The sequence below is a fragment of the Ixodes scapularis genome, unplaced genomic scaffold, assembly GCF_016920785.2.
Source record: "Ixodes scapularis isolate PalLabHiFi unplaced genomic scaffold, ASM1692078v2 PGA_scaffold3__209_contigs__length_174095766, whole genome shotgun sequence".
Lineage (NCBI taxonomy): Eukaryota > Metazoa > Arthropoda > Arachnida > Ixodida > Ixodidae > Ixodes > Ixodes scapularis.
This window is the reverse complement of record NW_024609868.1, coordinates 88,956,150-89,100,328: the sequence shown is the minus strand read 5'-3', so window position 1 is coordinate 89,100,328 and position 144,179 is coordinate 88,956,150. Positions and strand designations below refer to the sequence as shown.

General features: G+C 44.6%; 2 protein-coding genes across 2 annotated transcripts in view; one reads left to right on the top strand and one right to left on the bottom strand.

Annotated features, from left to right (window-relative positions):
• LOC120850510 overlaps positions 1–14,265 on the top strand; it is a 14,576-nt gene extending 311 nt beyond the window's left edge. Inside the window, exons 2-5 of the mRNA XM_040223021.3 lie at positions 1,516–1,609; positions 5,159–5,245; positions 12,431–12,596; positions 14,176–14,265. Of these exons, the coding sequence (XP_040078955.1) occupies positions 1,516–1,609; positions 5,159–5,245; positions 12,431–12,596; positions 14,176–14,265 (437 nt within the window). The remainder of the gene's footprint in view (positions 1–1,515; positions 1,610–5,158; positions 5,246–12,430; positions 12,597–14,175) is intronic.
• A 33,887-nt stretch (positions 14,266–48,152) lies between these two features.
• Positions 48,153–124,745, bottom strand: LOC8050858 (carnitine O-acetyltransferase-like). The gene is made up of 14 exons (XM_040223022.2): positions 124,705–124,745; positions 121,170–121,371; positions 102,099–102,185; positions 101,851–101,966; positions 101,705–101,758; positions 89,688–89,853; positions 80,051–80,222; positions 67,248–67,420; positions 64,781–64,881; positions 63,529–63,651; positions 61,592–61,714; positions 54,456–54,654; positions 53,189–53,326; positions 48,153–48,365 (listed from the first exon to the last, which is right to left on the bottom strand). Exons 1-14 carry the CDS (start codon positions 124,743–124,745, stop codon positions 48,153–48,155), a joined length of 1,908 nt encoding a protein of 635 aa, XP_040078956.2.
• Positions 124,746–144,179: the final 19,434 nt, after the last annotated feature.

Below are 144,179 nucleotides of genomic sequence, written 5' to 3'. Positions count from 1 at the left end.
GTAACTTCTAGGGAAAAAGGTTAACCCCTAAATTAAATGAAGAAAAGTACGATCTTCTTTTGCGTCGAGTTTCGGAATTCGGCCACAAAAAGGAAAAAGACTGGTGAATATCTGGAAGTCCGTTCTATTTTTTGTAATATATTTTAAACTTGTATCGTCTTTAATTTTAATTGCCTTGAATAATGTCCCTGCAACATTGCCCATAAAACTGTTGAAAACGTTAGTGAAGAAGCTTTCTTTACCAAGTCTACTGACTGCATTGTTTAGCCTGTCCGCCAAGCCCGATACACAAGCAAGGAAGCTGGCCTCCTTATACCGATCATCCCTTAAAAAATGACTGTAAATTAAAAAAAAACAGTGCTATTTAATAAGAAAATATAAATTTTGGCGCTACAATTTATAAATTATTTGTCGACAACCACAATATCTGTAGCGGTCATTTTAGTTACTGAAGACACTGATATCCAAACCTTTGCCAAAGCACGAATGCCATCAGTGAATGTTGCGATCATTAGAGCGACGCTGTCATCTTTATATCAAAACTTTATTGTTTTTTTTATTTAAGAGTGAGCAATAACTTTTCTTTTCAAATTTGAGCACGGAATTCACGGGCAACTCTGAAATCGTACGAATATTACTAACTTCTTCATATATTTCACCGATTATCATGACGACAAACGGCTCCCCAAAAGCCTACATGACCAGTTGCTCTGCTACGAAATAGATATCCACGAACGGCCATACATGCCTTTCTACCTCCTTCTTTGTTCCTAGTATGTCGCCCCAAACACTTCGATATTCCTCGGTATTTCTGCACACCTACTTTTCTTTCTTGACGGAGGCTATACACTGGGAACCTTCGTCCGTCGTGAATAATTTGCGTGACGTGAGTAGCTACTGTATCAATCATATGGTGCTCCCAGCCGCCGCACATGGTACTCTTTGCTGCACCCGTCACCGCCGCCGCTGTTGAGGGTACTGACGCACGCGGACAACCATCCGAGGCCGGGAACTCTTCTGCTCCTGCGACGCTCGCTGTTGCGGTTGAGGCGATAAAGAAAAGCCTGTGGGCGCATTTGGCGGGTAAACAAGCGTACCAGGTACGCAAAGGGCTTCCGCCGCGCCACATTCTGCTAGGCGTCGCATATATTCTCCGCAGTAATTACACGGCCACATAAATATCTGTCGATATGACACACGTTGTGTAATTGATTTCGAATTCTTTTTTCTCACACCTATCAATGCGAACGCGTTGCAAAGCATGAGGTTGCAGTGATAAATGTTTTGCTACGAGTTAACAAGTTTTTTTGTTGTTGTTATCTTCGCTTTTATATTCTTCACGCTCCTATTTGTATACGTCCACTTTCTGATGACAACAATGCTGTCGTTACAACTTCTTTTAAATAAATTTGGAATACTTTCCCCCTTTAATCATGGATCATTCATACGAGGGTGGTTTGTTTTTCTGCGCAAAACAATGTCGTCAACATTATTCTTAATTCTGTTTTTTTCCAGCACGAGCAACGAAGATGTTAGTTATGGGTGATGAAATTGCTTCGTGTATCATAACAGCCGGATTTCTGGCCGTTGATACCTTCTTTTTTATGAGGTGAGGAGCTGTATTGACTCTTTCCTTTATACTTGCATATGACTACTAGTAAAACGTCCCAAGCTAATCTAGCTTATTTATTTACTTTTTGCTTGAATATTTTTTACATTTTTATATATGTTTTTATTAACAATTTTTAGATAGATAAAAACGAAATCTTGAAATCTACCTTTCCTTGGTCTAGACATCAAAAACACGCCAATACATTCTACTTCAGGCATTGTTCGCACAACATCGTACGCTGAATCAAGCAAACGTTTGCTTTCAGCGTGGTGACACATACGACCACAATCCTACTGAAAACTGCCCACTTGGACGCGTGCGTTCTTAAACACTGCGTCTCAACAATTTAATATTTGCATTTAATCTTAGCTTCGCCTGGACTGCTTTCCATCACATGGCATCACATGGATCACCGCCGGCTTTAACATATTCCTTCAGCCTGCGTATTTCGGTTTGCGAGATTTCCAGAATCGTCTCAGGGATATTCCACTACTTCTGGAGCGGTACACTCCACATATCTTCTCTCTCCAGCACGAGTTAAACCTCACTTCACATATACGACAGCATTTCCAAAACTCTAAAAGGTAACGGATTTAGCGGGAGCGCTGGGTATTATTGGTGAGGATAGGAGAGGAGAGCAAATGAATACTGTTACAAAAAAGAGGATAGAATATTGATGGGGAAGGTCTTCGAGTGGCGTGGTAATAAGCAAAAATGGTTGGGGTAGATAACTTAACGGGAGACAGAATTTATGGCCAAATTGAAGAGAGAGAGGGGTGTCAATTTTTCTAGGCTAGGTGGCGCAAGCTACAGCCTATACAAAGGATATGGCCAATATCATTCATTCATTCATCCGTCCTATAATAGAAGACACGCTTGCTGTATGTTTGTGGTCGTTTTCAGGAAGATTCGCAAGAAAAAATAGTGTACTGAAGGAGACATCGCCGAAGAGAAGCGGCGGCCCACGTAGGCTTAGCGTGTTCGTCCTTCTCATCAGATGTCGGAAAAGAGAGAACAGTGTTTGGCTAGGGACATAAAAGCAAGGTGGGCTCGTTCTGCAACGAACAAGGCCAGAGTGATGGAACGAGGTCTGTCTCAAATTAATAATCGGAATATGGCCCTCATAGAAAAAACGTCGAAATACGGTCGCATTTAGACGTAGTCTGCAGCGAAGCACGGTGGAAACAGCCCGTTCCTTTGTAATTATAATCCATTTATAATTGCGATGTATTTTGTTTTTCTAGCCTAAAATTCGATATCAGTGGTTTCTTCGGGCATGAGGATAAGCTGGTGGGTAGTCTTGTGCGTTAAATTGTTATTCTGACGCAGATAGGGCTCGTATCAGCATGCTAGCATCGCTGTACCACTAATTGCTTCGCATCGTCTAACTGTTTGAAAAAACAACAACCTTGCTTAACTTCTTAAACCTAAGTTATCTTTTACACATTTTGGCAATCAAATTCGAACGCTGCTGAACTTCGTTTTTTTTAGTTATTGTGACATCTAATATATATGCACGCAGAGTGTCCTATCTGATAGACAAGTTAAATAAAATTCCTTCACAATAATGTTTTAGACTCATTTGGAGACGTCAATACACACGCATGACTGGATAATTACCAAACTATATGTAACAAACCGAGACATTCACACACTAGCCTGAGTAAGCTCAATTCAATCATACATTTTAAATCAGTTAAACTATTTGATAGGAATAAAAAACCCGCTTTACATAAATTCAGCATAAAAGAAATCCACCAAAAGTTCGGCCCCGAAAGAAGCTGCACATCGTGACGGGGCTGTTGCTGCGAGCTCGTGACCAAGAGAGATGGTACCTCTACACGAACTAACTCGCTACCTGCTATCGCTCTGGACAGCGACGTGGCTTAGAGGCTGGGTTTTTGTTTCACTTGTGTGGCTTCGTCAAGGCATATTTTGCCGGCTACAACTAAAAGTTGCCACTATGAAAAAAAGCGGGATTTATTTCCATGGAATCAAGCAACTGCTATATGTATTGTATGGAGAAACAGCAAGTATTTTAATTAAAGATCAGCACATAAAAAGTTTATTAAAACCCGTGGCCTCCACTTGCCTCGTCCGTCCCTCTGAGTGCTCTTTCGTGTCTACGATTTCCAGAGGAAGCACAATACTCAGGTAGGACGGATATTGCGTCTCGGTTATTCTCCAGTGACAGGTTGGCTGCTAGCCTACCACCGCCCTTGGGTGTAGTGCTGGCGTTGTGGTAGGCGGAACCTAACAGGGGTGCCCATAAATTTGAGTAGGGTGTTAAATGCCTAGGCTAGGGGTGAACAGACCCCCTAAAAATAACAGAAGAAGGTGAAAGACAACACCTCAAAGTCAGCAATAAAATTTATTGATACGTTAGCATTAGTACCTACATTACAGCGAAGAGCTGACACCGTCCATCTGCGGACAACACAGCGGTAAGGGAAGCGCGCCATGTAGAGAGGAGGAGATTAGTGAAGGGCAAAGGGGAAAGGAAGGCGACGTCAAGGGGCGGAAGCCAATGAGCGCGCGGGAAACCGGTGAACCGCGAAAGCAGCGTCAGGCAGCGGATGCCGCTGCTGAGCGCGCAAGGCGGGTGAACGAGACTAGGGAGCGGAGGCAGCACCTAGCTCGGCTGGTCGATATGCGACGCAAGAAGCTGCAAGCCGACGCGGGCCTGCGTCCATCAGATACAGGGTCGAAGCGGGCTCGGCGAGCCCGGTTCGCGGGGAAAGTATTTAAAGCAAGGTTCATGGTGGATACTTAGAGAATGCGTTGGCATGGCCCTTGGGGAACGCTACACACGACCGCTTTTGGGAACGCTAACACTGACCCCGTAACGACTCCAAAAAGAGGCAGCAAAAAATAGAGGAAGCAAAAGAGAAAGACAAAACAGAAAAGTGAAGAGGTCAGCGTTAGCGTTTCCTAAAGCGGGATGTGTGTCGCATTCCCCGAGGGCCATGATAACGCATTGCCTAAAGATCGACCAATTGATCTTATTTTAATTTAATCCAGTCCTAATATTAAACATAAATACCAAAATCGTTCACCAAATGTCATTTTACGCGCCAAATGTCAATTTACTCGTGGGTTGTCACAGCCGCTGACGTTATGAACGTTATTATGAAGGTATAATTTTCTCTTACGCGTTTATGAAAAAATTTAAACATTAACAAAATTATATTCTTCAATCTTCACTTTCTTTGAATTAGAAAGACATTAGATAACGGGTAGAAACACTATTAGATAAGCGCCATAAAATATTAAGGTAATGGCCGTAGGGACAATTTTGTGAAAATGAATGTACTGTCTTACAAATATTAGCTTGGTCATATTTCAGTTAATATTACGATAACTATTAATTTAAAATATAAATGGCGAGTTTTGTTTTCACGCTCCTTTCCCAGGTAGCATAAAACTGGGGCTGGATTGCTATAGCCTGAAGCAGGATATCTGAATTCCTTCGTCTCTTCATATTCCCCCCCCCCCCCCCTTCCCAAACATATGGCGCTAACGTTTTCTTATTTATTTTCTTTTCAGCGGGTTCCTTCTCGCCTACAACATCCAGCGGCAAAAGGCTAACAGATTTTTTATTACCATCATTGCCATCGTGCGACGCTACATTAGGTATTCCCATGTATAATGTCAAGCGGCCGGTTGTTTCCAACTGTCACACAGAGTTTATTAACCGAAACTTTTTAGGCATTAGTTGCTATTTTGTCTTGAAATTGAGCATTAGCTTAGTGATTGATTTAAATATTTCCAAAGCTATTTTTCATATCTGTCGGTAACTCTGCAAAAATGTTATTAACATTTACATATTGGTTTAGTTGAAATCTTGTTATATACAAATTCAGCGATTATGGATTCATTCATTCATTCATTCATTCATTCATTCATTCATACATTCATTCATTCATTCTATAATTCATTTATTTATCAGCTTATTTTCTAAGCTCATGAACAGCATACGAGTTGGTAGTCATGCACAAGCGGTGATATTATATAATAATCAAAAACAACTTACAATAAACAAAAAAAAAGTTGTAAAAACGTTAATATTCGCTGCACCGGTACACTTCCAGGCCATTTTGTTTTTGAAGAGTTTCGAAGTATACCGCCCTTTCGGCTAAGACTCCAAAAGAATCCTTTTCTTATCAAGAAAAACACACACGTGCTTTCTTTTGATAAAGAAATGCGTAGTTTTTAATGAAATGGCAAATATTAGGCTAACAAAAGAGATCTGAATAACGTATCGTCCGTGACTTTGATGCTGTCCGCGGAGCCCGCCCCCCTTCCCAGACAGATGCCCAGCCCCTCCCTTCCCTTGCCAAGTCTGTCCCATAAATCCGCCACTGTCCTGAATCAAGGCAGACACACCGTCATTGTGTTACGTTGCACGAGCATACCTCGGCTCATAAATGACATGGGTTGACTTGACACGAAAATCATTGCTCTACTTTGGTGAAATGTAATTATATTCACTAACACTCTAGTATCAACCCTACATCGCACGCAGCTCTTTAGCTTATCATGATTGAGCGGACTATAAAATCGCAGTATCACACTGCAAACGCTGCAAAATAGGCACGATCAAATTCTGGCACAAGGAATCCAGTTATTATTAGGCGTGCGCTCCAGTTGTTTTATGACTTTTAATTCGTTTGCCATAGTACCGTGCCAATCCCACTTGCCTATAACGCGGGACTGCGCGGTTTTCTGAGGCGAGCGCTAGACTGTGGCTTTCGCGGTAACGAATCTAGGCACGTGGGATGGTCCACCCAAGGGGTCTCCTGCCCACTCGACGTGGGCTTCTGTTGAACGTGTGGAAGGCTGCTCCCGTGTTTTTCGCAAACGCCGCCGTACCAGGAGAAAACGAAAATAAGGCATATGAGCTTATCAAGACATGCATGAAAAAACGAGCTGTTGGTATGCGTACGAGAACGCAGCCGATATGCGAACCATAGCTGGCGCGAAGCTGCAAGCCAACGAAATAGAGGGGCAAAAGAGCAATAACCTGGCAGCTCTTCGTGACATACTCGGCCGCCGCCATGTTGCAGATTTTTGACCACTAGACATGTGACCTTATAGTTTTACGTCTAGATTTTAACAAAGTGCCGCGCTCAGATAATTTCTTATTGATCTTTAGTAACAGTACCCACAAGATAAGTTATGTTTCGTTTGTTTTAAGTACAAGATATGTGCAATTACGACAAAAACTCGGGCAGCTTCGCAATGACTCCGCTAGATGCCGTTTGCCGCGGTGCAGTATTTTGGGTTTTTATCGGATCTAGACACTTATGTCTGGGCCTAAGAGTATTGAAAAATAGTTTATAATGTTTTTACAGCGATCGCAATACAAATCTCGGCTCAGTTTTGCGTAAAAGCCTCACGATTTGGTACGGTCACGTGAGTGAGGATCAGAATTGTACAACATGGAGGCAGCCTCCGGGTAGTCACCTTTGCCTGGTAACGAAATACCGGTTTATTGCTCTAAGCCCCTGGTTGGTGGAAGCAGCCTCCCGCGTTCGTCCGATGAAGTAAAGCTCAGGATGTCCTGACTTACCCAAGTACCACCATCGTTTGGTCTTGCCGCAGGCACTCCTATTGGATGCCGGCGACGTATCGCCATTTTTGCTTGAGGGCGTATCCCAGAGCCGTATATGGAGATAGTTTGGTCATTCATTGGGAAGTATAGGAGACAAATGAGGAGGTGCCAATAGCCGAAAGCGTGCTGGCCGCATTCCAGGGCGTCTTTTCAAATTCGAAGGAACCGGAAATATTACCCTGGCGGTGGTCGCGTGAAACGAAAATAATATGTTCGTCGGAGTAATTCTCGGTGACTGAAAATATGGTGCAGGTGGTGTTTCAATCAGGGTCATCCAAGATCATGATGGAAGAGCGCGTCTAGCGGAACGATCGACATAATCCGCACACCAGGCGCCGAAGGCCGGGAATTTGCCGTCCGAGCAGTCACGCTCTGTCCGAGCAAAACAGAGTTCGAGCGGCACATTCGTTTCTTACATCTTTCTGTATGATCATAACCGAAACATCACGTGGATCCTATTTTCAACCATGAAGGGTTCCTGCATTTAACACTTACGTACTTATTAAAACCATATAGCTACGATTATAACTGTCTCTCGCTACCACAGGATTCGATTTGGCTTCTGGTTTGTCAAGAGATCCTTTCAAGCCCTCTTCCTGAGTCCGGTGCACGCCTTGTCTCTTCCCGCGCCTCCCATTGGCCAAACTCTCTCTATACAGGGCTCTGGCGTATCCCACATACAGATGCGCACGGTCCTATTGGTCTGCTGCTGCAACCGGTGACGCGCCGTCATTTGCGGGCACGACCCTATTGGTGTGCTGTCGATGCCGGCCCCACGCCGCTGCGACCAACTAGAGTGGCGTCGACGTTCCAGTAATTTTGGCTCAAGTGCGTTCCACCATGCCCCAGTTTGGCGGTACTTTGAAATTTTATAAAATCCATCCAGCGCTTTACGATGGAGAGGTTAGGATTCCTCTCAAGCGGACCGTCTCATGTTGTCCACGTGACCAGAATAGTTGCCGCGATTGCCACCAGTCTAGCGCTCGCCGCAAAAAAAAAAAAAAAAAAAAAAAAAAAAACGCGCTTCGGCGTTAAAGAAAGGTGTGCTTGGAACTGTACATAAAACGAACTAGAATTTGTGTCGTGGTCGGTTGTTTTGTAACCAGAACAACTAAAATAAAGCTTGTGTATACCGATACTAAGTCATGTTCAGTCATGTCGCGCGAGTGTATCGTGTACGTCTAGTTTGTGAGCATGGGCATCTGCCTTGCTGCCTATCGTGCTCGCATTGGACGTTTTTTTCGATCTCGTTCCACTAAAGGACGTCATCGATGGTTGTTACCTACTCTGAACTTGTCTTTGCCAAAGTTCCGCCTGGTGTTCGTCTCAGTGTGCGTTTGCGCTCTACTGATTCTTGCGGGTGATGTCGAGACTAATCCTGGACCTAAAACCGATCCCACGCAGCTCGAAAGGCTCCAGACCACTCTAGACAGGCTTCTGCAGAATACCGAAAGCTATCAGAAAGAAAATACGGACAAATTAAATGCTATTCAGGCCGGCATTTCAAGCCTAAGAGGAAGGGTGATGGAACTTGAAAAAAAAAAAGCGGACGCTCAATCGAGCTGCCAGGAGGACGTGATTTCAATGAAACAGGATATAAGCTCACTGGAAAGCAATTTACGGAAATTATCTCTAACCTGTGATAATGTTGACGCGGTAGCGCGGCACGTAGATGCTCTGGATAATCGCTCTCGACGAAATAATCTTATCTTCAAAGGAAATCCGGAGGAACACGGTGAGACTTGGAATCGTACTGAACAGATAGTGATAGGCTTTGTTAAAACTTACCTAAACGTTGACCTGGGTGAAATTGAAAGGGCACATCGTATATGTAGGAAACGTGAGAGGTTTCACCGTATGATTGTTGTTAAGTTCCAAAGTTTTAAGAAAAAACAAGAAGTGCTTAGTAAGGCCCCGGCCTTAAGGAATGTTCCATCCTTAAGAGTATGGATTGACGAAGATTTCTCGCCACATATTCAGGAGGCTCGTAGGAAACTCAGAATTTGGAAAACCGCATCGTGATGCGCAGAAAAAAGTTCGATTTGGTTTCGACAAACTGTTCATCGACGACAAAGTGTTTGTTTACGACTCCACTTTGAACCAGGTGGTTGAATTGCATAACGCTCCCTCCAACCCTGAGCTTCCAATCTCTCAAGAACGAGAATGACGGTCCACCACAGAAAGTGAGGTCAATCAGTTAACTTTCCTTGTTGCTAATTTTAGAAGCTTGTTGTCAAAACAAGATGAGTTGAGTAGCACTATTGAAGTATGCCGCCCCCACGTCATTTTGGGAAGCGAAACATGGCTCTCTAGTAGTATACCTAATGAAGAACTTTTAATTCACAGTGATTTTACCATCCGTAGAAAAGATCGTTCATTGTCTAGGGGAGGTGGTGTTCTTGTTGCAATCCAAAAGTGTTTCTCCTCGGTAGTTGTGGAGCTAGATGCCGATATTGAGGTATGCTTTGTCAAAGTTAAGTGTGCATTTATCATATCTTAGTTGGAGTTTGTTATAGGTCTCCAGACTCGCAAGCTGTGTTTCTCCAGGAATTGTATAAACTTTTGAATTTTGTTACACTACGTTACCCGCAGTGTCCTGTATTTCTTGGTGGGGATTGCAATTATCCCGGGATTGACTGGATTGATTGTGTGCCTGAGAGCAGTTGCACAAGTTCTTCGCAGTGTAGGGACTTCATTGATATTTGTAAATCTTGTTCTCTTGACCAGGTTGTGTTGGTGCCTACGCGAAGCAATGCGACTCTTGATTTATTTTTTACGTCTATTCCGGAGTTAATTCTATCTGTAAATGCTGTTGACGCTATCAGTGATCACCGAATGGTGGTAATCGACGCTAACATTGCTGTTCACAAAAAGGGTTGCGAACATAGTCATTTTTGATTATGCCAGGGCAAACCTATCGGAGATTACTTCGGCACTCGAGTCATTCCTTATCGAATTTCAGGGTTCTTTTAGTCTCAGATCAGTTGAAGATAACTGGACTCTAATCAAGGACAGGCTTTTAGACCTTATGCACCTATTTGTGCCTAAAATCAAAATACCATCCAATACAGAAAAGCCATGGTTCTTTAGGTATCTAAAAGGCCTCCTTAACACCAAAAAATGACTTTTTTTAAGTGCAAAAAAGCATAATAGTACGACCTCTTGGGACAAATATTTAAACCATTCTAAACTCTGTAAGCAGGCAATTGAAGATGCCAAACAACGATTATTTGGTGGCACTCTTAAACAACTACTAAGTTCAAATCCTAAAAAAATTTTGAAAATCATTAGCCCTCCGAAAAGTCAAAATGCCCCGAGCGGTCTTTCTGACATCCATGGGGATACGTTGTCCGATTTAGAAAGTGCGATTACTTTTAATCAATTCTTTGGTGGAGTTTTCACTGATGAGTCATTTCCTTTACCTGCCTGTGATAACATTTATAATAATTCTTTCCTTGATCGCATCATTGTTGATTCTGATGGGATAAGGGAGCTTATCCTCAACCTTTCCAATTCAACTAGCCCGGGTAGTGACGGAATTACGTCTAAACTGCTCAAACTCGCGCTGCCGGTCTCGAGTATTCTTCTGCAACTTTTATTTCAACAACGTCTGGACCAAGGATACTTACCTAAGGACTCGAAACATGCAAAAGTTGCCCCTATTTTTAAATCCGGTGATGCTACGTCCGCCAATAACTACCGTCCCATTTCCCTAACTAGCATACCCTGTAAACTTCTGGAACATGTGATCTACTGCCATATTGTGAATTACCTTACAGAAATTAATTTCTTTTTTTCTAACCAACACGGCTTCTGTAAAGAGAAGTCGTGTGAAACTCAGTTTTTTGAATTTATCACTGATATCCATGACAACATTCATTCACAATCGCAAACTGACGCTATCTTTATCGATTTTTCGAAAGCGTTTAATCGGGTCCCGCACCAGCGTTTGATAAGTTAACTTAAGTCACTTAATATGCATCAGTCTCTTGTAGACTGGATCAAAGAATTCCTTTCTGAAAGAATTCAATCAGTCTCGATCCATAACGACTCATCTCGAAGTATCTCAGTAAAATCCGGTGTCCCGCAAGGCTCCGTCCTCGGTCCTCTTCTCTTTTTAATTTACATTAATGATCTACCTAACTTAATTTGTTCAAAAATTCGTCTATACGCTGACGACTGCGTAATATATAGGCGCATTATCTCGAACGAAGATAGCTTCGCACTCCAGCGTGACCTTGATTCGCTATGGTTATGGTGCGTTAAATGGCAAATGGATATCAATATTACAAAGACCAAGCTTCTTACTTTTGCTAGAATTAAGTCTAAGTCTGCCTTTGATTATAAAGTTAATGGTGCAATTCTTGAAAATATAACTCATTACAAATACCTCGGAGTATTTCTAACGGATAATCTCGACTGGAAAGTGCATATTGATCATATTGTGAGCAAAGCGAATCGATCTCTAGGGTATCTTAGGAGGAACTTGTTCTTAGCACCAAGTGGCGTTCGATTGTTAGCTTACACATCTTTTATTCTTTCAAAACTAGAATATGCGAGCATTATTCGGAGCCCATGGCAAGATTATTTAATTAAAAAAATAGAGTCTGTTCAGAACAGAGCCGTACGTTTTATTCTTGCTGACCTTGTTCCTTTATGCAATAGACGCAAAGTATCACGACTGGCTTTTCTTCATCGCGTGTATTATTACAACGCTGACCTTAAAAGTCAACTTTTACTTCCGCCCCATATGATTTTTCCTCGGCATGATCACCGTCATAAAATTAGGCTACCCTTATGTCGCACTAAGCATTTTTCGGAGTCGCCCTTGATCTTGGCTATTCATGAATGGAATGACCTCCCTGAAAGTGTGGTTGATATCTCAGACTGTGCACAGTTTAGGAGTGTATGTGAAGAATTATTTAAGTCAGTTTAATTTTATACGCTCTCTGGTGTGTAGCTGTTGTGTATATAGTATGCTGTGTATGTGTGCGCGATCTGTCGCGTGCTGTTTTCAATGTTAGTGTTTTCTTGTTTTTGCAGCGAACTTTTTCATTTGTCTCTCCCCCCCCCCCCCCCCCCCCCTCATGTAATGCCCCCGGGCGCTTTGAGGGAACAATAAATGAAATGGAATGAAATGAAATGTTATCGAACTTTTGTCAAAACGAGTTTTCCGTTTTTTGCTTGCTTTCTTCTTTTTTCAGAACCATTGTACCCATAGTAGGCGTTATTGCTTGTTTGTATTTGGTTCCTGTGGTTGCTTCCGGTCCGGGCGTGGTCGGAATGATGAACAGGTTGAATGAAGAGATGGACAACCACTGGCTTGAACTGCTTCTGCAAGTGCGGAACTTCGGTAAAAAACTGCAAAACGTAAGAGCCCCACGAATATTCAATGTGCGAATGTGTGTATTTGTAATATCGGGAGATATTATCGGAATCATGAACGGTGGTCGGCGGTCGGAGAAGTTAGTACACTCTGATGGATGCTCCGCTCAGACGACGAGATGCATGCGCTTGTAACTACTCCAGTGTGTCATATGCAAACGTTTGTTTCCACTTAACTTGAAAAGAACAAACGATACTGTCCCCCTGAGGCAACAAGGGCGACGGAGCAAAGCACGAGGCACCTATGCGCAAGTAACTAGTTGTGAGTTTTAATCACGGAGTCCCGAAGTAATCAAAACGCTACAGACGCCGCGAGCACACTTGATCGTCTCTTGGTTGCACACCATGTGTAAGAACGTCTCATGCAGCGTCAATCGGAATGTATAAAACAATTTTACACTTAAATTCTTCTATGTTAGAACCACTGATATTGGTTTGTAAAAGCTTTGCACAAAATAAGGTTTAAAAAGCACCGTTTTTGGTTATTTTATTTTAGAAAACCTAATACTTTTTACCAAGGGGTTGTGTATATTTTTAGACATAAAATAATATTTGTTTCAAGAAAGAAACTTCTTAGCAGGATCCGAGGTATCATCATACAGTTTTTTTTTAAAGCTTTACAGACTTGTTTAAAAAAGCCGTGAAATTTGCACTTATGTGGCTTGTGGAGGTGAGTTGTACGGCCCGGGGGACAATATGTGGGTTGATAATTTTTACGATAAGTTGGCGAATTATTACAATTATTTAATTGACTTTCGAATTAGCGAAAATAGATGTATGCTCCAATTAGAAACTTACTGAGCGCCATCGAAAACCACTAAATCAACTCTTTAGAACGACTTGAAGCTCGTGGGAACTCGGGGGCCCATCAAAGTTACCAGTCGTGCAGCAGGCGCAACGCTAGCAGCGCCGGAACGCGATTATTATCTAATCATCCGCGTTGCGCCACTGCTAACTTTGCACCTGCTGCACCAGTGGTAACTTTGGTGCACCTCCGAGTTTCTCACGAGCTTCAAGTCATTTTGAAAAGATTTGATTTTGTGGTTTTCGAGGACGCTCAGTAAGTTTCTAATTGGAACCATATGTCTATTTTCAATAATCAAAAAGCTAATTAACGAATTTCAGCTAATTAGCCGACTAATCGTTACGATTAGCTCCCTGCGCTATGTCCCCCTGGCCGAATAACTCACCTGCAGAAACCGTATAAGTGTAACTTTCATGGATTTTTAAAACAAATATGTTAAGCCTAAAAAAAAGAAAAAATCACCTTGTGTACTATATCTCAGAACATGGTACTTGTTTTCAAGTTCAAATGTCGAAAGTTTCAAGAAAATGATAATATGTTTTGAAATTGTGAAAGGCATAAAATATGATTTTCTTGATTTGGAGCAGTTTCTCTAGTATCGCGCCACATCTTTAATTGCGAATACAACTGTAACGTGTAAGTGTACGTTAGGCATATATCAATTCTGTAGTACTGTACCATTTATAAGCAATGTGAAACACATGTATACGCGTCCAGAGAACAGTTCTATTTATCAAGCGTTACTCATTCATTTTACAGACGTCCAGCACTGCCCATTTGTGGTATGTCTCGGCGGACTTCCAGCTGTTTGTGATAGCACTTCTGGTCTGCGTGTGCTTCAAAGGGTAAACAACAAATAATTCAGTGGCCAAACCCCTGAGAATAACCTAGAAATGAATTAAATTTTGAATAGTTGCAGGAAGAGCTAACCGAATGCCCTTTGAGAAAGGGGCATCTGAAGCCGTGGACTCGCAAGCGACGTAAGACGAAGTAATTTAGCACCTTAATGGTAAAACCTCAATAGTCTTAAAAAGATATGCCTAGCACTGTTGAGAAGGCCTTCGAGAGAGGCGGCGCAACTGTCGTGTAAACTGCAAAAGTATGGTAAGATGGGCCAGTTAGTATGATGACAAAGCTGGCAAAAGAGCGCACAAAAAAAAAAAAAGAGGACCGTGAAAGGGAACATGCACGACACAAAAGCGCTGTCTGGCAACTGAATTTATACACAAAAGGAAGAAGAAAATAACGTACTAAAAGTCACGCAGTCCCAGTGCGTGTCACCAACGACACAGCACCATCTAAGATGTATTTGCCCAATAGGCCGATCTAAAAACAAGGTTTCTGTTTGAAGCAGTGACACCCATGGATGGTTCATGCAGCGGTCTCCCAATCTATTGATGCAATGCGCTTCCAAAATTTCACGAGTCGCCTTGTCTCGATAATGTCAAATTACTGTTTTGCCTTTAAAGATCGGAAAACACGAGCAAGTATTGCAATGTACAAGAAGATGATCGCCCACCGTAGATTTAATTGAACGATCATGCTCTAAAAGGCGGTCATTCAGACACCGGCCGGTTTGGCCCACATAGTTTCTACCATACGTTAGTGTGATTTTATACACGACGTGAATTAAACACGACACATGAGGGTGGCTGTGGGCGTTTCTGGAACTTGGCTTTCTAAGGTTTTTCGTTATCGAAAAAACGTAGGAACAGATTTGCGCCACTCGTTTGGGAGCTGAAAACACCACTGGGACCTCGTACCTTTTGGCTGCTCTTTCTAAATTATGCAATATATTTTTCTATATATGGAACTACCATTCGTTTTTGGTGATAGTTAAAGTTGTTTGTTGTTGATGTTCCTCCCGGTGGTGTGGGAGGCAGGTTCCGCTCCGATGGCCTGGAGCGTGGTGGCACGAACGTCGCTGAGTGACGGGTCGACCCACTGCTTGTAGAGAACTATGTGCATTTATTTACACTCTAGTTACAAGTCCCAACTTGGGAGACCATCCCACCACGTCTAAAGTCTCGACCCCCGTCCCCAATTTCTCTCCATCAAATCCAAAGTCCGAATCCCTCAAAATCCTCTCCGCGCTCTTTTTGTAGGCCCGTAGGGGCCTCTTTTCCCCTCAGGAACCGACCAATTTTTTTCAAATTCCGCCACTCACACGTGGTATACGGTTCTCCGATGGTCGGCGAGCTGTCATCCTGGCACCCCAACCGTCAAACCTAAATTCCTTGTAGAGTTGTTCTCTGCAATTTTCCCAGCCTGACTGGCGCCAACCGCTAAGTTATTGAATCGGGCAAAAAGCGACAATTTTATACAAAACGGCAAAACCCTCCATATACAGGCACATTCGGCTAAAAGCCGCAAGCAGCTGCAAGAACGGGCTGTCCCAGGGATCTGTCCGAGCAGACTCCCGAAATCCGAGACGTTTCTTAACGACCGGCGGGGGAACCGCTCTCGCATCTCGGCCGCTCTGCCCACGCAAACGCTCCCTCCAAAACGCCGACACCCACAAAGAAAGCTAAAAAAAAAAAAAACAATGCCGACGCAACTCTGGATAGTACTAACACAAGAAAACACCCTAATAAATAAGCATGATTTCTATATACTTAACTGAGATCTCTTGGTTTCCTTTGCCAAATCCCATTAAACTTAAGTAACAAGGCCCCCACCACCTAGTCTAAAACGCGTGACGGAAAGCCCGACGAATGGAGTCTTTCAGCTTGAATATTAAAACTGTCACAGAGAGTGTAAAAGCAGGACTTCGTAAGCGCATGGAAATCGCAATCCCCCTTTTAAGAACTTTCGAATATGCTGACATATAATGAACTTTTGACTTCTTGAGCTTCTGGCGCCAATTAGAAAAATACTATGCAAGGTAAATAAAAATGTTCGACCGAGCTGTATTTATGAATGTGCTGACGCTCTTTGTGGCGCCAATACTCAACCTACACACACATTTGATTCTCGCCCTCTGATTTTCGTTTTGTCTAGTGAGAATCTTTGAGTTCCGGAGGATGATACGGAAAGGCCCTTTGTATTCATGCCGGAAGAACACTATAACGAAAAAGCGTGCGCCGCCGTGAGTAAGCACTTCAAGCAGGCGCAATTGTCCTCAAAACTGTTTAAGATGTAGGCATTAGAGCTCTGTGAACATTGTTCCTTAACAAAATTGGCTGGAAACATCAAGAAAGAAGCAAGTCTTCACCTTCAGGTGTTCTTCGGTATTATAAACCCATAAAGAAGCCTGCCCATTCCGTGAAAAAATAACTGAAAGAGGCATGTAGCAGTGCCAGATGGCTAGCATTCTTTAAAAATACTTATCCGGTTTACGAATTAAGGACCCTTTTAGCCAGCAATTCTGAAGAAGTGGGTGAAGCTTTGAAGAAAGATAGCTTCAACAACCGCTCCGTGTTCACCGTTGACGTACAATACCTTTTTTATTCCTCTCCACACGAAGCATTTCTGGCCTCAGTAAAGTCTTGTATTGAAGAACAAGGAAAGCTCCCCTCCAGAAACACTAGTTGTGCGTCTTTAGAATACTTTCTGTAACTTCTGTCATTCGATCTGCATTATATGATCGTTGGGTGGAAACATAAATGTTTACAGCGGTCAGGTGTGTGTATATATTTCTGTGGCCCCCGTGCTTAGTGAGAGGAAACTGATATTTTTTTGGCCAGTGTTGATAGAGCAATTGAGGGTGACCTTAGCAGATCGCAAGTGTCAAAGGTGTTTCGATATGTTGACGTACTTTTGCTTTTATATTCCAGCCTGCTTAAGGTGAGAAGGTTGATAAGGTTATGAACCTATTTTAAAGGTATGGTTTTGATCTTAAGTTCACAGTTGAAAAATCTTTGGACGGAAAGTTACAATTCCTAAACCTTTCGTTATGTTTTCACACAAACCATATCTGCTGGAGTATCTCGCCTAGGTCAAAAAAGGGCTTCCTTCATTATAGGTCAGCACATTCGAAAGTTTATAAAAAGGGGATTTCGATTTTCATACTTGAGTCTGAGCTTACGAAAACATACCTTCGCACTCTCCGGAATAGTTTTAATACTTAAGTTGAGAGACTCCTTTGGTCGGGCTTCCCGTCAAGGATTTTAAACGAGGCAGTGGGGGCCTTGGAACGTAAGATCAAGGGGATTCAGCGAAAAAAACCTAGATATCACCAGAAACGAATGATAGTTGTTGCATATATCCACAAACATTGAATAATTTAAAAAGAGCAGCCAATGGCCACGATGCGCCTGTGGTGTTTTCAGCTCCCAAAATAATGGCGCAAATCTGTTCCAAGTTTAGCTAGATAGCGGGAAAACTTTAACAAGCCAAGTGCCAGATGTGCCATAGCCACACTTATGTGTCGTGTTCCCACTACAATCTCACTAACGCGTGGTAGAAGCTATGTGGGCCAAACCGGCTGGTGCCTAAATGACCACATTTTCGAGTATTAACATTCAATGAAATCTACGGTGGGCGGTCATCTTCCCGCAGAATGCGATACCTGGTCGTGCCTTCCAATATGTAAATGCACAACAATGATTGGACATTATCGAGATAAGACGACTTGCGAAATTTTGGAAGCGCGTTGCATTAATAGCTTCGGGGACCGCGGCATTAACAATCCATCGGCGACACTGCTTCGAATAGAAACCTTGTTTCTACCTCGAACTATGGGGCGAAGACATCTTAGTCAGATGGTGCTCCGTCGTGTGCGACACGCTCTAGCACCGGGTGACTTCCAGCACATTCTCTTCATCCTTTTGTCTATAAATTCAGTTGCGAGTCAAAGCTTCTGTGTCGTGCATGTCGCTTTTCCTGTCTTTGTCTTATTGTGCGCTGTTCTGTTCACTGTGTCATGCAAACGCAAGTGCGCTAGCTGATTACCAGTCATGTCTTACTACCTGTGATCAGACAAATGATTTAGAGTGCATCAGTTGCTTCACTTTTCTTGTTAGCTAGGGTAAAATTTTCCTAGCCTAAGTAATAGATAGGCGTCCAGTTAGGCCTTCCCGTTTTCCTCTTTTTGTGTTACAATGGGCCTTCAATAAGGTTATTTATTTATTTATTTCAAATAATAGCAACCTTATGCTATTGCAGAAGGGATCCGAACCAGGTATTCAAAATTAATAAAACAAAACAGAACAATACGTAATGAAAACGCCTTGATCTCAATCCAAAAAGACAATCCAGTACATAAGAAACTGGAAAAAATACCAAAATATCTCTAAACTATGAATATAAATGTTCCCAAAAAAGAAGCAGTTTCGAATATTTTGAAGTTCCTTGTTAAAATTTTATATTATTTTAGGAAGGTCAGGTCTTGGTATATATGTTATGTGGATATGGCTCCAAGGCGACCTGGTGGAAGAGTTAAATTAATTATAAATTTCAGTAATAACATTTTTGAAATAAAAGTATGGCTAACAGGCACGTAGCCAGGATATTGTTTCGGAGGCAGGGGGGGCGCCCATAACAAAATGCTGTGTGAGGGGGGAGGGGGGAAAGGAGGTCCCAGCAAAATGGAAGATTTAGGAGGGGGGGGGCGGAGGGCCCGGGCCCCATGGGCTCCCTCCCCCCCCCCCCCCTTGCTACCTGGCTACGTGCCTGATGTCTAATATAATATGAAACCCAAATGGAACGCTGCGTATCCTAGCCTGAATTATTGGACACATCTGCCAACTGCGTCTTAAGTTGTTTTTATCAGTATGGTCACATTTTTTCACGCTCCCTTTATTCGTGGTAGTCTACATTCGTTATTTCTTTCTCGAAGGGAAATAAACACTAAGCACTGTTTTCTCATCTATGCGGCTTTTTGCATTTTTCTTTTCAAACTTTTAAATAAAATACCGGTATTTGTTATTTGATTCAGCAATCGTTCTTTTCAACTATTGAGCACCATTCAATTGAAATTCATTTCGCGGTAAAATTTTCCTTTTTTAATATTTCTATATTTAACTATTTTCCGCCTTCTCAAATATTTATACTGTTATCGAAAAGCGTGTCGTGGCAAAACATATTGGCATTCGCCTCACCAGCATGTTGATCATTTCTGAATTTGCAAACGTTTTTTTTTAAATTTTAACATGAAGTTTTGCAGGCATGTTGTTGGTGAGATGGTGCTCAAAATATTTATTTTTGAAATATTTCTCACAAACGGGACGATCACTATTTCTTTGCTTATCGGTGATTTTGGACGCCATAAATGAAACAAACCTTAAAGAACCCTGGGTGCTGGAATTAGAAAGCCGAAATTTGATCAACAAGCTCAAATTTCTTGGTTCTTCGTTTTCTTAAATTCCAAGTTAGGAAAAAAAAATAAACACAAAAACCATAATGACGTTAACGACAGACCTAGCATATCAAATATTTTCAGATCATAATGTCATTGGGACTGGACGGAAAGCAGGAACATATGATGCTTGTCGTTTTTTTTTCTAATTTTCAATTGTTCCCTTTAGAAGAAACCCCTGGATTACCATCATCGTCTTCATGATGTTATCTCTTCTATGCTGCGGAGCGTTGTGTTGGCAGATGCACAGCACGGTATACTACCCCTTCGTCGTGGTACTCGGCGACTCATTTGAGTAAGTATTGAGTGAACCGTTATTCAGTATACATGCCCTGCATCTCAGCTGCGTTTCATCCAGGTAGCAGCAAGGTAGAAACACTACTCAACCGCAGCCAAAGAGGAATAGGTAATTTAGTTATTACTGAAGTCACTGTTGTTGCATAAATCCTTAATATTGATAATAATAATAATAATAATACTAATAATAATAATAATAATAATAATAATAATAATAATTTTATTTGTACACGCATGTAACAAGGCAGATACACAAGTTTGTCAAAGCCAGAAGAGGCTTGTGGGACAACACCCTGCAGTTCATGCTTGAGTCTCCACAAATATTCAATCAATCAATCAATCAATCAATCAAACAGTGTTTATTAGAGTGTCCAGAAGGAACCTCGCGGTTTTGGCGCTGGCACACTTCAAACTACAAGTTAATAAAAATACAATGGCAACAATTTTACACAAGACCTAACAAATGCAGAAGGGTAACAAAGATAGGAATTCCGCTGGTGAGAATCATCTGTTCGAAGGGAAGTTAAAGGGTGCAAAGTAAATGCGAAGTAGCGAGACATCTGCAACGCACACATATTGTAAAAACAATACATTTCCCACAGTCAGACATTCAGCACTTTTCAGTCTTGCTCAAGCATGAACAGGTTTACAATAAATTGATTGAAAGCCCAATAGCACGAGTGAAATATATCAAGAACTTCCGCGTAATGATTATAACATTCAGCCAACCTGAGGATTGGGAGTAGTTGATTAAAAGCTCGAGAGATTTAAAAAGACGACTGAAGGCGTGTACGTACGCGTAGGACTCTAAGACTCCCTTGAGACAAGAGGTATGGTGAATAAATTAGGCCGTGCCTTACCTTAAACTGAAACAACAAATCTGCTTTCTCTCGACGCCACGTCGGTGCCGGCTAAGAAATTTAAAAAAAGTTTTAGCGCATCTTCATAATTATTACGAGGTACATCCTCCTTAAGATAGGGATGCTTCATGTTAGGAATAAACTTTTTAACTCGCTCAGTCCCCACAGAATCGGTTTGGGAAATTCCATTCTAAAGAACCGAGGCGTACTCTAGCTATGACCTTGCATGAGAACAGTACAATGTGAGAACTGCAGGCGGGTTTTTAACTTTTTTGTTACACGACATGCGGAACCCAAAGTTCGGACAGACGAGTTGAATAATAATAATAATAATTATATAATATCAATAAATTTATTGCAGGTTTTTCTCAAAATTTTAGAGCGCTCTTACAAAATACTTTTGCGCTTGCGTCTAAGTAAGTCCATGAAAAATTCGTCTAACCATCTTAGAGAGAATTTGCATAAGCGAAATATACCAAGAGACTTAATACATGGTCATCATGCAATCTAAATGTTTTACGGCTGCGGGTTATGTAAACGTCCAAATATAACCTTAATTTTATATCCGTCCAGCGAATCCCAAAAAATCAACAAAAACTTGGCAGAAAATAAAACCTAAAAAAAGATCCCTATAAGCACCAGACCAGAATTACATTTTGTGCAGCAATACTCCCAGATTCCCCCAACAGAGGAAAAAAAAGTTCACAACTCAATTTATTACATCAAAAATTATTACTGTGCATAGCACTAAAAAGAACTAAAACATTTAACAATAATAGATTCCTGAAATATAAAGCAATGCTAAAATACAAAATCTGGAATTCCTAGAGGCGTGAAACCAGACGGGAAGCCAAAATATGCAATCTAGATTTCGTAGACGCGTAAAAACAAGCACAATGCTAAAAGACAAAATTTAACATTATTAAAAATTTAAAACCAAAAGCAATGCTAAAAAATGTAATTTAAAACTTGCATATACGTGAAACAAAAGACAAAAAACGCACATTTTCAAATTCCTTAAGACGTAAACCCCCAACAAGGCTAAAAGACACAATGGCACATGTATAGTGATGTACATTGACACCATAACCTTATGTCGTTCTTTACTAGGTTTTAATAGTTTAGGTTTTGTAAATTTTTTGAAAGTTATTAAACGATTTTGTACGTAATATTTGTATACTTTCAATCTATATTTGGCACATATTCTAGGTATATAAATATTTTCAGCTTTTCTAAAATGTATATAGTTGCTCTTGACTTGAAAGCACTCGCGAAGTAATATAATTCATTACTCGCTGAGGACCCTTATGGGAATTTCCCATGAAGAAGGGGGTGCTGCAAAGTGTTTTGATATTAGAGCATAGAAAAACACATTATGCACATTTGAACAAATTGAAAATTATAACAGCTGTCACACGGAAAGCTTTTCAAGTAAAATATTTATACTTATTAAGTCTTTGCTTATAGTGTAACTTTAATTGGCTGGTTAGTTGTGACATGAATGCGGTATGATAGATCAGGCTCAGAGATCTGTTAGGTAGGTTATTCTAGTCCGCTCAGTTAAGACATGACAAAATTGAAGCAAAAAGTGGACGGACTTTACCCACGCCATCAGTGCGAGGAAATATAGGAGTCGGGGGAATAACAATGAAGTTATGCTACATTTTGATGAGAGTATATCTTGTGAAAAATGAATATGTGTGATTATCAGGTCTCTATTATCTCGTTAGTATCACAGACTTCCGCAGATTACTTATTGGCAACAGATTGAGGCCAGCGAGCTGTTCTTCGAATCGAGATGTGTTTCGTAAGCAATATTCTGAATCTATACCATCCGTATTATTATTATATTTTTTTTTTAAAAATTAAACTGCGGTATGATTTTTATGGGTCACAATATGGTTCGGTGGGTCGTCCTAATCCTCTATTCTTTATGGCGAGGTGGAGATAAGATATGAGAAAATTGAAGCATAAAGAGGGCAGACTTAACACATTATCAATGCAAGGAAATGTGCGAGTGTGATGAATAACAATGACATTCTGATGTCATGGTTATACTGGTTCTAAAAAATGGACAGGTAGGATATATACTAAATGAAGATCATTATAACGCCTGTCTTTTATTTAGTTCGCATCCTATCACAACTTTCTGAAGATTACCTGACGGCAACAGATTAAGCTCAGTGAGCCGTTATTCAAATTCGAGGTGTGGTACACGTCTCTGATTTGATGATATTCCCCATCCGTATTAAATAGTGTCTTTTTGCTTCTTAAAATTAAAGCAAGACGCGTATATTTTTACTCCGTATCTTAGTTTTGATTTCCTTAACATTTGATTTACTGTCGTAAAAAGTTGATGTCCGCATACATTCGCAGTCTATATAAGTATGATGAAATTACCCTTAAATGCTTGAGCAATATTCAATGTGAGTTACAAATAATATGTTCGTCGCAGTGCAAACCCCACTATTTACTTTCTGTGGCGTAATTTAAAGGCGAGCGGTAATGACCTTTGTATAACATTAAATGCAAAAAAAAAGTTTTGTAGGATTGTTACGCTTCTGATGGATTCTGATTCTGAAGTTCATTAGGTTCGACTTCCTATTGTTTACACACATAAAATATCTTGATAAACACCTTATTATTTGTTTCATATCTCAGTTTCAAAAGGACATCGCATATTGTAATTTTTATGCGCGAAGATTCAAACTCTATTGTTAGCGAGCTGATACATATTGAATTTTAAGGGTAACATAGCTTGATCATTATGGTATGCATTCTAAAGCATAGGCTCTAGTAGCTCTTCTGGCTGGGCACCCCAAGTGAGGAGAACAGCATCACTCACACTTCCCCCAATTCTCACTCCCTGCGATCAATTTGTAAAGTAATTTTAAGATATTCTATAAAACGGTCCTCAAAATCATGGTTTCCTATTTTTCTAGTGATATAAAATCATCAATTCTATGAAAGGCTTTTGTACAATTTAATATAGTGCAAGCACCATTCGTATATTGTCTTCTCTCATTCATCAGTTCCGTTACGTCTTCAACAAGAGCGGCTGCCCCCTCTGAGGCCTGTTCACGCACATACAACGCAGCGCCGGATCGGCGCTGAAGCAGCTCTGACTTCTACGCGACTTGTCGCCCATGGGGCGTTGAATGCACTTGCTGTTCCACAGTGGTGAGCGCCGATACAGCGCCGATGCTTTCGCTGCTAAGCCGACAACTTGGCACAGCATCAGCGCCGCTCCGGCGGAAATGTGAATGTTTACGACTAAAGATATTTTCTGAAAGAATAGAAGGAATTGAGCCCAGAGGAGCAAATACGTTTCCACACAACTCCTAAAATAATTTTTAATCGTACAAGTACAATGAAATCAAAACCGAAACTAACTTCCAAGTGACATCCGAAGTTGTTTAGACCTGAGAACATGTCACGTTGAGCATGATTCACCCAGCATCAGAGACAAGGAGAAGGCCGTTTCGATCGCCTGTCGGGCATAGTGAACTACGATTTACCAAGTTTGCCGGAGTCAAGCAATAAACAGTAAATGTTTCAAGACTGTCAGCACGAGATTTCAGACAGTTCACAGTTTGAATTTTATCCACCGGCATCGCCTCCCGAGGGGCCGTCCCTTGCGGCTGAACTCGCTATCCGCCCACCTCTGGACCCAGAGGCTGCTTCAGAGGAAGAATAATTTGAATTTTTTTTCAGCTAGTCCGGTGCGAACTGTTTTCTCGCACGCTGCGAGCCAGGGTTCGCGTCGCACTGCTGGAACCCCCTTAAGTCGCAGGAACTTTTTGATTTGAAACCGAGAGATATCACTCTGCTCCATTTCTTCGTGGTGTTATTGCACCTCGCAGCACAGCACCGATTCCTCCAAAACCTCCATCGTATGCCGCAAATAGCCCAAACCAGACACAGTCCGGGAAACCACAGACGCTCACTATCACTACAACGGAAAACGACGTTGAGGCGAGATTGTCTGCTCTCGGATACAACATTTGGCGTCTCGAGCGATACAAGCTCCGCCCATGCTCGTTGTTCCCAGCAGAACAGCAGCCGGAGTTGTACCTGTGAATTTCAAAATTGATCTTTTTAGAAAGAAGATGAAAGTGATGAGATATTTTGTAGACATACTCAGGGGTGAGTATTTAGTGCATTTTAAAATTTGTATAAAAATGATGTCCATGAATTTTTTGTGTTCAAATATACTTTTTTCACGTTAAACAAAAGAAAAACATTAAAAGCTGTTTTGCCTCACATTGTTTTCTCGGAAATTTTGGTTATAAGCTAATAAAAAATAGGAAGGTCATGTAATAAGAATATGAGTGCTATTATCAGAACACTCGCGGTTTGAGGACGAAAGCAGATGACTGTATGTCAACTATTGTTTCCACTAATTTTGACATGTTCTGTTTAACTGAAACTTGGCTATTGAAAGAAATTTCCAGCACCAGTTACTTTCCAACATCATACAGTGTTTATCGAAGGGACAGGGATTACGGTGCAACCGGGAAGAAATTTGGCGGGGGGGTGTTGACAGCCGTGCGGGATAACATTAAATCATGCAGAAGGGTAGATTTGGAAACCTATGCAGAGTGCGTATGGGTTGAATTATTAACACGCGATGGGTTTAATTACCTCGTCGGAAAATATTATTTTCCTCCGCTCTCGGATTCGAGTGTGTTCGTAAACCATTTACAAAAGCTTGAACAGCAAATTGATTTTTCGAAATTTAAAGTACATATGTACGGGGATTTTAATCTACCAGGAGTGAACTGGTCGACCGACATAAGCAGTAGTGGAAATAATCAAACGGTGGTAAAAGTGTCACGTCTAGTAGATTTCATTAATTTTAATGGTCTAACTCAGCATAATCAGTTCACGAACACGGCCGGGAATGTTCTTGATCTTTTTCTTTCAAACTGCCCTATAGACAGTGTCATGCCAGTTAGCGATACTCTTGTGAAACCTGACGTTTTTCACCCGCCCTTCATCGTATGTTTTTCTTTGCCGGTGAGGTCTCGTGACAGACAAAATTTAACCAGATATGACTATCATAAGGGTGATTATTTAGGTTTATATACGTTTCTTCGTGATAATAACTGGTCAACGGTTCTTCATGATAACTGTGTAGATTCTGCGACTGAATCCTTGACGAAGATAGTGAAAAATGCAATCGATGCGTTCATTCCAAAGCGATTGTCTAAGCCCTCTAAATACCAGTTCTGGTTCTCAAGGGAGCTGAAACACTACATGCGTAAAAAAGAACACTATCATAAATTGTTTAAAAGAACCGGCATTGAGTTAAGGTACATAAAGTTCAGTGTTTACAGAGCACTTGTAAAGAAACTGTTTAAACACGACAAATTCATTTATAAAAAATCGGTAGAAAATAGTCTCTACCGTGAGCCTGATAAATTGTGGCGATTTGTCAGGAAGCACACGAAAGAGTCTGCAAGAAATATTTATTTACGTACTGATACGGACTACGTTACAAACCCTGAAAAAGTAGCTAATTTATTCCAAACTTACTTTCGTGAATGCTATTCCAAGGGAGAATTCAAAAGCAGGTCTTCAATCTGCGCTACTGGTTGGAACGACAATTTCACATTTAGTGAGGTCGACATAAATGATATTTTAGAGGCAATTCAAAAATTAAAACCGAAGAAGTCAGCGGGAGATGATACAATACCTAACTTTATTATTAAAGGATGCGCTGATTTGTTTGCCCCTTTACTTATGCAAATATTTAACCTATCGCTGAGAAATGGTGTTTTCCCATGTCTTTGGAAAAGGTCAATGATAGTGCCAATACACAAAGCCGGTGACGCGTCTAGGGTAGATAACTACCGCCCCGTGTCTTTGTTGTGTTCTTTTTCAAATGTTTTTGAGATAGTTTTACATGCCCGTCTTTCTTTTTACTTTTGTCGAAAACTAAGCACCGTTCAGCATGGATTTATAAAAGGGCGTTCAGTAGAAACGAACCTTTGTTCTCTCCTTGATTATACTGTCCCGTTTGTTCTTACACGTGGGCAAGTTGATATTGTGTATTTTGACTTATCAAAAGCCTTCGATAAGGTTAATCATGACTTACTCTTGTATACGCTCTCTTTATACGGCGTTTCGTCGTCTCTTTTAAACTTATTCCGTAGTTATCTGTCGGATAGAAAGAGTAGAATAAGAATCTTGAATAGTTTCTCAGTTGTATTTACTCCAACTTCGGGAGTCCCTCAGGGATCGAATTTGGGGCCGCTACTTTTTCTTATATTCATGAGTGATATAAAATTGGGCATACAAAATGCGAAACTGCTCTTATTTGCGGACGATATTAAGCTTTATCTTAGTATCCCTTCGGAAGATGATTGTGCTCTTTTGCAAGAAGATGTATCACGTATCTCAAACTGGTGCTCATGTAACTTTTTGCTGGTCAATCCAGATAAAACAAAAGTGCTATCTATGTGCAGAAAACGCGAAAAACTTTTACATCAATATTTTATCGGCAATTCCACTATTGAACGTGTGGAACAAGTTCGTGACCTTGGTGTTTATTTCGATAGTAATCTTACCTTTTCATATCATGTTACACAAATTGTTGCTTCTACCTTTAGAACAATGGCGATGATATCACGTTTGACGCATGATTTTTCAAATATAATGTGCGTAGTTCGATTGTTTTGTTCCCTTGTACGAGTTAAACTTGAGTTTTGTAGTTCAGTGTGGAATTCGCTAACAATGACCGACGCTGCACGGATAGAGAGAGTTCAGAAGCGATTTATACGCCTTGTTTACGATAGATATTTTGATAGAAAATGTTATTTTGATTATGAATTCCTTCTTAGAGAACTTTCACTCCAGAACCTTTCAAAAAGAAGGATTGCTCGTGACATTATATTTTTATACAAAGTGGTTCACGGCCAAATTGATAGCAATCTTGTGTCGTCTTTAAACTTTCATGTACTGGCCCGAGTCGTTAGAAACTCAAGCTTGTTTTATAGATCTATCCAAACGAGACCGTCCCCTTTGGCTAGAATGCAAATTTGTTTAAATGAATTTCCGACTCATGTAGACATATTCTTAAATTTTGCTGCGTTCAAACGACTACTTGATATGCATATTTTTGGTTTATGATTGTGAAATGTTTTAATTTCGAGAGCATATGTCGGGGGGGGGGGGGGGGGGGCTTGAGATTGTGTACTGTTTTAGGTGTTATTTTTTTCTCTTTTTAAACTTTTTATGTGCCACCACACTGTAACCAATAGGTTGTTCTGGGGCATTATACAAATAAAGGATTATTATTATTATTATTATTATGAGCGACTAAATAGAGTGAAGGTTTTAACATTCTTCTTTGTACTTAAATGTTGCCATAGCATTAAATTTTAAACCGCGAGTCGAATTTAATATTAAAATACGTGAAAAAAGGTTTATTTTTATATTTTGGTTTAAAGAGTATTACTTACAAAATAAAATTAGTTGCAATTTTTCATAGAATTTTTTTTAAAACCGCCCATTCAAAAATATATGTTGCCCTTGTCCTACTCTATTTTGTGGACGCGATGTGAAGATATCTTCCTTATAATTTGAATTCCCTAGAAAAAATAAAATGAAGCACTTCGTGTTATTTAATTGTAATTATATAATTATTTATTGCACATATGACTATCTCAATTTACTCTAACCGTTTCGCCAACGGAGGCAATATATTAGCGAAGCCACCTTTGAATATGCGTTTTCTTTAGGTAATTCAAACCCGTTTTTTAGCTATTCAAGTCGGCTGCCACAAAACCAGAGTGTTAGTCAGAGAAATAACGAAAATTCTGTAATGTTAAAAAACAGGATTTTTTTTTTGAATCATTAACTGGACAATTAACTACTGGACACACATATATTCATCTACTGTCGCTCTCACTTCAAAACACTATTACAGCGAAGGCACTTAAGACAAAATTAAGTTTTGGTCTAACATCGCATCATGTACTTGGTTTAGTAAGTCACAAAACAATCAAACCTATGCATAGATGTTCTGTATATGCTTGGAGTAAGGCAAGTTGATACAGGTGGTGATGATTAAGAAATGTATTTAGGAAGGATGGCGTTCTTGCCTAATAGGGAAGGAGAGGGGAAGGGGGCTCGGTTCTTGTTACGATGTTTGCGTCCACTGGACAGCCCCAGAGATAGAGTTAGGTCTCACTATGTTGAGGTGTGGGACAAGTGCACCTGTATGAAAGTAACAACCCCACACAGACTGAAAAGCTGAGGGCATTGTGGAAGAATGGAATTTTGCCTGGGTGGTTGTGCATATTTAAGCATATTGCTATTGTAACTAGAAATTGATGGTGAACGTGCCGAAAATTGTGTTTGACCGGGCTCGTCTATTCCGACGTTTTAGCTTTAATTTTCAAAAAAAGTTAGAGTGAAGATTGACGATCATGCCCAATGACGAAAACCGGAATCGAGCCGACAAAAGCTGGTGGAAGAGAGGAGCAGCATTCCTTACGCATAGTGTTTTTATTGTCTCACACGGGAAATCGCTGTCTGAACCATTAAAGTATAGACATTTGATTTACAACGTATTTAAACGTTATCCTTTATTCTTAAAAATTTAGAACACACTTGTATAAAGTTTTTTCTTCGAATCTTTTTATTTCTGTTTTAGAAATTGGGCAACATTGATCAGCAAACCTAACTCCCTTGAATTCAACAGATATAATGTTTGCCGGACCAGTCGAACCGCAGGATTCACAAAATTTAGACATAATTAGTTGCAATTTTTACCCACCATAGGGACGACTATTGTTTCTTGTAACCGACTTTTTGTTTTGTTTCCCAGGGCTGTCCACGGCACACTCAACGACGTGTATGTCACACCTTGGTACCACGCTGCCAGCTACTTTGCGGGCTGCATAACGCTTCTTTTGCAGCAAAAGTATGGTGGGGCCAAGATATCTAAGGTGCGTTTGATGGAGATCAGAAATTACATACAAAACAACCGACAAGATTTCCGGTAACAAGGCACTTGTGTTAGGAATGTTTGTGGTATTGATTTAATGCGAAAAGTGACGCTTTCGAATTTGGCGAAAAAACGTCGCACACGGGCTAAAGCAGCCTAAATTGTACACATTCTACTGAACCATGCATGATGATCCGATGAAAAATCATTCCTACACTCTAAGAAATGCCTGCGCGTCTACTTACCTGCCAAACACCCGAAGAGCAAATCTGCGATCTACGAAATCAGTTCAGTGAATGATGAGGCGGAACATCTGCTCAGACCTGAAAATGAAGTCTGCCCTGTGGCATTGCGCTATGCAAACATGACGCCTTGCATTACGTAATGCCACAGCACAGACTTCATTTTTAGATCTAAACGGATGTTCCGCCTTATCATTCGCTAAGCTGGTTTCGTAGATCGCGGATTGGCTATTTGGGTGTTTGGCGGGTAAGTAGACGCTCAGGAAGTTTTTAGAGTGTAGTCATAGTTGATCATTGGTACTCACAATAAGGTGCAGCTAATTGTCCCCTGCAATCTTTACTAAAAGGCACAATGCGAACTGAACACCGGACCATGCGATCCGCAGTTCGTCACCTTTGCTCAGTGCCATTAGTGGAAGTAAGAGAGGCCGCAACCAGCAGGACAAAGGATGACTCATGGCAGCCTGCGTGAACGGGTGACCATTTGCGCGGAGCTGGGTCCCGAGCGATGAAGCGTAGCTCCCCGCGTGAATCGAAAACGTGGGGGGGGAGACATCATAGCACACCAACAGATAGCACAGCGTGCGCATGGCGGTACGACTTAACACAGCATCGAATATCAATCAATCAATCAACCAATCTATATATCTATCTTTCTGTAGATAGATAGATTACATAGATAGATAGATATATAAGATAGATAGATAGATAAGAGATAGATAAGATAGATAAGATAGATATATAGATAAGATAGATAGATAGATAGATAAGATAGATAGATAGATAGATAGACAGATAAGATAGATAGATAGATAGATAGATAGATAGATAGATAGATAGATAGATAGATAGATAGATAGATAGATAATTGACGTTAATTGACGTTATTCCGCTTCAAGAACCTGCGAAATTCGTTGCTTGTGAATTACGGCCGATTGTTTGACACGACGGTAGTTGCCAACCCGAACGCCCAAAAATAATACTCAAGGCTTCGATAGTCGTCAGAGAGCTGGCGGTCTTTATTGGAATGAACTCGAGCCAATTGTTCTTTGAATCAACGATCATCAACAACATGTGATTATTGACCGGTCCCGCAAAGCGACATGCGAATTTGGCCACCCTTCCTCAGTGTCAGGCCGGCTAACGGGAGGCTTAACTTGTAACATAGAGATAGGCTTGCACGCAAACCTGACAAAGTTTAGCCAAACGTTCGATGTCACTGTCAACCCGGGGGTATACAAAAGTGTGAGCGCGCAAGCGTCTTTATAGCTGCAATACCTTTTTACGTGGCATGTAACATTTCCAGCATTGTTTTGTTTTTTTCTCCTTTGTTGGAATTAGCGCATGGTTCCCCCAGTATATCAGTCCATGACTCAGCGTCAGCTCACCTCTGCTGTCAAAATACGGCCGCAATGACCGCTGCGACTCCGGCAACCGCTGTTGCCAGCCGTTCTGAATCCAGCCATAAATTTGCTGTAATTGCATATTATGTTTCATTGAGTGCATCTATTTCCTTCGCCGATATCACCCCCTCATTGGACTGTTCGGACAGCGGGCCGCATTCTTGAGCATCTTTATCCGCGAAACGTGTGCCGTCATCCTCAGTTCCAGGCATTTGTAGGCGACTCAAAGAATCTGCCGTGATATTGCTTTTTGCCGGCTTGTATTCGATGTTTTACGAGCACGCACTAAGCAGTAGCGCCCAGCGATATATCTTGCGGCAGCCATCCAGGGATTGGTCTCTCTGGGTGGAAAAGCGCTACCAGGGGCTTAAGGGCGGTAACACCGTGAAAGTCTGTCCCAGAAAGTATTGACGAAATTTTAGGACACCAAATACAAAAGCAAATGCCTCACGCTGCAGCTTTGAGTAGTTTACATCTGCCGCCAAAAGCATCCGGGAGCGAAATCTGATCGGGCGTTCCATGCCAGTTTCTCGGTGTGAAAGTACTGCCCCTATCCACAAGGATGATGCATCGCCTTCTAACAATAACGGCGTGTTGGGGTCGTGGTACGCAAAAACGTTGGCTTCCGAAAGCAGAGTCTTCGTGCGCTTGAAAGCGTCCTCCTAAACCTCGGCCCATTTCCATAGAGTTCCCTTTTTAAAAAGATTGTACAACGGCTCCAAGATCGAGGCCACTTCCGGCAAGAACTTAAGGTAGTGCTTCACCATCCCCAAAAATGCCCTCAATTCTGTCACGCAGGTTGGCGACGGTAAAGAAATCACCGCAGCAACGTTTTCCGCCTCGGGGTGCAGACCTTTCGGATCAATTCGGTGGCCCCAAAAAATTGACTTCTTGCTGACGAAACTTGCATTTCTCTGGATGTAGCCTCAGCCTAGATTCTCGCAGTTTCCGCAACACCACCTAGACACGGCTGCTGTCGTTTTGTTTCTCCGCCACACAGATGTGAAGATAAATTTGTACGCCAGGCAAGCCTTGCAGCACTGCTGCAATGCTTCTTTTAAAAATGGCAGGGGCTGACACGACACCGAAGCGTAGGCGGCTAAAGGCAAACAAACCTTTTTGCGCGGTAACTGCCGTGAGCACAGTAGCAGCCTTATCCAATGGCAACTGGTTGTAGGCATTTTTCAGGTGGATAGTGTCAAAAACTTCTCCGCATTTAGTTCCGCAAAGATGTCTTCAACTCGTGGAAGCGGATATTGCTTGACGTGACATGCCACGTTAAATGTTTTTTTAAAATCGCTACATAGGCGACTGCTGCCGTTTCCCTATACAACGGGAACCAGAGGTGTCTCCATGTCTGACAATGCCACTGGGGACAACATGCCTAGCTGTTCCAAGCCGGTCCAACTCATCAGAAACCTCGCGCAGTGCGCACGGAACAGGTCGAGCTTTGTGAAACTGGGGAATCACATCCTCGCGGAATTTTAGCTGTCCCTAGTGAACCCTTGATTAATCCTAAGCCTGTAGCTCAAACAAATCGGAGAACCTTGTGAGTACCAACCTGACGCCGGTAGCGAACGTTTGCTCACATTGACATTGCTTGACGAAAACGGGCGTGCGCAGCAAGTCGAAGTCTTACAGCAGGTCACGGCCGCATAGGGTCGGACCATCGCACTCCAGGACTCTCAATGTTCTCTGCACAATCTTGTTCTCTAGTGACACCTGCATATCCAGCTGTCCGCTCACCGACAGCTTTCACAGAAAGCACGTTAGCTCGATCAACTTCTTACGAAGTGTCGGCCAGACGTCCTCGTGCCATTGGTACGTAGCCCATGTGATGATGAACAGCGATGCCCCTGTGTCTAGCTGCATGTCCACCGGTGCACCACCCCAACGAAATGTCTGCACGAACGGTTTAACTGCTTTGAGGTTCTCGGTAAACTCTCATTGGGGATGCATTGCAAAAGCCCATCTGGGCCTTCGTCCGAGTCTGGGTGAATACCTAAAGCCATGGTGCATGTTGACTTGTTGCTTGTAACAAAGCATCGTTTAGCTAGGTGGCCAATCTTGTTACAGAGGAAACATCGGGCGTTGCGAAACTTGCACTTTCTTGATTCATGATTGCTTCCTCCGCACGTTGGGTAGGGCTCTCTTTCGCTCTTCAAAGCGCTTGGTCGATAAATTCTTCCTGGGCGTTGTTTTGTTCGACAATGTACCGTCCTTTTCCTCCCCCGAATTTTGATGACGGCTCATCAGCTGCACGCTTATCTTCGCCATCTCTGCGGCCAGAGCGATTTCGTCAACTTGCGGTAGTTTTAGCGATGTCCTGATGTGCATGCTTTTACAGCGAAACTGTTATCTGCTAGAATGGGGAAAAAATGTGCCAATAAATGGTAAGAAAAAGCTCCTTTTTAAACGGTGCTCCTTCGTTCTGAAGGGTCGTGGCAAGTAAAAATATAAAGACCGGGCGACCCGCGTGAGTCACCCTTTCTTGTCATTATCAGATAGTAAGGTCCTGATCCCTTGTTATCATCTACGGTCACCGACTTATCTCAGCTGAGAGTGTGCTGTGATGAGGCTGAGGACAGAACGCGCCGATCTAACCTTCTTTACTTTGGCTTCCGCCAAAGCTGAAAAAAAAAACTTGGGCTCAATTCAAAAAAAAAAAAAAAAAAAAAAACCGGTCTTGAGGTGCGCTTTAAAAAAAGACAAATAAACAACGAAGTCGTGTATGTATCTTCATTGCAATCATACGTAAATCGTACAGATGCCGCATAGTTGTAAAGTTGTAGTAAAGATAATAGCTTCGCTGGTCCTCCATTTCCACGTGAAGTGGATGGACTCTAAAATTTTGCACGTGAGGGTCCCGTATTCCGCAGACGATGCTGTTATGCTATGTCAAACAATAGGGAATTGTAGTAGACCGTGTCCGCGGCCCACAAAGCACCTGGATAGGGCTCCGTAATTCGTCACAAGACCTTGAACTATGCAGACAAGGCTGTCGGCGAGCATGCGCAGCTGCGGCGTTTCCTTTACGGATACCGTACAGAGTAGAAAAAACTATCTACTACAACCTCTATTGACTGTGCGACCCGTGCTGCGACGGACGATGACGCGGCTGTTATCTGCTCCTGAAGCAGTTGCGTCACTTCTGCGCACTCTAGGTCGTTAACCTTCCCCGGGGCGTACCATGCGGTGGACTTAGAAACGCCGTCTGTCGGCATCAGCGGCGCAAAGGATCCACAAGTGTGGCCGGCTAGTGCGGTGAACATAAACTTATAATAGCTATGTACTCGTTGCCACTTCAGCGACTCGAAAACCGCCTCGGGCTGAATGTTCATTGGTGAGTTCTGCCTCTTTTTAACAGCTTGGCATGTTAGTGAGCGAAAGAAAGAGCAGAATAACGAAAGGAAGGGAATAGTAGATTAAGAGCAGATTAGAACTTCGTCATTGTCAGTCACAGCACGGGTCGCACAGTCATTGTTCGACAGAGCAGAAAAGGGGGGGGGGGGGGGGAGGGGGAGAGAACTAGGTTATCCCGACTCTCCTCCAAATCCGCCAATGGATGTTCGTCTTTTTTCCCAACGTACAACCAGAGAGCGTCAAGAGCGCGTTATCGTGGCTACCGTGTTCGTCCAGCTTTTATGTGTTCAAACATCGCTGGACAAATCACGTACAGAGAAGGCCTAGTGACTTGCACTTTTGACGCTGTTTGATTGGTCTCATCACCTCGTAGCGTCGGCTGCGTCTAGACTTAAAGTGAAACAAAATAGAAGAATACATTCGACTTCTTTCATTTGCTTAAGGCAGCGTCGCTTCAGCACCGAATCCTTCCCAAACGGGTTAAAAATCTCGCGTCCAAGAGAACGCATGCGCATTGCGCTGCGTGGAGGGAAACGGCTGCCGCACACACAGCGGGTTACCGGATTCATCAAGACAGCAGAGACACCTGTTTCCTTTGTGCTGATGGATTTACACAACGATTGATGGCGGCAGCCGCCTCTCCGAATTCAAAAGGCAAAACCTCGAGGTTGTGCACGTCCAGCCTTTCTAACTACACAAAAAGTGTAGTTAGAAATGCAGAACCCACGAAACTTTTTATAAAATCATAATCTTCACACACTCCCCTCCAGTATAAATTGAAACGTGTTTTAATGCTGATAAACCCGTTGAACACATGAGTGTGTCGTGCGCAACAGATCCAAAACAACCCAAAGTTTCCCGTAACCAAGCATAACTAACCATACCACACGCGTAATGCGTGCATGACGCATTTTGTGCTCCCTGAGTTTATCAGAATGATGAAGACAAGGTTTAATGCGATAGCATTATGAACCTGCTACTCAAGATTATCAGGTATGCATATTATGGCCTCCCAATGAGCTGTAGGTATGCGCAGTAGGTATGCGCAGTAGGTACGCGTAGTAGGTATGCGCAGTATAGACCATTTCAGCTCACTGTGCTTGCACCTCATTGCGCCAAGCGTATGCAGAGCGGCAGTAGGGACTCCTTCATATTCGTACCTTCTTCGAAGGACTTGACACCCTTGACGCCATCCTCAATGACGTCCTAGAGGTCATCCCTGAATTGTCCTAGTGGTTGTCCTAGACGTCGTCTTCGACATCGGCCCCTAGGACGTCGTACAAGACGCCATCGTTGAGGTCGTCCTAGAGGTCGTTTCAAGGACGACCTCTAAGGTGATCTCAAGAACGACAAGGATTTAGCGTCGTCCTAGAGGACAACGCTAAGTTCAGCAAAAAAATTTCTCCGATAAATTTAACGAAAAAATTGACGTCACAATCTATACATCAATTCAGTTTCGCCGCTACATTTGGAAGTATACAACGATTAACGCTCTTGTATTCATAGATAATCACCCTTGTGGTTTCTAAAAAGTTGCCTCGACCATTAATTTGTTTTCTTGTAATTGTTTGCTGTTTTTTTTAGAAGTCAAGATTGAAATATTTATGTTTGGATGATATATCTATAAAGGTCGAACAGAGTCTGCTTTTCTCTTTTATGCAAGCGAACGATTGGTCACTTCGTAGAAGCGAAATTGAATCCGCACCTCAGAGCACACGCTTTTTTTATATGGAAGAAGATTAAAATAGAAAAAGGTAGGCAAGTAAAATAAATGTCTCTAGCAAAAAAAAAAAAAAAAGACATTGCCCAGCGTGATAAATATATAGAGATTTCGAAACACTTGTAGTATTCTGGTTTCGCCTTGGCATTAATAGAGTTTTAGAGCATGGAATGCTTTTAACAGAAGCCCAACACCAAACTTCCGTGTATCAGTCCGCACGTCCGTCCATCCATCTGTCCGTCTGTCCGTCCTTGCATTTCCCGCTATATTTAGAAGGGAAACTGAATTGGCGTTTAGGTCAGATGACGTCAAGTGATCTCCCGTGACTTGACGTCCCTTAATCTATGCGCCAAATAAGTTTACCCACCCAAATCTTCGTCGATAATAATATTACGTGACCCGACGTCAAGTGGCCCTTTCACCAATTCTGTTTCCCTGCTAAACTTAGCGGGAAACTCGGCGTCACGTGACCTGACGTCGCGTGACCTATACACCTATTCCGTTTCTCCCCAAAATTTGGCGGGAAAATCGACGCTACGTAACCTATCCATCAGTTTGATTTCCCCGATAAATTTTCGAAAAAGATTGACGTCACATGTTTTGATATTACTGTTCCTGTACACTAACTCACGCTCCCCGCTAAAATTAGCAGGGTAATTGACGTCACGTTACCTGATGTCTCGCGTCTTGGACTGCAATTCATTTTTTTCCACTAAGTCTTGCAGGACAATTTACGCCACGTGACCTATAAATAAATTCCTCCCCCTACCCCCTACCCACTGAATTTAGAGGTGGAATGGACGCCACGTAACCTAAGCACCCGGTCTCCCCGCTTAATGTAGCGGGGAAATTAAAAACAAAAAAGGTTCGTCTTCACTCCGTTAAGCGATGCTTTGTGGCTTCTAAAATTTTTTAAAGGATCGCACCTTAAACACTGTATTTCACGCTTTATAGGACCTTGACACTAAAGATGGCTAGCAATTTTGTTCATTCTTTCTCACGTAAATCCTTTGCCAAACACTTGCCTTTTTTTCTTCGGCAGCGCCAATCTGGTCTGAAAGGTCATGCTGTTTATAAGAATTCACCGTGGAGTTTCTTTGATGCAGGCTCTTGTCGGCATAGTTTGGGTCTTTGCTGCTGCCTGCTGCCTCGCGTGTGTCCTGATGAGGTACGACTGGAACAGAGGTCGGGAACACGCACAAACCTCGATTAGAATGGCGTGCGTCTTCTGGGACCGAATTCTCTTCTCCTTCACGCTTTCTTGGATTGCTTTCGCCTGCTCCACAGGTCGCGGAGGTGAGAGCAAGACGCGATAAACTCAAACTGTTTTTATTTTCGATCCGTGGACTGTCCTAGTAAAGCTTGTTGGGTGCAAGCCACAATATCTCACAGCCTTTTCCTGTTTCAGGATTTTTTCAGAAATTTCTCGCGTGGAAACGATTTGTCCCGCTGAGCCGACTGACCTTTGGCGTGTACCTGATTCACCTTCCCTTCCTTCACTTTGTGTACAACTCAACGAGAGAGCGAGTTTACTACTCGAAGTTCAATGTGGCAAGTACTTATAATTGTAGTCTCGCTCGTCGTCAAGTGCTTCTTTACCTGATGTCTCAACATCCAAAGGGAGTCTATGCCGGCAAGAGAGAATAATTAAAGCAGCCTACCAAACCTTTAATAAGCCGATTAATTTTGTCGCTGAATATCTCGGGGAGTCATATAGTAACAATCTCCAAACACTCCCTATTTTAATTTTTTTTTACTGCGTGTGTGGATGTTGCTGATGTGATTTTCCAATTCTTAGCCTGAACACTTGTGTATTAAGTGAACCACCAATTCATGTTTCGTAGGTTGTGAGCACAACCAATAAATTATCGGCAATAATTTAAAAAGGAGAATTGCGTTATATGGCTTTTTTTTAAGCGAAGTATTCTTGTCGAGTATCACACACTAGAGGATAGTGCTCTAACTCTACATCTTGGAAAAAAATTGTTCAAACGTACTTTAGACCTGCTAGACCAGAACGGCAGAAAAAACGTAATACTTTCATTAAAAATTGTTTAGCAAATAGAAGTTTTCCGCAATAGCGTCACATGATAAATTACAGAGTTTCCAGGCACCGCAGAAGCGTAGATTTTTTAAGATTTCGATGTTAACTTTATTATTCGCGAGAATGTGCGCTTGAATGATTTCTGGGTATAAATGCGTAAAGTTCATTGTCTGAATCTTTTGAGTCTTATTAATCTAATTTCTGCTTTCCTGCAGGTCACCTTGTACTTCGGAACAATTATGTGGTGCGGCATTTTAAGCTTTTTCTTGTTTGCCGCTTTCGAAGTACCGACGGCGACGCTGGATAGATTGCTTTTCGAAAGACGGGCCCGAGGACGTCCCGCAAAGATATTGGAGGACATTACAGCGTCTTCAAAAAAAGCGATTTTTGAAAATCCTTCTACCAAATCAGTCATCCTCCTTGATCTCAAGCAAAAAAACGGCATCTTTTAAATACCAAAGACTTATTAGTAAGAAAATTCTTATTGAGTCATTTATGAAGTGTACAATACAAGGCTAGTTTTTCTTGCGTATTAGTTTCTACGTGTATTGGTTAAGCAAATAGACTGAGGACGAATGACTTTGTGGCACACATTTAGCTGTTAAGTGAGAGCCGTCTCGCATAGATTATGGTATGATTTGTTTTAATTACAAGCTGCGTCCAGCAACTTGTCTGGAGCATACAGAATAGCGCTGGAGCTCTACACCACTGTTACGAGAAAAAAGTATAAAATAAGAGGAGCAATTTGGGAACAAGCTCGTAAAGCACGTAAATAAAGACATTAGCCTTGAAAGATGGTTTGGTGTTATTTCTTGTTCCGCGTTATCTCATAGCTCTGGTGGTTCCGAATTATTGAAATCGGGGTTTGAACAAATAAAAAAAATGCCACCTCAAATCATACAAAGAATTATGTTTCCACTCTTTTTATCAATTTGTTTATTGAGCTGAATCATGATCGGTTAGTATCTGTAAGGTTAGTTTGTGAAGGTTTAAATTTGTGGCATGTTTCTTCTGAAAAATAGGCAGGAGTTTTGCATAGATTGCGCTCTGCCGCAAGAACGTTGTCTCTTCGCAGCTTGTTGAAATCAATGCACCTCTCGTCCCGAGCGTCAGCAAGCAATATTGAACCAGGTCTCAATAGAGAAGGAAAGAGTCCATGATGCATGGTTTAAGAATAAGAGTTGAAATGTTTGAGACGTCTTCTGAAACTAAAAACGCGGTATCAAAACACTGCCATGACGTTCACCGATGGAAGCCTGGCACAGGCAAGGCTGCGGAGGCTCACAATCCTTTGAATTGGAGTTATCATCCCTCATGTTTGTCCTGCTCTTCACCGAAAAAAATTGCTTAAGCGAACTGTCTTAAAAAATAAATATTAACTTTGCTAATACTATATGACTCCTTTTCGTAAATGTCTTGAGAACGTAGTAGCGAATTAAAATAAATGACTGTTTTGCATCTGTGCTTTATGGTTGTGGCATGAGTTATTTTTATTCCTTACCAGTATAACTGCCATTTTGTTTATAGTTGTGTTTGGTCAAAGGCCTGGCGATGGCTATTCGTGAAAGGTGGCGATTTTATTGTAATCCTACTTAGTCCACCGCTAAAATAATTTATTTCTTTTTCACCGTTCACGATGCATTTGGTTACTGTAACAATAGTTACGCGGACGGTGCAGCTGCGATCGTGATGCGTTTGGAAACATGGGACGCACAATGCCGGTCTCGTCCGCAGCTTCACCGACCAGTTACCGCTTTGTCATTTGCAAACGTTGTTAAGCTTTCACAATACGTGCCCACGATAAACTTTGGTATCGAACATCGGCATCCACCAGGATGATTGGTGCTAAAATAAAGGAGAGGACGTCCAGGAGGGGCGTCCTCTCCTTTATTTTATTGACTGAGGAAATGGGTCAAGGGGAATAGAGGTCATGGTGGTGGTGGCGGGCGAGGGGCCCCTCGCCCACCACCACCACCATGACCTCTATTCCCCTTGACCCATTTCCTCAGTCAACAAAGTTTTTTCTCTCTCTCTCAAAATTAAACGACAGTAGACGTGTGCGTAGATTCAGAACATGGAGTATTTCGTGAAAATTGTCCGCTAATGTATTCAAATCGCATAACTCTCTTCCTGTTTAATGTATTCCAGTTTTTTAACTAATCAAAAAATGCAAGTAATGCATGTCGAATATTTAAAATTTCAAATGCTCAGACGTCAAGATTCACTGCTTGGCACAAGAGTGCGTAAAGAAACAGTTGACCCGACAAAAAATTTGGATTAATTTCCTCGAAACTTTTGCTTACTATTGTTAGTCAGACTTTTGTGGTTATTTTATATTTCAAACATTGGCTTTCGAGTCATTACCGGAAAAGATAACTTTTAGGCCAAGCAATAGGGTTGTAATCACTTTTTTAATGGGTTAGCATTAAAACGCTCGTTTTGACGAAAATCCGGTGGTGTATTTTGTTTGTCACCACCGGGGACAAAAAGAGAAGGAGGGGGAGAGGGTGACGCGTGCGAAGCTCCCATTGGTCCGAAGGGCTATCGTCAACACGCGGCAGCCTCTTCTGCTCGCCTGCGCTGACAAACTGACAGACACCGCCGAGTTTTCGTCAAAACGAGACGTTCCTTTCCGTCAAAGACACGCGCGCACACAGCCTGCGCGGAGCCAGAGAGGAGGAGGCGCCGCGCATCGCTGTGGCGCGGTGGAACGCGGGCGTGCTCTGTTGTCGCTCTGCCGTCTCCGGTTGCTCTTTGCCCTGGGTCTCCGCAGTAGCGGTGCGCGGGCTGATGTGTGTGGGTAGTTGAAACGATAGGATGCAGCTCCCTCCACGACTGATATGGATGCGGTTCCTTTTACCAGTGGTATGGATATGGTTCCTTCCACGACTGATATGGATGACCATACCCTAGGGCGTCGACGTACTCTGACAGGCAGAGTACAGAGAAAAGGTACAAAAAATTACTGGAAGATTATTTTGTGGATTCTTAGGGAATCGGCTAGCATGACCCTTGGGAAACGCCACACACGTCCCCTTTTAGGAAACGCTAACACTTACTCCGTAAAGAAGCAAAAGGAAAAGGAAGCGAAGGAGAAGTTTAAAAGAGAATAGTGAAAAGGTCAGGGTTAGCATTTCGTTAAGAGAAACGTGGGTCGCGTTTCCGAGGGTCATGCCTAAAGCATTCCCTAAGATTCCACCAATAGGCCTTCCAGTAATTTGTTTACCAGGTTGGAACACATTTTACCTGAACTCATTGTATTAATACTTTTTACTTTCTTAATACTGGTGAAATATTTGACTACAAATGAATATATTTGCATTTAATTATATGCTCTCTAAGACAACTCACATCCTTGATTTCTTCAACTATTCATTGTAAATTTATGATAAATATGTAATGCTCGTATTCGGGAAAGAAAAGCGAATTGCATTTCCAGTCTACTTTTGACAGTAGCGATCGACTCGCAAGCAAACTTATGAAATTCGTACACCTCTGTTAAAACACGTACCTGGTGTTATTTGGATTGAGACAGCGAAGTGCTTAAGTGTTTATCTTTTGCTTTATTTTTAAGATTTTTACTTTATTTTTATGTTACGCCGTATACCGCGTGAAAAAACAGTGTTTTATGTCTGAAACTTCCCACATGTTTAAATTTAAAGAAACGAAATCCCCCCCCCCCCCTCGAAAAAAAAACCTAAAACGCTGGAAGGAAGGCGGGATTTTTAAGGTTGCCGTGGGTCACATGTTTGATTGGCACTCGTTCCCGAACTATGGGCAACTAATCCGCAATGCGTTTTCAGATAATATATGTAAAATGTTTTATGCAGCATTCAAAGTTTTACGTATTATTTATAGCCTAGAATTTTGTCAAATTTCTCAAAGATGCCTCTGCAAAACTTTTGTCGAAAACTTTCATTCCTCTTGCAAGTATTTTGTAGAGTATCATAGATGCAATATAAGCGTATGCCATTTTTTTTTAATATATAGCGTATAATGCTTGTATTGTTTGTTATTATTGAGAAAAACCCAATGTAAAATTATAGGTTCTAATAATTTTTTTCAAGTTGAGTACACCCTCAAGGGCTCATGTTGAAAAACAGCTCGACTGGGACGAGGACACACAGAGATGAAGAGAACACAAGACAAAGCGCTTTGTCTTGTGTTCTCTTCATCTCTCTGTGTCCTCGTCCCAGTCGCGCTGTTTTTCAACATGAACTCTCACCAACTCGCCCAGTTTTCGATCCTTATCACCCTCAAGGGTTCAAGACCGTATGTGCAGCATGGTTTAGTGCACAGTCATTCGAAGAACCTACGCTAGTGAAGACGAGGTTATCTAATTTATAGCTGTAGTTTGTGACTAAAGCCGACTTCCCCATCCAGTTTGCAAAGTCGACAAACATTGGCAAATGAATCTAAACGTTCTGGACTCCATTGTCAAGTTTTCATGCTTTGGTCGACAGGTGGATTAGATACTTCACTTAATCGTAAAAAGACAAATATTTCTACCTTGCAAGCACCGTTCTTTTTTTGCTTAATGGTGTAAGCAAACAAAGCATGGTGCTGGCCATCACAATGTACTATCGGGGAAAAATGAAATGCGAACAGAGGAGCGCGTGGCTCGCGGTACAGGCTGCCCCGCCTGGAAGTGAGCCTAGGGGCGAGGGTGCGTGGCCTACTCCGACGTGTTCACGCCCCTCCCTCTGCGCTCCCCAAGCTTCAGCAGTGCTCCTCTTAGTGCGCTGAAAGCTATCACCGCTATCTTTGCTGGCTCAGCGCGTGCGGTGCAAAGAAGCTCGCCGCACTCGCCGAGCAGGCAAAGATAGCGGTAACAGCTTTCAGCGCACTGAGAGGCGCACTGCCGAAGCTGGGGGAGCGCCAATCGAGGGGCGTGAACACATCGAAGTAGGCTACGCACCCTCGACCCTAGGTTCACTTCCAGGCGGCGCAGCCTGTACCGCGAGCCACGCGCTCCTCTGTTCGCATTTCATTTTTCCCCGATAGTACCTTGAGCGTGTATACAAATGTTTAGGTTATTGTACCGAACATTTCATACATTATTGTGGGAGGAGCATTGAAAGCGTCCGTATACACTCTCCCGATTCACCTTTCGTAGCAGAGGCATTGACATAAACAAGACGAGCAAGACAACATTTTTCAATCAATCTTCCAAAATACATTATGCCCAATTACGTGAAAAAAAAAAGAAAACATGAATAATTTGTTCTTTGATCTTCTAATGAAATCGTCATATTAAAAATTGCGTTTTAAGAATTCAGCGGACGCTAATTCCAGTGTCACTCTCCCAAGCACGCGACGCCACGTCCTCCTTTGTTGCTGTTGTCTTTAAGCTTTCGTAGCTAGTTAAGTCTTCTCGAATCGTCTCGAAGTCTTCCTTCCTGCTTCAGCTTTATTTTCTTTGCCTTTGTAATATATATGTATTTATATATATAACGGGCATAGCGGCGGGAGGCCGAAGGCGTGGATGTACAACTGAGAAAAACAAAAAAAAAAAAACAAAAAAAAAAACCTTGGTGAAAACAGCAGCAACGGATGATTTATTCTTCGACGTTTCGGCCGGAGCCCGGCCTTCGTCAGGAAAACGAAAGTCGAAGATAAAACAGAATACATATATATATATATATATATTCTGTTTTATTGTGGCGCCGGCGTGGACCTCGAGGCGCAAGAGTTTCGCATCCGGCCAACTCCCTCCGCATATGGCACTCCGCGGCACGCTTTACTCCTCAAGGCGATATCAAAGTTAAATTCGATAACAATGAAATTCTAGATACAAAACATATATGACGAGCTGCAGTAAAGTTAAGCGTTGATACTGGCGGAGGTGAAAAAGTCCAAGCATAGTGCTCTATTCGCTCACGGGCAACGCGCATAATTAATTACTTTCCTGAAAAATTGATCGGGCACCCTATTCAGATATATGATTATCTTCGGAATCAGTGCACATTTCTACAGTCACTGATGGCTTAAAAGGTACAGGGCCCGGCCTATCATGTTCATGTTTTGGCAATCGTTCATCGGAGATCTCATCGGCTCATTCTGCTGTCTATAATTGGCTTCGGAGCAATCATAATATGCTCTGGACTGGCCAGGCTCTGCGTTCCTTCAGCTGCGAGCGTCTATAGTGTACCATACGCTACAGCGGCCACCTTAGCCTAAGGGTTGATCCAGTTGAGCCATTCGAGCTTTCTGCTTGTCCGATAATATGGGCCATGTTGACAATCGGAAAGAAAAAAAGTGGAGAACAAATGCACAGCGCGTGTGCGAGGATCGGTTAAAAATCGGCTCAAGTACGACTTCCAGGAAGGTGATGAGGGTCTGGAATTTGTTTTTGTACTGTCTATACAAAATAGCCGTACTCTAATCCTCAATAAAAAAAAAATAGAAACGAAAATTAGATCGGCTACTTTGTTTGCGAGCATTTCTTGCGATGCTTGCCTACTTGGTTTTGATTCGATCGCACACGGCCTGCATTGTAACCTATCTCAGAGAAGCGACGCGATTCTGACGCGAAGCGTGCGATTTTCGAAATAAATAGCGTGAAGGTCAAAAACAAACTGACGGTACAAGCGCTAACTCACAACTTTCGTTTTAACAATCACACAGAAGACGAGAAAGAGGTAGCGTTTCTCTCTCGTCTTTCTTTTCGGTATAAAAAATTTCCGAAATGAAATTGTCTTGATGGAAGAGGAAGTTACGTTGAGAGAATTGAGAAATAACAATAAAGAAAGAGGGCGTTGCGTTAAAAAACTGAGAATTAGCAGAAAGAAAGGAAGAAGTTGTCCACAGTAAACCAAAGAAACCACCTTAAGTAGGAAAGTTAAGGTAGCTAAGTTCTTTTTCATTTAATGCCACTGATGGGGCACTGACACACGAGTTCTCCTTTTCTTTTATGGTCATTGCCTCGTATAATTCCCTTGATGTCTTCTCACGGTACCCTCGAAGGACCCTTGTCTCTGTAAGTTTCGGCTTGCACTGACAGTCTCTCACGTGCACTGCGAGATGCCCCGATGGTGTTGAGATGAGTGACGCAGCGTGTTCACGTAACCTGGTGTTCACACACCGGCCAGATTGACCAACATATACTCTGCCGCAGGTGAAAGGTATTTCATATGTAACCTGGCTTTGGCATGGTATATATGTTTGCTTGTGCCTCTGGCCGCATTCTTTGCGACGGTCTTGTGGGGAATTTATCACAAAACAAAGCTTCTTTAGCTTGCCTGGTGCTGAAAAGACGACAGGCATGTCATACCTGGCAGCCACCTTTTTCATGTTGTGTGATACCCGGTGAATGTAGAGTATATACCTTGCCAAAGCCAGGTTATATATGAAATACCTTTCAGCTGTGGCAGAGTATATGTTGGTCAATCTGGCCGGTGTGCGAACACCAAGTTATGTGAACACGCTGCGTCACTCAACTCAACACCATCGGGGCATCTGGCAGTGCACGGAAGAGACTGTCACTGCAAGCCGAAACTTACAGAGACAAGGGTCCTTCGAAGGTACCGTGAGAAGACATCAAGGGAATTATACGAGGCAATGACCATAAAAGAAAAGGAGAACTCGTGTGTCAGTGCCCCATCAGTGGCATTAAATGAAAAAGAACTTATCTACCTTAACTTTCCTTCTTAAGGTGGTTTCTTTGGTTTACTGTGGACAACTTCTTCCTTTCTTTCTGCTAATTCCCAGTTATTTTTTAACGTAACGCCCTCTTCCTTTATTGTTATTTCCTTCGCGCTATTTATTTCGAAAATGCATATCCAACTAGCCCACCTTAATATTTTAGTGAAGCGTGCCAGTTCCAGTACTCCCAGGATATTCAATGACGATAAATGATTTTTTATATTAATTTCTTCCGCCATCCATACGACAGAAAAGTAGACTAGGATGATTACCAATGTTTTGTTGTCCATTGCTTTACGTGAATGTGTTTCCTCGTTCGTACCCACAGCTCGTATTCTTGTAATTGTCAATGAGTTGCCCTCGTACGCGAGAGCGCTTCCAGCATCCTGAACTTGAGTGAAAAACAATGAACAAAATCATTCGAATTTATGCGCGCATCGCAATGGCGTCGGCTAAGCTTTGAGCGACGAACTTTTATCGCCGAAATGCCCTTTCACAAAGTTGGGGTCGATTGTCTGTTAGATATTGAACTTTGTGCATTGTTGACCAGTTTTCTGAGGAGCAAGTTATAAGGCTCGTTCCTTGTGTGTTCTTACATTTGAAACAAGCACATCCTTGCCGTTGCGAAACTCCACCTATTTGTTTCAGATAGGCAGTCAACAGAGAGAAGGGATGTTTAGAATCGATACTTTACCGAAAGCAAACTTTTCTTAGAAGAGAGTTGCGACGAAAGCATTCATTCCAATTAATGTCTACCGACCCCCACAAAACTTAACAACAACAACAGAAATAAAACAAGACACATTGCACGTAGCTCTTTGACATAATCATACATGACCAAAACTGTGGTGTTTTGGACGAAAAAACAGCTCCCAGGGCGCCATGTATGCTTAAACTATGTAGAAATTTGGAAGTAAACGTGCCCTTTAATGTTGCTTTATTCTAAATAGTGACTAGCTCGTCACGGTGCGTTTGAGGAAAGATGACCAACTTACACTTCAAATCAATAAGGTTAGAAGCACCTACGGAAGCAAGGCCGGTATATTGAAATAGTTTAGCTCCAGATTGCCGTAAATATATACTTAGTTCAAACTTTAACTTGAAAACATTGTTTTCATGACAAATTCGTAGAAGTGTTAGACGCTGGAATAAATCAGTCATTCGCCTTAAGTCGCCATTCGGAACACATTTTTATATTCCGTTCTTTAAAAAGTACAGCGACAGAGCCCAAGAACGCACCAAATCTCGCCAGCCCGCCGTATCACTTCTGCACAATAAAGCACATCTGCTATGATCACTGTCATTAGGGCAAAGAAGCCTCTTCTGAAACGACGCCCAAGGAAACACAGAGAGTCGGCCTTGCGCAGCATCAAGCCAGCAACAGCTGATGTGATATTCAGAATATTGTTTGCTAAGATCAACACGACACCGCTAGCCGTTGCTGAGCATGCCCACTCTAAAAAACGCCTGTGCGTGTACTTTCCCGCACAACACTCGGAGAGCCAATCACCGCAACTGACGAAGACAGCTCAACGAATGACGACGCCGAAACATATGTTTAGACCAAAAAACGCTGTCAGAATTGTGACATTAAGCAATGAAAGCAGGACGTTTTTCATTCCTTGGTCTTGTTAGGTCACCTGTCATATCCGAGATGTGTCTGTACGCTCTCGTTATTGTTTTATTTGTGTTCGTGATTCAGGCCCAAATAATTTGTGGGCTCTACTTTGGTCGTTAAGCCCTATGAGGAATATGCGAAAATTTGAAATCTTGGACGCCGACGCAGTTTGCATCGTCACTGATTAAACGCAATGTCGGGAATAAAAATAAAGTAAAATCGAAAGAAGCGTTGATTTTATTATGAGCTAAATATTCTCATAGAGCGAAATAAAGTTCCCGAGCCGTCATTTCACTCTTTTTGGTGAGACCAAGCTACGCAGTCTCCCATCTCAACCAGGCTTTTCTCGAGAGCCTCCTTGAACTTGGCTGAACATGTCACGGGACAGGATTTGCAGCACGAGATAGTGAAGGTGAGTGACTCTGGCCGGACATTATAGAGGACGCCGTATCCGTCCGAAACATAGGGGCCAAGGAAGGTGGCAGAGTCGCATTCAGTGCGCACCTAAAGAGAAAAAAAAAGTCAGGTAATTAACTTATGAATTATGCATAATGATCTACAGGGCGAGCTTTGTTGGCTCGCCCTATCGTCATGCGAAACCTATCGCCTAGGTTTCACGTCAAGTCCGACCTACATTTCGATGGATCCAGCCAATCAACCTGCGCTAAAGGTGTATTGCCATGGCACTCGTATTTGCACGTTTCTTTATCGCCGGCTGAATCAATTCCACACACATTGACTGCGGCGTAATCCTGCGTTTTTTTTTCTGCTCGTGATTTGATTGGATCCAGGGGATCGTAGCGTTGGCAGCCGTCAGACGTAACCTGCAACGTAGTACACTCTAAAAACGCCCGTGAGTCTGCTTTCCCGCACAACACTCGGAGAGCCAATCACCGCAACTTACGGAAGCAGTTCAGCGAATGACAATGCCGAAACATATGTTTAGACCAAAAAACGCAGTCTGAGTTGTGACATTAAGCAATGCAAAACGTCACGCTTGCATTGCTTAATGTCACAACTCAGACTGCGTTTTTTGGTCTAAACATATGTTTCGGCATTGTCATTCGGTGAGCTGACTCCGTAAGTTGCGATGATTGGCTCTCCGAGTGTTGTGCGTGAAAGTAGACGCACAGACATCTTTTAGAGTGTATAGACTAGAGCACTATATAGCTCCTTCGGAGCAGGGTACCGCAATCTAGAACGCCGTCTCTCGGCGACTAGCGGCGAACGCCCGGGGGTTCCAACTCCGGCCACAAATGCATGGGGAACGGAAGAAAATCGCCGCTTCCTGATTGTTTTTGGGGATCTACGGAACGACAATAGCTTTTGACATAATAAGGGAATAGTTTACAATAATTTGCGCTAAGCTGTGCGCCATGAAATAACTTAATTTTTTTTTTTTAAATTGCCTGAGCAGCACCAGGCAGCAGACGACGCGGCGACGTCACACCGTTCACGTGACCCACTCCAGCCAATCCATAAAGTCGATCTCCGCTGCGTAAAACAATCGTCTGCTTCAAACGCCATTGCTTTGAAAATTGCCTTCGCAAAATTTTCACAGGCATCCAATATTATTAAAACTTTGATAAAGTGTTTAGTGCTTTACCAACTTCACGACGGACTAGTTTCAAAAAGTGTAAACTTGGCATTTATTTTTTAATCAGCCGTGTTGAGTCGATCTCCATGTATTCTCCCATAGGGCAGGCCGCCTCCTGGAACCCTGAGTACCACGTGACTCGCTCCGAGCTGCTCTGTCGGCTATGTTGTCGGCGAAACACGCGGATCAAAGGATTGCGCTACTCTGCTCCGTAGGAGCTATATAGTGCTCTAGTATAGACCAAGTCAACTCACTGACGTCACGCCACTGCGGTGGCGCTGCTGTCGGTACTGCGCATGCGGAAACGTTTCACTCCTTCCGAATTTGCTTTCCGCGCGCGCGCAGTGTCCACACCTGGTGTGGGCAAAGCGGGCTTGTTTGTAAACACTGGGTTGGTGTATAGACCAACAGGAAGTTTACAAGCAATGCAGCGTGTGCCCCACCCTAGGGGGGGAGGGCACCGTGCATGAAGCTTTTGCACACGAACCGTGACGGCAGCAGCGCCACCGCATCTGCGGTGGCGCTGCTGCCGTCAGAGCGGCGCGTTGGTCTATCTGCTAGAGCTGCGATGAAGACCGGTCACTCTACGCAGTCGATGTACCGTGCAGTTATATTCGGAAGTGGAAGCTCTAGTCTTTTGAAAGTTGAATTCCTCGCACGTGCAACTTAGCCACGGTGGGAAGAGTATCTCTAAAGTCTTAAACGAAGAGTGTATGATGCCCATCAATATTCCAGTATCCCACGCTGCATAAGTCGTGGCAGAACAAAATACGAACGCCATTTTTGAAGGGAAAAGGTGCGGGTGAGGGTGCTGGGATGGGGGGAGGGGAGGGGGAAGACCCTGCGAAGCTAACAATTTTTTCTTTCATTTTATCCTGCAATTTCAAAGGTTGGGGTTCACGTGAGTCATGTCTAGAACAGCGTGGCATTTAATATATTTTAACTAATATCAGTGATATTGACGTTAATCCCATTTTTATTCGTACCGTTTTAATCTTAACGAGGAACTTTCAAATTGCATTGTAATGCGCCGTCTTCAAGTACGTGTTCCCAGTTAGATAATCTAACACATATTAGTTTTGTTATTTCAATGGAAGCAAACAAATAATTAAGGCATTGAAACGTGAATTAGGATAATTTATTTATGAGTTACCATTACTCCACCATTCAACCTCTCCGGGCCCAGTTACTTCGCAATAGAGGCGGTGACTAGTCAACGATCACCTCCGTCTTTAAAGCATAAAGCCAAATGAAAAAGAATGCTCCTTTCGTTTAAGTTTCGTGATCCAGAAAGTTCGCTATGAATGTCTTTTTATAAAGAATACTGTGCTTAGATTTCTTCCTCGTTTGTGGCCTTCGAGACGTGCTTCTAAGAAATACTGATCTGATAGTTGACTGAACGATGGCCGACTGAGTGTGGTGTACAAGGACATGACTGGCAGAGTATATTTTGCACTGGTGTTCCAGGCAACACCACTAACGCACAACATTATCACCTCCAGCACATTGTTTCACAAACCATATTAAATAGGGATTTGAAAAAAAAAAACAGTACAATTCAATTACGAATCTAAGCACTTTATTAAATCTTGGGGCGCGATGATTAGACTAAACAACCAAAACGGTTCCATGCCATTCCATCACAAAATCGCGGGAAGAAAACCGGTATTACACGGAGAGCGGCGTTTGTGAATGCCTTCGCGTGCCACACTTGGCAGTGTTTCTTTGGGCTATCTGAGGGAAGCTGTTAGCTGCGACAAAGTAGAATTCGTACATTGTAGCCCGGGTAATGCGTTTACGAAGTTACTCATTGAGACTGCAAACATCATATGCAACCCTAGGGTGACCACCCGTCCCGCGACTTGCGGGACTGTCCCGCATTGAGGGCTCGTGTCCCGCGTCCCGCAAGAAATTCCCAAATCTTCAAAATGTCCCGCATTTTATACTGTACTAAGATTCACTCTGCAACTCATGGTGCTGCCGAATAACGGGGCACGGGGAAACGCGGAGGTCGTGGTAATCGGGTGAATCCCAATGGTACGCCATTTTCTATACAAGCAATGCGGAAACGACCGTCGTTCTTGGAGAAGTCACGACGCGCATGCTCCGTTGTGCCTCTCCCTTTGGTGGCAAAATATGTTAAGAGAAAATTGTTCGCTTAAAGTTCATATATAAAATATTGTAATTATTTTCAAATCGATGCGTGAATGTGAATTGCTTGCTGTTGATTTTTGTTTTTTTAGTGAAGACAGCCTAACAAGGCATGCCATAAAGCCTGAAACATTACAGCGGTCAAAAACAATTACATAATTAAAAAAAAATCTGTGTAGGACCGTGTTGATAAAAGAAAGCGTTGACAAAAACGATTTACTGTTTCTCATTTCCATTTGATGCATTGAGTGCTGCTAGAGTCAATTTTTATGTTTTCAACTTCGACACATTTAAGAACACATTTAGCATAAAAATATATATCACTGGGACTGATAATTATTTCAGCTTAATTGCTGTAATACAGTTAGCAGATGTATAAACAGCACAGGATATTAAATGTGTTTACAGAGCCTCGGTTCGTGGTGCGCATGTTAAGAAACCCCCCCCCCCCCCCCCCGCCCCCTCCCTCTTTGTGTCTTGCATTTCGCTAGCAGGGGGGTGGTCACCCTATGCAAACCAAGCAGGCAGCATCTGTTATCTGAGCATTTCCACATCAAGGTTTGTTCGGACTTGGCTCAAATGATTTCGAGAAATATTTGGACAAGTTTTCACTGAAAGAGAATCATACTATCAAACTTTTCGCAAGCACTAAAACGTGTTTTTTTACGTTCTCAGTGCGATTATGCTTTCATTATTCGGCTTCGGTGATGGTGATTATTAATGCTTGGGTTGATTACTACAAAATATATAAAATGATGAAAGCGAGTTCCGAACCATACCAAAAGCAAGGGCCTCTGCACAATCTTCCGGATGTAATTATGACGCCTGATATAACATGCGGTTTTTCACCCAGCCAGACACAAAAATTAGTCTATCTCATCTTGTTTTTAGGCGCTCTACACAAGCGAACTCCAATTTCATCAAGTGCATGTGCTTTCGGCGTTCAAGTGACGTAGCACCAACTGGTCACAGGGTTTTCAACGCAAATATGGCACTGTGAGAGCCAGAAATGTTTCGGAAGAAATAGGAATCACTTTCGCATGAGTATAGCACGAGCCAAAAGAAGTGTTTCTTTTTTCAGGTTTTTACGCATGATCACAGCAATAAAAATATACGTCGATTTTGAGGTATCAATATTTTCTAGAAAATCCCACAATGAGCCTCGTCAATCTCATATATGCACCACGCGACGCGGACAACTGTGGAGTTGTTGAGACGTAGTCGAGGGCGTCTCTTATGCACCGTATATACCGGAAGTGGCTCCATTCCTCCTCTCGCGTGTTAAAAAAAAAAGAAAAAACAGGGAGTGATTATGTCACAAAGCCGATACGTACTTTATTTTGTTATCACCCTACCTTTTTTGCTTACTGAAATCGCAAAATGCTAAGCAAGCACGAACTGCGGCTTCTTTTATGAGTGCTTTTTCCTACACAATACACCGCATTGCCATGGTGCATTGAAAAGACGATGAGACGGGAGGACCTCCATATTTAGAGGTTGGTCTGTTGAAGGCTCATCAAGTGTGCGTTTGTGCTTGTTTTGTGTCCCTCATTCTGAGTGAATTGTGCGGAGAACATACCTGACTGGTCATGAGGGTAATGTGTCGGCTAGTCCGGTATGCTGCACCTGTAAAGAATTCGTGAAGTGGCATTCCATTCTCAATTGCTGTGGTCCTTAGGACAGAGAAGAGTCTACCGATGCCAAGGCCGTTGTTTGCCTTAAAAAAAAAAACAAAAAAAAACAAGAAACCAGTCAGTAATGATTTTGTTTTTGATAATCGCATGTGCAAAGATATAGCAGAGCGGATTATTATTATCATAAGATTACAGAAGGGGTTGAGAGGTACATTGAGATTTTCTTTAATAATCATTTTTGAACAGGCACGTCAACAATACAAAATGAGAATACAGAAAATATGATTTCATCCACATAAATTGTGCTAAACGCATCGGGCAAATAGCTTCCAATAGAATGCATTTAGGAACGTACTATACGATGTTACACAAGCTGTCTCAACGGTTATTTAGCCAGTTAAAGTTAACTCATTTGCCATTGGCCGGAGTTTCACAGTGACGCTAACCATAACTGAACATTTTATAACGGTCGAACTGAAGTGAAATCTACATGAGCTGAATTAGAAGGGCTTCCCTCACTGAGTTCAAGATGACGGCTCCTGTAGCACTGGCAGCGACACTACGCGTTTCGGGCATGTATGGGGGGCCCAGCTGATGTTAGAAAGATCCCCGCAAGCCACGGAAGCCGCAGAGGTTTAAAACCTTATAAACTTTATTATTTTCACTCCAGGATGTAAAAATCCTACTGCACCCCTTTTAGAATCCTTATCAATAGTACATATTCCGAATGCAATAAAATATTTTTACTTTTCAGAATAATCAGGCGATACAAGAGTTGATTCCACTTGGTTTTTAACTTGGAGTAAAGGCAGCAGAGGTAGTTGAGTGCCTGTAACGGCAGCCAGCGCCATGAACCATTTGAACTGTCATTACGCCAACCTGGCATAATGATTGTTACATCGGTTCGTGTAATAGGTTCATATAGGAATGCCATTCTCGTATACGCATTGTTTTTTATTTGGGGGGGGGGGGGGCGACAACTTAATTGTACGCTTACACGCTGTCCGAAAAAAAAAAAGAATAAATAGTCTGCGTTTGCTCACACCCAATGTGGACACTGTGCGTCAGTAGAAACTGAATTCGCGCCAGGGAAAGCTTGAGCACACGTTACACTACAGCCGCGTCACCGCAGTGGTGCGTCATTGGAGCCGCGGCTTGATCTCTACAGGGATCCCACCGCAAATATTCATACTGAACGTTCCCCATACTTACAAGGTTAGCTTTCCTCTTGTGGTTTTCGACAGCCTTCCTAAGCCTGCCATTCTTTTCTTCCATGCTTGCGTCTGGATTCTCAAATACCTTACAGAAGGAAAGGCTGTCCATTGAAGTTGAGTAGACTGCATCCGTTCGTCCTTGGCGAAACTTGCGCGTCGAAACGGTTTCGGTCATCGTTGGCGGCACGCGGTGAACTCTGGAAAGTGGGATATATTAATTATTATCAGAAAATATATACACCTCGTCCGTATTAATCGAATATGCGTAAACATTTATTGGGCTGAAGATCGAACAACCTACAGTTGGTTTTATTCCTGCGGAAACTTCCGTGTTTATTTTTATATAAAAAAAACTTGGAACGTGTTAATCGGGACACCCTGCGTACACACAACATTGTTTTTCACGGCTATTAAGCCTATTTTTACAGACCTATGCATCCAAAGTGGCATTTTAAAATCAAATAAAGAAATGACTGTTGGGCAGCTGACCCCGTGTCGTCCTGCGACAAAGCTTGCTTATTTTGACGTATAAAGGTTTCTGTTAAAAACAAAATTATAAACTGGATTACAAGAATATACACTCGTACTTACAAAAAAAAAAAGAAAAAAAGATACAGATACCTTTGTTTTGTCGGCAAATCGCTGCTGCTGTTGCATATGCCATTTTGAAATAGAGTGCTATGTGGAATGATTAGATAACCGTTCTCAGAGGAATTTCATCCTCTGCACTCATTGTAACTGGTCGCACACAAAGTTTTTACGCTGTCGTATGTCGTGAGTACGGGGTCAATTAGTTTCATATTTTTAGATATGCCCAGGACGTTGTCACGAGAAGCACCTTCATTGCTAGGCATCGAAACCTCAGTGTCCCAGTTGAGAGTTTTGATGGGCCAAAATAATAATGATTAATTTTCAGCGTTTTTGGAGTGTATGTTTTGTTTTTGGAAGGGTGTTTATTAGGAATTTAGTTTTCCCCAGAAATTTCCTTCTTTCCGGTGGCAATTTTGGCTGTCTAACATAACACCGGGATTTGTCGGGGCGTACACTGAAGAAATAAGAACACGGGCATAGAATTTTCCAGCCTCGGGGACATAGCGTGTGATGAGAATACTTCAAAACTGGAATATAAGATTGTACCGATAAAACAAAAAAAAAAGTTCAATGAATATGGCTTCGCAATAAAGAAGAAGCCTCGCGGAACGTTTAGTGAGTTATTTTCCCGAGCCAACACACAATAAAACTGTAGATAAAAAATCATTTCAAAAGAAGCTCGTTCTGTTTGTTTTCTTTTATTTTTTTTTATCGCATTTATAATGTGTATTTGTTTTTTCCATTTTGATAAAACCGGCTCGGGACTTAAATTTAATGTTTTCTCGGTTTTTACCTTAAAAAACGGAACCCTAATAATTGAACAAATACGGAAACGCGGTACTATTTATGTGTTTATTTCAGGTATAGCAGGCCGAAGAGACATGGCCTGCTTTCAGGTTGCTATTTCGATCTCTATTACAATTTGCCGGATGGCGCTTCTCCGCCCCGCGAATGCGGTCACCGGACTTTCCGAATCGGCTCTTTCGGGGATGTGTAAACTTGCAGGGGAAGCCTTGCAGAGTTTAGGCAAATGCGTGCTGAAATACGCTTTTTTTTTGTTCGTTCGTCAACCTTCTCCAAAGAAGTTCTTTGTTTTTTAATCCTTGTTTAAAGGATCGTAGCTGTCTTTGAGAACCCGTGAAAATTTTGACAAAAGCGCAGCACCGCAGAGGAAAAAAAGACAGATCGTGGGACGTATGTCTCGCGGTTAGGTAGATGAACCGAAACTAACATTGTTAACGGTAGCACCCAGGAGATACGACATTCTCAAGGCAATGGGACACGCCGAAGGTACGCCTTACTTTTGTCGCGATAACCAACGAGATAATACCACACAACAATTCATCCCTGATCAGAGGTCAACCGTGTCGCCTTCGTGTCTTCTTGCCATGTGCAGTAAAGAGGAAATGAGACAATATCCGGTGTGCTTCTTCTAAAGCGCAGCTCTTAGGCTCTCGTTTCCGGCCTGAGCGGTGTCGGCGTCACCGTCGGCGTAATTGCGCGGTGCATTATGGGACGTATCTCATAAAGCACCGCGCGGACGTTTCGGCAAGTTGCCGAAACGTCACCATGCCGAAACGTTACCGCGTGATGCATTATGAGGCGTTTCCCACAATGAAGGTGACGTTTCGGCACCGCGCCGAAATGCCGCGTGACGACACGCCTTTCCCTCCTGAAATAAGGAGGAGGGGAGGCGGAGAGGGTACGGATGAGGAGGAGGGCATACCTCGACCGGCTTTATAATCTTCATTTAAAGCTGTATACTGTTGCCGATTCCTTTTGGAACACCACCTTTAACACAGTGTTGTTTCTTGAGTGAATATTCCACGCACGCCTTCTGCTTGACTAAGACGATAGCAAGAGTTCCACTTTAGTATACCTTTGTGGACGAAATTTGTGCTATAGACCACAAACCCTTGATAACGATCTTTGGTTCCCTAAAAGGTATCCCCAACACATCAGCGAACAGAGTCCAACGTTGGGCACTCGTCCCCATGAAGTACACCGATACTTGTGTGTATGTGGTAACGGGAAAGCTTGTAAAAGCTTATGACATCACGCTCTTCACTGAAATTTTTGGCGAGGGCTTATACAAAGAAATGGCAAAAGGAGTTTTGACCATATCTTGTGCTGCACAAGGTGTCTTTGCGCTTCACGCGCAAGGTTTGACAAACTTACGGCAAAGTACATCGGCGCAACCACACTATCAGACCCTGGTCTTTCCCAGGTACAAAGGTACGTCGAAAAAGGCTGGTCACAAAAGGGTGTCGGACTCCACCTTCGCGCTATTCTAAAGACACCGGTCTGAAATAATCATTCTAAATGATTGCATTCTATGGAACTCCTTAAGCGTGGTTCAATTTATTCTTTAAGAACGAGCCAATATTACTCTTCACGGAGCACGTGTTGGACAATCCATGATGAAGATGCTGGCACGGTCATGCTTCTGGTAACCAGACATGAACAAAGATATTGTTCTGCAGACGCAGAAAGGCGAATGTTGCAGAAATTTTTTTTACAATAAGCCACAATATACTGTTAATTGTAGGAAATCTCTAGAACGACCATGTTCGCTCTGATTTCGTCGAACTCAATCAGCAGAGCTATGTAATTGTCATCTATGCTTTCAGCAAATCGCCAGAAGTCGTTCAAATGAAGTCGACAAAAACAGTAAACACCATGAATTAATTTCATAAAATTTTCTCTCGTTGTTGTCTTCCAAAACAGTTGGTCAGCTACATTGGCCCGCCGTTCATAAGTTCGTAAGTTCATAAGAAGGCGGACGTTGAGGCAGACCACCAGGGATACATGAAGCACAGAGGCCATTGGCGGCTATGGAAGACGCGTACTGTCTTGGATGAACTCCAGCTGCTTCAGGAACAAGCCGGACTCATGAGACCCGCCAACGCTGGCGCAACAGAACGAACCGATGCAACAAACGAAGAACTCGGCTAGTCTTGGTTGGGCACCTGGCGGGGCCAGCCTAGCTAGCTTTTGGCAGGCCCTCACCGGAGCTTCCGGAGAGTGATCACTAAGCGCATGATCTTTTTTCTTTCTTATTCTGAGATATTATAGTTATTTAAGCTTCTTCGAGCCCACAACCTCACGATATGTTGTTATTGTGGTTCACAAGTTGTTTTTTCGATGACAGCAATAAAAACAATTTCTTAGGACACCTAAGCACTTCTTATGAGTTCTGAATGCGAAAGCGTGAATGTCGTCCTTTTGCTCCCTTAGTTCATCTGCGTTGTACTGGCGTGGACGGCCACGTTTCGCTAGTGCCCAGGTTGCGGCTGGCGGCCGAGCGCGCGCTCACGTGAAGCAGCCGTCAATGGCTACATAGGAGCCCCTCGGTATTGACGGTAAAGTAGACGCTTACGTGTTGTAGGCCAATCTTGTCTCCCGTAGGGGTCACGTGACTACAGTATTCATGCTGGTGATAATACAGAGCACAGCACCTGGCTGAAGGCCACTGTCACGTGAATAGCGTCCATTGCACTATGAACTTTTGGACGAACTTACAAGGGGATACATGGGACAAATCCTCTAATTGTGTTCATTGTTGTGATGCTTCTTGAACTGGGGTGTGCTGCCTTTTTTAACCACATCCTCGTTCTGACCTTGAAACAGTTCCTGCCTCCTTACTCCTTCTCTCTCTTCTTTTTTCCTTAAGTTGAAAGCTTCGTAGAAGGTGCGCGCTCCCCGGAAAAATCTACCGTCTGCTTTTTATCACTTGGCACCGTTTTGTGTGTGTGGGTACCGGCAGCAGCGTAATTACATAGTCAGGGGCGGATCCAGAACTGCGTTGTTTTTTGGGGGGTAGGGGGCGGGAAAATTGATAAGGATACCATTCTCCCATTATTTCTCGTGCACCGGGGGACCTATGTCAAATTGCCTTCCGAGGAGGGGGGAGGGGGGTCGACTGTGTCTGGGGGGTGGGGTGGGGGGGGGGGGGAAAGGCAGCTGCCCCCGTCGCCCCCCCCCCCCCCCCCCCCCCTTGGATTTGCCCCTGAACGTGGTAAAAGATTGACGGATGACGCAGGAGCGGTTCCCAATTCCTTAATGCCTGCTTGCTGACCCAGTTTTTCGTGTGCTGCGGCTTGCGGGGCTTCCGTGAATTTCGGTGGTAAATAATATATCGTCCGCGACAGAGTATTCGGAGTGTACGAAAGCTATCGAGGTCCGAAACATTAAATCGTATATAGGCAACAAGCAATTTCTGCGAAGAATCCCAAGGAATCTTGTTCGATTCGGCGAATGACAGCTTGTTCCAGGTCGTGTTGAATCTTAACAGAGCCCCTCTTTCTCGTTTTTGTGCTTGTGTGGTTGTTGTGCAGTGGCCGCGTCGACATAGATCTCTGAATAGATCTTTAAAGTCTGATCATTTCATCGTAAGTACACTGCAACCTACTTCATGGCGACGAATGACTGTCCTGCTGGTACTCATTCGGATTACTTGCAAAATCGCCTCGGTTCTCGTTTGCTTTGTAATCTTGTCAGTTGTATAACAGCTTAGTAGTATCTCTTCGTTTCTCACAAACCCATTGCATGTTTTACTTGTCTGCGAAATAGACTGTGTGTAGGGAAGTTCGAGGAGATTTGAAATCAATCCTTTGTCTCTTTTAGCAGCAGCTTGCTCAATGGGAGCTAGCTACGGTAATCCATTGATCCTCCTAGGAAGCTAGGGCGACCATTTTATTACCTTTGTAGCAGCATCATAGGCTCCTCCTAGGAGCATAGGACGACCATTCAATTACCTTTGTAGAAGAATCCTATGCATGTTTGGCTGTGGACACCCTAGGTTCCTCCTAAAAGCCCCCTATAGAAAATATGCAACAGGCACCCTATTGCCTTAAAAGTTACATTTTACGGTTATCTTACGTAGAATCGGATTTTATCCGGTATTAAAACTGTATAAATCCTAGGCTTTTCATGGGACGTCCTTAGCAGGTCAGTCGACCTATAATGTGTGGAGGATGTCCGTTGGCCAATGTTCTATAGGAGACCCCAAGGAGGACAATAGAAAGGTATCAGTGCTGACGGCATTTCTTGAGAGACCCTTGCGCCTTCTAGGGACACATTTCTATAGAACGTTGCTAGGGTGGAAGTAATTTTTTTTTTGTATGGGCGGACTTGTGTGTAAACGTTTTTGAACTTATTTTAAACAAAGCGCTGTCAGGTATAACAAACAAAAGAGGAAAGAAAGGAAGGCGTTGTTCAGGCACTGGAATACGATGTCTAAAGAGATTCTTCATTGTCCGTCCCTTTTTTAGCGCCTATCTACACTAGTCTGCGAGGCCTAAGAAGTCAAAGACTAACCATTTCCAGCACTAATAGATGGCAGTGTCAGTGCAATCCTCTTTGTAATCAAGCATGTGATATTGTCATGAACGACAAATAATGAGGCGGCGAGTAAGTGTAGAAACTGAACGTTTAATGTGGTGAACTTGTGCCCAAAGCAGAATATAAAAACTTGTAGAGCCCAACCGCTTCACGTCAAGATGGAGGACCATCGAAGCTGTTATCTTTACGACAACTTTACGGCAACTTTACAAACACTTTAAGACATCTATACGATTTACATATGATTGCCATGAAAACACGTACACGCCTTCGTTGTTTAATTGTCTTAATTGAATTCTTAGCGAATTAAGTGATCATTGACTTATAGCCACAATGGTAAACCGCCATTGGTTGTATTTTGACTTCGGATACATTCTTTCTAAACGTGAGGTCGATACACGCTCTGTTGCCTGTCCTTGGTATACGTATACGTGTTGGTATACTATTTTAGGTTTTACAGCGACTTGGGGCTCTTCATCAGCGATGCTAATAAAGAGCTTAAGTCTCTTTATCAGCATCGCGGAAGCGAATGAAAAGAAGGTTAAATTGGCGCGTTCTGCCCTCAGCCTCGTCACAGCGCACCCTTAGCTGAGATAAGTCGGTGACCGTAGATGATAACAAGGTATCAAGACTTCATTCTCTAATAATGCCTAGGAAGGCCGACCCACGTGGGTTGCCCCCTCTTTTTATTTATACTTGCCACCACCAATCGGAAAGAAGGAGCGCCGTTTAAACGGGAGTTTTTTTGTTATCAGTCATAGGCGCATTTTGTTCCAGATCCTAACAGATAAGAGCTCCGCTGTAAAAGGCTAGCCTCGCAGGCGTCGATGTCCGCGAAACAGCAGGATTGAACGGTGGGCGAAACTGACTCCGGTTCGACACGCGGACCCCCTTATATACACGCGTGGGCTTCTGAAACAATCGGCGTAGAAGGTTCGACGCGTACAACATTCTAACCTCGAATAAGCCTCCCCCCCCCCCCCCCCCCCCCCAACAAGGTTCTCGAATTTTCCAAAACGCCACACTTACAAAAACAATAATAAGGTGAATCCTCAGCCAGAAATCGAACCTCGGCTTCTTGCGTGGGAGCAAAGCGCGATAACTATAGGCCACGGGCGCGCTGCCTACTTGGCCAGCTGCACCCGCGGCAATATCAAACATCTCAAGCAACCATTTAGTTCGATAAAGGTTTGAACTTACTTGTAGAAAGAGAGTTGTAAGGCCATTTGCACATAGCTGTCCGGGCTTAATTTCCAGGATTTCACATCGTTCTTTCCATACTTTGTGAACTTGAAAAGGAGATTTTCTCTTGTTGCCCTGAATCTACAGGGTTAGAACTTATTTTAGGGTTCATGAAATTAAATTATGTTCATTGTACCTCAAGTCGGCATATCATTCACTATTAAAATTTTAATTACGTAAACAATGTGATGTGAAGTTAGGTCACGTACGTGAGACTGACGTTACAGTGCCACGTGGCAGCATGAGAAAGCCACGTCACTCTGCCGACTGAAGTGACGTGACCATATGACGTTATGATGCCAAGTCACGTCACTATGTCACGTGTCGTCGTAAATTCACCTGATTCTCATGAACTCACGTGATTTCACGAACTCGCCAAACGGTACGGTGTCAAGTGACATCATAGTGTCTTGTAGCCTGGTGCCACGTGACGTCATGAGGTTACGAGATGTCACGATACAAAGTGACCTGACATGACGATGTCAAGTCATGGTTTCACCTGACGTCACATGACCAGTCGACATGACCGTCATGATGTCGCGTAAGTTCATAAAAAAACATGCATTAGTATTCCTCGAGAGTGGATGCCGCTCTCTAGTCCCACGTGACACTGGCGTCATCGAGGCTACATGCCTCGGACACACGGCGAGCAAGTGTTCCAAAATTTTCCTTTGGCACATCGGAACGCAACGAGGTGCGCGCCAATGAAAGGGAAAGATAGATAACGCGCAGGGAAGGCGCAATGACGAGACGGAAAAGCGCGCCATAATTGGTGGAATTCGGGTGGAAACGAAAGCACGTGTACGCGTTTGGAGGGTAAACAAACGCATGAGGTACACAAGGAGCAGAAAAATCTCCACGCCGTATAAATGCTACGCATTTAAGAAAGGACCCCGCTAGTATGTTCTTCAAGACGATAACTGAACATTTCCCAATGCAACTGGGTAGTGCTTGGACAGTTCCAGAAGAGTAAGACCATTTGCCTGATGCGCCAAGCCAACCTCTATGACAGTAAACAACACGAGGATAATTTTTTAACATTCTTGTGCGTTTAGAGGGCACTAACGCGCTTCCTCCAGAAACTCCCCCCTTCCCCCCCCCCCTCCCTCAAAAAAAAAAAAAATGCAGGTGAGCATGTTTGAATAGCACAGTGGCTGGTCGCTTAGCAATGTAGTTCACTTGCTCACAAAACGAATTGGCTGATGTACAAGTGGTCGCAGATTTCTGTGCAGCCAAGAAAGCATATTTATTTAGCAAAATTGTTTATGCATTGCCCTGCGTACTGAGCCGTGTGTCCTGAAGCACACTTTCCTTATTACAGGTCGTATACCCTAATACCCCGCAAATAAAGTCCCCTTGACAGGAGAAAAGAGCTTAGAAAGATCTACGGTTACATATATCTATCTATATATATATATATATATATATATATATATATATATATATAACCTGTTCATAAAAGAAGTCTGATTTTAGTTTTGGTTTAACGAATGATAGTTACACTACAGTGTTTACAGCTGGGATCTTTTGCTTTGCTTAATTTATTGTGTTCACTTACTAGATATAATACCTCAAGCCCCTTTTTCTCTTGCCGCTGTTGCTGAAACTTTCAAGGCGTTGGAATCCTGTCCAAGCTTTTCCTACATTGTTTTTCTTTTTCAGCTGCCGCCATTGTGTCAGTGGCCAATGAACATGTATGATGGATATTATAATAGCTGTAGTAAATTAGACTATGCTATCCAATCTGCTCCCGGTATCTGCAGTAAAAGAACTCCCCGATTTGGGAAGGAAAAAACCTGCCACCTTCTATGCCGAGTTAACAATGAACAGAGCAGTGATAATGAGTGTTATTAATACATGCACGTTTTCCTCAAAAGACCCAACGATGTACTTACCTTGCATGGTTAGATTTTGCCATCTCTATGTCTTTCAAAGTTTCGGGTCCAATATCAAATTCCAGTTTTATTATATCCACTTTCACGGCCTCCTGGGATGGGACGAATGGTTCACTGCCTGCTCTGTGACATGAAAGGGTTAGGTTATGAAAGGTACGTTATCGCCCTATACTTTGGACGAATATGATAACTGAATAATTGAAGCTTTAGGTAACCGAATGTTATAACCGGATATTGACATACAAACTGGTGGAACTCAGGAGTGGAACAGTTTTGATGAATTTGAGATCAAATACGGCCACGTGTGCTGCGGTAAGCAAGACCGTATTGCGTTCAGGCAACAGTTATGAAATATATTGGCGTTAGCTACGCCATCTTCGGAAGTGATGACCGTAACCACCCTCGGGAAGCAAAGGTATTTTGGCCCTAAATTTGAAACAGTAATCAGCGACCCCTGAATGCAAAATTTGAAAATGTGTGACGCAATTTACGTTTATTTTAGTGATTTTTCTTTATGAAGGATATTGTTATAGCACCTCCGCCGATTATTTTATTGTCGCGGCGCTTTTCTAATAATTTCGGGGGTGAAGAGTGGCACACAGTAACGTGCTTACATCTAAACGTTTTGAGTGTTCTTTTCTCAAAGCATAGAAAAATTGTGCGTAGACTCCATGCAATATATACTCCAAGACAACTTCACTCTCTTTTTATTCAAGTGCAAAGCAAGACTCATCTTGGCTAGTGTACAGCTCGCCGTCGCTCGGCGTCACTCCGAAATCCTCTAAAACGAGACATTCTCGGGCGAAAGATTCACTGGAGCGTGCAGAGTCAAGCCACCAAGATGACATAGCTTGTTCCTGCTCGAGAAATGTGAGCGACACTGACCAACGCTAATCTGCTTTTGTAAGTAGACATCAGTGCAAATAAGTGAAGCTAAAAGGATAAAAAAAAAGAAAGAAAAAAGCTCGCCCATGTTACGTATAGTACAACGCGCACTTTGTGGTGCCAAAATCTGCATAACGTTTCCGCAGATTCGAATAAACTGCAATGCCCAACCGTGCTGGCGCTCACGCGTTCCACTCCAAGATGATAAAATTCAAGTTTGGGAATGAGAACGCAATTCTGTGGCTGCGGATGGCCATGTGGATATCGAGATAACTAAGATAAAGAATTAACACACTCTTTGACCTACATGCAGTATAAACGACAGTGCAACAATTATTAAATAATATTGGTCTTCAGGTGAACTTACTTGTAAGCCATGCAGTAGTCAACGAGCGCAGCCATCACAGTACCGTCAATCGAGGAGTGCTCAAAAAGAAATCCCGTAAGGCCTTCTTTTCCTAGAATGAGCTAAACAATTCCACACGTACGTGTTTGCAATCACATCATCCGGCAGGCCCACTGCAGAAGGTTATGCGCTAACTGTACGTACTTTTCTTTTCTGCTTTTTCGGGAGCGGATCGGGAAGAAGATACTCGGAGAAAAAGAACGCAGCTTTCTTGGAGAGATTGCCATGGCAAGTTTTACTGCACTACAACTTGTGGACTCTAAACGAAGCTTACGATGTTTGGTTCTCTAAGTTCTCTGAACGAGTCAGTGCAGGAAACGTTTATTGGCAAGCACGATTACAATATATATTAAAACCAACTTATAACAAGAATGACTAATATAATAATCATAGGAATTAATATTATTATTATTCTTTTATTATTATCACTGTTATTATTATTTATTTTTACACTTTGAGGCACAGTTGGAGGGCAAATGGTTAACAAAGGTTACCTGAAAATGCTCCACCACCGTTTTACATTGCTCAGCAGCGAAACAAGAAAAAAAAAAACACACATAAATGTCTTAAAAATCAATATAGCACAATACCATATTATCCACTTCCACCTTTAAAAAACAGAAGATTTATACACAAGAAGGACTCATAAAATCTCGTCATTAACGGTGCACTGTCAGGGAGAAAGGGCAAGTAGACGTAACACGTGCTCCCAAAAAAGCGGAGGTTAGTGCTAGGCGGTGAAACTGCACGTGGCTGTATTTTCTACAGTATTTGGACAAGTTCTTTCTTCTGAAGGGGGCGATTCTATCAACTCGTTGGCCTTACGAGTGCCAACAGTGATGTCTGCGGCCTGATTAGATCAGGAACCATTAGTGTTTCTTGGCTCAGAAGAGAGTGAAAACTTTCCAGTTCCTTACTCTCGCGGTAAAGAGTACAATAGCAAAAGGCGTGTTGTAGTGTTTCTATGACGTAACACCTTTTGGAGAGAGATAAGTCGAGCCTGTTCGATGACGCTCAACTAATATTTATCTGGAAATTCGCTGCTCAGTGCTTGTTAAAGATCGGCTTTTGCCCGTAGCTTAAGATGGCGTTATTAGAGAGTTTTAGTAGATCGTTCCGATAGCTCCGATAGCCCCGATAACGATACTATGCATGCGCAAGGGAGGCGGTGGCGAAGTATCGGGATATCGTTATCGGAGTCATGGGAACGATCTACTAAAACTCTCTATTGACGGAGGACAAAAGAAGAGTTTATGCTGTGCAGGTGTCAACAATAATGCTGTGGACGCGTCCAGCAGGAATACATTAGAATCTTAATAACACGATTCGACATTGCTAGAGCATCTCCATGTGAGAACAGGTTCAACAAACTGTATTTAAGATGGAAAGCATCTTCGAATGCTAAGTTGGTTCTTTGCCCGTAGTAAACGTTTTAATTCGAGCAATGAGCCAATCAAGCACGGTATAGGAAGCGGGTCGAAGAAAAAGTGACATTAACGCATTATCTGATTTTATGTGTTCATTAAGAAACTTGAACTATTTTGAACTAAAAACAAGAACACTACGCTACACCCTTAAAAAATGAAAGACGTTTACAAATCTCTCTAACGCGAAACTAGAGCGCAGCTTATGAGGAGGGGAGGGTATGGAGGGGAGAGTATGACCCTCGTCCCCCTCCCTATTCTACCCTCCTCCCATCATCTTCCTCCTTCTCCTCTCCTCCTCCTCCTAACCCCTCCTCCTCTTCGTACCCTCCTCCTCTCCCCCTGCCGCTAAATTTTTTCATGAGTGACGTGACACGAACCCATGACGTCATTTCCGCCACTAAACCTAACGCGGAGTCTAGCCCGCTAAATTTAGTGGGAAATTTTTCCTGCTAAATTTAGCGGGAAAATGTCCCTCTAAATTTGGCAGGGAAATGTTTGCGCTAAATTTAGTTTCGCGCTAAATTTAGCAGGAGATTTTCCCCGCTAAATTTAGCTGGATAATGTCCCGCTAAATTTAGCAGAAAAATTTCGGCTAGATTTAAAGGAAACATTTTCCGCTATACTTTTCGAAAAAAAAAAAAAAACAACAAAAAACATTAAGGCCCATAAAATATCTAACCATCCGACTTTATGCATTTTTCGAGCACATGCTTGTGTTGGCTTACGATTAACAATCACAACGTTATATGGGACTATGTTTATTTCTTATAAAGTTAGTACTGTAGTGTATAGAGTACAGCGGGATTTTACGCATTAACAGATACTTGTGTTATTTTTTTTTCAGCTATTGCGGATGCAAACAGAATGCGTCTACTGTATTGTTTGGCATTCAACTCCGCAGCGAAGAAAATAAAACAACTAGGAGCACCAAAAAATGCGTAGCACAACCGTCGTCAAAAGCAGATTCACAAGGTAGACTGCGCCTCATTTCATTCAATCACCTGAACAGTTTTGTCACACCAGCGGTTAGCTGCATTTTCGCCGTCTTGCCCGCCCGTGCAAAGTTGCTCGGCAGAGGTCACCTCGTAAGGTTCCGATTTGTGCAGCTTGCGGTCAAGGCACACCGCCATTGCAGACTTCCTTATGGCTTGTAGTGACGCAACGTTCCTAGGACCTGCGACCAAGCGTTGCATATGCCGTTAACGATTGTTCTAATAAAATCTGCCAATTTTAATTTTCACAACTCAGTTTATTTAATCTATTTAAATTCAATATTTAAATTTCACGTCAGAAGCTTTGGACGGCTCGGACGCCATCTCTTCTCTCTCACACACAGAAACACGCGCAGTAGAAGACGTCTGTATTACATGCGATCATAGAAAAGCATTAAAATGACATGTTTCGTTCGTGAGGTCTTGGAGCGGTGCTGCTTTTTATTAGAGGAAACTAGTTTCAGTACGACAATAAACCTATGGGTGTATAAGGAGTTGGAAACATTTAATCCTGTTAAACAAATGCACTTAAAAGCTTTGTATGGTACACTAGGATGAAAGTTTTGTAAAGAGGAGCCAATTGAGATGATTGTGATCTGCTAAGTATGAAAATAAGATACCTTTTCTGCAGAAGATCAGTGAATGTTATATTTATAATATATTGCGACATTAATGACATGATCAACCAGATTGGCTTTTCAAAAACAGAAAGGTACATCCAATGCGTTGGCCTAGGAATATTAGGTACAAAAAATAACGCTGACTGTTTTTCTAAATTTTACGAAGCCACTTGTTTTATTTATATTTTACCATTTTTTCTGGGTTACCTTTAGCTTATATTAAAATTTGTGCACTTTATTAAATATAAAAAAAATAATCCTAACGGGAACAGATGTTGAATTTAAATAAATATTTTCCCCCTCGCCTCCCACAAACTAAATTATGTTTCAAGCTACGACTAGTGAAGCCGCAGTCCTAGCACTCACACAAAATTGAAAACCAATTGACTTGTTTTGCACTATATTTACATCGGCACGAACAACGTGCACCTCTTGTTTCTTTATTACTACGTCGTTTAAAAGCACTAGTCAGGCTATTTCCTTCTTTCAGGGATCGATTATTATTGGCTAACTTGTTTACATTATGATGATAATTGCATATTTAGAGAAGGTGGAAGACTGTTGAAAGTGTGTTTCATAGTAAGCATTAGGAGCAGGGAGGCCCAAGTTTGTGCGTCTCCGCTTTAAAATTTGGTGAAGCACAGACGCTGAGTGGATGGAGATTTCGTTCAATTGAAGTGAGTGCATAATCTGCCGAAGCACAAGAAACGCAGCATAAAAAATACGCACACAAAAATAAATGATCCGCTCGATGTCTGGTGCTATGAGATGCACAAGCCTTAGGTGAGGTCTCACCCTCGTGGGCTCCAACGTACAAAAAAGAGAAGAAAATTGCGCTGACGGAAGAGCTTACCTGGGTTTGACCACAAAAAAAAAAAGAAAAAAAAAAAAGAAAACCTCTAAGTTTGCAGGCTCTGCAATTGTATTCCGGGAATTCCAAGGTGGAGCCTACTTCCTATTCACTTAAATATTCTCGAACGTCTGGTGTCCCGCAAAGTACTTGGAAGAAGTAACGGTTGGAATCTACAGAGGGAACTCGGCGGATGGCGAAGCTGAAAATATATCTTAATAGCTAAAAAGGCAGTCTGCCGGGGCACATTGCGCACGATGTTTCACCCTGCTAACACGGTCCGTTGTTTTAGGTCTTTGCGGGGCAGCAGACGCTCCAGCGTTTCTATGACCACAAACACCTTAAGAATTGTAGAGAGAGGTGAATCCTCGCATTTTATTAGCGTTCAGTAATCAATTAAATTGTGCCATCGCTCAATAATAACTTTAAAATATGAATCACGAAGAAGGAAACGTGAACGTAGTGAGCCACGTCCAGTGATCGTAGGCTTTAAGTGACAATGGAGTGCATTTTTTTTTGTGTTGCAGCAATCAAGAGGTGCGAACAAAGTGTTCTTTATTTTAAACCAGATCTGTATGCTTTAATCTGAATGTAGCTTATTATACTCTCAGCTGTTTACTCCTTGTGCAATAGCAGTGATCAGGGTATATGTCGCTATGTCTGTGAAGCTATGATAGGAAGTTTTGAGATTATCTCATCTTTTTTTCAGTGTCTTTCCCTTCTTTCTAGGTATATCACACTAGTGGAAGAGCAATACAACTGTATACTTAATGAACCAAGAAAGCCAAAACGATTGTCGCAATTGATACATCAGAAAGTGATAAAGCGAGAAATGAACTTTTTTTATTTAACAACAGCACAGAAATTGATCTAAGAAACAATAGCGTTTTTTTTCTTAATTGCTTTAATAATTGGTTCGTGAACTAAAATTTCAGTTCTCCCTGTCGTACCATATATGTGTTGGAACATAAAGTGCATACAAAGTTGTTTTAATATAAAGACATAGAAATATATGCGATCAAATCCAATCTTTGACTGTTAAGTGCGTAAATTGTAAGATAATAAAATCTTGAACGCTTCGTATTTTGCCTCTTTTCCGTTGAATGCTTTAATATTTTCAATGTTAAGTTAATGTTTATGCAGTTGCTATCTTCTTAGCCTAACCTGAGAGAATGTAAAGAAGTAAACCAGGTGTAAGATTTATAACTTAAGTATGCAATGTAAGTGCCCATGTGAATATTATAATATATAAGTCAAATTTAAAGAGTGTGTTTTTTTTGCGTGTAGTTTGGTTAGCAAAAAAACATTCATTCAAGAACAAAAAAAGAAAAAAAAACAACACAATTCAGCATTCTTGCATTCTCTACGTATTGATATTGTCGGACCAAACTGGTCTCGAAACGTCGGGTTTAATGTTTATTAAACGTTTGGTTAGTGCCTACTTTTCGCTTAATGAATTACATACGTATAAGATTGTTTTGTTACAACTCTACATATGTACGAAATTACGTCATATTAGAAAAGGGGAATGAAGGAAAGGATAAACAGTTCTTATGTAAATTATTCATACGTATTATTTTTTATTTATTCCGATTTTGTACCCAGGCAACGTGATGCAATATAGCATTGTACTCTTCATCGGCTTCCATCGCGTAGGGCACTGAAAGAACACAATAACAATTTGATTTTTCTACCAAGTTGCCCAAAACAAATTTGAATTTTGTTTAAAAGACGCAATGGCCAATTCTCGACCATTGTAAAAAAATACACTTACATATATAATCGTAATATTATGTTTTTTTTTTGCTTTAACGAAACAAACAATAGTTAATTTTGAGGTGTGTTTAAGAACCACACCATGCACATTGCGCGAAACTGCGAGGAGAACCTTTGGCTTTGCTTCCACATCTCCGTTGCCGAAGCCCACATTCCCCGCAGGTGTGAACACGTGGTGACTCCTCCATCATGTCCAGTGCCACAGCCGACATTCCCCACTAGTCTGGGACTTTTTGAAACCCGCCACGTAAACAGCGCCTGGGATAGCATGCCCAACTCGCCTATCGGCGAACATCCGTTGACGTGCGCGCTACAGTACCGGGCCGGGATTTCTCGCCAGACAGGCGCGCGGCGCTCGCCCGTGGCCTTATTTGGGCATGAGATTCTCGGTCGGAGCTAGGACGGGCGGCAGGAAAAGGGGTCGGGCTGGCTATATAAGGAGGTTGCAAGCGGGGGTTTAGACAATCTTGATCTGAGAGTCTTCCTTTAACAGTCTTGATTCGAAAGCATTCACTGGGTTCTTCACAGACAGTCTTGATTTGACGATCTTCAGTCAGAGTCTTTGGTAGAGAAGTCACCAATGAGGGAGTCCAGAGGCTGCTGCCGCAGCCAGAGGAGAACGGAATTTGGGAAAGACGGAACGTGAGTTGATAAACTGTTTGATTGAACTTACTGAGCTGTGTGACTTCCTTGAGAACGACTGAAGCGTGGCTTTAACGAATCGGGCGTAGTACGAGGTGGACCGATAACGCAACTGTTAGCGCGAATACAACGTATATGGGCTTTTTTCGGAATTTCATTGGAAGCACAATTCATCGGCTCCAAGTTTCAGCACTTAAGGTAGTGTCGCAAATATCCACACCTTTCCAGACTACAAGTATTTATAAAAGCCTTTATATTTCAACTAAAAAAAAAAAAAAACACGTGAGATTAAGTGATCGTTTGTTGGCACCCACAGTTTGCCACGATGTACATAATCATAATAATAATCATTAAAACTTTATTCTGTTCCCAATAAACAACCAGAATAGGTCTGTAACGTGGCAAAATATAAAGTAATACATCTATAAATCGTGCTTGAACATAAGCGACGATTTTACTGGAGGCACTGATCTTACACCTGATAAGAAGTGAAAACGCTCAATAGATTAAATATAATATCGTGCAGCCTCCTTCTCAAATTCACAAAGTTGTCGAAAATGTCTAGGTCTCTATGACTAAAGCTTTCACAGAGGTTTGCATTCTTGTTATCGGTGACGCCATGTATTGATTGTGACGGTAAAAATTAGAAGCAGTTTTATTAGAACGAGCGGGAACGTTTAAATTCACAGTGCACAAAAGTTGAGAGTCAATGTCGCTGTGAAGTCCTTTGTGCAAAAATATTATATCGCGATACAGCCTTCTCGTGGATGGACCTTGTAGGCGGAATTTAGCAAGAAGTTCCCAACTATAAAAAAGCCTTCGCCCTATATAGCTCTCCTAAATTACACGGACAAGGCGCCGCTGACCATATTTAACTTTCGCTGCATCGTGCGCACTAAGTAAATTCCACACAATAGCGCCAAACTATGGTATCCCTATTGAAAATTCCATCAAGGTACGTAATTTGGGACACTGACTGCCAGTCAGCAGCCTTGGTGGAACGTGCCCTGATGGTCCATCAGATGACATCTGACTGCCACTGCCAAGGGAATTTCATCAACAAGGGCCGCATTTATATGAGTAAAGCTATACACACTCATAAATATCGCCAAATGCCTTGACAAAACAAAATGTCTGAGAAAAAAAAAAAAAACAGGTCCCCCGCGGATCGAATCCGCGTCCACTTGCGTACAAAGCGGACACCTTAACCCCTATGCTATGCCATTTTTTTTTTCTTTATTGCCTGCTTAGACAGATTTTTTTTACAATACACACAAAAGGAAAAGGCTAAAGCACTTCAGCCGTACGAAGGCCGTGGCGGTTAAAAGCGTTTAAAACTGGCCAACTGATCCAACAGTGGTAACCAGTCTGGAGGCTCGGCGAGGGCGCGATAAACTTCTCTTACATAGACAATGTTTTCAATAAAGTTTTCACGCACAGTGCGAACATTCACGTCTGCGTGTCGTAAACTCATTCTCGTCTTCCACATACTGTGGAGACTCAATAACATAATCATATCATACGGAATTTCATCTTCATTTTTCACAGCCAGATAACGAATACCGCGTGGGTTGATAGGTAAATCTTTTTTGAGGGTGCGCTGGAGGATGTCCCAGTGGAACACAGCGTCCCAACATTCGATAAACACGTGTTCTACGGTTTCGGCTTTTTTACACAATAAACAATTAGTGGACCAGGGGACAAATAAACCCTTTTCCTCCAGCCAAGTTTTCACCGGAAGAACGCCACAATGTAATTGAAAGAAAAAGGTTTTAACACATGGCCTGACCGGCATTCTTTTCACTCTTTTTAGTACGTCTAAACCACCGCCGACACAGTATAATGATCTATACAATGGTATAGGAAACAAAACATCGACTAAATCTTTATACAATTTTTTTCTTGAAACTGTTGCCAAATATTCCATAGAAAAACGGACTTTCAACATGCGGAAAGACCATAAAACTTCTTTCATGTACCCATGAACACCTGCGCCTATTACAACACCGGATGACACAACAAATTCAGGCAGAAAACTTTGCAGGCGAACTTGAATTACAGTACGTAAGAAGGGGTCGTTTCGATCCCTAAGAAACATAAATCTCGAAACAATTTGCCTTATAAATAAATGTGCTAGCCCTAGTCCGCCACTTCGCACTGAACGAAAAAGATTTGTGCGGGCACAGCGCTCCCATTTTGAGTTCCATAAGAAAACAGCAAGAACTCTGTGGAACTTCTGCACATTGGCCCGAGACATATAGAGTACCTGTAAGACATACCAAATCTTCGCAATCAAAAAAACATTACACACAATGGAACGCGCGAAAATAGACAAATCCTTCCCCCTCCACCCTTCCGCCTTTGTTCTAACGTTCTGAGTCTCTTCATTCCAGTATGAAGTACTGTCACGATAATGCACTAACGGCACACCTAGATACTTGGTGGGTAAACTCTCCCACCTAACATTCATAAAAACATTTGGTTTTCTATCCCAATCACCGTGCCAAAACCCTACCGTTTTGTCCCAATTAATGACACTCCCGGTTTTCGCACAAAAAGAAGAGGCAACCTTGACAATTTCGCGAATACTTTCTTGATCCACGCAAAGAACCGCAAGATCATCCGCATACGACAGGACTTTTACTTCATTCGTGTTTAGCTTAAAACCACGTACGTTATCGTTTCGAAGAAGTCTCAAACTAAACGGTTCTAAAAATATAGCAAAAAGCAAGGGCGAAAGTGGGCAACCTTGCCTAACTGAACAACGTATCTCAATGCTTTCTGTAACTCTCTTATTTACAACTAAACTTGTAATGCAATTTTTATAAGCCATCTTCAAACCTTCTAACAGAATGTACCCTACATTGGCGTGTTCCAAAATACGAAAAAGTATTTGGTGCGAAACACGATCGAACGCTTTCTCAAAGTCGAGTTGCAACATTGCTACTCGGCCTTGAAAGGCGTCGCAGCATTCTAAAACGCTTCTAGCTACATGTATATTCGTGCAAATCGTACGGCCTTTTATGCCGCACGTCTGATGCGGCCCTACGAGTACTTTAATAACCCTTTGTAATCTTTTAGCTAAAATCTTCATGTAAATTTTATAATCAACGTTTGTTAAAGTAATCGGCCTGTAGGATCCCACTGACAAGAGTTTCACCGAATCATTGTACTTAGGGATAAGCACAGTGTGCGTCCTAAGAAAAGATAGGGGTAACATCTGCTTCTCATAGGCTTCGGTCACTACCTCATACAGCGTAGGCGCCACCGCATGCTTAAAAGACTTATAAAAATCGGCACCAAGGCCGTCCGGCCCTGGGGTCTTTCCACTCGTCAGCTCATCGATGGCAGCTTCGATTTCCGGCACGGTGATAGGCACCTCTAGGCTGTCGCACACGTGCTGTTCCAGCTGGGGCATCAAAAACAAAAAATCCGCATCGAACCCGTCGTCTACTGCCGCGATACGCCCAAACAAATTTCGATAATGCTCCACAAAAGCCCTTTCAATAACCGCCCTGTCACGCGTCACCGTGGTTCCGTAACAGATTTCCCTGATATCGTTACGTTGCGCGTAACTTTTTTCGTCGCATAGTGCGCGCTTCGTCGGAGCTTCACCCATCCACAGCTTGTCGCTTCGAGCCCTTACTATCGCTCCTCTGTATTTCTCGACATCGATCAGTTCCAATTTACTTTTACATTCTTTTATTTCGCGCACAAATTCACCGGGATTTGCGCTCTCTATAGTGTTACAAAACCGTTTAACTGACGCCGTAAAACATCCTCTTCTTTCTTTTTCTGATAGTTAAGGGTGCTGCTTCTCTCGATTGCAGCCATCTTTACTTCTTCTTTAAAAAGATCCCAACGAACAGCCCACAATGCATTATCGTTACGATATAAATTTTCAAAAAGAGTACTCACACTTCCTCTAAAAGGTTCATCCGTAAGAATACTACTGTTGAGCTTCCATAGTGCCCAGTCCCATTTAGGTGATGTTGTCTTATTGCGAAGAGTAAACATGACTAACGCATGATCACTGAAAGACATGTGCTTAACAGAGTAATCGCTACAAAGAGATAAAAGATCAAGAGAAACATAGACCCTATCCAGTCACGCATGACTCCGGCCTTGAAAATGCGTGAACTGTACATTTCCCTGATTCATACAGGCCGCCACGTCCTCTAAGCAATGCCCCGAAACAAGGTCATTCAAAGAAAAGGAACTCGCGTCTCGAACAGGAGCATGACTCGCTCGATCTTGTGGCCTACAAACGCAGTTAAAATCACCAAGAAAACAATTACCCGCTCGCAATCGAGATACGTGCTCAGGCTTTCAAAAAAAACTGCGTTCACCTTCGCGATTCGGCGCGTAGACACAGAGAACGCGCCAATCAGCGTTAGAAAAAGAAAAATCGCAGTAAACAAATCGCCCGGAACCACAAGAGTGCACGGCTGTTTCTACCACTCCAATTGACCGCCGAATAAACAAACAACAGCCGGCGGAAAACCCAACAGCATGCGACACGCAAACGTTAAAATAATTCTGAAAAATTCGCACCATACGGTCAGTCTGTTCCTGGCTTTCAATTTTGGTTTCTTGAACGGCAATAATATCAAGCTCGTTCTCAGAAAATAAACGGCTCAACTGGCACTGCCTACGCCTGGCTGACAGGCCACGAACATTAATCGTGGCCACGCGTAAGGCTGCCTCGAGACGAATTGCCATTCAGGGAAAGGGAGACCGTATGGTGCCTACCTTAAGTTCTGAGAAGTTGGCCGTCCAACAAGCGGACTTCGACGTCCGAAAGCCACCGGCCACTCCAGGTTAGGGGGATGGTTGCGCCCCTTTCTGGTCCTTCACAGGAATGTTCTGTTTGACTTGGAGCCGCCTTCTCCAGAGGGGCGCTGCCTTGGAGGGTGGCTCTTCCTGGCTCGTCACGTTAGGGTCCCCGCTTCCGTCGTCCCGCGTCCGCTTCGAGGCCGCACCGCTTGCCGAAGAGTCCTGGTCTTCCATGGGCGATTCCCCTGACAAGTCAGGGGCGGTGACGTCGCTCGTGCCGGTGGCCGTGTTCCCAGGTCTCGACGCCTCGACGGACGGAACGTCCGGAGACTCGGCCCGGCCAGCCGTTCCAGCAACCGGCGTGGCATCGACTTCGGACGGCTCCGCGACACCCTCGGGAGTGGCTGCTACGCTCGCCGTTGACGTAGCCGGGGACGCAGCCTGCTCAGCCTCGTCCTCATCCATCAGCAGCTCCGTGGACTCCTCAGTGACCTTGCTGGAGGCCGCACGGGCGTACGTCTTGATGCAGTCCCGGGCCTCGTGTCCAAAGGCGCGACACTCCGTGCACCGGGGAGCCCGGCAGTCGCGGCGAATATGCCCCGTGCGACGGCAACGGAGACATATTGGCGCCCGCCCGGGAACTACGACCAAAACGTTGCCTCCGCTGACACGGAGCTGGTGCGGGAGGCTCTCGAGGGCAACGCCCTCCTTGAGGGCCAGGCGCATAACGACGGTCGTGGAGTCGACGTCAACGAAGCCGTCGACCTTCCACTTCTCTCGGGAAACCTCCTTCACCTCCCCGAAAGGCTCGAAGGCTCGCCGTATCGAGTCCACAGGCGCGTCAAAGGAAACCCAGTGGAGCTTGACGCGAAGCTCCCTCCGGTTGGGGTCGACCGGCAGACACGTCTTCCCCTTCACCTGAAGACTCCTGGCTTGCAGCAGCTTCGCCTTGGCCTCCGGCGTCCGCAACTTGAGCAGCCAGACGTGGCTCATCTGGTAGGCTCCCAGACCCGCCACGTCTGACAAGACGCCCACCTGTTTCAACGGGTCCCGGAAGTCTTCGAGGCGGTAAGGTCTCCCTTCGAGGTCAGCGTGAAGGACCACGCTGAGTTTCGCCGCTTCACCGGTGGGCAATGTCGGCAGCTGCAGACGATGCTCCTTCAAAACGGGGGCAACGTTATCACCGCGGCCGATAACGGCCGCCGCCGCTGGCGAGGAGCGATGCATGACACGTCCGTTCGCTATCGCGTCCGGAAGTGGAATCTCCCCTATGCTATGCCATCGTTTAGGAAACTCGATTCGACCATTCGTTTTATACGAGTTCAGCGGAGTGCGTATAGCCCTTTCCGTCCAAAGTGCACTCCGGAGTGCCGTATAGCTTTACTCTTTATACAAAGCTCAAATTCCGAGGTGGCAATCTTGGATGGCTATGAAACGGTTCACAAGCCGAGGTGGCCATCTTGCATGGCTGTGAACGCTTCAGAAATCCTTAAAATTATTGTAATTCATGACATCAAAAATCAGGAAAAGTGTGCCCGTCCTTTGTTTTTTTTCCCCTTTGAAATTTGCGTTTTTCAGGCAAAAGGGACATTCGTTTATAAACGGGACCACATGCACCGTAAGCATGTTTCAAAGAAACGCCTTCGATGTCTGAAGCTTTCGGGACGACCATCTACACTTTTATTCACAAAACCTATGCGACTCCGTTGAAGCTAGAAAGCGGGCATGCATGCTACGACAGACAGCGCTGGCTTCCACGGACAAACGCGAGCAGCAGACATATCTGAACTACGCTCGCGAATGCTTTTTGTCTGCACTCTTCATGAAACAATAATACTGAGGTGCGACAAAGCGGTAAGGCCATTAGCCGATGCCAGATAGAAAGGTATTAACTTTCTAGCCCAAACCTCTCGGACCGAGTCAGGAGCATTTTAGTATTGCAGCGCGAGATTCCGACAATGAGCGCATGTCTCTAAAGAATGCTTCGGCTGTATATGAAAGTTAAGCCTTCAGCATTTTATGCAAAGCACTCCTACATCAATCGCCGTACTGCAGTTCTACTCATCTGCCATGTAGAGTAGTTTCGCGTCGTAAAACAATCCATTGCTTCGCGCGTCTCTGGCCCAGTAGACCTGGTACACCTTGTCGTCTTCAACTACACCGCTAAAGTTCCTTACATCGTCGGAACTCACGACAGGCTGGGTCTTGTCGAGTAGAAATTCTACTAAAACATAAGACATTGTAGAGCTTGGGCAGGATCGACAGGTTGGAGCAAGCGGGCAAATAAAACGAGTCGAGAGCGATCGTTCATGGAAGCTCGGCGAAGCTGGCGAAGCCTCTACGGGCGAAGCGAAAGTGGCGTGTTCGGCGTTTCGGCGGGCTTCTGATCAGGGTCGTCGGTCGGTTGCGTGTCATATCTCTAACATCAGCGGTTTTATGGGCGTCCGGAAATCGTTTTCTCGTGCATAGAATATTTTTCGTATTCATAGATTTGGCGAAATAGTGGTATCCGAACGAATTTTATGTCCCTTGACCTTACGTCTGTCTGCACGTCAAAGCTTTTTGACGTACAGTCAGAGACAATCGATGTACAATCAGAATCGCCACCAAGACTTCTTGATGGCATTTCGCGGCGGCCGACTGCCACCAGGAACCATCAGAAACTCGACAAGCGGAGTGTGACAGGAGTTTGACTGTCGGTCAGAGTAACTTGTTGGCCAATCAGACATGCTTGACGTACAGTCAGGCACAGTCAGCGGTCCACTAGAAAACATTGACTGCCAAACAGGGTTACATTGATGGATTTTTCCTTCGGGATTGATCTGATAAAAGAGCAAAATAAAAGAAGGATACAAGCATGACTTGCAAACATCCTAGTTAAAGGATTAATCATTTCTAGCATTCGAACTGCAGAACCGACCATGTGAGTGAGATGACAACTAAACGAAAGAGAACTATGAAATTATACTCTGAGATCGCGAAGCATTGACTCTCGTGCAATAAACTTACCATCAAGGTAATATTAATAAGGCACAAGCTCACGTTATTTACTGAAAGACAAGACCTTCATTTTATCAAGATTTTTAACCAAACAATTTCCCAAGCACAAGGTTAGAATACGTGAGGCATCACTTTGTAGAATTTCGCAATCATCAATCGATCTGATACTCATAAAAGTCTTTATGCTATCAGCGAATAACCACACCCTTGAATTGACGGCACAAGTAGCTCATTAATTGATTAAAAAAAATGAAAGCCGTTTACAAATCTCTGTAACGCCGAATTAGAGCGCAGCTCTTGAGGAGGAGTAGGGAAGGGTACTGAGGGGGGTCACGTCACCTGCGGGTAGTCATGTGACCCCGGCGGGTCACGTGATCTCGGGGGAGGGGGTCACGTGACCTCGGGGGGGGGGGGTGACGTGACTTGGGGGTCACGTGACCTCGAGGCGGTCACGTGACCGGGGGGTGGTCACGTGACCTCGGGGGGGGGGTCACGTGACCACGGGGGGGGGGTGGGGACACGTGACCTCGAGGGCGGGGGGTCGCGTGACCTCGGGGAAGGGGTCACGTGACCTCGGGGGGGGGGGGGGGTCACGTGACCTCGGGGGGGGGTCACGTATCCTGGGAGGGTCACGTGACCTCGGGGAAGGGGTCACGTGACCTCGGGGGTCACCTGACCCCCCCCCCCCCCCGGTTACGCCGACGCCGACGCCGCTCAGGCTGGAAACGGGCCCCTAAGAGCTGCGCTCTAAAAGAAACGGTAGTGGTCTCAAATTAGAGCCCTGATAACGGACAAAGAGAATCAGATAAGGAGTTTAAAATAAGCACAACACAGGGTCGATCGGTCAAGTACCTTTCAAACCACCCTAAGATAACCGGGAAAAACCCCATCAGTGAAAACTTAAGCAATGAAAAGTTATGGTTCCCCCTATCGCAAGCTTTCGAAAGGCCAAAATAAATACCATCAAGTTGACAACAATTACAAACATAAGGTCGCTAATAATTAAGACTGATACAGAGATTGGTCTCAACCGAACGTCTCTTGATAAACCCATGCTGATGGGCACAAACATTCACTCCGCTAAGCATAGTCCGGCCTGTATAGTGAAAAAAGAAATAAAAATGAAGCAGAAATAAGATTTAGCTTACTTTGGCAGAGTCTCTCATGGGCCTCAGCCCAGGCGTCTCTTTCTTCGGTTGTTAGAATCCCGAGAGCGGTGCCGTCCCCTCTTGACATCTCGGCAACCCGAAGCAACAGCGTCAGTATCGTCCCTTCGTTGAATGGAATACCGCGCTCGTCGTGTGCATTGAACACGAAGAACTGCACAATACAGAACATAAATTGCGGTGAGGAAATGTTGTTATTCATTAGCGTAACCGATTTCCGCCTAAAGAACTGCGCATTTCCCAACAATAAATACGACATTTCAGCCTAGAGTCGCTGGTTAGTGGATGAAGACCGGTGGGGGGGGGGGGGGGGGCAAATATTTTGCATGGCTAAATCAAATAGAACTATGCAGCACTGACTTGAGCATAACTTTGCACTGATGTATCTCTGTATCAGCGCATTGTTCTCAGTGTTGGCACTAACGTGTTACAAGTAGCGACGTTACCGGTAACGCGTTACTTTTTCAGGTTGCGTGGTAGCGTACTCGGTAAATTTCAAAAACGGTAACGGTAACTTGCTCACGTTACTTCTTTCGACTAACGTGTAACGTGGTTCCGTTACACTTTACGTATTCTTTCCAGAACTTAAAAAAATGGGTCGAAATCACTGCTGCCACCACGCTTATTATCGCGCAGTGGTTATATATAAGAAAGCATAGTGAATTCAGCCCCTCGGCACTTTTCCGAGGGGTAAACATCCTTGAAACCCCCGTTCTGCCTCGTGTAGGGCACGCCAGGTCATTCGGCGCATGTGCATGAAGAACGTGTGCGTGATGCGCAAAAAATGACAAAGCCATTTCGTTGTTGTGCATGCATGTTGTGAATACAGGAGTGGCGACACCGTGCGCTTACGGGCCGATGGCACGGTAGGACGACTGCGCGTCAAGAACGGCGTGGCAGGCCGAAGAACAGAACCGTAGTCAATACGCGTCCACAGGTCTCCAAAGTCGATGGTAAGAGCTTCCAGGGCGTCCAAGGCGCGCACCCGCACGCCGGCCGCATGACGTAACACCTATCAACCGAGGGGCAATGGGGGACAGCGAGGCTAGGTCGTAATAGAACATTACTATATCCCCCAAGCGCCGATGGGACCTTTAGTTATCGGTAATTTCGACCCTATCCTATAGGTTACACAGTTTTTTAGCTTAATTCGGAGTCACCCCGAACAAGCGCCGGATATACCTCAATGAGCTGACATATCGATTTTAAATTTTTTCCTCAATGTCAGCGTTTTTTATACCGTGCATGCTGTCCGCGCTTCAACCTGGATGGGCTGCAGAAATCTCTTAAGGCGCGTTCAAACTCTTGCAACCGAGTACGACCGAGAAAGACTTCTTGGGACCGGATGCACTGAGCGGAGCTGGTCCTAAGAGATCGCAAGAGGCTTAAAAACCGGTTTGGTCTCTCTCGGTCGCACTCGGTTGCAAGAGTGTGAACGGGCCTTTACATTATAATCATTCTCATACAGCTTCAAAGACGCTGATATTAAGCTAAAAACTCTAAAAGTGCTATAAGCAGCCTCGCGGACTCTGAGCTAAATCCTCGTTTTTGTTGTTGTGAATTCTCGGCTTTTTAAGTAATTCCTGCTGAAACAACAATCACCAGAATGTTAATATGTAAGAGATCGCTGCAGCTCAGCCAGGTTAAAAGGTGGATTGCATGCACAGTATCAAAAATACTGACATTGACAAGAAATTTTAAAAGTGATATGACAGGTCCTTGGGGTAAATCAGGCGCTTGTTCAGGCGACTCCGAATTTGGCTGAAAACTCTGCAACCGTGGAATTGGTTGAATTTAGCGATGACTAGGGAGCTGAAGGAACACCGTTCTCGAGTGCGGGCCGGGGCGCTTGGGAGTGTTGCAAATGGTCTATTGGGCCGCCGGCGGGGCGCTGCGATTCGGCGCGTATGGGTGACCCCAGTTGGGTCAGTTCTATGTAACAAGCTATCCGCAGTCTGTCGCCTCGAAGCTGCGTGAGCGGGTGGTGTACAGGGTGTGGGGCTTGCCACGCGCCCTATCGACACCCGCTGTCACCCACTGCGCGCCACCGAAATTGGAGAAAGGGGAAGTCGCCGGCGCACTTTTAACACCTTTCCAAAAACCGCTCCTAGGCCGCCGCCATGTTGCTGATGCTAACATAGAGTAATATAGTAAACGTAAAGAGAGGACACAGGAGCCGATTCGCGGCCCAGATAGTGCGTTTCATACCCTCCGCTACGTGGCGCTTTTCTACAATTTGGTTAAAATTAATTAAAACTCTTTCTGTGAAAAGTATTTATTTTTTAAATGGCAATGCTTTAAAATTGTTTAAAGTACTTAAAACGACTAAATAGATTAAATCAAATACGTCACAAAAACCACGTGATGAATGGCGCCTGCCATGGCCTGCCTGCCTGCACTCCGTCGCCTCTGCATCATTCTGCATGGCCTCTGCTCGTCCCTGCGTCGTTCGTCTGTGCCGTGCGTGCCGGTCATCTGTGCTTTCTGCTGCATCATATTCGGTCGACTTTGCATCAATCAAGGTGACGCATGACCGCCCGCGTGCTCGCATGCTCGGCGTGAATTCGTGGTGCCGATCGGTTCGAGCTTCTCGCGCTGTTGTTTCTGCCGGGCTGTCTGGCTGCACTTGAACGTGTGTGCATGTTGATTTTCGATGAGATTGTTAAAAAAAAAGAATTTAACTTACGACCTTGCAGACGACATTGTCCATGGGTTTACAGATGACGGTGTTAAACGAACCTCTAACATTGCAGAATGAGCCTTGGTTGTTATGCTGTCTGAAATTTCCAGGAGGTGCGTTTGCACACACTGTTGTGCACACTCCAACAACGTCTTCTGTTTAACGCAGTCTCCTCATTTCTCTCATTCGGGAGCTTAAAGGGGCGGTGCAATGATATTCAATTGGAATGTTTTTCACTTTACACGAGCTTACTGGCACTAGTGGGACTCAAGGATACTCGCACGCGACGCCACTGACCAAGAAACTCCTCTGTTGCGCTGTAATTTCGAGGACAAAACCCAGTGTTTTTATTCAATCTTTCCTTCGAAAAACCTGATGACATAGCTGGACGGTAGCAGTACCGCCCAGTGACGATATTTGATTACGGCTCATAGATTGGACCCGAGCATGGCGTGGACACTCGATTTGGGCTCGTGATAATCGATAGCTCGAGAAACATTCGGGTAGTGTCCTGTGTCAAATCGCTGCAATGACGACAACAGCCGAACCATAACAATGTCTGGAACTCAGCGCGTGTCCTGTGCTTTGCCAATCCCAGCGCGTGGCTACGATCAACATTGGCGGCATATACTCGGCTCCAGATCACGGGGCCGCTTGTTCTGGCTGCGAGTTGAGGGGGTGAACTCTGCTCGTTTTTCTTTATTTTTTTCTGCGACTTCGATTGCGTGTGGTGAAAACGAACGGGTATATTTTACGGATCATTAACGTCAGGGATTCGTTCTAAGCGGTATTTGCGCAAAATACAAATATCAGTGCATCGCCCCTTTAAGACTGTTGGCTTCACAGTAAAGGCTGTGGTCTGTGGTTAGGGGGCTTCAAACGTAAGCTTGGTGTGTGTGGTGATAAGCCATTTTTTGAAGTTGACAACGAACACGTTTACTTTGTCTTTGATGTTCCGCACCTTCCCAAAACAACCAAGAGCAATCTCCAAGCCCACAAACTTTGCATTGGAAATGAGGTCATTGAGCGGTCTTCTATTGTTGAATTTCATTGTTCTATCTATGAGATTAGCTTGCAAGTGACTCCGAAACTTACTGAGAGACACATTTATTCAAAAACCTTTCTGTAACATGGAAGAAAATTGTGCCCCACAGGTACTGAGTGCCTCAATCTTTTTTGTAATCATATCTCTTGTTTATGCAAAGGAACTTCTGAGGCAGCCATGGCTACAGCCTATTTCTGTGATAGGATGTGCATACTTTTTGATTGTCTAAATAGCTAAAAAATTCAAGAAGACAGGGCAGAAGTTGCATCATGCCATTCTGAAGGGAGAATCTCAAATACTTGATTTTCTCCACCAGTAACTCGGATAGATTTCAGCATGGCAATTCCAAAGTAGGAGGCAGCCATAAGCCATCATTGGGTGCAAGTTACTATAAAAAGTGTCCTCATGCTCTGGGATGAGTTTTCAAGCAGCCATGACTTTAAGTTCTTACTTACACGACGCCTGCAGCAAGACACACTCGAGAACGTTTTTGGAGCTATATACGACAAATGCTGAGCCACAACACAAACCCAAATGTGCATCAGTTCACCTCAGGACTAAAACACCTCTGGATAAAGAAACTGTTCAAACTGTCGGACAATGAAAACGTAGAAGATGACAAGGCTGACCTCCTAAAGGAGTTGAAAATATCTTCGCACCATGAAAGTTTAATTTCAGACATTGTGGAATGTCTTCCAATTGATAACTTCCCGCCACTAGAGGATATTTCTGAGCTGGCATCAGACATCAGGTCTAACATAATTGATGACTCGTCCACGTTTTTATTACGTTTGGGGCTATTTGATCAAGCTTTTGCTTGAACAGACAACTTACAGGTGTGGCTGTTCTCAGCTGCTATCGGATGAGTCTAATAACTTGACCAGGCCTCACCAGTACTGTCTTGTTCTTAAAGCATACCACGTGCCTGGAAAATTCTTCGGGAACTTAGTAGTACCATCACAGGCTGCCTTTCATTTCATTCAGCAACCAGAAAATCACTTTCTTCCCATAATAGAGAGTGTGACACATGTTCAAGGAGTGCGTGCCGCCTTGTATAGCACACTTTGAGGTTTGGGTGGTTTTCGCCTTTGCCCAGAGGAGTACCACAAAGGGTTTTTAAAATTGTTTTGCAGAATACGCTTGTGTTGATATGTTTGACTTCTTAACCGGAATTCGGACAAAGTTCGGTTGCACTCTTCAGTGGCTAGTAAGAACGAGACAGGTTTAACTGTTAATAGCGTATTAACAGAGGCGGTTGCCAAACCAAAAACAAAAAGTGATTAAGTGGGCGGTGCAGCTTGCTCTCCAAATATTTGTTTCCCCTTTTTCCAGCGAATGTGTATCACGGCTCCCTAACAAAAATATTTGTCCACTTTCTAAAAAAATTCGGTAGAAAATAGTGTATAGAGGTTAACAATATCTGAAAGAAAATGTATCCACTTTTGTATTCACTGTCCATAGTTTTTTAGCCGCTTTTTTCTGAAGCCATATTTCTTTTCTGAACAATTTCGGGGAATATTTAGGGACGTTGAATCTTGTCAGATTTCGAATAGAGTTCTCATTGTTTGGTAATGGCTCGCCCGCAGTGAGCTTGAGGCTATGCAAATTGGTGTTTTTTTTTATATTTGCCGGAAATCGGGAATTTGTACTATCCGGCGTGTGCTTCGCACTGTTATTATACTTTTATGACTGGAAATGATAGCGATGTCTTATTTATTTTTGCACTTACTTCCCGTACCCGAGTTGGCGTGAAAGTGAATGTATCATACAGCACGTTCTCCGTGGATGGGTTTTGTTAACTTGGTTCCGCTAAGAATCTATTACGAAGTGTACGAATGCCGAAGTCCTTCATATTCATTTATTTTTGTGAGTATCGATCTCTTTCGTATAAAACATACAGAGCTTCTGAAGTAAATCATGTGTACATTAATGTGGTTCAATAAAATGTGTTCGAACTACTTACTGTTGTTGACCCCAAAATGCTCCACCAGCCAGGAGTCAATGCGGTGATTGTGTAACTTCAATGCTTTACAATATAAAAAGAACAAGAAATATATATACTTCTGCTTTGTGAAGTAAGTTGAAATATTGTTTGACACATTTTGCACGGACTCTATCGTAAAAAACAAAGCAAAAGTGCGTCAGTATTAAAAAAAGACAAAAAAAAACAAAAACAGCGGCTTTGGGAGTCAAGGTGCTCCCGAGAGCCAAGCGAGGCGGGGAGGAAAGAGAGAGAGAGAGAAGTGTACCGGAGAACCGGAGCAGAAACGCCCAAACCGAAACCGAAACTAACTTGACCGGAAACGGAATCAGATTATACTTAATACCGCCCGCTAGGAGCGCTAACTGTCACCGGTCTATCTGGGCCGCTGGGGCCTATGGCAGTGTCCGCTCTTGACCTTGTGTATATTAATTACTCTATGATGCTAATGCGGTTGGTGCGGCTCTCGCGCCCTCTATCAGCAAGAAATTTTCGCCACTCTCATGGACTGTGAAGACCCGCTCAGCGCGGTTCTCTACCTACGTTCTTGCGGTTTTGCATTGGACGTTTTTTCGCCTCTCTTGAAAGTTTCCACTTAATTTTTTTTATGCGTGCTGAATACCGTTTTTTGTGTTATCTTCCATTGTGAGAAATAAGGCTGGCAAGTGCCTGCCATTCAAGCTGTTTTGCTCGACAGAACAGACGTGAGTTACATGTTCGTACACATGCGGGCGTACGTACAGAACTGGAGTTCAGGTTGCTGAGTGTTGTGAACATTACATTTGATATCAAATTAAAGACGGGATATGTTTCATATCCCGTCTTCCATAGTAAACAGATAAAAGGCTGCTGAACGTCGGCTCTTCGAATAAGGTGGCGACCTGCGCCACCTAGCGCGGACTCTAAAATAAAAATATACGTTTTTGTTACCACGGTTACCTACACGAGTCCGCACAACATGAAAACAAGCATAGCGAATATCAACCCGCGCACAAGCATAGAGGCGCATTTAAGCAATGCAACGCACGCTCACAACCAACATATTAACACTAGGCATTTCTAAAGAAACTACTGACACGGTCCTGAAGAGCACCGCCACCTATTCATCTTTGATTCTTTCCGAAATTTTTTCACAGTCTTTGCACTGTTGCACGTTACCCAACGATTGGAAGGTAGGGAAGGTGGTTCCTTTGCATAAATCAGGTACTGCTCACTCCCCACTTAACTACAGGCCCATATCATTGACTAGTGTGCCGTGTAAATTACTTGAACATATCATTTACTCTCACCTTGTTGCCTTTCTCGAGTCCAATTCTTTTTTTACTAATTGTCAACACGGGTTCCGAAAATTTTTTTTTTGTGAAACACAGCTCGTATCGTTTACTAATGACCTGATGGTTGCCATTGATGCCGGGCTAATAGTTGACTGCATTTTCTTAGATTTTGCTAAGGCTTTCGATTCTGTCTCGCACGACCTACTTCTCTTGAAACTGAGTAAACTTAATATCGATCCTAACATCTTGGGCTGGATTAAATGTTTTTTATCTAACCGCTCACAATATGTTTCTGTCAATGGGCATAATTCTTCTACTACTCCTGTAACGTCCGGGGTACCACAGGGATCTGTCCTAGGGCCTCTCTGGTTTTTAGTCTACATTAACGACCTCCCATCGCAAATTGTCTCCTCTATTAAATTGTTCGCGGATGACTGTGTACTTTATCGCGTAATTACTAATGCCCAAGAGTGTGCTATACTACAGTCAGACCTCGACGTAGTTTCTTCTTGGTGCGCTGAATCCCTAATGAAGCTTAACGTTACTAAATGTAAAAGCATGCGTGTTTCGCGACTCTCTAAAAACACTGACCCTGCCATATACATCCTTAATGATATACCATTAGATGCTGTTGCTTCATACAAGTATCTTGGTATTCACATAACTCATAACCTTTCCTGGAACATGCACGTCGACTATGTCTCTAGTAATGCTAATCGTATGCTTGGGTTTTTGCGGCGCCATTTTCGTTCCGCTAATCTTCCCGTCAAACTGCAATTATATAAAGCCTTAGTCAGGCCAAAACTCGAATACGCCTGTTCCGTTTGGGATCCGGGTCATGTAACATTATCACACATTCTCGAATCAGTCCAGAACCGAGCAGCCCGTTTTATCCTTTCTAATTATTCTCGTACTGCTAGTGTTTCATCAATGAAGACAACTTTGGACTTACCTGACCTTGCTTTACGCCGTAAATACTTTCGTCTTTGTCTTTTCCATAAAGTCTATTATTCTAATCCAATTCTAAAAGATCAACTATTTTTTCATCCGTCATATGTGTCACCTCGCCACGATCACGATCAGTGTAAGGTTGGCACGCCGACATGTCATACGAACATCTATTTTGACTCTTTTATTCCAAGAACATCTAACGAATGGAACCACCTCCCTGCCTCCATCGTGTCCATCCAGGACGTCACATACTTCAAGAAGCTTGCAAACGATTTCATCTGTACCACCCACTCCTCTCTGTAGAGCCTCCGGGCATTGAGAGTATGAAAATAAATAAATAAATAAATATCCCTACAAATTTTCAACCACAATTTGGGCAAGTTAGGTATACTGCTTACTTGATAATATAAATAGTTTTTTCGAACATTTTGGGTGTACAAGAGCTGGACACCGACGCTGCTTTTCTTAATACATTGCTTTGGAAAGCAATATTCCGTGGAGTGATTGTCATGAAGTCACCTTCACGTGGCCCGACTAAATTCATTTTCGGTTTCAGTTTTACGCTAGCCCAGATCAGAAACTCAATTTCAGTGGCTTCTCATTTGCTACGCAATTGCGCCTAATAGCGGCGCAAATAAGAAACAAATCAGTATTATAAATCTGGTAACCACAGAAACCTGCGTTACTCAATTATTTTTTGTGTTAATTTTTAATCTAAACAGAAATGCGATCCAGTGTTGCTGCTCACGTTCTTCACCTAAGTTGTTCTCCCAAACATTTACGGAAAATCTACATCACATACTCATCCTGGCAAATTTAACATTGAACAAAAACTACATTATCGAAAAAGGCGAAAAAAAATGCACTCTTTTTTTGGTTATCTAAGTTACTGTTATCATTGTAGGACTGCCGGCGCTTGAATTTGTGATTCCAATTAACCGTCCCTCATTGTAATCCGCGGATGGTTGGCCATTTTTTAATGACTGGGCATCGTCTCTTTGTTAAAGGCTATATGGCAAGCCTTTGCGGTAGTCAGAGCCACAAAAAAGTAATTTGACTACCCCGCGCAGTCGTTGATTATAATGTAGGTTACACAGATATTGCTTACTTTTTTGGTTTTTATTGATGAAGCCAATGCAGTATCCGCAATGTATCGAGAATGCCAAATTTGCGGAACTGCAGCACTCATAGAAACTAGGGGTGTCGCGAACTTTTGTCGAACCAGATTTTTTGGTTTCGACCGGTTCGACTTTGTGGACAGTGTGGCCAGACCTTGATACAAGCATGTCTAGGTTTGGAGAATTTCTTTTTTTATGCAACAGGTTATTTTATTGTGTGAACAACTGCAATTAAAAGAAACTAATTCTATTCACTGAAGAAGTTAATAACTTAAATTTTAGTACTGTATTGACTGAAATAGCCGATCAGCGCTGCACTTAATTCATCTCTTAGCCATTACCATCCAATCCGAAGCCAACTGGCCAGCCTGTCGCGCATGCGCACACGAGTCGAACCTCAATACAAGGTTCGACGAACTTTCTACTAAAAGTTCGAAAACGTCGACCTGGTCGAACTCGAACCGCGGCCGGTTCGCGACACCCCTAATAGAAACTATTCCTCTTTCGCCAAATCTGCTGCAAGTTTATCACGTACGTAGATGGAACTCGGTAAGCGTAACATTCACATACCTGATTGTTGCTGATGACCAGCACATTCCTTGAAGACTCGTCGTCTGTCGAGGTGAACTGAACTTTGTCACATACACCAGATGGCACGCGACAAGAGCCAAAAAGGTTCTTGTACTGCGTCATGTCGAGAGGACTTGTGCCGCGGACATCAGGCTTCAAAAGGTCTCTGTATGCGTATTTTATTCATTAGTGTTATTTAAGTCACACGTCTAATCATGAACAATACAGTGCGTCCGGCTAATGAAGACTTACTGATCCGCGTTTCCAATTTTCCAGCTCTGAAGAACAGTAATAAATCGACCGCGAAAAGACGAAAGGGAACATGGTTAACTATGAACACCAGGGTTCGATCAATAATACTCAAAAATCAAACTCTTATTTGACCAACTAGAAATCTAGATAACAAGTACGCATTAGAAACCATCAAAACCGAGCAATCCCTCCCACCCCCCCTCCCCTCTTTTTTCTAGCGATGAGGGCGATACAGATTTGTAGGCTGTAGTCACGCGGTGCATCTTTTTGGCGAGCCTCGTGTCGCAAAACTAGGCTTCGCAGCAGCGGCACGCCCTTTGAGCGAGACGGTGAAACAAGCGTCCTCGCTTTTGAAGCGAGACATTGCAGTAACCTCACTGAGGTCCGTCAATCACCCGAAGAAGAAACGCGGACGCTGTCAATGATCGCTCGACATCGCTGTGGCGGGAAATCCTAGAGGCGGAGCGAGCTTGTGGAGAAGCCTTTTTGCCTGGCCGATCCTGTATCCGACCTAAAACTTATACTAGAAAAATTGGCGGCGAGTTTTATCTTCAAAGTGCTATAATGCGTAAAATTGAGTATTTAGGGGAATTCACCCGATATATATCTTAACGTGAGAGCGTTATGGAGCTCGTGTCGCAGAAAATCCGGCGTTGGCGTGGGCGTCGGTGGGACGGGAAAATCCTGATTGGTCGATAAAGTCATGACGTCACAGCCACGTGACCTTGCGCGGGAATTTCAAACAACCCAGAACGCCCACGAGAAACGTAACGTCACGCGTGGCATGAAACTCATGAAAACATGACATGTAATGTGAATAGGCCGATCTCACCAGTCAGTTTGAATACGCCCCCGCTGTCACAAGTAATCAAGGGAACTTTACTCTTTCTGGACATGCGCCAACCGGGAGGCACTCACTTGATCGAATGACGTTTTAGCGAACGCCCACGTTTCACCGAATGACACTTTAGCGAATAGTCGGACGCCGCGAAGCGGCGTTTTCGGGTGGGCCAAATGAGTTCATATTTTTGTAATGAGTTGCCGCAGACTGTCGCCGCGAAGCGGCGTAAAGCGCAGCGCGACGGATGGGTTAACGCGCGCCCCCGTCATTCGCTAAAACGACCATTCGCTCAAATGTCGCCGTTCGCTAAAATGTCATTCGCTCTTGTGATATGGACCCGCGCCAACCCCGCTATAGCTCTGCGCGTGTGGAGCACGAGCCCTCACATATATGGCCGCATGCTTCCTGTGAACTAAAGGTATGACGGCGTCATGCGTGCGCTGAACGCTTAGTGAGATCGGTCTATTAAGGGTAGCTGCATGTCTCAAATAATTTCATTTTATAAAGTAATTCACGTGCTTAAAGAAATTTTTTTAAGACGTTCAGACGCAGGCGGGATTTGGACCCATGACCCTTTGTTTGCGAGTCAGACGCGCTACCTACTAGGCCACGCAGACACTTTTTTTGAAAGCAACATTGGTCAAACCACATTAATACACTCGGCAAGTCTTTTGTAGAGTACATTCAAAGCTTCCCATCTCAATGAACAGTTTTCAAACGTCGAGCCACTCTAGTCTCGTAATCCGGTTTGAAAACACAATTTACAACCTGCTTAACCAGTTTGAAAAAAAAAAAATAAATAAAGCCGCACTTCCGTCGCATTAGAGTCGGCATGACGGACAGCCATGAGCGACCTTGAGATACTACAGAAGCCTAATAACATAAACATGTCGTACGGAACTCCATCATCATTACTTACATTCAAAAACCGTATGCTGGATTCGGTAATGCACAATTGTTTCTTCAGAGAGCGCATCCCCTCCCCCCCTCCCCCCCCCCCCCCCGCCCGCGCAAAAAAAAAAAAAGAAGAAAAACAGCGTTTTAGCGATATATGGATGCATGTTCGATGGTCTCGGGTTTCTTTACTGTCAACCAAGCTTGGTAAGTTACTTTTAAAAAGTAATTCGTTACAGTTACAGTTACTTTCAGGAAAAAGTAGCGAAGTTACCGTTACAGTTACCGCAACAAAAGAGTAACTCGTTACAGTTACCTTTAAAAAGTAACAACGTTACTTTTCAGTTACTTTTCTATAACGCAAAAATATTAGGAAAAACTAGAAAACGCCCCTCACCAAGTTTGTTGCATAAAATTAAAAGCAGTACGCTTTTTACTTCACATTTTAACTTAGCATAAGTTGCACCTCGAAATTAGTGTTTGAAAGTTTCCACGCCAGAGTAGAGGCGCAAATCAAAATACGAAACAAGCGCAGTGCGGAGTACTGGCGCTAATCAAAATACGAAACATGCTCAGTGCCCTCCGCGTGTATTGTTGTTTCACGGTTGATTCATTTTATTAAAAAGCGTTTTCACAAAAAAAAAAGAAAACAAAAAAAAACACACATAGATATAGGGCTTCAAGACACTAAGATGCAAGTGTTCAGTCACAAAGTACAAGCGCGTGCGTAAAGATAACTAGATTTTTTTTTTCATGAAGTCTACACGTGGCTATATTCGGGTCGTGACTCGTAAGAAAGAAAGTATTCACAAGTTTGTGCAAGGCCAACTTGACACTCGAAATGTCGGAATAGACGATTTGGAAAGTGCAAGCAATATCTAAATTGTACTCGTTCAGTGATATATTATTCATAAAGCACTGGAAAGTAACGACAAAAGTAGCGTCGTTACTTTCATCGTTACCCCAGAAAAAAGTAATAGAACTACAGTTAGAAGTTAAATTTTTAAAAAGTAACTCGTCACAGTTACAAGTTACCAAAAAGTAACAATATTACAGTAACGCGTTACTACCTAAGACCGCCGTCAACGTACTAGAGTGCAAATTAAAAAATTAATAAAGTTTTTACTGAAGGGGGCAAAATCATCCTTTTTTTGCGCGCTTGAGCACATTTTGGCCCCCACTGGGAACGATACTTCTGTACAGGGGGATTGGAAATAAACTGGTCAACAAATCGCGTATAAGCGTTTTTTTACTGACACCAGACAAGTATTCAAAAGAAAAATGGGCAGACAAAAACAAACCTGCATCAACCACCTCCTTTTGATATCAAATTAATATTTTCTTTTCGCCGCCATGGCACGAAACTAGAAAAGAAGGTAAAGAAGGTGACACGTTTGTTTGAAAGAACGTTCTAATGAAGGGATCCTCTTGCATCGCTTCATTAGAACGTTCAAAGGGCATCCCCTGAAGGGATGTTTTTTTTTCTAATGTTTGAACAACTTAGTAGTTCTCGTGTTGTGAATGTTCTCGTAACTTTTTATCAAAACTTAGATAAATCCTGTATCCATTGGTTTCTGCCACTCTAAGCTCAGAAAAAAACAACTGCATTGCCACTCCTTGGATTGCAAAATGATTATTACACTTATTGCGACGTGGCTGTATACATCGTCCTGGAAGATGTTGCGCTGATACTGTAAAGACCTCAGTTCATAAAGCCAAGAAGAAACTTCGATATGGACTAATTCGGTGAAGTTCTTCTATTGTTGTGTTACATTGCAAAGGTTAATGTAAAGCAATCTTAGAAACTTCTGGTGATTTATTTTACCGAACATTACGACTTCTAATTCGTTTATAATTAATGACGTGACTACTAATGACGCACTGACAATTTCGAAATTCCTCTTTTTACTCATCTTTCGCAACCTGTGTTCAATGACATAGCTCCGAGCGTTCAGGGTGTACAAAACATGGTTTTTAATTTAGATACTAAAAAATGTCCTGGTACTGATGACATACCATATTTATTTTAGTTTATTGTCCGATACTCTCTTTGGTGCTGTCGGTATCGTACGGTTATTTTTCAAAAGTCGCTTCAAACGGCTATAGTCCCTTCGTCTTGAAAACTCGCGAAAATCCTTCCATTATGTAAATCTGGAGACGTACAGTGTACTCAACTGTTAAACATAACGCGGGAGCGGTGGCCGCAGAGAGTGCATGCGTCATCTACCGGCTTACCCTGGCAGCTTATGCAGCTGTTGCTTTGTGCAGTTACACTCTCAGTTCCGAAACGATCATCCATGCATGAGTCGGAGATAAAAAATAAAGAAGTCACTCTTTGATTTTGTTTTTTGTTGTTTAAAGGAGGTGGCCTTTTTTCAGAGAAACTGCAAGATCACCGAGATATGGCCCCGCGTGCTAAATGCGTAGGTGTCAAAAACAAAAATTTAAAGCGTGGGCGATAAAGAAAGAAACAAGGTGATCATGAGAGAATTGTATCGGGGAGTGGCGACAACCGGCAAGAAGAGCCGCCTTATTCTCCGCCGCATCATTGATTTAATCGCTAGACAGCTCTGCTATCAGTTTCGGCCACCGCTCCCGCGTTATATTTAACAGTTGAGCACACTGTACACCCACTGTCAAAATACAAACCAAACCCTGTAACTGTGCACTCGTGTAAATATTTAGAACACATCATATATGTTATAGATTTCTCAAAACTAGTTTTTATGCGGTTTTCAATACGGCTTTTGACGCGGTGGTAGCACAATGGCACAACTAACATAATTTGTTTATTATGTCGGTCAGTCTCTTGACACAGGTAACCAAGTTGATGCTATATTTATAGATCTGTCTAAAGATTTCGACACAGTTCGTCATTCCATACTTCTACATAATCTTAACCTAACTTCAAACAAACGTTCCCTGGGCAATTGGATATCTCGTTTTCTTTCGTTTCGATCGCAGTTTGCCTATTTTAACTGATCCAAATCCAACAGTGTAGCTGCGTCATCAGGCGTTAAGCAAGGATGGGTTCTTGGGTGATTACTCTTTTTGTTGTATATTAATGATTTGCCACGTTATGTGCCCACTAAGATGCGACTTTACGCTGACGACTGTGCAATATATCACAGCATAAACTCTACAAATGATTAAAATATGCGTAACAATTCATTTCGGAATTTTGTGCGTGATTTGAAAACTGGCGAATGAACTTGAACTTCCGTAAAACTGTTTTTATCACTGTTTGTAGGCGTTTCATAACCTTCTGTGTTGAATTGTTTATGCGACAGTTTATCTCCAGAAAGTTTTCAAAATAAATCCTTTGGTCTCCTCTTTACGCCAAATCTCTTTTGGTCAAAGCAAATTGACACGACATGTAACAAATTCCTTAAAATGCATGGATGCATCAGAGTACCCTACAATCATCGATTATGCTTTTATAATTTGGTTTCCGTACAAACAATTTGACAAATATTATATGTCGAATTAGGTCAAAATAAATCGGTACGTTCTATTTGTCGGCGGTATATGACAAATATTGTACTCTTTCTCGTAACCATCACGCGTTAGGCCTATATTCTCTTTCTGAGAGTCGCTGTATTGAGCGCCTTAAGTAGTTGTATTTCATGATGAACTCATCTCGTGTTTTCTCTTTAGATAACTACTTAAAGCTTGTCAAACCAACTTCAACAAGGAGCCACTACGATTTAAATATTTTACCCTTTCACCCACGTACCGACTTGTTTAATTACAGTTCGTTCCTCACACTATTGAGTTTTGGAATTTGTTACCAGGGAACGTCCGGTCAGTACAACCAGGCGAGTTTCTGTGTGTCATTTCTAGTGCTTGATTGTGATGTCTTGACTATCTGTACATAATCGGCACTCCTGCCATAGCCGCACGGGGCTGCAAAATATAGAAATAAATAAAATAGATAAATAAATAAGGAGATACAGACGCCAGCATCACGGTAAACCAAAGAAATTCCCGCGTTCAAATCTATATCGTCCCTGATAATGCACAAACGATTGCCCTTTTTATTGGACAGCCTGTTACAGAGCAACCACATGTCACAATCATGCAAAGAGGAAACACGCGTCGCGTTTTTGAGGAGCACGGAAACTTTGATAAGGACGATGATCAACTTCCATGTTTTTAAGTTTCTGATCTTCAACCCTGTTTCTTAACGGTGTGAACCAAGGAGTATGTTGTGATTTCTCCAGAAAACGTACTAGGGATTTTTCATCTGACAACCAAGGACTCTGCGACCGGATACGTCTTTGTGGATGCACAATTGCTGATGCACGAGGGCAACAAGCACTGTTTGCCAGCTTGTGTGATCGACGTAACACAAAGCGGAGACTGAGTCCTGCCCATCCTGAGCATATCCAATCAAACCTACATGTTTTGAAGGGTGAGGCAGAGGCAAGAGGCTCTTTGTGTGCAGAAACGGCTGAGAGCACAATGAATCAGAAGACGATGAATCTCTTTGAATCCATCAAGCGAGAAGACGTTCAGCAGGACCTCAGGTCACTCCTAAATAATTTGCAAGGCTGGTGAATCTCAGCAACGCCTACCGACACTGCTTTGCAGCCAGTGTCTTCAAGCTTAGCTCAACGAGGGAGGCAGAAATGAACGTCGAGAGCGTTGCTGGTTCAAAACCAGTATCTTTCCGCCCGTACCGACTGGCCTATTAACAACGCGCTGTAGTGAAACAGGCACTTGAGGAGTTGAAAGAAGTGGGTATCGTCTGGGGGGAGGGGGGGGGGGGGGTGGGGGGGGGGGGGGTGACTCGTTTTCCGAGTATGCGAGCCCGTTACTCGTCGTGAAAAGGAGAACCGCGGAGAAACCACTTTGTGTCGAGTACAAGGCGCTCAATGCAATTACTAAGGATTAGTATCTCCTACCGCTCATCGAAGATAAGCCGTAGGAACCGTCTACAAGGAACGTGCTGCTTACGATGCTCGTTCTAGCTTCTGGCTATTATCTGATGCCGATGGCTCAGGATTCTCAAGCTAAGACAGTTTTTTTTAACGCCATAGGACTCTACGAGTTTCTAAAAATTCCTTTGGGACTCATCAACGCTCCAGCGGTCTTCCAACGCATGATGAATGTGGTCTTGAAGCAGTTACGATATGGTTTCGCTCTAAACAAGATAGATAACGTCCTTATTTCTTCCAAAGACTTTGATAAGGGTCTTGCGCATCTCGTGCAAGTTTTTCAGGTGTTACGAGCTGCGAACCTCACGCTACATATCATGAAATATAACTATATGATCGACAAGGCCACGTACCTGGACTTCGAGGTCGGAGCGATCGGACTCAGCTTCAGCAATTGCAAACTGAAAGCTTTAATCGTTTTTCCAACACCCCCCCCCCCCCCCCCCCCCCCCCGAGCTCATGAGTCCCAACAATGTTTCTTGAATTGGTCAACTACTTCAGACGGTTAGTCAAAAATTTAGCCACGCTTGCACATCAGTTGAGGAAGCATCTCAAGGAAGGTTCACATTGGGAGTGAACCACCAATCTAGACACTGCGTTTTGTGTCCTTAAACAGCCCTTACAAGATGGTCCTCTCTTGGTCCTCTACAACCATGAAGCTCCAACTGAAGTCCACACTGACGCCAGCAAAAAATACTGGAGAGGGGGGGGGGGGGGGGGCATGCTGCTACCACTCCAGAGTGATGGTCACTTCCACCCTGTGGTGTAAGGAAGTCGGTGAACCTCATAAGCCAGGCAGCAATATCATTTCTACGAGCTGAAAACACATATTGTGTGGACCGTAGGACGGCGAAAACGTACCTTTCATGCAATGATTTCGCTGTTGTTACAGATTGAAGCGCTTTTCAAGGATCAATGAGCAAACGTGAAACCTTGCCCCGAGCGGTACGCTGGTGGCTGTGACTGCAGGAATTCACATTCATTGTTGTTCACAGGAATGCAGCGTCTATGTAGCACGTTAATGCCCTGAGTCGGTCGCCGATTTGACCAGCAGAAGAAATGAAAGAGTACGAAGGTCTTCACATTTGCGCTACCGTGATGACCGGAAAACATGACTGGATGCCGTTGTGAACCACGTCAAACAAGTCTTACAAAGACCTGCACTTTCCGTGGTGAGCGTCGCATCCAATCAGAGTTCAAACTTCAGAAGAATGTTGTCTTCTGAAGGAACTCAAAGGGGCTGCTGTGTCTCTTGCCGAAACCATTGCGAAGGCAGGTAGTATTGCGTTGTCATGATGAATGGGGACATGTCGAGAAAGACAAGGCAGTGAATCTCATCAACGAAAAATACTGGCTCACAGGAACGAAGCGATATGTGCGGATGTATGCGGCTGCGTGCGCAGAGTGCCTGTACCAAACGAGCTCTACAGGAAAGACACGGGGCATGCTTCATTAAACCGACAAGTTCGGTTTTTAAGTCCACACTCTTCATATCGACCGCTTAGGCCCGTTTCAAAAATTTAGACATTGCCGTAGCCATAGACACATTCACAAAGTTTGTCATGCTCGCGCCTGTTAGGAACACAGGAGCTCAAGCGACTACACGTTGTTTGCGACACATCCTTGAAGTTTTTGGACCATCAGCCCCATTAGTCACGGACTGAGGAGTGGTGTGTGCTAGAACAGCTTTCAAGAAATATTGCGAAGAAGCCGGGATCGCTCACGTTTTGAATTCAACGGCTACGCTCCATGCGAATGGTAAAGTTGATTGGTTCAACACGGCAATCACTCTAGCGATTGCTACCTAGAGGAAGACCAAGGATGGTAAAGATTGGAATGAAGGTGCTGATCTCGTTCAATGGAGTCTCACAACACGTATCAGAGCGCGATACAGAGCGCCCCTTTCAGACTGTTGTTGAGCTACAAGTCAAGACGCTTAAACAGAAATCATCTAGACGACACATTGCGTGACGCGTTCACTCAGACAAACGAGGGCATGTCAAGTCGACGGGCGACTGCTATCCAAGCCATCTGACTTGACCAAGAGAAAAAAAAGCGCCGCCACAAAAAAAAACTGTCGTCAAGCACCGACGTCTGAACCTGGGGGCATCGTCCTAGTTCAGCATGAACCGACGGTGAGTGGTGAATAACGCAAGTTACTTCCGAAGTACAAGGATTGAAATGTTGTCACGCAGCGACTTTCTAACAACCCTTATCATATCGAGCACATCCGTGGGCAACAGCGCAGTCAACGTTTCTACGAATCTACAACCCCAGGCGACAAACTGAAACGTCTTGCCATTTTCGATGCCAACAGTAGTGGAAGTGAGAACAGCTAAAGTTAGAACGCCTGAGTTACAGGAAGACCGAGTGTTTGCGCCATCCTAGAAGACGGCGAAGAAAACACACGAAGCCCGTGCCACCATCCGCGTGGCGCACTCAGTCATTCTTATGGGAGGAGTACGTCCCTCCCTCACGCTAATTCAATGTTCTCTGTAATTGAAAATGCTTACAGCAAAGGAGATCTCTGCGTAGAAGGTGGTTGACAATGATGTTTTTTTGGGGCTTGACCATTTGGTCTTTTTTTTGAGTATGTATTACCTTTGTACTTGACAATTCTTTCATCAAGGGAGATCTGTCTGTATAGAAGGTCGGCGAGAGTGACTGTATGAGTACATATACATACGTTGCTTGAGAAATAAACCAGTTAGCTGAGATTGAGACGCTCCCTTCTGTGTCTGTTCCTTAAAATAAAAGTTTTCTTTTTAATTTCCTGGACCACAGTGTCAGGTATTAAAGGACATGATTAGATACACTTCGAGACTATCCGCCTGCGCTTTGTCGTTCCCGGTCTTTCAACGTTTGGGAGGCCTCGTAAATCGAGTGGGCCAAATCCGAGGAAGTTCATCGCGTGATAATAAGTCACAAAGCCGACTGTGTCTTCACACTGTGCGTACTTCATATTGTTTGCTTTGAAGATTCCCGGTACAGGTGACAAGGTTTGGCGAAATTCTTAGAACGATTATATCACAACTTTCGCTCGTCTAACTCGACGCGTGAACTAGTCGATTGCGCGAAATTTTGGTTTCGTTAAACCGTTGCGCGTTAAAAAAATGCACCATGTGAATAAACCCTTACTTCTTGAGAGCGAAAAGAAGTTCTATTGGTTAATAAAAAAATTAAGGTGACGCAAAAAAAAAAAAAAAAAACACATTTGAGGCATGTTTTATGTTTGCCAGAGGGTTCAGATGTCTCTCTTTTTCTCCCTCTCTTTGACGTCAATCTTTCTTTATCGGCAGCGCCTCACACATTACCATGCTCAAGCGGTGGCGTATTATGGGGCCCCACTTTAAAGGGGCCATAAAATAACTTTTGGTCTAGGATAAATGATTTTAAAGTGTACTTTTTCTAATCGTATATCATTTAGTTGGCCAAAATAAAGTCTAGAAACTCAAAAGCCTCCTTTCTGGTACGGAAGTTCAGAAATATACCGAAACTATTTCGTTCTTCTTTTTCTTCGAAATCTATCTGCCTTTTCACTGTGATACATTCTCGGAGCCCAAAGCCCGTCAGCCAAACCCAGCATTCAACACGAGCACTGCGATAATCGAATGTATGCACTCGTCAGGATTCAATCCATCGACGAATATTTGTATACGCATTAGTTGCCAATGTGATGATAAGTTCCGTGCCGGCACTTACCATCACTTGCAAGTAACAAGTTTCGATGTGTGCTTAAAACACGCTTTCGAAACAGTGCTTTAGCACACAACGTTCACGACCCCCTTAAGTGGTCTCATGGCGTACTCTCCAAGGCAATGTAAGCGCAAACAAGTCATCACCGTGCTTCTTTGTTTTTCACTCAGTATTGAATGACTCTCATAAAAACTACTGTAGTGGTGGAATGTGTTCAGTCGGAGTTCCTATGACCTCTGAACGGAAGTTGACTTCTTAGTGTTTGTAAATAAACAATTACCTTTAAATGGTAAATGACGGTGCCCACCAGCATCTTATCAAAGTAAAAGTAGACAAATCACTGATGTTAAGTTCGCACTAACAGCGTAGCTCAGTGTACGTACTGAGTTCGTTGTCAGAACATTTTATAGATTTTAATGTTTTAAGAAATGTTTAATAGGCCAAAATAAATAAATAAAGCTTGCCTTTCAGTAGTCATTAAAAAGGCTACTCTGTCGATCTGTGGAGCTACCCAAGCTATATGTATTTTTTAATACCCGAGCTTTACTTTTTCCATCATGTTATGAAGTACCGATTAATTTCGAAAACGGCAAGCGAGTACGTACCATACTAATATGAATATTCGAATTTCTTCGGGTTTTAAGTGGCTTGACATTACTGGGAGGCATATTTGCGGCTCGGACCGGAAGTCGAGAAAACAGACTATCTAGCGTTTGTCTCTTGCCGCTGAGCGAGTATCGAGTGCGCTTCGACTGCATTCATTAAACGCAACCAAATTCATTGTAATCGATTTGTAAAAGTTCTTCCGAAACCTAGGTCGGCCGCTGGCGTCACTTCAGTGTTGCAGGCAGAAATTTTTAGTTAATAAAAAACGGTAAACACAAAACAAAAGAAGAAAACTTATGAACCGTAAAAAACAAACAAAAAATGTTTGTACATAACAACGAAGTTGCAGGTTTGGTGTTTGTGTGAAGCCAACCTTGGAGAATAATCACTAATAATGAATAAAACGTCCAAATGCATATTTAAATGAACACGGAACACCCAAATACATTTTAATTGCCAAGATAGCCTGCGTATCTCACACAACCCCCCCCCCCCCCCCTCCGCAATCAAAAAGGAGGAAACAATTGACGCCATATTTACGTCTTCAGAGATATTTGAGCTATTTCGAACAATGCTCCTGTTCCGAGGTAGACGTTTCAAAACAGGGAAATGCTTCAAAATTGCTTCTGAGCAAACTCTATCTACAGGTACAAATAACTAGATATTTGTATTATTTTAGTAGGGGCTGCTTGTTTTGTGACATGGCTGTCCTATCCGAGAATTTAAGATTTATTTTTTGGAAGTTGACTTCCCTCTTAGGAGTCAAGCTATACTGTAAAGAGGCTCGCCTGTCAATTAGATATTTGAAGTTCAGCGCTGCCGAGGTGAGCCTGGCTGCGTGCCTGTATAGAAAGGTCACTACCTTAGTGGAAAATCAAGCAGGCGCAATGACTCAATGGTTTCGCATAAAAAAGTCATGGAAGACCTTGCTTACTCTAGTTGCTTTGATGACGTGTGAAAGTCCTCTTTTGGGAGGGCAATCGCCGGACTTTTTGAGATAACGGAGTCCCTGAACTTCAAGAATGCTTCTTCGGCAAGCCAGTCTGAAAGCTTTCGTAAAACTATTCAGTGCCCGCGCATGATTTGTCGAGTTTAAATGCAGTATCGGGCATGATTACCACAAACGTAAAAAAATAAAAACAACAAAAAATATTTCCGTATAATGAAATTGTCCAGACTTACCAAATTATATGAAAATGAAGCTTTTGTTTGGAGTAAGTGATACAACTTTTGGCCATCTCCGCTTGGCTTGGCAAAGTCGCGAACAACCTTGAAATTGAAAAAAAAATGTGACTATATTGTTTGGACAATAAAGAAAATAGTAATTTTTGCACATTGGAATTCACACTTGGTTCTCAATAAACTAAATTAAGGCTGACACAGGAATCTGAATGTAGGTAAGTACAATTGCATTGAAATATTGATGACTAGTGGTCATGAAACGTTTTTTTCTCGAAATTCTGAGCTGTATGTCTATTTGTAATCCCCGTCCTTTATTGCATGACCCACGTTCAATATTTTGATCATCCGGACTCATTTACTAGGTAAAAATATAATTTGAGTTTTTCGGGGAGGTCCCTCTCAGTTCTGCAAACAAGTCTCGATTAGTAAACAATAGGAAATTTTTGTTGTCTGGGCAATATGTCGACGTAGACCGGACTTGATGGGTGCAGCCAGAGCATTAGATATCGTTCCAACAGCGGCGCCATAATGACACCACGCACACAAGTCAACGGCGCTGTGTTTCAGATCTTACCCAAATGGATCCTAGTTACTCTGGCGGATTGTGGCACGCGACAACAGAGATTGAAGAACGCTGGAAACGGGTATGTTTTAGAACGCTAAGGTATACAACCCTTACCCTGGCGTCAGACCGAGTAAACTTCTGAACACGACCCGGATGACATTTGACGTCTCGTATTTTGCTCAGATAACTCTGAGATGTCCAGCTTGCTTCAGTTCTAGTGTCACCTGGTACAGCACAGTCGGCTTATGAATTTCAAGTCGTTCGAAGACACACTGTTACAGTCGAAGGAGAGACCGTTCGTCGTCCAAGAACGAGAGCAGTGGCGACGACATAGACGGCGAATTCGCGGCTTGTGCGGGCTCTCGACTTCGTTGCACAAACCCAACGACGAAAGAAGAGAAAAGCCAGGTGGGCGTAAAACGAATTTTTTTCCCACCCTCAGAGAGCCAACCAGACCGTGGCACGCCGCACACACCATGTCTTCGACCGACGGAGTGCACAGGTTGCTCGGTTACAAGCTCGCGACCGCAAGCTGGGAGATTACAAGGCCCACTTTCGCGAAGACCGCCGCCCGGCCAACACCGGCACTAACCCCAGGGCCGGTTTGCTCATCTTGTGACCGCGGCCGCCGATGTGGCCTCGAGGGAGTTTTATATCACGTGACCAGCTCCATCGGGACATGGACGTACCTAGTGTCCCTTTCTAATGGCAGAGAAATCTTTTTCGTTTTAAACAGAAAAGTTAAATTTCGCTCGTAGAAGCTGGTTGCTGAGGACTTCAACTCGAATCCAATTAACCACCCCCTTTTACTCTAGAAGCGACAGGTGAAGTTTTGGCCGGGGAAGGTGAATATGAGCCAAAATGAAAGAGAAATCACGCGAGATAAAAGCAGTGGCGTTATAGTTATATATAACGCTAAATAAGCGTAACTTAATTAGTGACACTAAATGCATGTATTCAAACATAGCACGGGTGTAATCACACGTTACAGCACCGCTTTTATGGTCGTGTCGCTTGGGTGGTGCAGCCAGCAAAGCATGGTGGCGTCTTTCGTAAAGCGCTGGATGGATTTTATTAACAAGCACCGCCAAGCTGGTGCATGGTGGGACGCGCTTGAGCCAAAAATGGCGGAGCGTCGCTGCCCATCTAGTTTGGTTCGACGGCGCTGCGCCGGCATTCACAGCAGACCAGTGAGCGTGCGAGTTGGGATGTGGGATTTGCCGTGAGCCAAAAATGGCGACGCGTCGCCGGCGTTCAATAAGAGTGCCCGAGGCACGATCAAACGATGCCGGTACTTGTATAATTCAGGCGCTTTAGTCTTGCGGACGATCGCGCCCCCTCCCGAGAGCAACGGATCTATTCGCTTCGAGACCCACATCGAATTTAGAGGAATCGTGCTCATTGTTTATCCACGGTTCTCTATGGGAAACGTAGTGGTTCCATCTGTCCTCAATGCGGGTGGAGATAAAAAGCATCCACCCTAACATCACAGAACACGGACAGTGGTACAGAGTCCGCGCAGTTGAATCTAGTGCGCGAGGCTGGTCTGCATTGGCGCCTCCCATTACTTATGCCTTGCATTCGCAGCATTCATTTTACTCCAAGTCAGTGTAGTACTGCCTTTCACCAGATGAGCCGTGCCGATTGAATCCCGAGGCGAATAGTGGTTTTAAATAGTGGATACACGCAGTGCCACCTAGGTCGTGTTAGCATCGCCGCCAGTGCTTCTCGTAGCGTTTGACAACTGACGCGAAACCTGCACGCGGCGACGCTGCGTGCAGATTTCGGACGGAGGAGACTTCCGCGCTTTGCGGCGGCTCTTGTCGACCTTCTGCGTGTTTGCCCCTCAAGGCACGTCGCGGAGCCACTAACGATGACGTTATCCGCAGGCCTTGTCCACTATAGCTGGTATTGTACTCGGAAGTCGTGTCTTTTATTCCTCAGGACACTTTCAATTCTTTTTTTCGACGCGAAGGCGCAAGTGATTTTACTCTTCAGCGGTAGAAGCATATCGCCCACCATGTTATCTTCGCATCCAAACGTGGTAGTCAATGTTGTTGTTTTTACGGGTGACTGTCAGAAGCTTTAATAGATGACAAGCTCCGATTTCCTGCAAAGGAAATCATACCCTGTGTATTATTTTTCAGGCAAGAGCTCAAATCGATATGAGATATCACCGGCCTCAGTAGAGCGCAAACAACAAATGTTTTGTAGTCAGATTGCATATCAGCTTCAGTTTTGTAGAGCATGACTTTTTCAAAACTACCTGCCAAGTTTCTTGGCAATAAACAAAATTCTAATCACGGCTACAAAAAAAAAAAAAAAAAGGTGGCGTTGCTAGTATTGGTTTAATGGGCGTTCGCAGCATCATGTTGCTGTTTTGCCACAGCCGAGGTAGAATTTAACTACTGCAACGAACCCGAGTTGAGAGCAAAGAAACGCGGCTTCCGTGTTGTGTATTCAGTTCTGCGTACCCACGTTGCGAATCTTTTTGAACATTTTAGAACAACCTTTCCTTATTAGCTTTATATATTTTGTTGTTTAGAAACAGCTCCGCCGTTTTCTGGGCCTGGTGAATTACTACAGGTGGTTCATTCCTGGTTGCGCCGCCATATTACTTCCCCTAGAAGCTCTCCTTCAAACTACGAAGGGTACAACAGTGGCTACGCGTTTTTTTGCGCGTCGACAGCGTCCGCCGTTCGCTCCAGCCACCTTACACTGGTTCCCACCTCGTCGTGGCACGTGGCGAAAGGTTCCATCGCCATCTCAAGGCCTCCCTCATGGCCCACGCCACACCAGATAAATGGGCCACGTCTCTACCCCTTGTCCTCCTAGGGTTGAGCACAGCCATAAAGGAAGACCTCGGGTAAATACGCGGCCATTTTTTTTTTTGGTGTGGCGTGGGCCATGAGGGAGGCCCCAGACAAGCATGTACGAATTGCTTGCACCGCATTCAACTTGGTTTTTGGCCGTGTTAAGTGTTTTGTTTCCTAAATGAAAGCGAAACAAAGAAAGTTATTATTTTTTATTTATTCGTTGGTCAGTGCGACCATACGCGTTTGGTCACATAGGTTTGTGAAGTTGTGCTATATATTTTTTTTGCATTCACAGGCTTACTGTCGTCAACATGCACTGGGCTGCTCTCGCACAAAGATAAAAGCAGGGCGACCCTACAGGTGTACCTGAAAAAATGCAAATTAAAAAAAAAAAACAGGTAAAACTTTGTGAAATAAAAAGTATTCGATTCAATAGCTGTAAGTGGGCTCGATCCTTGCGAGAACGTCTTCATATCTCTTTCTGTTGCCACCAATTTCAATGTAGAACGCTTCTCGTGAATTAGCGGACAGACAGAAAAAAAAATCATGAACATTGTTTAGTTGTGTATGTTGTTTCCGCAAGGATCAATCATCGTTCCTCGCTGCTTACACAGCAGTAAGCGGCCATGGGTTGTCATCGCACCTCCATCATAACGCGTGGCCACTTGTGTACATCTGTTCTTCGCCGGTCTGACCGCTGCTATCGTTTTTTTCATGCTACCAAGACGGCGGGCGTAGTTCTCCATGGGATACTAGGTGGTGCTGGAGGCTCAACAAGGTAGTCTTGATGCCGAAAAAAGAGAACGTTCGCCAACATCTACGCAGCTACAGGCCTCTGACGGTTACGAGCACAATATACAGAGCACTCGCATACATGCTCAAGGAGAAGATAGTTGCATGGGCAGAAGAGGCCGGGTACCTTCTTACTGAGCTGCAGGGAGGCTTTCGTCGAAGGCGTCGACTTAAGGACAATCTGTTCGGAATAACTCAGTGCATCGAGGTAGCCAGAAAGGAGCAAAGACAATTACTGTGCTGCTTTCTGGATATTGCCAAAGCATATGACAGTGTCCCTCATTCACTGCTCATTCAGTGTTTGGAACAAATAGACCTGCCACAACAGTGTGTTTCTCTCGTCCAATCTCTTTATGAGGGCAATAAGGTGAGGGCAGAAATGAACGGGGTAGAATCCAAAGACATGATAGTGTCTAGGGGACTTGGACAGGGGTGTGCACACTCCCCGCTCTATTACATGCTCTACGTGGCTGGGATGGAGGAGAGGAAAATTCAGTCAACACTCAACAGTGGGCTTCTCTTTAACCCTCCTAGAGGATGGCGAGGAGGTGAACTGGGTGCTTCCAGGGCTCACCTTCACCGACGACATTGTTTTAATCGCTGAGACAGCGGAAGATATGTAGCGGCTATTGAATATATGCACTGCAGAGGCTGCAGTGCAAAACCTAAACTTCAATGCAAAAAAAAAAAAAAAATCTGCGCTTGTACAGTTTTTAGGGGCCGAAGACACGCTTTGCTCTACACTTAGGTTGGGCGAGGAGGTGGTGCCACTTCAGGACTTGTACAAATATTTGGGTGTCATTCTAGCCAATATAGCGGAATAGCTTCGAGAGCATCACGCTCATCTTCACCAGTCAACAGGGCGAGGGGCTAACGTCCTCCGAAAAAGAAGTGTCTGGAGCTGCAATAGTTTCATAGTTACACGGGAAGTGTGGAAGGCAGTAATGGTTCCGGGCTTGACTTTTGCTGATACTGTGGTGTGCGTCCGTGGTGAATTACGAGAAGTTCTGGAGCAACGACAACGAACAGTGGGACGACAGGCTCCGGGCTGCCACGGAAATGTGGCTAACAAAGCCGTACAGGGAGACATAGGATGGTCTAGCTTCGAAACCAGGGAAGCCACCAGCAAGATAAGCTATGATGCACGACTCCGCCACATGGATCGAAACCGTGGGAGAGCTGAGGGTGAAAGACGAGGCAGAAGGCACCTGACAGGCGGTTGGCGGAGAAGTCACGAGATGGCGCGAGGCAGTGCGTGCTGAGCGAGGCTGGAGGTGGGCAGGAACGACGGGGTTGGGCTGCCTGGCCTGACCCATGGTGAACCCCGGAGCGGTCCACCAGCAATGTTTGGAGACGGACCGGTGGAAACGGCGAGCCCTGGCCATACTGACCTGGGCTGTGACGATCCCAGTGGTGGTTCCGCAGCGAGACTCGGACTGTGATAGCCCTGGACAGCTAGCCTACGCAGCGCTGGCGTGGGAAGGTCGATCCGCAGGCCTGGACACGGACTCCGACTGCGAGCTCTGATCGACGGGCGACAACAAGAATCGGCGGGCCCGGTATGCCGGCTCTCCACGACGGGCAACCGGGAGGTACAGTAAACCCAGTCGCTGTATTTTCGTTGTGTTATGTCAGTCCCTGGGTGAGGGGCGAAACGTATGCCGATCGCGCGGCGATTATTTGTAGACCGACCTCCACAAAGAACCCCACAACCGATGGGCCAAAAACTTTTTGTACAGACTCAGATTACTGGGACACGAACAAGTTGGCAGAAGCGCGTCTATCAACTCCAAAAAGTATGGCTGCTTTGCAGAACCCTTACACTCTGAAAAAAGTATGTGCGTCTAATTTCACGCACAAAACTCGGAGAACCAATCAGTGCAACGTGCGGAGGCAGCTCAGCGAATGACGATGCCGAAACATCTGCTTAGACCAAAAAACGCAGACTGAGTTGTGACATTACGCAATGCAAGCGTGACGTTTTGCATTGCTTAATGTCACAACTTAGACTGCGTTTTTTTTGGACTAAACATATGTTTCGGCATTGTCATTCGCTGAGCTGCCTCCGTAAGTTGCGCTGATTGGCTCCCCGAGTGTGGTGCGTGAAAGTAGACGTACAGACTTTTTATAGAGTATAGAGATTGTAGTAGTAGTAATAATAATAGTACTTATAATAATAATATTAATAATAGTAATAGTAATGTTTATTGGCTCAGGAGAGCCCTGGCACCGCGGAAAGGCGATGCCCGTACCATGGAGGCCCGCGGTGCCACGTCTATACTTCGTCTCACTCTACGGTGGACTAAAGGCAAAGCTACGGACCGCAAGATCCAATCAGGAGCAACTTAGAAATTGTGCGTTATTTTGCTTCGATGCACGTATCGGTGCCAGAGTCTTGGGTCACTGATAGGGGGACGGATGGACAGTGGTTCGAATCGAGGAGCACTGAGTGACTCAATAATTTTACATGGCAAAGAAAGCCATGACATATCGGCTCTTTGCAGCGTCGAAGCTATAGAAATGATGCGGCGCTTTTGGATTCGAGCATTATTCTTTCACACCTAATCAGTGTTTAGCGTTTCATAGTATAGCGTGGAACGTGATTGGGCCTGGCTGCCCGCGGCTTTCGCCTTTAGTCCATCGTAGGATGAGACGAAGTATAGTGATGATAATGATATGATATCTACAAGGTGTGAGAGGTTAAAGTCCAAAATGAGAAGCAGAGTACGTGAGAGGGAGGCCTTCCAGTGGTCTCAAGCCGCTCAGGCGAAGCGAACGCTGTTGGTCTACAGTCGAAACAAGCAACTGATCGCGGCTGAAACCCTGCTCTATGACAACAGCTTGGGCAGCCGCCTTCTGTTCGAGGCGCGAGCAGGCGCTCTACGCACTTTGGTATACCGAGAGCGGTTTGACCCCAAGGTGGTTTCCACGATGTGCCGCGCGTATAGAGAAGAACCTGAGGCAGTTGAACACCTAGCGCTCTCCTGTGAGTGCCTGCTGCCAACCCCACTGGTAGATCGCCGGCTTCACTCAGAGGCGATGCTAGCATGTGCACTGGGGTTTAAAACGACGGCTGACTCAAATAACTTCTGTACGGGCAGAACCGACGACCCTCCACAAGACAGGCATGACATTTCTACCATGCAGTGCGTGCGAAGTCGAAAGCGCGTCTGGAACACTGGTGGAAGAAAATTTAGAGCAGAAGCTTATAGTTTTTTTTTTTGGCTAGGGCACGAGGACTCTTCAAGCTCGCCGGGTTTAAAGGGAAAAGCGGCATCATCATCATCTAAATCCCCTCTATCCTGGGAAAAATAGCGCCATTCATTGTTGCGGAAATGCTCGAGACACGTGCCACGCGCCACGTGTGGGAAGAGTATGGCATTTGAGATCTAGCTCCGTGCTGCGTTGTGCCGCCATGATCTTCCCAGGGGCTGCACGTTGCACGAGCCTCTTGCATTGACGCACCTTACGCTACTTCTAGAACAGCAAGAGACTTTACGGATATCGTCTATAGAAATCGTTTTGAAAGTCACGCACCGATTATTAGAAGGTCGGAATCACTGCGAAATGCGGAACAACTGACATCGTGGAACGTACATTTCATTCCATAAGATGGCGAAGGACGGAGCTAGGTCAACGCCAGAAACCGACGAGGGAGTCAAACAGCGTCGAAATCGTAACTTCATTGCGCTCATTGACTTTTTATGTGGATGTGTTTTTGCCTTCTGATTCAACCAAACGCACTACCTGTTCCGTGACGTTGCGGTATAATTCCACCATTGTGCAGGGATCTCCAAGCAACCAACAGAAAGAAGCCTTTCGAAATGTGTCCACAACAAATAATCTTTCTGTTTGAAATTCGAAACTGAATATGTTACTTTATCCACATTTTGCGCAACCCTTCAAAGCTGAGTAGCTCGTCTTCTATATGGTCGTCTTTTAAGTCATCCCCGTTTGCTCGAAGCGCTAACCGCGGCTAAAGTTATGGTGAATTCCTCTCGTAGATCCGGAACGCTTTCCAAAATCCGCGAGGGAGGCAAAATTCCACTTCGTGGGACCCGCTCTGAATCGACGAGGGGAAGATAAACTTGCATTTTTGGAGTGGCCTCCCCCACACCCCTCCCCACCGCTTCTCCCTCCGCCGTTCGAAATGGCTGCTGCTCGAACATGACAAGCCCACCAACGCCTCAGCCGACTGATCTTTCCGACGACCAGTGACGACTGTTACTGCTTAGGTGCAGAAATAACACGCGACACTGGCCGGGCGAAATTATACGTACCACGGCGCCCATGTCAGAAATAACGAAGACGTCCTCGTTCGGCACCGTCACACACCTTTCGGCCGCCTCGAAGCGGCGGGGCACGGAGAGCGATTGCCAGCGGTGGATTTCAGATTTCTGGTACGACTTTAATAAACACAGAGGTAACAAACCATCACTTGCACGATTGTTGCCTAATCAGTTATTGCTTTATTTCACGGGAAAACACCGGCGGAGTGCAGTGTAAAAAGGTAGCCTAACCTTGCGTCTGCCTCCGGCTTTTCTGCCGTCCTTTTTCTCGTTCTCCCTCTCACGATCACAGATGTCAGCGCTTACGATTTACCACGCTCCACAATCCCGGCTTTGTATCCCTGATCTACGCGAGTTAGAAGCGTTCGAGCCGCCACAATCCCACGTAAACAACCGACACACCCGAACCAACTCGATGACCCGATCGTGGCCCGACCTGCCCGCCGACCTATCCAACCTCGCCGCGCATGTGCACTGCCGATTTAGACGGAAATTATGTGGGCCGCTCTTTCAACTTTCGGAGAGATCTGTAAAATCCCGCAGAGCAAGTTCGGCAGAGTTTGAGGCACTCCGTGGAGCGGGCGCTGCCAGAGATCTACGAGGGGAAGATGACCAACTCAAGCCAGATCTGCGATCGGAATTCACCATTAGCCGCAGTACCTAGGAGAGGGATTTTGAAATCACGTGACTGGGGGGGGGGGGGGGGGGGGGCTCGGTAGGGATGCGAAGAAGCATGGGGGCGGTGCCCTGGTGAGTGAGCGCCGCTCGCTTTGGAACTAATATGTCGTTGTAGCTGTAATTTTATTAATCACGAGTTATTCAGAAACTTCATATCTACGGTATAAGAGGACACACAGCGCTCCTCATTAAATCATATCTTGATAATCGGTGTCAGTATGTCAATATCGGTGGTAACGTCTCCAATATAAAACCTATAAAATCCGGGGTACCACAAGGTAGCATACTTGGACCATGCTTTTTAATATATACATAAACGACATCATTAATATTACGCCGCAGGATAAATTTATCATTTACGCTGATGACACCAGCATTTTCGTATCAGCTCGGAACTGTAATGATATCATCCCAATAGCAAACGACGTAATGAGAAGGCTAGAGGCATGGTCCTCGTCAAATAATCTTTTAGTGAATAAAAATAAAACTAAAGCTATGCTTTTTAGTCCTAAAAATCAGAATATTTCACTATCGAGTGACATCGTTTTATACACGTCCCCCATAGAAATTGTAAGCACTTTCAAGACTCTAGGTGTATTGTTCTCAAATCGCATGTCTTGGTCTCAGCACATTGATTATATTATTTCAAAACTAGCTGGTGTCATCGGCATGCTATATCGATATCGTTTCATCCTCTTGCAAAGTGTTAAGTTGCTCTTGTATAACACTTTATTTGTATCACATTTAAACTACTGTCATCTAATATGGGGCACCACGACAAAAAACAAATCTTTATAGAATATTTTTATTGCAAAAAAGAGCGATAAGACTTGTGTGCAGTGTACCCCATGACTTTCACACGGACCTAATTTTGCTAATCTGGGGATAATGAAGATACATGAATATTACAAATATAGTAGTACAAAGTAGTAGTACAAATATAGTAGTGCAAACAGGGTGGAACAAGCTCTTGACAAAAACTTTCGTCGAGTAAAGGGGCGGCCTTCGGGGTCTGTTCGGTCCAGAGTCAAAGAGCTGTGCTCCGAGCTTAATCTCCCGAAACTCAAAAGTTCCGTCATGAAACCATCCAAGCAGTACTTATCCCTGTTCTTCTCAGCGAAGACTCACAAACCGGAATTACCCTTCCGCTCCATTGTTTCGGAAGGCGGAAGCTGGCAGAAGCCCCTTGTGCTTTTTCTCCAAAAACACCTCTCCCTTCTCACCCCTTCCCAGCCGTTCCGAATTCGTAACTCTAACGAGCTAATTACGGTTTTGACTCCCTTACATAGCGCGCCCGTTCCACTGTCAGTGTTTTCTTACGACAGCGAGGATATGTACTATAGTTTAGACATTCCTTTCCTAATTAAGTGCGTTGATGAGGCCATCAATGAGTTCGGCCTGTGCGGGTTCCAGAACGCTTCAGGCATTCCACTGTCTGGGTTTATCCAGTTGCTCCAGCTTTACCTCCGCTCTACAATGATTGAGCAGAACGGAGAAGTGTTTATTCAAAAATCAGGTGTATGCATTGGGTCTTGCCTGGCACCAGTGCTGAGTGAAATCTATCTTTCCTTCGTTGATAGGACAATCGACGAGGAACTACGGAGCATCGTGCCCGGGTGTCAGGTAGTGGGCTATGTGGATGACTATCTTGTAATTCACCCCACAGGAACCCCGGTCCATTCTATTTCGCCTTGTTTTCTCAGCGCGGCAGGCAGCCTCAACTTTAAGAGAGAGGACCCCACGGAGGAGGGACTGCTGTACTTAGACATCAGGTTGAATACGACTGCAACGGGTATCTGCTGGGCGTTTCGGCAACGTTCGGAGAAACCAGTTCTTCCCTTTTCCAGCTCCCATTCCAGGTCCGTTAAGACGGGGGTGGTCACTTCGTTGATCACCTCTGCACGCAGCAGGTCGTGCAGTCACCACTCAACCTCGAGTGTGAAAACACAATTTAACCGCCTTCTCAAGGCAGGTTACCCGATGGACCTACTCAGTTCTGTCACGCAGAGGCTCATCGTAAATCGAACTCCCCGCACCTCACGGGCTGCTCCGGGCGGGGGGATCGCCTGCATTCCCTACATGCATAACGTGGCGCACCGCGTCAAGTCTCTCGCGTCCCGCTTTGGCACCAAGGTCATTTTTAAATGCAGGTTCAAACTGGGTTCCATGTGCAAACTGGTTAACAACGCCAGTTCCCCCCCAGCATGTGCAAAAAAACACGGCTCTCAATTCGTTCGATGCGCAAAAGAGAAAGTCTACTCGATTCCTTTGACCTGCGGTGCGGAATATATCGGCCAAACAGGCCGATGCATAAATGATCGCCTCCGAGAACACCACATTGAATGCGCGTCACAGCCAGAGGGGTCATTGCATCCTATTATAGTTCACGCTAAGGAGTGCCAGGCATGCACGCCTTTGTTCAACGAGACCAAAGTAGTTGGGGGGCACCGGGAGCGCTATGGGAGGGAGATAATTGAAGCTTATAGGATGACTACCACAAAGAAAAACATTGCTTCCCCAACCATCTCGTTGACAAAACCAGAACTGGTGTTTCTGAGGCCGGCGTTTTCTCGGACTCCAGTTGCACAACCTTGAACAACAAGACCCCCCCTCGGCCTTCGGCCGTCAATCAGCTTCGTATGCGGAAACGCTATCTTCCCTTCCCTCCCCCCTTTTCTTCCCTCTCAACCTTCTCTCCCTTCTTTTCTCCCTCTTGCTCGTTCCCCCTTTCCCCACCGACGGTTGTTGGTGCAGACTTCGCTGGCGTCAAATATGTGTTGTTGTAAACTGAAAGCTTGTACATGTCTGTTTTTGTCCCTCTGTTTCTTTTGTGCTTTCTTACTGTTACATCTGTCCCAACACGCTCGTCAAAGTCTTCTACAAATATAGACTTGCCATGAAATATAAACAAGAACATACCGAGAGTAAAAGTTTCTTATTTGCCTTGGCTTCCCTCAGAAAATACCGCAAACACGTACCCTTCGTCACCCTGACCCTTAGATAATAGATACATCGCGTACTGATTACGACCTTCAGGAGATTAGAAGAACCCTGCATACATTGCTCAACACTTTCTCGCATTCTAATCCTGATATAGTATCTTAACCCCACGTGAGAATCGTGAATATTTTCTTTGAAATAATGTTGTGTTCACTTTTTTGTATTTTGCAAGTCCATTTTCTTCATTGTTGTGTGTGGCCGATATCTAGTTGGTATTTTCGGCCCAGTGTTTGATTTTCTTCCTTTTTTTTAATTTCCATTTTGCATCGGTGGACTTCTTTGCTTTGTACAATTTTCGACACCGCTGTGTTCCTGTGAGGGTGCTGGGAACCAGTCAAGCTCATTGTAAGCTTTTTTCCCCAGCCCCCACCATATATTCATGTATATGGTCAATAAACTATTATTATTATTATTAAATTGGGCGTGTTAGTCAGCAATGAATGGCGCAGGAGGCTTTCCCTTTGCCTTACGTCACTTAAATCGCAAAACAAGCAATGACGTCGTCGCATTTTTTAGATAGTCTTTCGAATATGGCCATTCCTAAGCCTAAATGGATGCGATAATTCTCGGCATGGCAACCTCTCTGGAAAGTGGATTGCCTTGACTCCATCCGCCGGGTATTGATTGCACATAAAAGGAGACAGCGTCCCACTAGACCTTTTTCTAATTTACCCAAGCATCGAGGGGAACGCTGGAAGTGTAATTCTACGGTCCGCGCGCGCTGGCCTTCCTCTTATAAAAGATTCGAAGTAAATAATCATAATAAGGCTTTGACGAACGCGCGCGCAAGGCAAAATTTGTTCTAGAATTTTTTCTTTGAGAACAATTACTAGTGCGGACGCCAGCCCGTGCAACGCGTGTAACTACCACTGATCTCTATTGTAGTAGGCTGGATCGCGGACCGCGGCCTCGGCAGCTGTGGCCGAGTGTCGACACCGGCGGCCATTGATTGACACCAGCCAATGCGTGGGACAAAATGGGAAGAACGAGAAAAGGTACAGTTTTCCCCTTTTTCTCAGCTGTTGTTGGCACTGAAACTTTCTGGATGCTTTCCGATAAGCCCGTCAGATAGCTTGCGTACAAACATTAAGACTGACAGCCCTCGCAATTCTAATAAATAAATATTTTTTTGGTCGAGAGTGACTCCGCTGCAGTGCAGCTCAATGAGGCGAGTTACCTAGAGTTACCGCGGAGCCGGTGGCGGTTTCGTTGAGTTGGGTTTAGCAGACGACAAGCTCGAAGGCTTTGCTACGCGGAATTCGCTCACTCTCGGAAAGCCATTATCGAGATGGAACTTCTTTGTCATTCATCAATGTCTGGGCTTCCCCGAGGACGGTTTTATTGACGGTAAGTTCCTTTGTTTACTCCACTACGAGAGCAAGCTTGCCAGCTCAGCCGTAGGTGCTCCGGTACACTCTAAACCCGGTAGCGGATGTATCCGCTATTTATCCACCACTTTTTTGCAAATTCGTGGTGGATATATTTGTGACGAATATATCTGGGTCCGCTTGAAAATGTTTTATCTGGGTTACCTTGGAGAACTTTTATCTGGGTCACCTTGGAGAGCTTTTATATGGGTTACCTTGGGGAACTTTTATCTGGGTCACCTCGAAAATGTTTTAGCTGGGTCACCTTGAAAATCTTTTATATGGGTCACCCCAGATATTTTTTACCTGGGTCACCTCGAAGACTTTTTATTTGGGTCACATTAGATACTTTTTTATCTGGGTTGATTACAGAATAGTTCACCGCTACGAACCTTATTCGACACAAATTAAACCATTCTTTTAGGGTTCCTAACGTCATTCACAAATCCTTGAACATATCTTTCCAATATAGTGATGCAGTCGGCAGCAAGGATAGTATGCATTTAAGTGTTGAGGACGGCGCTAGCATTAATGAATGGAGCTGAATTATATCTACAGCTAGAACTTTTCTTGCACCTATAGCACGGGGTTATCTAAAAGCTTCAAGAATATGTGAGAAGCAAGAAATAAATAGTACGGTTTTTCACATAAGATGCTATATTTTTGCATCTAACATCATAAGAGGGACATGCCTCGTTGCTACATTAGGTCATTTAACAGGCGGCTGTTGGCAGTGAGCGCATCGGATCGTTCTATGTCACCTCAGACACAATATGTTGCTCTATGTAAACTCCAGGACACTGTGAGCACGGCTACGTCAGCAATTTTTCGTACCAGGGCTGTTTTTTTTTTTTTTTCGACTTGCGACAAATTGTGTGAAGAAGAAAGGAGCGATTAAAAATATTTGCGTATGCAGATTGCAGACACATGGTCTAGCCACTTTACCACATAATCATGGCATATATTTAGGCAGCCATTATGACATTGCACAAGCTTTCGTATGCACCCCACTTTACAACTAAAAGGGGAGGGCATACGAAAGGGAAAAAGCATACAAAAGCTCGTGCCACGTCGTAATGACTTCTATGTGGTTAATATTTGTAGGAGTATCTCGAGTATGTATCTACATTCTGTGCCTGAAAAAAAATATTTTTAAGCACTATTGTCTTGTTTACCCAGTTCTTTGGAAGGGCTGACAACCCTGGCGGAAGCCTCCTTTGGGGAGGTCATCGAAAAGTTTGCACCCCGTCATAATAACACCCTTAAACATTACGGTGATTATGTAAAAAGGTAGTCAGAGTACATAGCTACTATTAGAGTATATTACAATATTTTATTCACTATTGCTTTTTTTACACATTTATTCGGAAGTAAAAAACAACAACAAAGAACTAATACTTTATAGGGAAGTTTGTGGGTATAAAATATGAATGCTTAGGTTAATGCGCCCCAAAAACCATTTTCCACCAAACTACTAGTTTTGAAGACAGCCCTTAGGCTTTAAGAGGGACAAAACAAAAAAAAAAAAAAAAAAACACCAAAAACCGCGATCGCATGTTCGCGCAGTGTACTTAATCAGCTTTCTCCAGGCACTACATTAGGATGTCTACCAATATGACACTTTCAAATTCTACGACTTTTTCAGGTTTCCCCTGTTTTATCATAATTCCCTGCTGGGTTCCAGGGGGGAGGACGTATCTGGACCCTTAAGCACTGTTTATATGTGAAAAACACTGGTATATCTGGCGGCCAACAAAGCGTTGGCTAACCACTATATCATACTACCTTGTCAGCTATTCTTTGATATTTCACCCAAAATAAATCTTTTAGCGCGAGCACAAGGAGAGCAACTCATCTTAGTACGAGCACAATGATAGAAGGTATAGTGCGAGCGTTTCAAGAGAATGCGATTGGAGTTCCAGAGATTTGCGTCGGCATGCCAGCCGAGTTGCATGCAATTATGCCACACCACACGCGCGTGATTTTCGGTCGCTCAGGGGAAGAAAAGCTCAATTTCCCGGACTGCGAGGTGTATATTCCCTGACTTTTCAAACTCGCCAAATTCGCTGACAATTACAGGTTTTCTGTTTGCCAGGTTGGTAGACAGCCTGTATACAAGGTAGATCATAGGGATCTTCAGTGTTTGTGTAACTGTTGACAGCAGGCACGAAGCCAGGGGGGAGGCCCCCCTCCCCCCCCCCCCCCCCAACCCGAAATCATTCATTTTGCTGGAACCTCCTCTCCCCCCTCACCCTCATACAGCATTTCGTCAAGGGCGGCCCTCCCCTCCTCCTCCTCCTCCTCCCCCCCCCCCCCCCGAACCAAAATCCTGGCTACGTGCCTGGTTGATAGCCTGTTTGCATTAGAGAGGTACTGAAAAGTAAGGCATTAAACTAAACCAGCCAAAATAACGTAACAAAAAGATACGTGAAGCAAAGGTTAAACAATGGGAAACGTATTTATTTGATCTTAAAATATTGGTACCGTGAATCCTGGTGAGCTTCCAGAAATTTTATATGCCTATAAGGAAATGTGATTAGTTTCAAAAACTGTATAGTAACGTCTATCAAGATTCTTCACTCTTTCAGGTTGTCAAAAGATTTTAAGAGGGCCTTCAGAGGTACCCTTCTCCAACTTTGGCGAAAGTTGGCGTCGCCCGCCACCACTATTTGGATTAGTGCCAGGAGCTGAGAAAACGCCACTGGGTAGGTTATGTTTCTTGCATAATGAACTCCCAGGCAGAGCACCAGTGCTCGCTCCATTGATGTTGTCTTGAGGACGATCTTTTGGTCGCTTGAACACCAGATGACTTTTCGGTCAGTGCCAAAAAATAGTTTCGGCCCAGGTTCCACGACGTTGTCCTCTGGACATTCTAGCTGCGATATTGAATAAACATTCCCTCTCACTTATACCGTATGCAAAATGATCTTGTCAAGGATGAGTCGATTCATAATTTACAATAATATTTTTTAAGCTGAATAGCAAACAATGTGGTTTACCAGACTGATGAGCTCAAAACGGGTGTTCTAAGGCCTCATATGCTTGTCGATGCTGACGAACGAGCTGGATTCATTTCCTTGGTCTCGTCGAAACACCGAACACCCCTTTAAGCCAGAATGGCACAATAAAGACGTCTCTCTCTCTCTCTCTCTGCCACCCAGTCGACGGGTTCACGCAGTTATGAAGACGACGAACTCTCAATTTTCCAGGCCGTGCGGACCTCCGGAAACGCTTTAGAACGGGCCCTTATCGTTTCATCAAAACTCGTTTCGTGCGACTGCATTTCGTGGACAACTTTTCATAGACACTTTTTATGTACACACCTTTCGTCGACACTGCATGGTTTCGTGGAAGCTCGTTACGTGAACACATATCCTCCTGCGACAAAACGTCACAGGAGGATATGTGTTCACGAAATGCAACCGTAATACACATTGCAACGAACTGTCGCGAGGAGTGTCGAAGAAACGAACGCGGAAAGCCTTACGATAAAACAATCTAACGAAGGAACGTCACACGTCAACGAATTGGCGATGACTGATTTCTCACCGCTTCAGAACAGGTCCAACTAGTTCACTTCATTTCCACAGGCGCGAACGGATTCCAGAACACTAATTACTTATATCCGCCAGACCTTCGCTAGGCGAGAAGGCAGTACATTTCTACAAACATACTTGCAAAATCAGAGGTAAAGAAATGAACTGTGAAAACTTACCCAATTCACGGTGCCAAACCGGGCGGTCCCAGCAATCGATGCAAGCACCGAGTGGAATGTCCGTTGCAAGCTGAACTAGCTCTATCGTTCTAACGTTAGCGGTCGCACCGACACTCAGCACAGTTAACGCGCAAAGCGCCGCGGAGGTCACGGCTTGTTTTGTCTAAATATCGCTGCTCTCTCTTGGTGCATCTCCCGCGCTTTTGAAAATTCATGACTTCCCATTGGCTGAAGTTCTCCCGGGACCGGCGTCGGGTTGTAGCGTGGTTTTTTTTTTTTTTGTCGGCTTGAGGCTCTCTCTTTACAGCCAACTCTTCGTCTCCCTCCTTCTCCCTCCCCTTCTCCCGACGGTGCGGTCAAGGGTTCAAAAACAAAAACGAAACAAAAAGCAAAAAGAAAGAACAATTGGCCGGAGATTTCACTTTGTTTCTTCATTTTCGTGCACAAGTCAGGGTTCGCCATGGGCTTTGCTGTGCGCTCCGAGATTCATCCGCTACCGATCTATTTTAACCAAAACGCAAAATGTAAAAAAAAAAACAAGGTCCCTTAACCTTGAAAAATCCTTTCCGCAACAGCGTGGGGAAAAAATATTCGCTACGAAAGGATTGTATCTTTTTTGGTGGATTCATTCGCTACGTACCTCTTTTTGTATGTTAGGTTGCTCGACATTTTGTTGGTATCTTACTTTTTTTGTGTCTGTAGCGAATACAGGACTGTGGAAGCCGGCTTTTTACCGCTGTTGTAGCGAATATATTCGCTACGAGCGCTTTTATTCGCTATATATTCGCAACAGAGATTTAGAGTGTACGTTTGATTTTTTTTATTCGGCGACCAAACGTTTGAAAAATACCGATTCGATCTCCAAACACCCGACATAAGGATCGCAGCGCACCATAAAATACTCGCCTCCGAACATAGCGTGCATGCTTCAATATTGTTACTTTTATGCGTTTCTCCCATAGACTTGCGTGTATTGCCTGGTTTCAAGAAATGGCCGCCGGTGGCGACACCGACGGGCTCCCGATCCGCGATCCAGCCTACTAAAATAGAGATCAGTGGTAGCTAAACTCGTAGCATACACCTCAGTGCTCAAGAAATTTAGGAAAAAGTTCTATTGGGACGCTGCCTGCTTTTGTGTGCTGTCGATTCCCGGCCGATTGAGTCAAGGCAATCCACTTTCCGAAGACGTTGCCATGCCAACAACTATCGCGATCGTTTTGGCTTAGGAATGGCCAGAACTGAAAGACTATCTAAAGAATGCGACGAGGTCATTGCTCATGCTTTGCGATTTAAGTGAGGTAAGACAAAGCGAAAGCCTCCTGCACCATTCGTTGCTGACAAACGCGCCTGATATTGCAGCTACAACGACATATCAGTTTCAAAGCGAGCGGCGCTCACTCACCGGGGCATAGCCATGTTTCCCGGCATCCCTACCAAGCCAGTTACCTGATATTAAAATCCCTCTCCTAGGTAGTGCGGCTAACTTTAGCCGGGGCTTGCGATTTCGAGCAAACGGGCCCAGGCGTTTTTAGGCTTCCGGCCATTACTGTTTTCTTTGCCAAACTAAGGAATTACGAATTACGAAACTAAAAGCAAACGTGTCGGTAGGAAGTAGAAAAATAAAAGCAAAATGCGTTTATGGGGTCTTAATTTTATGAATCCGGTAAAATAAAGAACAAAAAAACAAGGCATGCAATAACAAATATGATTTGGTCGCGATATCAGTTAGTGCTGTATTAAAATCACAGCTATCATAACAGATTGTATGTGCCGATCTAAACCAAGCGCAGCGCAATTTGCAATAATCAATTGCTGCTTCCGTCATATCATTCTTCTCTTTGCAATTTACCTTTCGAGTTTCCTCGAGTTCTTGATGGGTAAGTAGAGGTTCCATGAATTCCACGAATCTGTCGAGCGATTCTTGAAGAAGCGGCAAAGGGAGCTTGGGCAGCTCCTTCTGTCTAGACATCATGCTGCCTTCAGCTGCCGACCATCGTTCGCTTGTCACCTTTGATGGAAACATTGCACTAAATACTTTCCGCACGTCTTCTCTTCACAAGTTGCTAATATGTTTGTTCCGGTTTTCGCCCCGTAAGAGTGCTAGGATAGGGGACAGAATTCGGATACTAAAAGTGAGCTGGATAATAAAGGTGCGGTTCTCTCAACCTGCCATATGTTCCTAATTGTAAATGTAGTACTAAGTAAAAAAAAAAAAAAAAAAAAGCAAAAGGAAATTTTTACGCAATTAGTTTCGCGTCCGCTGGAAAACTACTCGACGAGACCACACGCTGAAATGGGCGAACGACCTCGGTTTTGCCTGTAGCACATAAAGCAGCCCGCTCGCAGCTGCTGAAAATGTGCGTTTACAATAAAGTAAAAAAAAAAAAGTTATTTTTCTAGTTTGCGCGGTTTGGTCTTAGTGACAACCAAACAAGCACAGTTATGCTCTCTACGCGATATATGTTTATGTTTGTTTATAGGCATGCATTCGTAAGGGTTTACCTGAAATCACAGAGTATATACACCACCCAAAAAGTTTAATAAAAAAAAATTGAAAGACGTTTACAATTCTCTGTAACACCGAATTAGAGCCCAGCTGTTTAGGTGGAGGAGGGGAGGGTACGGAGGGAGGGCTATGCTCCTCCTTCGTACCTTCCCTCCTCCTCTCCTGCTCCCCTACCGTTTAGCGCGATATTTTCACAAATTTTCCCGCTAACTTTAGTGGAAAGACTTCACCGTTAAATATGGCGGACAAAGTTTTCCCGCTAAATTTGGCGGAAAAATTCCCCCCTAAATTTAGCGGAAAAAGTTTCCCGCAAACTTCAGCGGTAAAACGTCACATAATGCAACGCGCGGTTACACCGACGCCGACGGCGACGCGACGACGCTCAACCCGGAAACGGGAGTCTAAGAGCTGCGCTCTAAAAGATATTAATCTGAAATTGTTTTCCAATCGGGTTTGAAAATCAAAGTAAGTGCGATTCCACATTGGCTATACAAGCTATGAGACGCTTAGAAGATGCGAAGTTTCTGTCATTAATAAAAACTGTGCCAAGAACATGGACCACGAACCTTCCAATAGGAAGCCTTACTGGGTTCGGCGCCACTGCACGCAAATAACACGCTACAATTACTTGAATAAGACAAGTTGAATTATTTTGGCAAAACATTTGCACACTGCTTTTTAGCTAACAACATATATCAGAGCTGTCAATAATAAAGCTTGTCCGCCTAGAGGAAAGTTAGGAACCACAGATTAAAGTGCGTAATTAGTATGGAAATTAAGATTGATCCCAGATCCCTTGTGTTCGATATTAATATTAATTTACCGTTTCGTTAGGTAAGAAACATATATTAATATCGAGGAACTCATTGCTTGAAAATAAATAGGAACAAAATACGCAATAGTCATTGACCCCGGTGATTTTCATGACGGTTAACAAATATTGGTTTCACATAAGTGTTGTAGGGAGCTTTTCTAATGAAACGCATAATTGTTTTTATAATAATTAGTTTATTTACGAGGGGGAGCCAAAAGTAACATGAAATCATTATTGGAGGGCGAGCCGTCCGCAGTAGCTGCTTCCACCGCTAGCAGCGCTTAGCGGCACCCCTTCCGTATGTGAGGTCTCTTCGGAGGTTGGGGGGGGGGGGGGGGGGGGGGGGGCAATATATAGCTCGTGACCATCATCATCATCGCAATGTTCTTCTTTTTTTGATTTTTTGGTTCTTTAGCGCCATCTCTTGGAGAAAAACATAAAAAAAACCACGGCCTCTAAGATTTTTTCCGCGCTCTGCTCCGGCCTTTTCAAACGCTCGGCTGCCCCATGGAGTTATTACAATAAACGCTAGAGGCTCAGCTGGCGCTAGTGTCTACGGGACTTCCGGTTGCAAATTGAAGCAGACAGCAAGCAGTCTATCTCTCTAGTCTTCATGTGTATTCCTACGGAAAAAAATGACCGTATCTCCGTGTGGTGAATGATGTTGATTGGGGCGAAGCTCTGGTGGTGCTGATGATACTGATTTTATTGCTCATAGGTAGTGCTGAGTTCCGGGTTGCGTTTCGACCTCATTATTACTGCTTTGTGGTCGGTGAAATGCAGAGCCAGTGGTTCTTCGAGCGGATCAGCTTGGATCCGCTAGAAGCCGTGGGAACGCATCTCCACCGCTTAAGTCAACGGTCCATGCCAGAAAGAGAATTTGTGGTATGGAACGTGGTTATGTACACATTTGAGCATTTGACCGCAGCGCCCTCTCGTCTATAAACGTTGAGCCAATGCCATGCAAAGGTTAACGCGATTATATACACATTTGAGCGCAACACCCCCTCCTGTATAGACGTTGAGCGGCTACATGCAACGTTTCATCAACGACAGAAACCCCAGTTCTTCAGTTACTACCACATCTGAGAGCCCCTTACTCGCCCCGCAGTCATGGCCGAGTCACCGCAGTGAACGGACGTGGGATGTCTGGCTCCCGCGGAGCAGTTTCGGCGGCAGCTGAGCCGCGGTCGGAGGATGACGCACAGGATTACGCTGTTGTTTTGCCGGCATTGCCAACTGGGTCAGTCGTTTCAAACACTGGGAAAAGACAAGCGCCGAAAGTCTAGGACAAGGTAAGAAGACGACGACACAAGGCGCACTCGCAACTGAAGTTTTATTTATGGAAAAACATAGTCTTATATACACTTTAAAAAACACCCACGTCACTTTCCACGTGCCCACTCTTTATCCAAAAATAGACGCTCTTTTTCTGACAGAGTCACAGAAGGCTCGCTTATGCACTAATCTGCACCCTTCCTTATTGTATACGCCTCATGAATTTCCCTTGTAATCGTTTTGCTGTATCGCCCCAGGATTGCCATGTCATTGAAAACTGGTGTGCCCTTACAAAAATATTGAGCGAGGGAGTATCCAATTTGTATACAGAATTGTGGATTCAGTGAATAGATTACTTATTGAACGTGTATCCAACTTTTTATCGCGTTTCTTGAGCTAATTGGCCGACCACTAGGTTTCGAAAAGCTGTAGACTAAAGTGTCTAAAATTCAGATGGAATGCCTGTAGACTTTCAATCCAATGTTAAGACATTTTATTGTATACCTTTTGTATCCAAATTGACGTGCCAATTAACTGAAGAAAGTCGTTAAAAATGGAGATACATTGTGGATAGCAAATACTGCTAGAATGTCTGTAGATCTTCTATCCAAAGATCAGACACTTCAGTCTACAGCTTTTCGATCCCGAATGGTCGGCCAATTAGCTCAAGAAACGCGATAAAAAGGTGGATACATTGTGAATAGAAAAGGTTTGCTAGAACTCCTGTAGACTTTTATTCTGTAAATTTCAGACATTTATGCCTATATTGTTTGTATCCAAAGTAACCGGCCCCGGCTGATGTTGTCATCCGTGTCCACCGCAGCCATCTTTAGGTTGTACTCCAGAAGCATGTCATCTGGGAGAGCACGACGTCGGACCGCGCAGAGCATTGCACAGAAGGAGTCCTCGCTCACCCCCAACGCCTTGAGTCCTCGCGAGCGTGTAGGTTGTCGTACAGCGTCTGAGGACTTCACTGTTCCGTGACGACGACACATGAGGAATATCCATTAGGCCCTCTGTTAAGTTTGCAAAAATCCTGCTTATTAGTTAAGGTGATTTTTGTTAGGAAAGTTTATCTTTCCAGAGTTGCGTCGGCATTGTTTTCTTTAGCTTTCTATGTTTGTGTCGGCGAGGCCAGAGCGGCCGCGTCGCGGGAGCGGTTCCCCCCGCGGTCGTTAAGAAGCGTCTCGGGTTTCGGAAGCCTGCTCGGACCGGGAGCGGGACAGCCCGCGCCTGGAGAAGCGTGTAGCTTTTAGCCGAATGTGCCTGTACATAGAGGGTTTTGCCGCTTAGTATCAAATTGTCGCTTTTTACCCGAGGTAATAATTTAGCTGTTGGCGCCAGCCCGTCTGCTTAAAATGCAGGAGTTGATTCTAGAAAGAATTTGGATTTGGCCGTTGGAAGTGCTAGGCTGACAGCTTGTCGACCATTGGAGAACAGTGTACCACGTGGGAGTGGTGAAATTTGAAGGGATTGGTTGGACCCTGAGGGGAAAGGAGGCCCCTACGAGGCTACAAAAGGATCCCCGAGGGGGATTCGGGGGATTGGCTTCGATTCGATTTTGGGAGACTGGGAACAAAAGTACGGGGTTTAATTTTGGGATTTTAACTCACTGTGGAGTTGTTTTGTTTCATAATAAACGTGGCCACACTGGCCACCGTAAAGTCAACCAACGTCGCAATGTGTTCAGCGGGATCGAACAACTTTTAGTTTTAGTATTTTTTTTTTATTATCAACTTCCCGGGGGCTGTCATCGGGCGAGCACCGTACGTCATCGGTCGTCACCATCCGGACCATGACTCGCCCACCCCCATACCATCCAGGTCCAGGCCCGGCGAGGGAAGCTGACTGGCGCAGTCGACAGGATCCCGCTGACTTCCTGCGACGGGTTGCGAGAAGAACGCCACAACGTCAGCTGACGGTGAGCCCCGTCAACATCTGCGTGAGAAGACGGCGGCAATAGCCTGTTGCGTCGTGTGCGGCGGACGGAGCGGCATCCCAGCGAGAGGCTCCGGGAGTCAAGGGACTCAAGAAGGACGCCACGACGTCAGCTGATGGTGAGCCCCGCCAATATCTGCGTGAGAAGACGGCGGCAATAGCCTGTTGCGTTGTGAGCGGTGGACGGAGCGACATTCAAGTGAGAGGCTCCGGGAGTGAAGGACTCGAGAGCGGCGGAAGGCGGCAACACAAGGGAGCCACAGAGACGCCCCGGGGAAACGTGACGGCACGGCAGGACCTTCGTTCCCAGGTAAGACCCAGGGTTGTTTCCTCCGAATCTCACAATGTCCAAAGGCACAATATCAGGGGCTAAGGGCAGTTCTTCTGGGGCGGAGGACGGGGTAGGTAGCAGGTCGGCAGCTATAGCGCTTGAAATTCTTAGACTCCAACGCGAAATTAAGGAAGTAAAGCTGGCCCAGATTCAGGCGATAAGAAAATGGAGTTCGAAGGACCCGACAAAAATGAGAGAGCTCGCGAAAGAACCCCGCGCCGTCCTCGCGCCGATGCCGGAGTTTGCAGCCGTCGCTCCGGCATGTTTTAGGAGCGCTGAGACTGAAATGAGTCCGGAGAAAGATCGCGAGGAGAATGCATGCGGCGATGACTGCGGCGATCGCGGAGTGAAAATTGAGAGGAGAGCTGGCGCCGACGAGGCAGAGGCACTCGCCGGTGATCTGGTGGCGAAGGGAGGCGAGGGCGGGAGCGATGGTGATGGCACCGACTCCGCTACCGGCACCCTATCGTCACCGAAGGTCACGCCGGCGGTACATCGTAGGGTGACGATCAGGAAGAAATCTGCGTCCAGCGCCGACGAGGCAGAGGCACTCGCCGGTGATCCGGTGACGAAGGGAGGCGAGAGCGGGAGCGATGGTGATGGCACCGATTCCGCTACCGGCGCCGTGTTATCACCGAAGGTCAGGCCGGCGGTACATCGTAGGGTGACGATTAGGAAGAAGGCTGCGTCGAGCGACTCCGGAAGGAGGAGTCCGGACGCAAGGAGCTGCGGGGGTGGCAAGCGCCAAATGGGCACCGAAAAGAAGGGGAAGCCACTCCGGCCAGTGGCCAGAGCTCGCACGCGAGGACGGCAGACGTTCAGTTTGAGTTCGGGTTCAACGGGTGTCGTGGAAGTGACCTACTGCGCGCCGCCTCAGGCAGTTCTCAGAACGTCTCCGATGGCAACGAGCTGGACGACAAGACGGCCAAGATTAGGAGGGTAGCTAGCAAGGCTACTGTAGTTTTGTTTCGCCTTTAGGCTACGTTTATTTCACTGCCCTCCCGATTAACTTTCCGTTTGCTTTTCGGTCGGACCTTCAGTATTTTATATTCTACGTAATATTTTTGGTGCATAGTCTTTATTCTCCGCGGGAGAAGTTTGTCGGTCCTCACGTATATCTTGAGACGTGCAGGTCGAGGCTCGAAAGAGCACAGAGAAAGTGCTGGCGGAGACGCTGGGAGTTATCTGTGGATTGCTTTCTTGGAGCACTTTGCATTTTTTTTAGTCGTATAGTTTTTGTTTTATTTTGAATGTTTATTTTGACTAGTGCGAACTTTGTCAGGAATAGAGTGCCTAGTGATGTCTGCACCCCTACTGTAGAGCTTTAAGATTTGCGGGTTTAAATATACCTATATGGACATTGTGGAATCTGGAATGTACGACTCTGGGTCTTGCTCTGTGTTGTGTGTCTCCGAAGTTACGAACAGTGGGACTGATGTTGCGCGAACAACAAGTGTACTTGCAGCATTCTTGGTGGGGAGGTGTTAAGTTTGTAAAAATCCTGCTTATTAGTTAAGGTGATTTTTGTTAGGAAAGTTTATCTTTCCAGAGTTGCGTCGGCATTGTTTTCTTTAGCTTTCTATGTTTGTGTCGGCGGGGCCAGAGCGGCCGCGTCGCGGGAGCGGTTCCCCCCGCGGTCGTTAAGAAGCGTCTCGGTTTCGGAAGCCTGCTCGGACCGGGAGCGGGACAGCCCGCGCCTGGAGAAGCGTGTAGCTTTTAGCCGAATGTGCCTGTACATAGAGGGTTTTGCCGCTTAGTATCAAATTGTCGCTTTTTACCCGAGGTAATAATTTAGCTGTTGGCGCCAGCCCGTCTGCTTAAAATGCAGGAGTTGATTCTAGAAAGAATTTGGATTTGGCCGTTGGAAGTGCTAGGCTGACAGCTTGTCGACCATTGGAGAACAGTGTACCACGTGGGAGTGGTGAAATTTGAAGGGATTGGTTGGACCCTGAGGGGAAAGGAGGCCCCTACGAGGCTACAAAAGGATCCCCGAGGGGGATTCGGGGGATTGGCTTCGATTCGATTTTGGGAGACTGGGAACAAAAGTACGGGGTTTAATTTTGGGATTTTAACTCACTGTGGAGTTGTTTTGTTTCATAATAAACGTGGCCACACTGGCCACCGTAAAGTCAACCAACGTCGCAATGTGTTCAGCGGGATCGAACAACTTTTAGTTTTAGTATTTTTTTTTTATTATCAACTTCCCGGGGGCTGTCATCGGGCGAGCACCGTACGTCATCGGTCGTCACCATCCGGACCAGGACTCGCCCACCCCCATACCATCCAGGTCCAGGCCCGGCGAGGGAAGCTGACTCCCTCCATGGGGTCTTGGATGAGTGCTTCCTGGCTTCCGAACGTCTTCCGCAGGAGGTTTACGGCGTCGGAGTACCACTGTGTGGTGGGCAGTTAAGCCAGAAACGCGTCACCTGCTGCATCGCCGCTCAGCGCTGATCGCACTTAGTTGAACCTTTCCGCCGGCGATAGGTCCGAGTTCAGATGGATGGCGGTCTCGAACTGTTCCCAAAACGGCTGCCATTTTTTCCGTTGACCGTTGAATTTCAGAAGTTCAAATTTTAGGTGATCTGTTAGTGCTTCCGATCAGGCTACTCTCGTTGGATGGATTGTCGCGTTCCGCACTGCATCTTAGCTGGCTCTTCAGCTTTGTCATGTAGGTCACATCTTGTCCGCATATTCGAGGAGGTGGGTGAATTCGAGGTCTCCGTCTTACTCCGAAATGAGTGGTTCGATGGTGGCGTCGGCGGTGTTAAGTTCACCCTGCTCCGCGATCAGTCGTTCGATGAGTAGCTCAAGGTCCTCGGTGTTGCGAACGCATCAACGTCGTTCACTACCCGCGTCACTTGTGACCGAATCGCCTTGCGCTTTTTCTTGTGAACTTCCGTGCTGTCGTCCTAATAGAAGGAAGAATCACTCACTTTTCTTTCGGCGTTCGAAGTGTTCACAGTGCTGTAATCCCGGGTTTCCAGCATAAATTTTTCTGTTACAGCTGTTTTCTTTTGCTGGCAGATGAGGCGCTACTTGAGTACAACAACAACACTTTTTTTTAACTCCGCTGCGAACAGCTTTCGTTCAATAGTCAAAATGTCGTGCGCAGAGACTCGCTTGCGTTCGCGTTCTGGCCGTCTCCTCATTGTCCTTCTTTTCCTCGCCTCCCTCTTCGAAAGAGAGGAGGACCCCAACCGCCACAGGCGACGGGGGAAGATGCAGCCATTTGTGCCTGCAAACCGGTTCCGATCCGGGGGGTCACGTACGGCGCAGTAGAAGTCACCGGGGGAAAGGACGCTCTTGTCTCCACGAGAGAGTTCGTCCCGAATCTGGGATTCTTTGTTAAACGTTACTACACAGTGTTTTTTTTAGCTGCGCGAAGATTTTTAAATAAAGGGGGGAAAAATAAAATGAATGCGGTTTTCAATGCGTGTTTATATGGCTTGACGGACACTAGACGGGAATATAACCATCGCTATTATCAGACTAATCAACTAAACTTTGGTATTTAACTTTTTAATTACTGTAAGTAGGATATATTTTTATTGCAAACTTTGAGGTGGTCGTATGCCAAGACTTTCATTTTGTGTAATTCGAATAGCCAGTGTGTGTTCCGCGACATTGCTCCCCGAATTTTGCACTTTTATCCGACTAATGTAGCGAAGGTTTGCAGAAGGTGAGCAGAAAAAAAAAAGTCAGAGTAAGTAGGAAATTCGGGGACAGATATTTCGGAACACGGAAAAGACAGAAATCTCAAAATTAAAAAAAAAGAAAGTAATTTATAAAGGCCAAAATAATAGAATGATTGAACTTCAATAACAGCGTCGGCCCTGGTCTTGTCCAAAGCAGGCTTTCCGTCCACATCTTTTGGACGTTGCTCTTTACACAGTACAATGGTTCTATATGGTCTCAATGTAAGCTTCAATCTTGTAAAATGTGAGTTCATTAGGCTAAAAAGAGCAGAGTTCTGCCCACTGTGTATTTATAACTTCCGTGTTCATAGACAGTGGAAAGAGGCTCACTTCTTTATACTTTACTGATCTGTCAAGTTATTTAGTTTCATAGACCACTGATGTTGATAAAAAGTATATAAGAAGGAGGAATAAAACGTTGATCTAAATTTGGCACATAAAGGAACAAGTGCAGTGTATAGGCTTTTGTCTCAACAATTAAAGGCTATACAAAGTCTCAACACTACCATTGAATGAGAGTATATAAAAAGTGGATCATAAAAATTAATCCGATCTCAATACATATTGTGACAACTGCAGTGTATAGGGTTTCGTATCAACAAAGGCCATACAAAGTCTGAAGACTACAATTGATAAAAAGTATATAAAAAACGGACGATAAAAATCAATTCCATTTTGATACACATTGTAACAACTGCAGTGTACAGACTTTTACCTCAACAAAATCTATACAAAGTCTGAGCAATACCATTGATAAAATGTATATACAAAGCGGGCGGTAATAATGAATCCAATTTCGATAAACATTCTAACCACTGCAGTGTATAGACCCGTGTCTGAAAAAGGTGTACATAAAATGTATACAAATACGTTGTTAGAAAGTGGGTAGGGAAGAAAGTCGCAAGGATCGTTAAGAAGTCGCCAGGATTTAATAGACTGGGCAACGTTTTTTTTTTGTAAGGGTGCACTCACATCGTTTGCAATGCACAGCCAGGTGCCCCGAAGGTGACTGTTTTAAGGAAGCAGCATGCTCTCTTGCGCGATCATTTAGACAACGCCCAGTTTGGCCTACGTAAGACCTACCGCAGGAAAGCGGAATGTCATACACAACACCGGTGTGACACTCCACGAACTTATTCTGGTGTTTTTTCTTTCACTCGTCACTCTTCCCTTCGGGATCATTGATTTTCCTGCCTAGCGCAGAAAGCTTTTTAGGGGCTGAAAAAAACGAGAGGAACGTCGTAACGTTCCGCCCCCTTTTTTAAGTTATGAGACACCCTTCTTTGAAAAATTCAATCACTTCTTCTGAATTCCGGACCAAAAATTCATCCTGCAGTTGTAGGCTTGATAGGTGGGTGCGGAGAAGCCTAAAACTGCAGGATGAATATTTGGTCCGGAATTCAGAAGTGATTGAATTTTTCAAAGAAGGGTGTAGAGGGGGAAGTGCGACGCATTTTCAATTGATGTTGAGGATCTCTTTTATTGAATTCCGCATGCCGTCCTCTTTTACACTGTTAGAAGTTGCATCGAGAGCAGCGGTGAAACAGCCTTTCGTAGCACTTGCGGGATAAGTGTAGAAGGTTTCGTTGAACTTTTATATTTTTATCTTGACCACACCTATGTCTCCTTTGGTGGAGAGGTGTTTTTTGCAAAAACGGGGTATCTGCATCGGTTCGCGGGTTGCGCCTATTCTGTGCGACATTTCTTTGGCACACTGCGACCACGCTATTCTTGAGAAGGTCGGAGGTGATAGGCTTTTTAAAATATACAGGTATGTTGATGATTATCTGGTCATCGCCCTCCCAGGGAACAAACTCACTGATAACAAGGTGGCTGACGTAATCGGCACATTCACGTCCTGCTCTCATGGGTTAAAATTCACTCATGAGAGAACCACGGAGGGCTCGTTACAATTTTTGGATTTAAAACTAAAATTCTTAGATTACCATGTGTGCTGGGCTTACGAGCCTCGCTCCAAAAAAGGTGTACTCCCTTTTAATTCTGCCCACTCCAAGTTAGTGAAAAGAGGTATTGCCTTTTCGTGCCTCGGAGCTGCTCTGAACAAATCCTGTCCTAACGAAATGGGACGGAGTTTCATTCTAGAGGTAGATCGCCTCGCAAGTGCGGGTTTTCCGCTGAGATCCATTGTTGAAGCTGCAGAGGGCCTCAAAAAGTGGCGAACAAGGTGCTCGAACTCAAGGTGGACACAGGCGCTCAAGCCAATCTTCTGCCATACTGCATGTTCCGAAGATTGCAACCAAGGATGCAATTGAAGGTTAGCAACTCCGTGCTACGTTCCTACGACGGAGGGGTCATCAAACACCTTGGAGTGGTGAAAACGAAAGCCACCATATGCAACAGGTCAGCTGACATTGACGTTTTTGTGGTAAAAAAGGGACGCCAAGCCACACTAGGGCTTCACGCCAGTGAACTGCTGGGGCTGTTTAGACGGTCGGTCAACGCCGTGACGGCAAGCAGAAGCAATCAAGTGGTGAAAGAGTTTCATCAAGTCTTCACCGGCACTGGGTGCCTTCAACGGCCATACAAGATGGTGCTGCGGGAGGACGCTGTTCCTGTCGTTCAGATGACCCGACGGGTGCCTCTCGCCTTGCAAGAGCCACTTCGACGAGAACTCGACCGGATGCTGAAGGCAGGCATCATTGTCAAAGCAGAGGAACCGACGGACTGGGTGAGTCCCTTAGTGATTGTAATGAAAAAAAATGGAGAACTAAGAGTGTGCATGGACACGAGAAAAATCAATGAATGCTTGAAGCGCGAACACTACGAGATGCCGCGACGAGAAGACATCGAGGCGGAAATTGCGGGAGCTGTATTTTTTTCCCGTTTAGACGCTAACTCGGGTTTCCACCAAATTCCACTGGACGACGAGACGTCCAGAATTTGCTCATTCACGACTCCCTTCGGCCGTTATCGATTTCTGAGACTGCCGTTCGGGATAGCGTCGGCCTCGGAAGTTTTCCAAAAGGCAATGAGTCAGATATTTGACGCGATAGCAGGGGTACGTGTTTATGTCGATGACATTTTGATATGGGCTGCCACAAGAGAGGAACACGATGCAAGACCGAGGGCTGTCCTGGAAGCAGCACGCAATGCAGGTCTCACATTCAACGCCGCAAAATGCGAAATTGGGGTGACAACAATTTCCTTTCTGGGTGACATAATATCCGAGGAGGGCATCCGGCCAAGTCCCGCCACCGTGAGCTCCGTGCTTGACATACCAGCACCCACCGACAAGCTAGGAGTGCAGAGAATGCTAGGCGTTGTTAATTACTTCGGGAAATTTCTGCCAGCGCTTGCGGAAAAACACAACTGATGCGCCAGCTAATAAAGAAAGACTCGCTGTTCGAGTGGAGCGAAAATCTGGGAAAGGAATGGAAAGAGCTTTGCAAGTGCCTCAGCATGAAGCCTGTGTTGGCCATTTCCGACCCCAAAAGAGACACCAAAATAACATCGGATGCTTCTCAAAATGGCTTAGGGTCAGCACTTATGCAGCTCCACGGGGAAGCATGGAAACCAGTTGCTTATGCCTCACGCGTACTCACAGAGACACAAAGAAGATACTCGCAGATTGAAAAAGAAGCAATGGCGGTTGTATATGGGTGCGAAAAATTCCACCACTTCGTGTACGGGCGAAAGGTGATTCTCGAAACCGATCACCGCCCGCTGATAGCAATCTCGCAAAAGGCAATTGGTGACATGCCGCCGCGACTGCAGCGGTTTTTCCTTCGTCTGCTGAAATACAATTTCCACCTCCAGTTTATTCCAGGAAAACAGCTGGTGTTGGCGGACATGCTCTCACGAGCTCCAGTCTGCAGGCCACAGAAGGACGAAACCAACGAGGACGTGGAAGCACATGCCATGAGTGTGGCGTCCTCACTCGTGAGTGAAGCGACTCGGGTGCGGTTATCGCAAGAAACGAATAACGAGAGTTATTTGAAGAGCGTTATGGAATGTCTAAAAGCCAACCGTCCGGTAGAGGGACAGCTTAGGCCCTTCTCACAGGAACTATCAGTGGTGAACAATGTGGTGTTTAAAGGTTGCAAAGCGGTGATACCAACCAGCATGCGTCCTGAGATACTGCGCAGAATACATGATGGGCACATGGGACTTAACAAGTGCAAATCACGAGCACGCCGTGTCGTCTTTTGGCCTGGTCTTAATGCAGACATTGACGACCTTGTGAGCAAGTGCGAAGTTTGCAGAAAGTACGCTTACAAGCAACCTAGTAAACCGCTCATGATACGCCCTGTTCCTGAGTACGCGTGGTACAGAATTGGTGTTGACATTTTTGAGTATGCCAGGAGGTCTTACCTGTGCGCGTAGGACGCATTATCAAACTTCCCAGATGTAGAATCGCTGCGCGACAGATCATCCGCTACAGTCATCGATAAGCTAAGTGCGATGTTCTCAAGGTATGGAACCCCAATAGAAGTGTGTACCGATGGCGAGTCGCAGTTTACGAGCCGAGAATTTGCCAGCTTTGCAAAGAACTACGATTTCAAACACACCATTTCCAGCCCTAGGTTTCCTCGCTCAAACGGCCTAGCGGAAAAGGGGGTGCAGGTGGTTAAAAGAATGCTTAAGAAAACGACCGAAGGAAAAAAACGATTTCAGGCTTGGACTGCTCAGTTACAGGTCCAGTCCTTTGGAAGACGGCAAGTCCCCAGGAGAGCTGCTTCAAGGTCGGCAACTGCGGACACCAATACCAGACTTCAACGAAACACCACGCACAGTGGTAGAAAAGCATCATCAGACGCAGCTGAAGAGGAGCAATCTTCCAGCATTGCAAGAAGGACAAGTGGTCCGCATCAGGGGCGACACCTGGGCAACGAAGGCGAAGGTAATCAACAGGACGCGGCCCAGGTCTTATCAGGTCGGCACAGAAAAGGGCAACGTTTTACGACGTAATCGCCAACATCTGCTAGCAACGAAAGAACAGTTTAACCGTTCCGAAGAATACTCGTCGGATGAAGAAAACTAAAACGACGAGACACCGGAACAACGTCAACGACCCGCAGGCAGCGTGGCCACGACAGCACCAGTGCTGAGAAAGTCCACGCGCTATAGAAGACCTCCAGAGTGGCTAGGCTATGGCGAAAACTTTGTTCAAGGCTCATGACATGTTGTCACAGAATTCAATAGCTACTTTTGCCCTTCAATGGTTATGTTGTTGTCCGTTCCCGTGTTGTCCGTTCCCGTTCCCGTGAGTGGGGTGCGCGAGCGCCGAGGACAGGAGCGCGAGCTTAGCCCGCGCGCGAGGTTTGGTGAAACACACACCGCGGAACGAGGTTGCGACGGTGTGGATGGTCGGCGCTGAGCAGATCCGCGTCGGTATGGTTGTTCGAACACCGAGAAGGTATTCGACGGAGAGGGGTGTGAGTGCTTGTGAGTGAGTGTTGTGCTTCACTACGACACCCAAGCCACCATGGCTTCTCGACCGTGACTGGCGGCGCAACGAACCGGACCTCCACCTGCACCTTGGAACGCTGACTCGGCTCTCCCCCTCCAAAACTGTATGACAACCTCGATTTGTCTTTTGATATTTTTTTTTCTTTCCTTCCTTCGACTGTGTGTACGTCCTGTGCGCCCTTCCCTTACTTTTGAATTATTTTATAAAATACTGTTCTTAACGTCGGCGTGCTTTGCTCTCAATTCCTCCCGCCTCTCAGGATGTCTATCGCCAAGGTGTGGTCCTAACACCTGGACAGCTGTCCAAGTCAAATTACAAATTTGTTTGTTTAAAAGGGATCGTTAACATCCGAACCTGTGACAAACTGGCGTCCGCGACAGGACCTGCTGTCTACTGTGACGATCTATCCTGAGAGGAGGAGGGTGAGCGAGTGAGTTTGCCATGCCGTAGGGAGCGCGTTGTGAGGCTGACGCCGTTGCGGGAGCACACAACCCGGCTTACCGATCGGGAGCAGAGGAGAGGTTCTAGAGTCAGACTATCCAGCAAAGAGTCCGCGCGATTTCAGCCATGGAGCTCCATGAGCTAATAGCCTGCGGAAAAGAACTCGGGGTCAAGGGTTCGGCCCTGAAGGAATGGGTGGACCAAGAGAGGGAGAATACGAGAGCCGCGAGAGCGCAAGAGCAAGAGAGGAGTGTCGAAGCGGAGTACCGAACCCTAGAGCTGAGGATCAGGCTGCAGGAATTACAGAACGCGTCGCCGATCCCTGTTACCAGTAGCTCCGCCGAAAACGGGACCGGGACAACGCTATGGAAGAGTCCTCAGCGTTGGCTTCCCACCTTCGACGAGAAGAAAGACGACCTTGATGCCTACCTGACGCGCTTTGAGAGACTAGCGAGCGGGCAGATGTGGCCCCGCGAACACTGGGCCACTGCGCTTAGCGTATGCTTGGCAGGGGAGGCACTTGAAGTCTTTTCTAGGCTAACCCCGGAGGATTCTGTCGAATACGATAACGTAAAGAAAGCGCTCCTGCAGAGGTTTCGGTTAACTGCGGACGGCTTCCGAGACAAGTTTAGAAGTGCTAAGCCGGAAAAAGGGGAAACCGGTACACAATATGCGGCGAGGTTGTCTAGCCTGTTTGACCGTTGGGTCGACCTGTCCGGGACGGCGAAAGAATTTGCCGCCTTACGGAATTTGCTGCTCAAGGAGCAGTTCGTTCGGAGCGTTCCGTCAAAAATGTCGCTTTTCTTAAGAGAAAGAAAGAGCAAACAGCTAGGCGAAATGGCTGACCTCGCAGACCGTTATCTGGAGGCCCAAGAACAGGAGCCGGCCAGGAGAGAGGAGGCTACACCAGACTGTACGGCAAGTGGATCTCGACCGACATCGAGCGGTCAACAGTACAAGGTCAGTAAACTTCTTAAGAAATGTTTTCTTTGCGGCAGAAGTGGACACCTAGCGGCACAGTGCAAAAGCGGTCAGAAACCGAGCAGCCAAGCTGGGACCTGCCGAAATTGCGGAAAGTTCGGTCACACGTCCAGTCAATGTTGGAACCGGGACGGAGGATCGCAAGTTTCCTGTGTTCAGGCAAGCAGGGAGGAGCTGGACGCAGTATCCGGTCGTGTGAAAGGTGGCTATGTCGAGCTAAGGGACGGCACCAAGGTGCCAGTGGTAAACGCAGTGTCCGGGACTTCTCGCCTGATGGGGGACATGCCTGTAGTTGCCGGAAAACTACACGGACAAGCTGTCACTGTGTTACGTGACACAGGCTGCAACACTGTCGTGGTGCGCCGAAGCCTCGTACCAGACGACAAACTGACCGGAACGTCGAATATCGTGTACTTGGTGGACGGGACTGCGAGGGTCTTGCCTGAAGCCAGGGTGCATGTTGAGACTCCTTTCTACAATGGGAACGTCGTGGCTCAGTGTATGGAGAACCCTTTATATGACCTGATTTTGGGTAACCTCCCTAACGTGCGCGCTCCCAGCGAACCGGAAGCTGGCTGGAATAGACCGGAGAAAACTGAAGTGGGTTTGAATCACGATGAGAAGCAAGATGTGGAGATTTGTGCCACCGCAGCCATGAAAACAAGGTCTCAGAGACTGGCGGCAAAGAATGCCACCCCGCTGAGAGTACCCATAATTGAAGGGGCAACTGCGAAGCCCGAGGAACTTGCGACACTGCAAAAAGAAGACAGCAGTCTAAAGGGGCTCTTCGACCATGTCGGAAAGGTAGCCAACTGCAGAAACTCGGAGGACACAGAAGAGTTTGTCATGCACCGGGGACTGTTGCACCGAGTTTTTCGGACCTCAGAGCGGGAATTCTACCAGTTGGTGCTCCCTAGGGACTTGCGGGACGGAGTGCTTCGTATGGCTCATGACGGCGTTTTGGGTGGACACCAAGAGGCAGAGAAAATCGCACTCCGTATCGTCAGCGAGTTTTACTGGCCCGGACTCCAGGCGGACGTCAAACGATTTGTCAGATCCTGTGACAAGCGCCAAGACAACGAGCAGTTATTTCTTGCATCAGCATCGGCACATCAGTGGAGGGAGGAGAGTGCGATGGAATCGGCTTGTCTTCAGGAGGAGTGCAATCGCCTGGAAGAGATGATAGCACTTCTGGAAGCTGAGGAGGACCTACAAAAAAATGCTGATAAGGCATTTGAGGATTTCACAGCACAAAGTGAAAGCTCCCAAAGGAGGGAAGCTTTGGAGCCGACAAGTGTCAACGGTTTCAATCCATTGGTAAAGATTGGTGGCCAGATGAGAGGCGCGGATGCGTCCTTTGGAGATTCAGAACTCTATCCCAGATCGACTACGGAAGCTGAAGCTTCAGGCCTGACGAACCCAGGGGACACTGAGGTGCACCCCGTCGTTGTAGGTAGAGATCCTAAGAAAAGCACAACGAGTGCTAAGAGAGTGAAGCATGAATCTATGGGTGAAAAAAATTAAGCGCGAGCTTCGTTTCAAATGCAAGTCAAACGCGCAAAGAATGTTGCTCAGGCAGCGCAAAGGAAAGGTCATCAGGCGACGAGACCGCCATGCAGTGGAAAGTTCATCCAAAAGACAGAGCGCATGTAATGCTAACGTGAAAATCTGGATCATTTGGAATGGGAGAGATCATGCGAAGTTTACCTTTAAAGGGGTACTCCACCGATTTTTTGAGCTACCTCAACTAACTATATTTTCTGACTCCCCGGCCTTTACTCTCTCCGGTATGCTATTTAGAATCGCGAAATTCATAATAGGTATTGCGAAATCAGCAAATGAAAATGATGCAAAAACCAACATTCAAATATACGCGCGCTTTTCAGGGCCGTGACGTCAGTGGCAGGCAGGCTTGCCAGTCGAGCAAGCAGCCAAAAAATAGAATATGCCAATCATTTGTTCCCTGCTGGAGCGCGGGTACTGCAGCGAGCTTCCCAAGCATTCATTTGACACCATGAAACTGCTTCGAATCAGTTTAAAACGAAATCTACAGCCCAAAGAGTGAACCCCTGCCTTCCACTGACGTCACTTTTTCATTGTTGCCAGTAGAGACTTCGAGCTTGAAAAACACGGTGAGGACCAAAACTGTAAATTCAATAACTTCGCGAAAAAACAATATTTTGACCTAATATTTGGGATACTATTTTCGCGATGTTTGTTGGTTAGTTTAGCAAAATTTCAAGCAAATCGGAGACAATGAAGAAATCGGTGGAGTAGCCCTTTAATTCTGAGATCTGGTTGAGAGTCACAGTAAGCTGGGAAGACAGAAGGCCAAGGCTTGGAGGTTAGATGAGTAATCAGTAAATTGCATATCTCATCAAAAGATTAAGACTGGGTTCTCTCGTAACCGGTTGTGCTAATTACTCGGAAAATATTTTTTGTTTTCACTTTCGTAAGTTCGTTCATTTTTGTTATGGTATTGCAAAACTGAGTGTTATCTTTGCTTGTCAAACTTTCGGATTGCTGATGTGTTGCGCAAAGACATTTCAAAAGCGAATCGGAGTTTCTCGATAGCTGGGTCACGAAGTAATTTTTGATACGTTCGAATCTGTGTGTACCTAACTGAAGTGTCTTCTGTTTGGTCTAGAATTAGTGTGTATTGAGAAAGCTGTAGAGTGAGTTAGTTCTTTAGCAGAGATTCAAACTGTTTCTTTTTATGTGGGCTATCAATACATTTGGATGGTTGGGTGAATTACTGTTACTGATTGCATTGTTTCAGGACGTGCTTGAGGAATAGCAGTGGTAAAACGTGAAAAGATAGTGCGCATTGAATTTCGTGATTTTTTTTTTAAATATTCCTGCGCGAATATTTTCTGAAATAAGGGGTAGTGTCACAGAATTCAATAGCTACTTTTTCCCTTCAATGGTTATGTTGTTGTCCGTTCCCGTGTTTGTGAGTGGGGTGCGCGAGCGCCGAGGACAGGAGCGCGAGCTTAGCCCGCGTGCGCGAGGTTTGGTGAAACACACACCGCGGAACAAGGTTGCGACGGTGTGGATGGTCGGCGCTGAGCAGATCCGCGTCGGTATGGTTGTTCGAACACCGAGAAAGTATTCGACGGAGAGGGGTGTGAGTGCTTGCGAGTGAGTGTTGTGCGTCACTACGACACCCAAGCCACCATGGCTTCTCGACCGCGACTGGCGGCGCAACGAACCGGACCTCCACCTGCACCTTGGAACGCTGACTCGGCTCTCCCCCTCCAAAACTGTATGACAACCTCGATTTGTCTTTTGATATTTTTTTTTCTTTCCTTCCTTCGACTGTGTGTACGTCCTGTGCGCCCTTCCCTTACTTTTGAATTATTTTATAAAATACTGTTCTTAACGTCGGCGTGCTTTGCTCTCAATTCCTCCCGCCTCTCAGGATGTCTATCGCCAAAGTGTGGTCCTAACTCCTGGACAGCGGTCCAAGTCAAATTACAAATTTGTTTGTTTAAAAGGGATCTTTAACATTCGAACCTGTGACACATGTGTTCCCGCCCCGAGTGTCAAGCTACTACGCCATCGAAATGCTGTACTTTCTTTTGTTTTTCATTCCTTTAAAGAAAGGAAGATGTATCGTGTTTGCTGTGTCACGAGACACGCGCCGAACTTGGTATCAGCGCTCACACTCTGTTATCGTGACGCACGCTCTGTAGCAACTTCATCCTTTCCCTCTTCTTTACCTTCTTTCCATAACACCCTAAAAATACGATAACTGAATCAACAAACGTCTTCTTATTCTTTCCGCAACCGGCTCGTTCGTGTCGTCAATCGAAACAGGGGTGCGGAAAGAAACGTTCTTCAACGCCAAAAAACAAGAACCGCTGTAATCCCTTACATTCACGCAGTGTCTCATAACTTAAAAAAGGGGGCGGAACGTTACGACGTTCCTGTCGTTTTTTTCAGCCCCTAAAAAGCTTTCTGCGTTATGCAGGAAAATCAATGATCCCGAAGGGAAGAGTGACGAGTGTAAGAAAAAACACCAGAATAAGTTCGTGGAGTGTCACACCGGTGTTGTGTACGACATTCCGCTTTCCTGCGGTAGGTCTTACGTAGGCCAAACTGGGCGTTGTCTAAATGATCGCGCAAGAGAGCATGCTGCTTCCTTAAAACAGTCACCTTCGGGGCACCTGGTTGTGCATTGCAACCGATGTGAGTGCACACCAGCTTTCAATGACGTGGCAATCCTGGGGCGATACAGCAAAAAGATTACAAGGGAAATTCATGAGGCGTATGCAATAAGGAAGGGTGCAGATAAGTGCATATGCGAGCCTTCTGTGACTCTGTAGAAAAAGAGCGTCTATTTTTGGATAAAGAGCGGGCACGTGGAAAGTGACGTGGGTGTTTTTTAAAGTGTATATAAGACTATGTTTTTCCATAAATAAAACTTCAGTTGCGAGTGCGCCTTGTGTCGTCGTCTTCTTACCTTGTCCTAGTCTTTCGGCGCTTGTCTTTTCCCATTATGAACCAACTGGCCCAACTCACCATTTTGTTTCAAACACTGTTTTTTTGCACGCCGACGTCAAAGGGCGGCCCTACCGGGTAGAAGAATTTCGGGATACGCTGGTTAAACTGTCGCTGTTCGCCGAGGTCACTGCCGTAGGCGCGTATCAAATGAACCACGTATGGGCGGTGACCTTCAAGTCGATGGATGGCGTAAGACGGATGCTGGCTAGTCCTGAGTTGACCGTCAAGTGCCGACGGTGCATCACCATCGACCCTAACAACCAGGACGTACGCATCAAGCTCCACTGGTTACTGTTCAACGTCTCGGACGACGACGTGCGGGCGGCCCTGGTTTCGTACGGGAAGGCGCTGGAAGTCTCCAGGGAAATGTGGCGCGTCGACGGCTGTCAAAGCGTCGGTACCATGGCGCGAACGGCGGAGCCCTCGTCGTGGTGCCGGGCAGGGCTCCCCTGTGCCTACGATGTCAGCAGACAGGCCACATCCGTAAGGAGTGCTGCGTTCCCAAGTGTGGGGTCTGCCGGCGGTTCGGGTATGTCAACGACGACTGTGTCAGGACCTATACGCGGTGGCCGCAGCACCTGTGAGAGGCGACGAGAGATCGGAGCTTCTCATGGACGAGGCGGACTCCGAAGAAGCCACCGTGGCGTTCAAGGCAAAGGAAAGCGCTGCTGCGACAGTTCAGCCCGTGCCTGAGCCCGACGTGCAGCCGGTCCCACAAGACCCAACACAGGTTAAGGAGGCGACGCAACAGGCCGAGTCACGTGAGCCTCCATCAGGTGGGAACACCGAACGGAACATCGGGGAAACATTCGCTTCCAACGTCGTTGAAAAGGAGGGTGACGGAGCTCCCATGGACGCCGATGAAGTCCCGGCCAGTGGCCCCGCCATGAAACGAATCCGTGACGTTGGTGAGGACACCAGGGTACCAAGCCGGGAGGAGCCGCCTCTGAAGGCAGCACCCGTCAGGAGGAACAAGTTACCTTCCAAACAGAAAATTCCGTGGGATGACGGGAGGGTGGGCATGCCACAGCCGAGTGACGGGCGGTCAGACCCGCCCTGATCGAGGTGAGCTCCATACGGTCCTTGCATGGCAGTGACGCTAGAAAGGGCTTTACGTGTAGCCGCGATAAACGTGCGTGGCTTGGCAGTGAGACGGTGACAGTATCAGCTGAGCAGACTTACTGCTGGAAACGAGCTGGACATTATAGCCGTCCAAGAAAGCAAAGTCGAAAGCCAGGTAGCGACGGACCGTATGGTGTTACCCTTTAGGTCTTTGTTTAATGTTTGCGTGTCACACGTGGTGGGAACGTCCGGTGGCTGTTGTTTATTTATCCGTCGGTCGACCGGTATTGTGGAGACAGCGGTACATACGTGTGCCTCTGGTCGCAAAGTGGAAAGTTGAGCCAGTTGGTTCATGCTTTTTTAAATAATTAAAAGCGCCGAAAAAAACAAGGACAAAGAAGTGGAACAACACAAGGCCTTGTGTTGTTCCACTTCTTTGTCCTTGTTTTTTTCGGCGCTTTTAATTATTTAAAGAGCCTCTGGTCGGTTTGTTTTGTGTGACTTTTCTTTTTCAAACAGAGTGGCGGGTTAAATGTGTTTATGCCCCGAACCGGGGAGAGTGAACGTAGGCTGTTTTTTTGAAGAATTGAGTGCTTATCTAGACTGTGAAAGGGTTATTATTGTCCTGGGTGATTTTAATCGTGTTTGTGCGCCTGAGGATCGGGTAAATCGGGCTCATCTTTGTCACCAAATCGCTTTTTATTTAAACGAGATGGTTGCAGAAAAAGCCTTAGAGGATGCGGCAGTCTGTGCGTCCGCAGGCAGTGTCAGGTTCACGCATTTCCAGGGCCGTAGCCACGCTCGCCTGGACGGCGCCTACATGTCGCTCGAGCTTATTCCTTCCTGCCACGATTATACAGTTCAACCAGTGTCATTCAGCGACCACGCAGTGGTTATGTTCACCCTTGGCAGCAAAGCCAAGAAACCAAGTTGGAATTGGGCGCTGTGGAAGATGAACAGTAGTTCAATCAAAGATGAGTTGTTTTGTTCGAAATTCAGTGAATTGTTTTGCAAACTGCAAGAAAGCGAGGAGGAGTTATGGGGGGGGGGGTAAAGTGGGAATATTTCAAAGAGGACGTAAAGGTGGTCGCGGCGGAAAGGAGCAGCATCCTCAAGCATCAAAAACAGAAGAAAGAAAAAGCATTGCGGTGCCAGCTAAGCACATTTTTGACCGAAGAAAGTTCGGAACCTGGCGAGTTTACTCAGGAAATAAAGGACGTTAAAAACCAGCTGGAAGTTATAGATTGTGAAAGATACCGGGGGGAAATAAAGCGTGCACGAAGTGAAAAGCTTTGGCTGGGCGAACAACCAACAGAACGCGCTCTAAGCGAAGAAAAGGGGTTTGCACAACGCAACGAGATTAAGGAAATCTGCTATAAGAACAACGTCACGCGGGATAAGAAAACAGTCGAGCGGGCTTTTGTCGATCAGTATCGGGATCTCTTGAGCGATTAGCACCGATAGACGAAGGTTTTGATTTTGAATTTTTGGCACTGATGCCGCAGCTGGAAAAGAACGTCTGTAACCGATTAGAAGAGCCAATCAGCGTTTGGGAATTGGAAAAGGCCATTGACGAGCTATGTAGCGGCGAGACACCGGGGCCAGACGGCCTGGGTGCCGACGTTTACAAATCATTTAAAAGTCAGTCAGCGCATGTGCTTTATCAAGTCCTGACTGAAGCTTATCAGAACGAAAGGTTGCCGCCGTCTTTCTCGTGAACGCATACAGTGCTCATCCCGAAATCGGATGATTCTGTAAAGCTTCTTTCCGTTTCTTCCTACAGGCCGATAAGTTTAACAAACGTCGATTACAAAATATACATGAAATGTCTTGCTCGACGACTGCAAAACGTGATCAAGTCCCTTGTAGGGCCGCA

Coding starts and splice junctions, on each gene's coding strand:
- LOC8050858 (XM_040223022.2), bottom strand. CDS start 124,745: ATGGCTGCGGTGGACACGGATGACAACATCAGCCGGGGCCG. Junction 67,421..80,050: donor CCATGAGAGACTCTGCCAAA/GTAAGCTAAATC, acceptor GCTTGGTCGCAG/GTCCTAGGAACGTTGCGTCA. Junction 48,366..53,188: donor TTACCCTCATGACCAGTCAG/GTATGTTCTCCG, acceptor TTTTCTCTTTAG/GTGCGCACTGAATGCGACTC.